Genomic DNA, 118,630 nt, shown 5'->3' with positions numbered 1-118,630 from the left:
TTTTGAAGAGATTCCAAATTTTAGAGGTCACCTAATGCTATGAAGAAAATAAGACAGTCCTGTTGATTGTTAGACTGTTGCATTTTTTCCCATGATGAGGAAGGCTAGGATTCGGTGAGATAATTCCTGCTGCAGAGCATATTTGATTGCTGTTAAGTGACAGAGAAATAATCCATCATAAGTAAAGCTGCTGTTACTAGCAGCATTCCCCTTCATTTCTTTGTGTATAAGAAGGGGGAACATGTTTGAAAGATCTGGCTCTTTAGGTATGAGTGTCATCTGCCCATAACCTCTGTGCTGCTACAGTAGTTTCTTTATACCTGTCATTTGTCATATGGCAGATGAGAAGGAAAAAATCAATAAATAGCTATTTTGCCTCCCACTAACTTCCCATATGTTGAGATTCTTACTGTTGCTCACTTAGCACTTGGGCTTCAAACTGTGTGTTTCAACTTTCTCTTTAATGTAATTTATTTCTCTACTTGGTTTGGTAGGTATAGTGCTCATCAGCAAACATATCCTCTTTGTTCAAACTGAGGTTTTTAAAAAATGTGGAGATGATATATCAGGGTGCTTATATTTGTGGAACCTGGCGCCCTCCATCTTTCATTGTACAGTGGGGATAATAGAAGCTTCTTGCCTACTTAACTCATGTGATTAAAATGGGACACATTGTGATGTTCTCCTCAATTAGCCTGATCAGCTCCCGCAGAGCTGGTTGGGGTGGTTCACATTTTCCTCTCTAATGAGTAGAAAGAGTCTTTTGAGAATTGCTAAATAATTCAGACCATTAGGAACCTGTCAACTTAAACAATGCCCCCTCTGACCAGAAAAATGGTTGTGAGCGGCTGGACACCCTGGCAGATGTTGAACTTGTTCTCATTGTTCACTCCGCTTCAGGCAAATAGCTTTGCAGCAGCTTGCAGGATTTCTGCATCGCTCTATTCAGGCAGTGCGTGCGGGTGTAAGCAACACATGTTGGCCAGACATCATCTAGCTTTTATACCCCAGTATTTCTTTTAGTTAATTTAATGATACTGTAATAAGCTGCTAATATTGCCATTTACCAGTTTTAGTACGTTTGCCAGCCAGCTATAATGAGAAGCTACAATCAAGACTTAAAAAAAAAACAACAAAACACCAAACAACCTCCCCTCCCCAAATTTGACTTCTCTAATATTCCTTTTGTTGTGTTAATTTCTTATTTTTCATTTTGAAGTGCTTCTCTACAAAAAGAATGATTAGAGGTACTGTTAAGCAGAATTTTCTGTATACTCATCTAACCCTAGGATCTGAAACTTCTGGGGAAACATTCATGTCTTGAAACATCCTATAAAATCATATGCATATGCAGAACTACTTTAGTTAAAATCCATTATGCAACAAGACTTATTTCATATGCCTTTTGTTTCGTGCTATTGAAGCAAACAGTGTTTTGACACAATTTTCTTAGAAACTTTGCTGTACTTCTCCTTCTGTAACATTTATTTATGTCTGAAGATTTTTCTAACTTCATGGAGGAACCAATGATCTGTATTTTAAAGAAAAATTATGGAAGAAGTTGGTTGGAAAACAACCCTTTAAAGCTTCCTGTCCCCCAGGTAACTGTTTGCTCTTTTGTCTTGAACGGGAGATAGCAAGTAGTCGATCTTGCACAAGCAATTAGCTGGTCTGTTGGATCAGTTAATGGAACAAGCAATGGTAGTAACGCAGTGAGAACTAACATGTGTGCTTTGTAAATATTTATACTGTAAGATCTCCTAGTATATTCCTGTGACAAATGACTCCGCCTTCAAATATTTTTACATGGTTAATAGGCAAGGATTTTTTAATGGCATGTGTGAAGGCTTCAGTTCTCATTTTTCAACCTAATGCATTCAAAAAACTTTTCCACTCGTATTTTTATGAGATTTGTCCAGGGTTTGGATTTTTTTTTCTACAAAGTAACAGTTTTAAATTAAGAGCATTTTTACATGTATCTATTGCAGTAAAAGAGCTTTTAATTATAGCTCAGAAGATACAACTACCCAATTAACTAAAATTTGCTACTGTCCACTGTGTATTGAAAACGTGTATTGCTGAAGTAGTGCTTATCAAAAAAAGATGCATCAGCTCTGCTCTATTGATATTGAAAGTGTTTCCCCAACTTGACCTTGTGTATCAGTACTTCTCGCTTTGTGTTTCAAATTTGAAGCTTTTAACCTAAGTTCTGAAGAAAAAAGACTATTAAAAAGTGTGAGCCTCTGAGGCTGTGCAGGGTGAGCCTGTCCATTGAGGTAGGTGCCACTGCTGCCGAGGGCAACCTTGGTCTCAGGGGTTAACTCTTGTGAGTGCCTTGTTGGTTTTGGATGTTGCAATGGGAACCCTGGCAAAAAAAAACACAAAACCTCTCATTTTTATTGCTGAGCATGACATTATATGGTGTGGGATATCCCTTTTGTCTGTTGGGATCAGCTGTACCAGCTGTGTCCTCTTGCCCACCCCAGCCTTCTCACTGATGGGACAGAGTGAGAAGTGCAGAAATCCTTGATGCTGTGAGGGCACTGTTCAGCAGTGGTGAAAACAGTGGTGTGCTATCACCACTGTTCTGGTCACAAATCCAAAACACAGCAACATAGGGCCTACTATGAAGAAAATTAGCTCCACCCCAGCCAGTCCCAGTGCTGGATTACTGATGGATCATTGCAGGCCAGGCTTCCAGCATGCAAGTCACTGAAACTGAGGAGATAGGTTTGCTGCATAGTTGTCTTTTTTCTCTCCTAACTTCTCATTTTTCAGCAATGCTTATGCCACCTGCCTTGCCATCATATGATCATGCTTTATCTTTCTTCATTTAATTCTGCTGAAATTAATAAAACAGACACTACAGGCACTTTGATTCCCCAACTATTCTCTGTAACACTTAAAAATAGATCATAACCACAAATAGTAAGCCCTTGTTGACAGCAGAGCTAAAGAACCATGCAGCATAAAACTAAAGGCAAAATTTCATCTTGCTTTAAACATTAATTGTGGCTAATTGCATGCCTTAAATGTCAGTGGATTCTCCCTGCTTTGGACACAGGGAAAACCCATTTGAGGGGAGCACAAGGTGCATGTGGAGAGTGTCCATACAGCAGCCCCTCTCCCCTGCAGAGCTGGGCAAGGGCACAGACTCCACAGGGAGGTGGGGATGAGGAGAATCCCTTTGATCTCTTTTGTTACAGCATTTCACAGGGAGAACAGGAGATTCTGCCAGAAAGTTAGTAGACACTGAGGGCATTGTAAGTCTCTGTGATAACTGAGAGTACATGCACATCACATTTTCATTGTTTAACATCTATTCTGACCTATAGCCAGGGCTGTTAGACTTGTGTTGATGCTGTCACTGGTGAATGAAATGGCCTGCTTTCTGGCAAGTAGGAATGGACTAACACACAGGCTCATGTTTACTCTTTTCCCAAACTCCTCTGAATCAGAATTAAGTAATGAGTGACTTCCACTGTTTTTTGTCCTTTTGTGTTTGACAAACATTTTGAGAGGAGACCAGGAAGCTGAGTGCATGAGCACTGGTTTGCAGAAAGTTGAGTTCTCAGAAATCGAATTGACATCTTATAGAGGAATTTAATGGGGTGCAAGGTTTGCCTTCACCACTGGCTCAGTGGGAGACCATTGCGTTTCTTGTGCAGTTCCCCTTCAAGGCAAAAACACCAAGAATGGATCTTAAGTACAATTTAATGAGAATATTTCTTTAGCAGATGTTGCATGATTCAGATGTTTCGGTCATGAGATAAACAAGGCTTCGAAACTCATCTCTGGTTATTATCTTGTTGACAATAACATGCAATTATTTTTAGCATTAGTTACATTTAGTATAGGACAGCTTTCCAGCTTTCTTGAGAGCTCCATTAGAGGTTTCTGATTTGAGAAACCAAATTTCTTACTTCAAACTTCTCTAATTCCTACAGAGATTCTGTTTCAGAGAGCATGGGAACTTGTTTTGGATTTCATGGGAAGACTGTGTACACATCTGCCAGTCTGGTTAAGCCACTGATATCTTTCCACATGTATCCATCCAGCACCCGTCTGTGGAGCATTAGTCGAGGGACGTTAAGGACCAGGGATTTTCACACAGCTCAGCTGTATCAGTGTCAAGTGAGCTAGGCAGGAGAGGGCTAGAGGCAAAACGAAGAACTGATCTTTCAGAAATAGACTGAACTATGTCTAGGGAAACATATTTTATAGGGCTGGCATATGTGTATAAAAGTAGGCTGACTTTAGGGAAGGAGGTGTGTCATTATCTCAGCATGAATTCTGGGAATATGTGCATTTTCTATGTTTTTCTTCATGGATTTTCATTGCTTAGGAAACAAAACCATGGTGAAGTGGGATGTCTTAGCACTTTCGAAGTAAAATCTAAGTTTTTTTAGTGTAAAAGTGGTGTAAAACGTTGGTTAAATAGCTAGGGTTTTTTTAGAATTCGTTTATCTTCATCTACCAAAAAAATTAGGGGCTTTAAAACATCTTTACGGAGGGAGAGAAATGAATTCTCAAAATTAATACATAGAACTATATTTTTAATTCCATTGAGGACTTCTCTGCACAAACTACAGTTTGTTTTTACTGCAAAACAGATGTTAAGAGCCATTAAACTAGCAAAGACATACATTAACACAAGCTATGGAGTTTCCTCTTGCTGTATTGAAATACCCTTTAATTTCCTGTGTGACGTAGCAGAAAATAAGGATAATGGCACCCTTCTCTTTCCCAGCAATGTTGTGACGATAATACATTTGTAGAAGATTGTGAGGCACACAAATACTTCACATAATAATGAGATTAATTTATTGTTTTCACCATGAGGCTTGCCTACTCTCTGTTTATGTCCAGAGAATATCTCATCAGGTTGTCCCAGGTTGCTAATGGCAAGGCAATGGGTGAGGAAAGGGGGACAAAGTGGATGTGGAGACTCAGTTTTGGGGGTGTAATAAAGAGGAATCCTCACATTGTAACCCACAATCTAGATTTTACCAAATAAGTAAAGTAGAAGTCAGGAAAGTATGCCTTCAACATGCAATGTCAGTGTGCTAAAAGTAATCAGTTAAGTATGTTAGAGGTGAAATTTTGAAAATAAAATTTATTTGAAAATAAAAGAACTTGGGGATATCAACTGGAGTCTTGAGACCAAACTTAGTGAGTGTTGATTGCCTTGTTACAAAAAGTGGGAGTGCATTGATGGAACTGGCTGATAAAAAGTGAAAGACATAGTGAATACACAAGTGGATGAGAAATAATGGAGTAAATAGCTAAATGACCCCCAAAACTGGAATGGTCAGATGCAGTGAACTTGAAGGAGAAAGTACCGGGTTGACTGCTTTGCGCCAATAGCAAGAATGCCTATTCACATTTGGGAGTTACTCTGAAAATGGAGGTGAAAGAGAATGGACAGCTTTATTACCTGTTACTGGAAGATTGTGAGGCATTAATGTGATTCAGCTGGGTCCAAGATTATGTTGTACCAGGTATTATAATTGAGTTAAGGGGGAATCACTGTTATTGAAAAGAATGCTGGAGAGGCATCTTTGGGAATAGTATTTATACTTCTGAAGATTCATCTTTAAGAAAGATAAATTCAACTGAATAGGTGATGATGAAAGGCTGCTGGACTGGTTGGATACTAATTTTATCTAAGGAATCATTTGAACATGGTTTGATGACCTAAGAGATGGATTGTGGGGAAAATGAAGTACTCCATGTGAGGAGGTGGTAGGACCAGAAGCCAGCTATTGCTCCTGAGAGAGACCTGGTACTTTGACTCATGAGCTGTCATTGCTTCCATGTTAGTCCCAGAACTTGGATTGCCAGATCCAAGTTAGTGAAATAATTAGACCACAGCAATGCTAAGGGAAGAGAATATAATTGTACAGGGAAAATGAAAAAGAAAATAGTCTGCTTTGCACAGAGAGTAAAGTTGTTACCAGAACAAGCAGATGTGAAGCCCCTGGATGTATTTTCAGTTGTAGAATTAGCAGTATGGGCGTAAGTCATGTTCTGCTTTATTAGGTTTTAAAAAAACTGGCCCGTGGAACTTGCTTGTGGAAAACTTAATGGAGGTCAGTAAAATTCAAAGAAGGATTTAACCTTTGCTGTGATGAGGGGAGTGTATTCAGTGCTAATATTGTCAACCTGTGAAGTCTGAGAAGAGATCCAAGTTGCTGCTATCCAATGGAGGAGTTAGCTATAACTAGGCTTTGGAGATGAAATAGAATTTTGTTCCAAATTACTCCAAAGCTGTTGAGTTCTGAAGTTTCCTCTGTAATGAGTCAGGATAGTGGACACAGTGGAACAGGGGTCCACTTTTAGGTGGCAATTCCTCTGTTACTGTGCAAATCATTATTTCATTTTTGTGGACATATATATTGATTTGGGGCTTTTGTGGCTTACTAATGATTTTCATTATAGTGTTCATATGTTTCTTTTCAACTGAATACGTCATCTGCAGTGTAACTTGGCTGTATTTTCACACTTGGCACTTGAATATAACTCTGCAGTTTTATTAGAATATTTGAATAAATGCCTTGTTTTTTGGCCGAGTTTGTTCACCAACTGTTGCTGCAATCAATGAAGTGTTGAGCTTTTCTGATAATAAAGGAATTGTTCGTGCGCCTAACTACAGATTTAACAGCCTAGCTCTGTATATTGAAACTTGGGGATTCCATTTGCAAATAAAAAGACATGTTTTATCTGAGGTCAGTTATTAAAAAAGCAATTAATTCTTTCAATGGGAAAGTATAAATGTCTGACAAAAGAAAGTAGCAAGGAAGAGAGCACCAGAGTTTATGGTTGTATACATGATGCTGTTGTGCAGAGTTGTTAAACGCAACTGAGAGTTGCTCTCAGTTTAAGAGTGGGTTTTCACAACTACAACATTCCCGCTGTGGTTGGAGGAATTACATTTTTGCCAGGGTGTCTCACTCAAGGATGTTGGGGATACTCACTCCCTCCTAGCAAGCTTGGGGTAAAGGAAAAAAAAAAAAAAAAAAAGCCAAGGGGGAAAAAAACCACACAGGAAAAAAAAAAAAAAAAGAGGGGAGGAGACCCTGGAACTACCCTCAGGCAGGCAAACCACTTGCCATTGAGCAGCCTTCCAAGCAGCTTTCCTGTGGAAGCAGCCTGGAGGCTGAGGAATGTGGGGTCAGACAAGAGCTCAGTCACGGTGTATTCCCCGGCGGCTGCCCGGCATGGTGGCAGGCCGGCCCGCATAATCGTTTCAGACGGAAAACCGTGGAAAACCACCCTCTGGTTAAGTCTGCATCATGCTGTTCCACCAATGGAAAAAAATTGAACTGGAGGAGGGTGTGTAGCCTGCAGACAAAAATACATCCAGCCTCGCGCAGGATCTGTTTTTAGTTCCTAACGGCTCAGCGTTTTGAAGTGTTAGGCACAGTTTCCTGGCATGCCCAGGGCAGGGACAGTCCGTGTGTCTGCGTGTCCGTGTTCCCGTGGCAAGACTTGGGGCAGCCGGGAGACAGCGCCCCAGTCAGCTGAAGTCAGCGCCCGGGGGAAGGTGAGTGGGAGCGGGAAGCGGGACTGAGGACGGGGAGGGGGATGCTGGAGAACAGTCAGTTCTCTGCTCACCGGCTGCCGGCCAGACTTAGAGCACTGAAAGAAAAGTGGAGAAGGACTTGGGAAGCCTCTGAAAACGGAGGGCAGAGTGGGCTGCTGCGATGGCAGGACTTGCAGCCCCTGTGCTGCCTCTGCTATCGGTGGCTGCACCCAAGATGAATGGTTTTCCTCCAGAAAACAGTTCTTGGTGGTCATCTGTCAAACTCCATTAGCCTGAATTGCTAAATAAACCAGTGCTGGGATTATTTTACAGCTCTGTAATGACAGGGCTGGATATTTTTTTTTTTAGGCAAAGTATGAGAGAGTATGGTTTCTGTAACGTTAAAGTGACCCTTCCAATACAGTATATTGAATAATCCCTCCGAATCTTTTATTATTATTTTTTAATTATTCTGTCTATTCTCGGTAATACATAAAGTGATTTATGATAAATCGGGTACCCAAGTAACGGTGTTATGTTTGCATAGTGTTAGAGGAAAAAGTTTCAGTCAGCATTACTGCCAATACTGAACTGGGATGGTATGGAAAATCAAAGCTTCTGTATCTGGCAGAGGTAGGTCCTGCACAGGTTGTCATCTTTCTGTGTAGATTTTCAATACATAACTGTACACCTATTGTGAAAATGGTATGTTCCGTGGCACAGACAAAATAAAAAAGAGGGAAATGCCCAAGAAACGGAGAAGTGTCTTTCGCCCCCTTCCCCCCTTGGGTTTATGTTTTTTTGTTTGTTTGTTTTGGTTTGTTTTGGTTTCTTTGTTTGCTTGAGGGTTTTCATTTAGTCTTGTTTGTTTGTTTCTTTTGGTTTTTGTTTTGTTTTTTTAACAGGGATGATTAATTGCTTGTGCAATGCAATCAAAGTTTGCAATTTTGTTTACGCTTGTTGATGTGGTCACTGAGTTAATTTTGGACACTGGTGACTTCATTCTGGTAATCATTCCTTTCTTCCCCTTTAGGGTGGATGATTTGATGGTGTTATACAATGTATGGCAAGTTACAATTTAGATGCAAGGGCTGGAATTTTTTTTATCTGATCACCTTCAATGGGAAAAGGGTATCCATGTACCATGGAAGAGAGGACCCTCTGAATAAGGCACTCCATAGCTGTGAAGCTGCAAAGCAAGTTTTTTAGTGGGGAAACATAATCCTCAGTGTACTCTTTTTGTTTTTTTAATGTGTGAGTAATATGCTGGTACTACAGGGTTACAGGAAAGGAAGCCTTAAGCTGTATTACTGCTTTAGAGCTCTTGGCATGCAAAAATCAAGATCTGCTTTCAATTTTCCAAGGAACTGTGTCTCAAGTTTACTTTTGGTGTCTAAATCCTAGATTCTCTGTCCTCTTCAGGAAATTTCAGAGCCGAAGGTAGGAAAGCATTTACTTTGGAATCTACACCCTCAGGTGTTTATGAATGTGTAAACTGAGTGTAGAAAAGACCAGCCCAAATGTGATATGGTTTCCCCCTCCCGCTTGTGGAGCAGGCTGTGTAATAAGTGACAGGCAGGGAGTCCAGCCCCTGTCCCTCAGCCTGAAACGCACCGTTCTGCTAGTTGCTAATGGAAGTTTTTCTCTGGTGTCATGGGTTGAGAGTTGGTCCAATAGACTTGGAATGTGTTATGCCAAAAAGAACCTTTGTAGGCAGAATGTGTTGATGTACCTGCCTTGGATTATTCGTCCTTTCTGCCATTTGCTTCTTCTTTTGGTAGGATCTATGGTGCTACTCAAGATACTGTGTTTTGAGCTGTGTCCTAGTCAAAAAATAACCTTTCTCCTGCCTTGTCCAAAGCTGATGTTTTGGTACCTACAGTTTTGGGTGGGTATGTGTGAGAGAATATCACCTTGGCTACCTGCCAGCTATGGTTGTATTTGATAGGATGAGGTGGTTACTACCAAAACAGACAAGAAAGGAGAAAGGCAGATTGGTAGAGCTTTGGGAATCCTAGTTTGACCAGAAAGCCCCAGTCTCCCCTCCTGTTCTTATCATAAGTGAGGAGGGCTGAGGCAGAGACCTCTTCAGGAGTTTGTCTAGGTGAAGACTGTAGATTTGAGCTCAGTCTCCAAGGTGTTGTTACTCCACAGCCCAGGGTGGGCAGTGATGCTGGAGCCCAATCGTGGCTCCTTTCAGGTGCACCATCCTCCCCACCTGAGGCCTCAGGCCTTGAAATCCCCTGAAAGCACCATGTTAATCTGCATCAAGACCTGCCAGTATGCTTACAGCAGGAGTAGGTTGAGAAGAAAAGACCTTTCAGATCACTGAGTTCATTTCCCCTTCAAGGGCAGGAAATAGATCCTTTGACATATCAACTCTTTAACTACTGCAGCTACTCCATTGAGCAAAGATGTGGACTAGCACTCCTGGTAGCTTTTTGTTGTGATTTTTTTTTTTTAACAAGCTTAATAACTTTTATTTAAATGGATGTGCACTTTAGCCATTCTGTATAAATTCAATAACATTTACAAATGGTGAAATTTGTTTTTGTTACCAAAGAAAAATAAGACCCTAGAGATTTAGACTGTATCAGCACTGGTGTAATGTGATAAGGGTCTTCAGGCTTGACTCAACTTTCCATATTGCACTAGCTTGAAAGCTATAAGGCTTAATTTAATTAAGCTGCCAGTGTCTTGGACCCAAAAGAATTGGGTTGAGTAAAAGAAGGAATCGTGTCCCAGGTACGGGATGGGTAATTCTGTTGTGATATAACTGTGATGCAGTGTAGACCTGTTAGACTTAATGTTATTTTAAGAGAAGTAACCAGAAAAGGAGATTGTCCTTTTCTTGCTTCAACTGTGAAATTAGAAGTTCATATACCATGTAGTTATGAGTCACAGCATGAAAAAATGTGTTTGGGGTCATAATGGCTACTTATGTTTAATGAGAAAAATGATTGGCTTTAATTTGATCTGTAAGCTACCAAACCGTTCCTAATACAAGAGGCTAGAACTCTACACAGACTAATGAGCCAGTGAGAAATTCTTTCTTCAAACTGAATTTTTAAGGCAAAATAGTCCTTTTTTTTTTTTTTTTTTTTTAAATGCAGGCATACTTGTGGTGTTTTGGTTATTCATTCTTTGAATACAGTGATATATAATGCAAAGTATCTTGCCAAAAATACCACAGTATAATTATTATGGTATATTTTTATAATAGGAATGTGATTGAGATTGCAGGAATAAGAAATCTGCTTCTGATTTGTAGAAGCATGTAACCAAAGTGCGTGGTTCTAAAACATACAGTAAATTGTTTCCAGTAAGAAACTCCACATTTAATCCAGCTACAGTGTTGTGCTAACCTGCCCCCCTCATTAATTTCACATATCCGTCCATACACAGCCATGCAGGAAGGGGAGGGCAGGTTCACATTCTAGCATTATGTATTACTTTCAGATTAAAAGCTAGAGTAGATTAAAAGTTAATTAAAGCTTCAAACCTGTAATTCTGTATCCTTGTAAGAATTCACAAAGCACAGTGATTCTTTTGAAAATTTATGAACACGTTAGTATCTGAAAGTTAGTTATATACAATTTCAAAGACTTTGTAAGCCATTTAGAATTGACAGTGTTTTAACCATTAGGTGAAAGAGGATGTAAAAGTAGTTTGAAAGAAAGAATAGGAATTGCTCAGACAATTAAAACAAACAAAAAAAACCAACACAAAAGGCTTTTCCTGATATAAAAATGCACTAGTGTAGTTGATGTACATCAAAACATGCAACATTTCTAACTCGATCTGCCATTAAAGGAAAACAAGTTGGTAATTTCATATAAATGAGGGGATTCTCTGTTTCCTTTTTTTTATTACTTTGAAATCCTTTCAGGTTGTCCAGTATCTCAGCTCCTCTAATCCTGATGACAGTCTCCTGTGGTGCACTTATGAGCCATGCACTCAGGGTAGCTGCATGTGTAAAGACCCTGGCACTTCCTTTTCTCCTCTCCATGCATTCCCTCTCCACATGCATAGTCCAGAGATGCCGTCATGGCCCTGCTCTGTGGTTGAGAGTCTTTACCTGCCCTTGTAGAGGTGCAATTTTTAAACACAGCAGAAAGCACATGACTCCTCTTGCTTCATCACTGGAGAGTGATTGATGGGATACACTCTGCCCTTAACATATAAAGGCCCTCTGTAAAAGTATTTATGTCACTGCAGAGTGAGTTGAAGCTCTGCCTTTCTTTGGCAAATGCTTTATACCCATGTGAATGGCTGTGAGGGACTGTGCCCTGGGGCAGGTACTCCTGACAGAAGTCGTATCCCCTCTTGAAAGGGACTGCACTGCTGCAGGTAACAATATTCCTGTTGGTGAAGAAAGCCTGAAGAGCTTGTGACACATGGTTACTGCTTAAGCTGCAAACCAAAAATAAAATACTTGGTTAGTTTATTTATTTCTTTCTTTCCTCAAGAAAAGGCCTTCTTAAAACATTTAAACTCTGTCCTGGTGTGTCATTGTGAAGAACTGAGAAGATGAGGGTTGGTCTCTTCTCCCAGGTGACAAGTGAGAGGAACAGAGGAAATGGCCCCAGGTTGTTCCAAGACAAGTTTAGATTAGATATTAGGAAAAAACTTCTTCATTTGAAAGGGTGGTCAGGCATTGGAATAGACTGCCCAGGGAAGTGATGGGATCGCCATCCCTGGAAGTGCTCAAAAGGCATGTGGGTGTGACACTATGGTTTACTGGTGAACTTGTCAGTGCTGGGTTAACAGTTCAACACCATGATCTTAGATTTTCCAACCTTTATGATTCTATGTGGATCTTATTTTATAGGGACAAGGCAGCTAGCTCTAGCTCTTATGTAATTTTTTAGCTCTTAATCTAGCTATTATTTTAAATGCCTTTTCCTTGTTAATGATAGGAGCTTTTAAATTTAACCTCTTCTGCTGTGCATGAACATTTTTGTTCCTGATAACACTGGAGACTCTCATTAGTTCCTGCATTTTTTAAAGACCCCTAGTGCCTGTTTGATGGGATGATGTTATTCTCCTCTAGACCAATCCATACTGTTCTCTTTTTTTTTTTTTTTTCATTTTGTCATTGTTTTTGCCCCTTTTGCACAGGTGCCATGTTTAGTAAAGTGAGAATTAACTTCCCTATAAGTCTTCAGTAGATTTGTGAGGAAGCTTCAGCAGGGATTAAATGGTTTGTAGATCACTTATTATTCATCTGCCAGTGAAGGTTGGTTTTAACCAACCACCCAGAGGAATTAAAGACATCAGAATACATCAGAGAGATAGCTTTGGTAAATGTGTTTGTTCCATGAGGGTAACTTCTTGATCCAGGCTAAAGTTTAACCTTGCTAGGATTGATGTTAGTTGAGCTTCTCCGATGTCCTCGGTGGTGAGTCTCAGTCAGGGAAATCTGGTGAACCTCCCTAGGAAGGGCATAGTCTCTTGCCCTTTTGTAACTGGTATATGACCACTGTCCGATGCTGACTGTGGCTGTGGAGCATTCAGCCTGCTCATGCCTCTGTGCTTACCTCCTATCTAGAAGCTTAACATTTTCTGACCTGTAGTTTTAGAGAGTCTCAGCCTGGTTAGTGTGACTGTATGGGAAGCAGATGTCTGACAGTAGCAAAATCATGTTTGGTATGTGTTCCCGCTGTAGCAGTGCAGGAGCCCATATCCCTTGACTCAGATCTTCCACCAATTCATAATATAATAATTCCTTGTTATATCTCATACGCAAGCATAGTGCTGGTATATTACTGCTCTGATTCAGTTTTGCTTGCAGTATGGTTAGTGAGTCAAGTTTGTACAACTCTGAGAGATTAAGACTGGAGAGGAAAGCACCCCTGCAGTTGCTGAGCACTACTTGTATGTGTGCTCATCTTAATCTAAGAAAGTAATTTTCTCATGTAGCTTTCATAAAGCAGCCTAGCTGTAGTGGTAATAATGAGGGATTATAGGTGGCAGGCACTTCTCCAGAACAATGTCTGAGCTCGTGTGTTTATTTTTTGAAGTAAAAAAAAAATAAAATATAGGAGAACTTATGTGGGGAAGCCCCAAGGTGGGGAAATTCATTTTTAGCTCTAGGGTTATGACTGGTGTTAATGGTTGGGTGTGGTAGGGATGGTAGGGTTCCCGGATTAGTATGTTTGCATAGCTGGGTTTTTTTGAATGTGTCAAGGGGAACCAGGGTGAAGACTGAAAACTTCTTTTTTAAGGAATGTGGTTATAATTGAGAGCAAATAAACTCTTAATAGTCATCTTCAGGCACAGTGAGCTGCTTTCTAATTATGCTGATTATAATTGCCAAAAATATTCATAGAAACTGGTTTTGCTCACAAGAAGTATTCATCGCTCTGCATAGGAAGCGAGAAAAGCATCTTGTCTTCTGGAGTGGTAGGCTGCTGTGAGAAAAATAGTGGAAGCTGAACTTTGTGCCCTGCACTGTGATTTCCAGGGCTTCCACAGATCAAATAATGTAAAACACCATGAGTGTTTGGATCGAGCACAGCCAGAGTTTGTACATGACCACCACCCAGGCCCTGTGTCATGCTGCCTTTGGGTATAAGCTGGCTTGCTCTGCTCCTGCTTCACCAACTGGAATTACCAGAAATAAAATTGTTTCACACAAGTGTGAAGCAAGCAAAAGGCATGACAGCTGATTTCCAGGGTGATGATCTTTGTGGAGCTTCATAGATGCCGCGATGGGCTATCGCAGTGTGTGCGGATGTTGAGCCTGTCATAGCCTTCTGGATGGCCGGAATGCTGAGCAAAATCCCTTGAGGTTATTTCTATGGGATTTATTGACTGTTCTGTTGTAGTGCAGACTGATTCCTGCACAGACTGAGACACTGTTTTGTAGACATTGTACCCTGAGATAAATTTATTCGTTCACCCATTATGTGGCTTGTATATGGGATCAGACATGTACAATGGACCCTGGTAGCAGCAGCTCAAGCCTTGATGAATTAAATATCCGTCTTTTGAGTTTCACGACAGCAGCTTGCTCACTACCTACTCTGTTAAAAGGATTACCTAACCATTGCACAATCACTATGGAGACCAGATGGTCTTTTTGCCTGTTTCTTTAGACAAATTGGGTTCAGTGTTTTCTTATGAATAGATATAAGCCCTTCAAAGCCCCCTTGTTGAATGTACTTTCTGCTCCCAGATGAAGAATTCTAAACATAAACTCATTGCTTGTTTGTGGTCTGTGCCTCTTGGATATAGGAATGCATTTTTGCTGGGTGTTCGCAATTTGTTCAGCAGTTTGGAACTTAAGAAGTTTGTGTGTTTTCTTCTGTTAACCTTGAATCAATAGTCTTTTGTTCAATCCAAGTTGTATATGACACTTTAAAAACTGTTTACATAAGGGAGTGCACTTAGCAGCATAGGCAAATCGAGCAAGGCAAGCATGTCATAAATAGTAACCTTCCAAATTGGTAGAGAGAATAAGCAAGTTAAACAGAACTTTTTGAGTGTAAGATGAATTTTCTCTGGCTGATCTGTTTTATCAAATATCTTCCAGAGAAGAGCAACGAGGATGGTGAAGGGACTTGAGCACAAGTCCTATGAGAAGAGGCTGAGAGAGCTGGGGTTGTTTAGTCTGGAGAAGAGGAGGCTCAGGGGTGACCTCATCACTCTCTACAACTACCTGAGAGGACGTTGTAGCCAGGTGGAGGTCGATCTCTTCTGCCAGACAATCAGCAGTAAGACAGGCTCTGCCAAGGGAGGTTTAGGTTGGATATTAGAAAGAAGTTCTTTATAGAGAGAGTGATCAGGCATTGGAATGGCCTGCCCAGAGAGGTGGTGGATTCACCATCCCTGGAGGTTTTTCAGAAGAGGCTGGAGTGCCATGGTCTAGAATCACAGTGGTGTTGGATCAGGGGTTGGACTTGATGATCTCAGAGGTCTCTTCCAACCCAGTTAATTCTATGATTCTATGATTTGTGATAACAGCTGTGAATTTGTCTTTATAGGTCTGTAGCATCTCTATCATGATATAACTTTTCTAAGTAATTTATTTCCTAACTTTTCTCTAGACTTACTGTTAAGACTGTTTTTTGTTCTAGTTTGCCTTTGTCCTTTTGCTAAGGGTAGCAAAATACCTAGTTTACCAGTGAATTAATTTAAATAGCTTCAAGGTTCTTATACAGTAAATAGCCACAAAAAGAGCAAAGTCCACCATGTTCAAATCAAGTAGGTACTCAACTGAAAATTATGAAGACTAGCCACGCAATTTGGGTAGAAAAGAATAATTTTGATGGTAGTGTATTAAGAATGGTTTCCAGCTGTAATGCATTTTCCAAAACTGAGTCTAAGATCTTGTACAACTTCTTTTCTACTGATGTTTCAATCCCTACACTGCTGGTGTGTTCTGTGATCCATTTTTGGTCCTTTTGCTGTGAGTTGAGGCCTTTGTGTGCCAAGTAAAGAGCAGATACTTTCAGAGTGTTAGGAAGAACTTGATTCTTGTTACCTTTGGATTTGTGCAATGCTTGGTGCTGCCTTTTTCTTGTTTTACTGGCAGATTAACTTAAAATCAGAACAAATCTAAAGAGGGAGGTTGCTGGGTGGCTGCTGGAGTGAATTGCATGGTAGCCTTTTGCGGCAAAGGTCATAGTTGGAATCCAGGCAAGGGGAAGGATAAACAGATGCTGTAGGACATTGCTCTGATCAGTTTGGTCTGCATTGTAATGGATCACTGCACAATCCTGCCAACTGTTATTGGTATTCCAAAACGAAAACTGAAGGGGGCTCAAAGTTTGTCCTTACTTGTCAGTGAGAGGGGAGAAGGACAGAATTAGAAAATAAAACACTTACTCAGTGACTTATTTGTACTAATTCAATTCCAGTTGTTAAAGTATGTTTATAAAAATGTGAATCTCAAGTCCAGGAATCCCCTTCACCAGACTTCTTCATTTGTAACCTCTGTCTGATTTTTTCTTATTATTCATTTTGATTACAGCTGAAGTAAAATGTAAGTTCTATTTGACTGAAAACCTTATTTTGTGTTTTTGGTGTTTTCTAGGAAAGCTGCGTGCAACTCCATCCTGGGTTTGGCAAGCGTGGTAACTGGCCACGTAGACAATGCAGAGCATGCTAACTGCTAACTGTGCCCATGTTTGAGAGATCCTACAGGTTTGCTCTTTGTTTTATACTATACTTTTAATCTAGAAGTGCTCAGGGCTAGAAGTAGGGGTGTTAAAATATATGCACACCCTACAAGATAAGACTGTGCTTTCACAGTGGCTTATTTTGATGAAATTTTAGTGAGGTGGCAGTGTATTCTCCTATGAGTGATAGTCTGAGATCCAATGTGTAGAGCACCATAGTGCCAATGGAAAAAGCACATTAATGTTGTTTCTATAAGTTACAAACAGTGGAGATTCACTCTGAGTTTAAAAAAAAAAAAAAACCAGAACAATCTTTTTTACTTTGGGGTCCACTTTATGTAGGTTTGAAATCTTCAGTCACCTCACTGGGGCAATGTAGCTGCTCCAGTGTGTGCCATTCACTGTGAATTCTGTGAAAAGCTGAAGAGCATTTTACTAAGGGAACTATCAAACTGCGCTGTGCTGAATGAACATAATGCAGTTTTGTGCTGTAGTGGAAGATGAGGCTATTTGCTAACTGAGTTATTTTGTGTTTGATTTTTGGCATGTTTTTTTTTTTTTTCCCTTTCTCCTAGATTAACTCAATTTAAACACAAAGCTGAGGTTTACTGAACATTTTATTGAGGCAACACTTGGTTGCACAGAAATCAGTCAAGCTGAAACTGCAGTGGGCTTTTCTCCTGGCAGAAGGGATTTCTCTGAAAGTACAGTTCACTCTACATCTAAGCTATGATTATCTTGCTGTCTCCCTTTTATTATGCCATTGTTCTTGGGAGCCAGAGATTTTGTAAGTTATAAGGATGTTGCCAAGTGTGTGGGTGGAGAAAGGTGTTGACATGATTTCAATGGAGTTAGATTCCAGCTTTATAACAGCAGGGTAATGAACCATACAGAGAATAGGCTTTCCTAGGCTGCCCTTAAAATAAGTTCAGTTATGAATTTAACGTTGTAAATGGCTATTTAATGACCTTCTTTTAAACAATTGTTTCATATCATTTTTTAAATAGGCGTTTTCCTGTGTAAAGGGTAAAAATGGTCTGTTATTTTTTGCTCTGTCTTCTAGCCATTGTTTCTAATGAAACTCTTCTTAGTTTAGTGGAAAATGGGGAATTCAGAAAGCCAATACAGTCTTCAGGGATCAAAAAATCATGCTGCTGCTACAGCTGGTGCCAAGCAGAAGCCTTGCTCTCTGAAAATTCGCAGTATTCATGCTAAAGATGAAAAGTCTTGCTCTGTGCATGGATGGGGACATACCAGCAGCGGCTCAAACTACAAATCAAGGTCCCTTGCCAGAAGCTGCCTTTCACACTTCAAGAGTAGTCAGCCTTATTCATCCAGACTTAGTGACACTGTGATGAAGGTCTCCAAAAGCAATGCCCATGCCAAACACAGGACAAATGCCTCAGGGGACTACTGTCAAGGAAATAATGCAATGTTTTTGCCGGAGAATGGTTTCCACTATATTGGCCTTCAAGCTGGCAGTAATCATGCTGCCTCTCGAGAATGCAATGGCCACATTTTAAATTGCTATGGAAAGAACGAGAGTCTTGCATCAACCTCCCCATCAGAGGACAGGAGGAGTCCAAAAGTTCTCATTAAAACACTGGGGAAGCTGGATGGGTGCCTGCGGGTTGAGTTCCACAACAGCAACAACAGCAAGGTACCGACCGAGGAGTCCAGTGGACCAGTGCAGTTGCTGAGGTATTCACCTGCCTTGGAATCTAAGCCAAATAACCTGCTGGATGTCAGGAGGAACTCCAGTGCGGACTGTTCTTCAAGCCATCGTCTTTCACCTACTGATTCAAGGCTTCGATCTAGTAAAGGAAGCTCCCTCAGCTCCGAGTCTTCATGGTATGACTCTCTCTGGGGAAATGCTGGGGATATTAATGAGCTGGATGGTTCATATTTGACCAGGAGCACTCCAGATACAAGCATTCATGCCAGTTTTCCAGCAAGCGACAACAAGAAGTCCTTCAACCAAAGTTCATCTCTTTCCTCACTCCGAGATCTCTATAAGGATACAAATTTGGAAAGCACTCCTCCACCTGGGATCAGGCTGTCTGATGAGTATATTGACACTCCTGGTAGCCTAAGCAACCGTGTCTCATTTGCCTCAGACATTGATGTTCCCTCCAGGGTAGAGCAGGGAAGTCCTGCACGTTACACCTCCTACACACTCCCATGCAGGAAGTCTAAGCCCCTCAGTGAAGATGCATCCAAGAAGGATACGTTAAAAAACCGAATGCGACGCATCAGTGACTGGACAGGAAGTCTGTCAAGGAAGAAAAGGAAGCTGCAGGTATGTTCAAACCCCAGCCTAAGTGCCTGAAAATTGGTTTGTAGATTCCTCTTACAAGTGTAGTGATTGCATCATGTTTGTCTTTCTTGCAGGATAATTTCTTGCTTATCTCTTAATAATTTGTGGAATTCTGAAAAGTACTGCATCCTTGGTGCTGTCTGAAATGTCAACAGCAAAAAAAAAAAAATGTTTGTGTGTGCAATTTTCCCTTCTTGTTTTGTTGCCTTCTAAGTAAACTCCAGTCTTCTCAGCCTAATGTCTCAGTGAATTTGCTTTTGAAATTATTGCATTGCTTTAAAAGTGACTTGGGAGTTTTTAAGACTTCTTTTTGTTTCAACTATGAGAATATATCACTATATATATGTCCTATGAATCAGCATACATTGTCTAACAAGTGTGGAAGGAGCAGTAGAAGGAGGACATAGTAACTATCTTTGCAGATATTCCCTGTTTATGTTACTGGCTTCACCACTCTGGTTTCACTGTCGGTCTGTCTCTAGCAAGGCAAGCGACTCTATTGACCAGAGCTGGTTCTACCTCCACCTCCTCTCAAGACATTACATGGAGCAACCTCCTCCTTCCTGTGTGTCAGCTTAGTTTGCCACATGGAAAAACTTGAGTTGCCATCTGGCTCACTGGGAGATGGTAGTGTGAAGAAGGAGATGGGAAGAGGGCAAGAGGGAGGGAAAGGATGTTTCCTAGAAGAATTTAAGTCTAGTCCCGTTAATAGGACTTTAGGATGCCTCTGGTCAGGAATGAAATTCTCATCTCTAGCTGTAGGCCTCAAAATTGGCCTCTTTAGATACCAGACTGTGCCTGGACTCTGCACAAGTTTGCAAGCTGACATGGAGGGCAGAGACTGATTTTGGTTTGGATTTCCTTTTTTTTTTTTTTTTCTTTTTTAAATCTTTTCTAGTGTTTCTCATACAGAAACAGTGACTGTGCTTTCCTAAAAGAAGGGTGCTCCCTTTCAGCAACATTGAGGAAGTTCTGGCCACTACAGAAGTTAGCAGAGACTGAAGGGAACACCCACTTCTGCAACTTAGGCTGCAGCTAAGCAGTAGATCATAATACATGCTTTATGTGGCATGTAGGGCAAATGCTGTCTCCTGTGCTGGAAATTCAGACAGTTATTGTGCTTAACAGGCATCTGTTGTTGCAATGTAAAACTCTGACAGGCTCTTAATGCTCAGAAATGAGGTTGGTGTAAGGTTTGCCGATGTTGATTTTAGGTAGCAGCTACAAAACTGGGAAGTGAAAATGAAAGCCGTTTATTTGGATCACTGCTTTTGTGAGTTGCTCCTCATGTGTTTTATCAGATGCTGTTTTTTCACTTTCTTACTCAGCTGTGAAAGAGAAGGCAGAAAAAACTGGAATCACTGAGGAGCCTCAGTGCTGTGTTCCAGGTTTCTTCACTGGTTTCAGCATCTCTAGTTGTTCTGGATTTTACTGCTAGGCTTTACATATGATTTCTGCGTCCCAGACCTTTGCCATGTATTACTTAGTTATGACATTTTCAGAATGGTATTTGTGGTGTGCGATTCATAGCTGTTTTGAATTCACTGTGCAGTGAACTGACTTCAGACACAGCAAGGAAGTTTGGCTGGCGAGATTACATCAATCTTGAGTCAGATTCTTGTAGAGGGAGAACAGCCCTAGCTCTAAAAATGGTGGTTTCTTAGAAAAAGGCATAGGAAATGGTTAGTCACTGTTTTTAATCAGATAAGTATCCAGCACCAGGAAGGACAAGAGGGAAGTAGTGAATGTTTATAATTTTGCAGTTCCTTGTGAAGCTTGGTCGATTCCTTTCCATCTTGCATGCTTTGAGTAATGTGCTGTCTCTTCAGGGGTTTGCTGTGTTGTAGTTTGGTAATGATGATACTCTCACTGGGTCCTTTGGCCTAAAAATGCAGAAATGTCATGAATAGTTGCAACCAAACTAAGGATGGTTAGTCCTGTTTGCTGGACTGTTCATCTCCGCAACTGTAGCCTCTGTGGTTTGCTCTGAACATCATGTCCCTTCATCGTTACATTACTAAGAACTGAATGTGAGTCACTTGGGTTTAATGTAGGTGAAAGCTGGAATATTTCCCTGGAAGTGGACCTAAGTGGTGATGCTGGCTGGGTGGATAGTCCCTCCAGCTGCTCCAGTGGAAACAAGTCAGCCAAGCTGCTTGCTTCATGGGGATGCAGGACCAGGAAGCACTGGTTTGTGATATTGAGAAGGCAGTGGAATTTAATCCTCTTTGTGCACTTAAGAACTTAAATACAGGTAGACTTTTCTCCATCTTGAAGACTCTTTCCAAACCCTCTTACTCCGATGCTTGCTAACTGGCAGAGTAACTGTAATCCCAGCCAGTTTGTTCTGATGTCAGTATTGCCTGCTACATTAGTTATTTCTCCCTATTAATTAATCTGTTATGATTTATTTAAAGGGAGAAATTATATCTTTACTTGGCCTGAATTTATGGGGCTATCCTTGGTCTCCTCTGTTAAGATAGGAAGTCTGTTTCCTTTTCCTTCTGGCACACTTCCTCTGCACCTGTTTTAAATCATCCATAAAAAGATTTGCATATGGGATATTCCAGAGGAGTCCTTGGCTGTGCCCTCTCCACTTCCTTGGATGTTTCCTTATGTCTGACTTAATCTGATATATCCTGGAATTCATAGAATCAACCGGGTTGGAAAAGACCTGTGAGATCATCAAGTCCAACCCCTGGTCCAACACTGCAGTGATTACTAGACCATGGCAATCAGTGCCACATCCAGCCTCATCTTAAAAACCTCCAGGGATGGAGAATTCACCACCTCTCTGGGCAGCCCATTCCAATGCCTGCTTATGCTCTCTGTAAAAAATTTCTTCCTAATATCCAACCTAATCCTTCCCTGGCACAGTTTAAGACCGTGCCTTCTTGTCCTACTGCTGGTTGACTGGGAGAAGAGACCGACCCCCATCTGTCTACAACCTCCTCTCAGGTGGTTGTAGAGAGTGATGAGGTCACCCCTGAGCTGCCTCTTCTCCAGGCTAAACAACCCCAGCTCCCTCAGCCTCTCCTCATAGGACTTGCACATGAGTCCCTTCACCAGCCTGGTTGCTCTTCTCTGGACCTGCTCCAACACCTCCATCTCCTTCCTGAACTGAGGGGCCCAGAACTGGACACAGTACTCCAGGTGTGGCCTCACCAGTGGTTCATTCTGTTCCACGACCCAGCTTTTATTGCATGAGGGTGTCCTAAAGTTCCCTCGATGTATCATGGATACTGTGCTGAAGAGCATGTCCTCATTTAGTTTAATCCATGCTGAAGAGGCATTGGAGGGATGCTGTATCACAATACACTATGTGTAAGCTGCAAGGTATGTGTGATGCATGTGAGACCTGTGGACAGAATTTAGGCAGGCTTGCTGCACAGTCAGATACTGCTATAGGTGGTGATGTAAACTCAGTATGCACCTCTGTAACATGGAGAAAATTAGCAAATTCTGTGTAAAATGAAAACCCAACCACCAGAAACAGCTACTGAAGAAAGGTTCTTCAATGAACTAAAATAAGGTCTTTATAGGAGTTATATCTGAAATTTTATGACTTTATAATCCAGAGCCCTTAAGTGATGTAAGGAGAATGTAAAAGAAAAGTATATTGAGTCAACCTCTTTATTTGACTTGAAAACTGGTATTAGATTCTCCTTTTAGCTTAGATCCTAGTAAATGTAGCAGGCTGCATTGTTTCCTGTGCTGTTCTTTACAGATAATTATTACATGCGTCACTTTATCTAATTGGTATCTTAGCCCCTTTATCTTTTGCATTATATATAACTGTTCCAGAGTATATCTCTGATATTGAGAGATCTCCTTAAATACAGCTAAGCAGAAACAGTGATGGTTGTCTATCATCACTAGACGCAACAGAGGGAAAATGGGCAAAAAGGTGCCTGACAGGGAAACCACCAGGAACAGCAACTTGGGTCAAGCCTTTTCAGCGGTGATAGATACTGCTACAGTGACAGCTTCCCCAAGAACCAACAGAGACTGCCTGACTCTGCCAATTCAGTTCTTAAGGAAAAGAAAAATACAAATGAAGTTGTCATAGTGAAGTCTATATATTAATTTTGGATCCTTTGTCCATTTACTCTGCTCTGGTACTTCCTCATTTCTACACTTTCTGTGTGTGTGGAGAAAACATAGGCTGTGGATAGTGGTTTTTCATGGGCAGGTTGTATCCCACCCTTTTCATTAATGTTTGTTGTTCCAGTGGTGGGTCTTCACAGTAGACACCTTCTTACGTATGTGTGTTTTGTTGTTTCTGTTACTGGTGCTTTGGCACTGAAAGAAGTACATATTCTTAATAAGCTGCATGCTAATGTTTTCTAGGGGACACTAGCACTTCCTGGAGAATAGTCAAACAATTAAAATGCAGGATTTTGGCAGACAAATACAGTGACAGTAATTAAAACAAGGATAGAGAAAGCTTTCGGTTTCTCACTGAACTGCAAATGGCCAGTGCAGTTGTATAATCCATGTTCTGCAGTTGCTTTGTGGCATTAATGCATTATACACAGGATTATTTCCTGGTTTGCCACTCCTTGTGCCTATTTTCCTCCTTTTACCATATAAAAAACAGCTAAACCATTGATGTTTAGAGAGTTACTCTTGGAGAACACTGATTAGCACTCTGAAATAAGATTTGAGGAAAGTGCTCCATTATCAGGAGGATTGGATCCTCGTCACCAGACAGTGAGCTGAAAACCCAGACTTGAAGTTCAATGCACTATAAGGGAAGGTGGGTTTCAGTTCAAACTGCCCTTTGTGAGGCCATGGCCAGCAGTATCCTGCTGCTTTAGAAGCAGCTTGTCTGGCACTGCTTGGGAGGGCGTGCAATCCCACTGTTGCTCTTGGCTATGTGCTGGAGGTCCTGATGCTATCAAAACACAGCACAGCTTTTCCGCTTCAGTTTTGAAGAACATGAAGTAAGAAGCAAAGGAACAAAAAAGTAGTTGCTTTCAAAGCTGCTGGTGAGAACAGCTCACAGGAGACTGATGTTTATTTACTTTGCTCGTGTGCAGTAGTCTATGAGCAACAAAATGCTTTTAGAGAAGCAGTCTAAACTTGAAAATATAATAGCTTTATTATTCCTGAGAGTAATAGCTTCACTTCTTGAGTCATTTATAGCCATCTCTTCTTTTCTCTTCCCTCACACTTTTACTGCAAAAGACAACATGTTTTTTGTGTTTTAAGCTCTTGTGTCTTGGTTGCTTTTAAGTTGGCAACACTTGAGTTTGGAAGACAGTAAATGGCTTCTTAGGATGGATGGTGTGGTTCTTGACAGTGAAGTTAGTCCAAGGAGCTCTGTCTTGGGTAGTACAAAAATCCCTGTCCATCACTGGCTCTTGGGAGAGTTGGGAGCAGTCAGCACATTACTGGGAAAGGCTTAAGAAAGAGAAGGTCTTATCTGGCAACAAGGTCCCAGGTTGACAAGCAGTGGCAAGGAAGTCATATCATCAGGCCTGAGTATTCAAAATAAAATTGGCCAGCGCTCTCAATCCAAGGGATGAAGTTGCACTGTGCATTAGGAGAAAGGCCCATCTGTGCTTGATGAGATAATCAAGCTCTCAGGGGGTTTCCAGCAAGTCAGAAAATACACACCTCTGCAGTCCGGAGACTGGATCCATGCCAGTCAGCAAGAGTGCCTTTCTATTTCTAAGTCACATATTCTGTTAGATTAGATTTTAGTCAATTGATCAATACTAACAAGCTTAAAATATCCTCAACTTTTGACCTTTTTTTTTGTTGGCTAAGCACAGCTTATATGGCAAATAGAAAATGGAGGTAAAATCAGCCTTGCTGTGCTGAAGCTAAATCTAGCAACCTTGCACAAAAGTATTGAAAACCCTATAATAATAAAAAATCTGTTGTGACACTATTCCTATTTGGACTCAAGCAGGTGTGGACTCAAGCAGTGGTGCCTGGGTTTCAGATGGGGGATATAGTTGTCTCCTAGAATACCTCAATTTTCAGCCAGTAGAAGCTGCAGTAGTCACTAATGAAATTTGAGATAATTCACGGGTGTCAGAATTACCAAAGTGCTCAGACTTAGTGCTTAGGTTTTAATGGGGTTCTGCTGAAAAAATTGTGAATGGTGGCACTGGTGGTGTCAGTGGCTGCTGAGGCAAAGCCTATAATGTAATGGTGAAAAGAGGTGGGCCTTGATGAAGGAACTGGAAGTGGCTAAGCATGAAATAAGTTTAATTGGCAAATGAGGTATGTCTTTTGATTGTAACTCTGCTGACCTATCACTGATAAATTCCTTTTATGCACAGGAGCCAAAATGTAGAGATGGGAGTGAATACTTAGACAGCAGAACGGACAACTTCAGTACGGACACGCTGGCACCATCACAGCTCTCCACCTTGCTGTGGTCACCTGGCTCCAGCCATGTCCTGTCCCAGAGAAGCGAGTCCACCAATGCGGTCAGCAGTGACGCCTTGAGGCAGAACATTTATGAAAACTTCATGCGGGAGCTGGAGATGAGCAGGATGAACTTGGAGAATACTGAGACCTCATCAGAAACAGAAGACTCCAGTGGCGAGTCCCTCAGCTCCTTGGAGCAGCTGGATTTGTTGTATGAGAAAGAGCAAGGAGTGGTACGCAAGGCAGGGTGGCTGTTCTTCAAACCCATGGTGACCCTGCAGAAGGAGAAAAAGCTGGAGTTGGTCACACGGCGGAAGTGGAAGCAGTACTGGGTCACACTCAAAGGTAAGCCACCATGTTTATCCTTCAGCTTGGCAGCAGCGGTTCTTTCCATAGTGTCTCAGGAGCCTTTCATGCATGCTGGCTTCTGTTAGCAGGTTTAGGGGGATCAGAAAATCATACCTACCTTTACAAGGTCTACTGACCACTTAAAGTGGGGCATGTGCCTAAACAACCCACTGAACTGAGTTGATGCTCAATGTCTTTGGTATTCCATATGCAGCCTTTTGTTTCATACCATAGTGGGAGTTGTTTTTTCTGATTCCCCAGTTTGTGTATTCATGCAGAATTGGAGATTTAGAAGATCCTTTTGGATATTTGGAGGTCAAAGGCCAAACTGAATCAAAGCTGAGGAAAACACCAAAGTTATACCTCTGTCTTGGAGGGAGTCAAAATTTAAGAGTCAGGAGAAGTCACTGGTGCTCAATTCCCTGTCACAGACACACAGTTCTTTAGGCTCTTCTATGAAGTTTACTTAATGATAGAGTAGGTTAATTAAAAAAGTTTAATTTATTTCCAATGCTTTAGGTGGCAATATAATGAAGAGGTGAACTCCACATGCCAAAACATTTACACAAAAAAGTGTGTGGTTCAGAGCAGTGGAGACTGAAGCAGCAGCAGCAGGGGAAGGCCCGTGGTGCCCAAGGCATAGTTGCCATGGGCCATTCCCAGGGCTTGCTGGTCTCTCTCCTTTCCCAGGATGGTCTTTCACTTTGCCCACTCCCTGCAATACCAACCCCTTCTGGCTTTTGGCATGCCTAGCTTCCCATCTCCCACAGCTACTGCTGCTGTGAAACAGCCCTGTGGGAAGCCGATCCACTGAAAGGGGTGGCTGCAGGTGTGATTGTTGTGCTCAGCATTGCTCTCTCCATGTACATTGATGGCTCAGAGTGTGTTGCAAGAAGTATATGGGTGTCAGGAAGTGCGAGAAGGAAAATAACATCTATTGTGGGAAGAGTGAGTTCATAGACCTTTTTTTTTTTTTTTTTTTGAGAATTGCATCCAAAGGATTTGCCTTTCAGTAAATATAATGCTAAGTTAATGAGTAGGGAAATGATCAAACTTAATAATTTCCTAGCATATATGGGACTAGAGGAGAGAAAATAACAACTTTCCCACAAGTTGCCCTTTTCAAAATTCTGCGTGGGTGTAGAGCTGAAGAAAAATGAACAGCAACCATCAAGTTCTGGTAATGTTGTCCTTGACAGTGCTGGTTTAAAAGAAGCAAACTTGCTAGAGTGAGGCAATTCTGCCTAATAATTCAGGGACTTGTTATCAAGGGATCAAAATGTAGGCAGTCTTAACAGTTTAAATCACTTACCCTGATCATCAGATAGCATGATTCATGCTTACAATAAGTGTATACAAAGGGAAAAACAGTATCTGAATTCCACCCTCTTATTGGGGGTATTTGTGTTACCGAGTATGAATATGAGTTTGATCTGCCTCTTCTAAAATTCAGTTAGTTTCTAAACAATCCTGTCAAAACTCTAAACTGAAGTACATTATATAGTAGTAGTTCACGTATTTCTGGAATAATGAGGCTTTGGGAAGGAGTTTAGGTGCTTCGCGTTCATTTCTTTGATATAAAATTGGCTTATTGGTGACCTTGAACAAGCTACATCCCTTCTTGCTAACCAAATTTCTGCAGCTACAGGAGATATTATTAACCTTTATTAACTTCTAACATTATAAGTGTAGATGAAATGCTTTGTGCAGAGTCTCTTCCACTTTGTTAGCTCTTTTAAATATACATTCCTCATTTCCTTGATCTGTTACCTTTATTGTCTTGTGGAGACTTCTGATGCCAAAATAAACTTGCCTGTCTAGATATCAAGACATAGTTCTGTTTTTGTAATATGTTATATCAAGATCAAGGCACTTGCTTTGGTTCTCCTTATACAAGGTTTTGAATAAATCTGTATTTAATTTGTTCTTGAAGTTTAAATAGCCCAGATATTTTAAAGTGTGACTTAAAATAGCCATCTATGCAAATGGAGAAGAGCATGTTTCTTTACAGTCTCTTGAGATGTGTTTAATTATAAATATGTAGAAGGCTTACAACCATCTGGTTACCTGCCAGACTTCAAAGTATGCATGTCCTGAAGCCTCTGCTCTACTTTGAGGGCCACGAAGACCTGAGCTCGGATAGTAATCCTGTACCAAGAAGAACTCTCTTTTCCATCTGTCCTGTCTAATTAGCTTATTTTAATGAGGGAAATTGCTTTCCCATTGCCTTCCCCCTTCAGTTCAAGTTTTGATTAAAATGCTTGGACAATAATCAGTCCCAGTGCGCCTGACAGAGCTTATGAAGCTAGCTGCTTCCAGGGATCACTTCACTTGACCTGAAGATATACTTGGGGTGCCATACACTTGAGCAGACATGCATACCCTTTGAAATGTTTTAGTTACGTTCATGTAAACTATCAGGATAAAATATGACTTCTCTTCAGTTATAGCAAGTAGGGGAAATATGGGAGTTTTAAATAGAACTTAATAAGCAGTTTTCTAAAGTGCAGAAGTGGAAGTAGCTGTACATTCCTGATGCTGCTGCTGAATACAAGAGGAGACGTGGTTTTGTTGGTTTAGTTTGCCCTGTTACGTTCAAATGATTACAGAAGTGCTATGCCTGATATGCAGAGTGTAACAAACCGTGTCCTTCTTTTCCAGCTGCAGAGATCTCCAAGTGTTTCAGTGTCATAAAGAAGATCAAATGAGGGATGGCAAGGGGAAAGGATAGGACCAAATCTATAGGAATTGTTCTTGCCCAAAATATTCTGCCAGACACTTTGGACAGTAATAGGAAAAGGTGCACTTATGTAGTATAGAGGCATTTCTATTTATTGGATTCCTTTATTTGAAAACTTTTCAGTCAACAGATGATTTGATCAGTGACATCTAATATATGTTTCCCTTTGACTTGTAACTCTTGTACATTCATTGACACCAGAGAATGTGATGAAATCCCAATCCCTCTGATGGATCTCACTTTTCATACACTATGGATTTGGACTGTATGAAGACCAGTGTATTCCACCTCATAACTTTTCACAGCAAATGTGTCCAATGGACTCTAGGAGGGCCAGTTTTCCCCCTTATTAGGCAGAAGAATCACCCCCCCCCCCTTGATTTTGGTTCTGATTTCTGATTTTACCTCAGAGGAAGCTCCTCTCAAATTTACATGACTTTGGATGATGTGTCTGGGATTTTTAATGCAATATTAAGTCTAAATGTTAAAAAATTACTAAAATAAAGATTGAACTCTGCTTTTACCAAACTAGTTTAAAAGCACCCACCAAGGAAAGATTTTTGTTTTTCAGGTTTAGCTGTGTACCTTGATATGTATTTCCTAGGCGTATTTGCATGTGCTTAAACACAAAGAGTGTGTCACACAGAATAAAAACAGCAGCCTGAAAATCAGCGAGTCAGCCCAAAATCTCAGTTTTGGCTCTGCCCTGTATTGTGTTGCCTCTTTGATTTGAAGGTAAAACAACAATAAAAAGTGGACTGGAGAGATGCTAGCAAACTCAATCCTTGTATTGGTTGAATTTCAAGCCTTCTACTGAATACATATAGGGCTTGCAGCAGTAGCATATTTGTGGATTACTAGTGATCATTTATTCTGACTTGCTATGTAATGCAACCATAGGTCTTCTCTAAATTCATTCCTGAATTTAAGCATGTCTTTTGGGCAAGGCTTACCTTGCTGGAGAATCTACCATTAGCCTTAGATTTTTCAAACTGCTTAGGTTATCCTCCATTTTCAAAATGGTTTTGTAGTATCTGTCTGGTCTTACTTCTTCCAGGTTAAACATTCAGGTGTAGTATAGTATTAATTTATCTTCTACATTTAAAAAAGCATCAACCCCTCTGATGTTAAACTGCTGTTTCATGTCACAAGGGTGAAGCGAGGGTTACTTACTTGCTCTCGATGTGCAGAGAAATCAGTTTACCCTAGGAAATTCTTGAGAAATCTAGTTTTAACTAGGTTATTTTCATAGAATTATAGAATGGTTTAGTTTGGAAGGGATTTTAAAGATCATTTAGTTGCAAACCCCCTGCTATAGGCAGGGACACCTTCCACTGGACCACAGTGGCCAAAGCTCCATCCAAACTGGCCTTGAGCACTTCCAGGGATGGAGTATCCACAGCTTCTCTGGGCATACTGTTCCGCTGTCTCACCAACCCACATAATTTCTTCCTAGTATCAAAACTAAACCTCCCTTCTTTCCGTGTAAAGCCATTACCCAAAAAACACAGCTACATTGGGCAGGAATTGAATCCAGGCCTCCTACATGGCAGGCAAGAATTGTACCACTGAACCACTAACACTGGTGTATTGTATTTGCATTTTAGTAATAATAATTGTATTTTATAATAATACTATAATAATTGTAATTGTGTTTTAGAAGTGAAGTTCAGTCTGTGACTCCTTGAACAGACAAATTGGTGCATCTCAGAGGACAGTGGATTATAACATGAGGCAGTAAGGAAAGGCTGACAGGGATAAAGAGGAGGGGCCCTTCTTTAGCAGACTTCACTGCCAAAGGCAACATGGCACTTTAGTCATAATGCTGTGGGCTGGGATCAGGTTTCTGCTGCTGTCCTCCAGAAGTTATTCCACTTGTTACTTGGGGATTGTCATCATCAAGGATGAAGTTTGTTTTATGGATGCAAGTTTCATACCTTATGTGCTACACTATTTACAAGACTGAGTGTTCTCAAACTCAGCCTCTTTAAACTGTTTTAAATTATTCAGAATTGTCTAAGTCTCCAATTTGAAATTTAAATTTGAGAAGTTTATTCGCTAAGCATGTTGTATGAAGACAAAAGATTCTGCAAATCATTTCAACAAATATAAGGATTTATTAAATGACTGTTGTGAGAGAGTTGGTTCAATTTAATAAAGAAATACAAAAGCTAGTTTAACTAAGCAGAAGTTAATCTCTTCTACATGCCTTAACGTTTTAATAGGCTGAGCTTATTGATAGAATCACAGAACATTTTGGGTCAGAAAGGACCAACTCCACTGTTGTGGGCAGGGACATTTTTTGCTAGACCAGGTTACTCAAACCCCATCCTACCTGGCCTTGAACCTTTTTATATTGAGGAATATCATGATTTATTTTTTAAGTCTATGGATATTTGTTATGTGTCTATTAGACTTACTATGTCTAATAGTCTTACTGTCTGTTTCAACTTTTCATGGGCAAATTTGTCATTGATTTTTTCTATTTTTCTGTTTACAAGATCTTCCTTTTTTACCTACTTCAGAAGAGGAACAGAACTGATACTCCTTTTCTCTGAAGAGTGTCTTAATTCACAAAAACATTAAGATAATAGAATTCAAATGGGAGATCCAGAACTTACTTTCTCCTTATGTTTTTTTTTTTTTTTTTATCTCTCTGAACTGCAAAGGTTGTACTCTACTGTTTTATGAGACCTATGGAAGGAACTCGATGGAGCAGAGCAGTTTGCCTCGGTACGCCCTATTTGCAGAAGACAGTGTAGTCCAGTCTGTTCCAGAACATCCCAAGAAAGAAAATGTGTTCTGTCTCAGCAATTCTTTTGGAGATGTCTACCTATTTCAGGTAACAGGATTGCATGCATAACTTTGTAGTTGTTTCTCTTTTAGGATGTGTTTTTGAGTCTGCACATGCCTGTATATGATTGTTTACGCACACGCACACACACGTATCATGATTCTGCCAGTGACTTAAAAATAATAGCATAATTGCACTATTGTACAATGCTATTACAATATTAAGTGTATGTTTTGATTTCAGGTATGTGATATTACACCAATAGGCTCAGTCAATTATGGTTCAGAAGCGAAAGGAGCAAAGATCACAAATCTGCAAGACTCTTGTGGTACCTGGTTGATCACAAGATTCTAGAAAATCACTCTTATTTTAATATTTTTTCACATCTATTAGCCCTTACAGAATGGGTGTGCTCAACTCCAAATCTGCTGGCTAAAAAGAGAGTTTGCTTGAGCAAGATACTCAAGAAAGAAGGCTAAAAATAATCTAAATATCTTGGCTGCTTAAGTGCACCACTGGAAATGTTAATAAAGAGCAGTATTATGTGGAACTGCCTGCATAGAAACATGTTGATTCATAGGCACACTTGTACATATCTCCAGAGACACTCTGTACAGACTGCGTTCTCTTTACCTGGATGTCCTCTCTCCACTAGCTTGACATTTTTTAAGTAAGCAAATACCTCCCTTCAGACCTTACATATAAAATCTTCTCTATTGTTTGATACCTGCAGAAGTGGAGGTTTATCTTTGAAATCTGTTAGGTTTTACTTTAATTATTTGGAGGGATGAAAGATGCAAGTCACACCTTTCCCCCAGCTTATATGGCTCTGTGGTGCTTCTGGGGTGTACAGACAGTGCACATCTAAGAAGCAGAAGCTGAAGTTTGGAGACAAGTCATGATGGAGTTCAGGAAAGCTTACACTTCCTTTACTTACATGGTTCTAAAGAAAGCCTTATTCCACTCTGTTAAGATAAAGTGTCTAAGATGATGGGAACCCATCAAACACTCCATATTCTAGAGCTGTTGTGGTTTTTTTCTTTTATCTCCTCATAATTCTGCACCATTGTTTGGTTTCACAGGCGACAAGCCAGACAGATCTGGAAAACTGGGTTACTGCTATACATTCAGCCTGTGCTTCCCTTTTTGCAAAGAAGCTTGGGAAAGAGGACACTGTTAGGCTGCTGAAAAATCAAACCAAGAGTCTCTTCCAGAAGATTGACATGGATGGCAAAATGAAAAAGATGGCAGAGTTGCAACTCTCAATTGTTAGTGATCCAAAAAACAGGAAGGCCATAGAGAATCAGGTACTGGAAACAATATTTTTATGGGAGCATAATTATCATTACTTCTTGCTTTGGGATCTGTTTCTGCTTTCTAAGCCTGAGAGTAATTGTCTTGGGGAAAGCTGGCATGGTAGTTGTAATTATTGCCAGGTTTCTACAGCAATCCAGAACAGCGCGGGAGGTAGGCTCCTCAAAGACTGATCTGTTTTATGACCACAAAGCTGTTTCTTTTCTTTTTTGCAAAAATGGAATTAATGTTCACTGCTTTATGATGTACTTAACTGTTAGTAATATCTAGCTGTTACATTGCATACCACAGAATATACAGTATGTTCTGTGAATTATTTTATTATTGAATTGCAGAAGAGATTGAAGTATAGGTACTTAGCAATATTGTTGTGCACCTTAAGGCAAGACATGAAGAGTATTCTTATGCACTGAATGTGTCTAGTAGTTTAGCCTAAATACGTCTGTGAACTGAAGTTGCTGTATCTTTTATTTTATTAGGCCATCAACAGAAGACATCTGATAATTTGAACTTATTAACTGGTCTTTGAATCCTCTCATCCTTACCTGCCTTTCCAGTCAGAGTAACTCTTCCTCTGTCAGTACTTTAGGCTGCACATTATGGCCCCTTGAATAGCAACCAAAGTTTATTTCCTTTGAACCAATAGAGCATAAGTACTTTTCTTTGGTTAGTGAAACACTTGTAATTTCAGAATTTGATGCTTAGAACATTTAAAATTCTTACTATACTGGTTTGAACTTGATGAAGGGCAAATGGATACTGATTTCACTGTCAAGCTCTTGTGGGGAACTTCAGTCTGAAGCTATATGAGCAGAGTTCAAATAATATGCAGGTTTGTGTAGGGATGGTGCAGATGTTCATAAGCCCTTTGAGTGCTCAGATGTTCATGATTTATTTCCAGGTCACTTTATTTCATGGTCCAGAGCCATGTGAGGTGAATGGAGAAATCAAATGTTAAGCATCCTTTTATTGGAGCAGGTTTTCAGACCTAGAAGAATATATAGATTTTTACAGATTACATGTAATGCACCGAGGAAAAATCCTGATGTGTATTAACTTAATTTATCCCTTCCCCCTTCAGATACTCTTGCTACTAGTTTATTTGGAGTCAGATGAAGAGTATTAATGATCTGTCTTAATGTCTGCTAATTAGATGTTCTGTCCTTGAACAACTGCCGTTGTTTTCCAGCTCTGGAAGAAGTTGGCTTCATTTTGTAGAACTGAAATCCATCACTGTGGCTGTGAAAGATTTATTCCTGTTAATATTCTGTCTATGCCTGTCTCAGAATATTGAATGGGGGCAAACCGCTGACACAAAGAATGAAATAGATCATTGCAAACATCCACTAGTTAGCAAAGAATAAATATACGAGATTTTTCTCCATTCTTGATCTCTTTGATCTCTTTAAAACCTCTTACAATTGCTGAAGTTTTGTTGGCAAAGTTGCTTCAGAGAGAAATCAATAGATAATTACGTTTCCAAATCATCTGATTTGTTGTCTCAGAGATTGGCTTTTGCAAAGAAAAAAAAAAATCTTGATTTAATTAGTAACCTAAAGTTCATAGTATACTTAGCAAGCTAATGATATTGAGAAAACATTATTCCTAAGGGAATAGTTTGCATATATGTAGCTCAGTTATTTAGTAACCGTGGTTGTTTAGTTGTCTTTTGCCCATTTTGAGTAACAAGATGAGTACAAATTCTGGGTTAAGTTTTGTGTAAATTCGATGGTGTTTTCAATCATGTGGCAGTTATGATTCCTCCATTCTGAAGTACAAAGTATTGCGAATACTGCAGTTTATAGGCATGCTCTGCATTCTGTACTGGAAATTTTCCCTAGGGATTTATTTTGGGAAGTCAGTGGAAATAGTGTGATTGACTTCAGGAGGACCATGGTGGTTTTTAATGCAGAAAGATGAGGCATAGTCTTAATTTATTTCCTCTGGGAAATGCTCTTGGAAATTCTGATTTCTATAGCCTTTCTCCTTTTCCTTCCTCTTCCTCAGAAAAGTAACCACCCAAACTCAGTTGGCTATTTTCTTTCACATCTGTATTGATTTAAAAACAGTATTTCTCTGCTGAAGACTTGAGAATTTAATAAAAACAGGGCTTTACAAGCAAGAAGAGACTTTTCTTGTTTCACAGTTACCATCATCTGAAAGACAATTTTACTAAGGAAACCTGGACTTCTGAAGTTGCTATAGGTATTTTGATAGACTTACATGATTCTTTTTGGTGTTCAGCAAATGGAATGGAGAAGATCATCTGATACTATCTTGTAAATCTGGTGAATTTGAAGGATATCAATTGATAAAGCCAGTGCTAAACAGAAGTGCAAACAAAAAAACTACCGGGAAAATGTTGTTTTTCTATGGAAATCTTTGTTTTAGAGACTTGTTGCTATCAAACTGGTTGTGAAATGCCTTCAACCTTGTGGCTTACGTGAGGGATTCTCTCCATCAGGGTTTACTGGTCCAATAATAACAATAGACTTAGTTTAAGAGAAAATGGCAACCCTTCACAGGGGTATAGGTCACGTTGGTCAGTTTAGAAGAGATCAAGGAAGAAAGCATCTGCAACAGCAGTGTATGTACAGCAGCCACTGCACTGGCAGCGTGGCCGGAAATCTCAAGTCTGCACATACTACCTACAGCCACGTACGCTTTTATTAGTATATGAAATAAATATGTTGTGGGTGGTGGCATTCCCCCAGTGTGTAACTTTTCCCCTAAACTCAAGAGAATTAGGACAAAAGGTTGCAAGTTTGAAAATCCCCTGGTACCGAGATGAGTTTCAAAGTCTGTCTTCCTAGATGTTTAACCTGCTAGAGAAACCACAGTGTTTGCTGTGAAATATGGAGTCCTGTAAAACTCATGGGGAAGTTAGTGAAAGGGATTATTAGCCTTTATTCAGAACTCTTTTAACAAAAAGTTGAACATTAAGTCAAAAGTGGAGCTGTCTCTGCCTGTAGAACTGGTTTTAGTGGGATGGAAAATCTCAAGTAAGGGCACTGTAGCCCTTGGTGTACTTCTTTATGTACTTGGTAGATAAGTCTATCCTGTTATCTCACTTTAGAACAATAGTATAAATAATAGTTGCTTGAAAGCATCTAGAGTTTTCAGATTTTAATATGTTGGTATAATCATGTTTTCCAGGCTATTCAGATGTTTCTGATGTGATTTGTATTTTCTGTGCACATGATACTTAACTTAATGATCCAGGTGGGTTTTGAACATAGGTATTTACTTGCAGGCACTGAGATGGTGAGGCATAAATGAGAAGAACAGGCACATGCTTGGAGAGACATTTTTTCCGGAAGTTTTCATGTGTCCTCCAACTAAAAGTAGTTGCCATAAAAAAAACCAAGAGGATCACAAAGATGGTGGTCTCTTTATTATGGGTAGTCATTAAATCTACTAGTACCTTTCTTCCCTGAACTGTAGTGATCTTCAACTATTTACAAAGAGCATAACTTCATGACTTTTTTTTTTAATTTACTTGACTCTTCCTCTTTTCTCTCACAGTTGAAGGAAGATGATTGGAATATGTCTGGGAATTTATTCTTCAGGCTCCACAAAGCCCAAATTTCATGTCTTAACTTTCTATAAAGCATCTGATGAAGTATTGTCTGACTTTGAGATGAAAATTCACAATAACAACACTCAAACAGAATCTTTTCAGGAAACTTTGCTAGCGCGTGCCAGTATTGCCACATACAAATTCAATTTGAATTACAGTACACAGTAACACTTTTTTCTTCTGTATCCTCTTAAACTAAAAAAGTTGTCTAAACTTGTTAAAACAGATCTTCAGTTTGCATGGTCTCTGAACTGGCTGAAAACAGAGATCTGCTTTCTGAAAGGTTCAGTACAATTTCTTTTCAGGCATCACTCTTCAGTAAGGATGATTCTTGCCTACATCGTTAGCAAAATACTTTCCTTTACTAGTAGTAGACTGGAAATGAAATGAGTAGGCAGTCATAAAGTTAGAGGCGTTCATCTCCAGTCTCCCTGCACTGTAGTTACTGTTTTACAGATGAGTGAAATTCCACCTTTGTTTTGTAAAGATTTGGCATAAAATAATGAAAAATTAGTAAACTATTACTGAACTTGGAATTGCATAGCATTAACTCATATGATGAAGCTGTGGGGGGAGCATGTGCAGAAAGGGCTGGAGGTCTGGGCTTTGGGGAGGGACAGCTGGGTAATAAAATTCAGTGGCTTTCTTACTTACATCCCTAGCTATAGACATATATGTGGTATCACCAATTGCAATCGGATTATAGACAAAAATGTAAATTAGGTTCATGTGTGTGCACTTTTGTGCTATCAGTGGTATTGGAATAAGATTTCTGCTGCCACTTTTGATTAGAAATTATGAAAATTCTGTCCTTCCAAAACAGCCAAGCAGATGGCATTTATTGGAAAAAAAATGTTTATTATTTCAGGAAGATTTTATAACCATTTTTAAAGTCACCAGGTAGAATGAAGAATAAAGTATTTCTAATTGTACGTCAGTGTTGCTGTACTCTATTATGTTGCCATTTTTATTTCTTTGAGCTAAAAGTTATGACAGTATCTCAGCGGCATTTTTAAAGCAATGGAATTTCTGGGAGAATGATGTTTTTACTTCTTCAAGTTCTCTTTAGGAAGTAATGACAATAAAAATCTGTTCCTTGTCCCCAGAAACCAAGTGACTCATTTTTCCAGATGGGTACAATATGAATTGTGTCTGAGAACCAGGGAATGGAATGCAAAGAGTTTGGTGTTGTTTGTAATGTGGTTGAAAAGCTGTGCGTATAAAACAGCAGCAGTTTCTTTTCAATCCACTGAGTTCCCTACATCAGCTTGCAGAGACACTTTCCATCTGGAAATAAGATGTTGTGTAGGGAAAAATTCTGAATTTTTATTGCTATAGATAGTGAATTGTGTCAGCAAGGCAGTCATGTTTCTGCATGGTATAAGAACTTCTACTAAATAAAATCAGTTTTGAAGGCTTGGGCACTGAGAGAAGGACCTCCTCTCTGAGCATCTCTTCTATTGTGCTGCTTTAAATAGGTGCTAAGTGAAAAACCAGTGTGTTGTTATCAGATGAGCTGTCCAGGAAGTTTCTTCCATCCGTCTTCTAGGTCCTTGAAGTATTGCTACATTGAGTTGATATGGTGTCATTTCTGGCACTGCTTTACATCATTCACATACCAGTTTGGGTTTTATCACATTGAGCTCTTTTTACTTTGTAGAGCACATGTGTTTGAAAATGAGACAGTTCTTCCTCAGCCCCCCCAAAAGATACTGTTCGCACTGTGGTGTATGAAGGACAAGGACTGTCCCTGAACCACACTGTTGGCACTGCCTTCTCTGGGACACTGAGGTCCTCCATTCTGCAGTCTGCAATCCCTAAAAATGTTCCAGCTGAGGTGGTGGTGCCACTGTAAATGTCACCTGCAGAGACAACTGTATGGCACATAGGAACTATGGATACTGTCACCTCTGGAAACCACTGATCTGTATTGTCTGCTCTGAGTATATTTACCCCTTGCCTTTCCTAAGCTCCCACTTTAAAGTTTACCTTTAGAAAACCTAGCGGGATTATTGAATTGAAAGAGACCTGTTTTTAAGCAACTTGCTTTAGCTCCTCTGTTTCATGGTTTAAAATGTAATTAATTCACAGTTTTTTCTCAGTGTCTGAATAGATTTTTCACTTACCTGGAGGATAATTGACTATGTATGTTCTGAAAATGATCACTGCTGCTGAAGTACTGCCAAAAATACCATACTGATGTTCCCTTGTGTGCTAACTCTTAATAACTCATTCCTGTACTAAATCTTTGATGCAAAAGCCCACCCCTTCACATAATTACTGTCTTGTCCCTGCATGAGACTTGCTTGCTTAAGTTCTCCTGGTGTCCCAGGCTAAATAATTCTCAAGGCTTCCCACACTTTACTCCTTTCTGCTACAGCTTCCTTTTTCTCACTAACTTAAAGGATCCTATTAAGTGCAATACATTTATTTGGATGGCCTTTCCATGCCTTTTTTTCCAAGCTCTTTCATGCTGCCACTAAACCCATGAACCCTTGCTTAACGTTTGCCTGGACTGAGAATGACATCCTCCCCTTTCTCTGGAAAAAACCTTTAATGCTTTCACATTTCATGTTTGCTCACTTGTTTTGGTGTACCTTACGTTGGGCCATATCTTTTATCTCGTTGCGGAATCACTTCATGCTGCTGTTAGCCTTTGTCACCCATTCCCACTCCCACAGCTGTCTACTGCATCCACTTTTTCCTGTTTGCTCTTGAGCAGATTTCAAAAGGGCAGTTTTGTCTATGCATGATGAAGTTAAGTCCTTGAACCATCTTTCGGGCAGTCCTCCCACGTGGGGCAGAGATTTGCCTCACACAATAGCACAATAAGGCTTGCAGCAGCTAGTCTGCAGGCTGTAAATTAGCTTCATGGACCAGGTCATACTGCGCTTTGAAGTTGTTGCTTTTTTATTTGTGTGCTTCTCCCATTCAGTCTTCAAGAATATAAATCTTTAGGAAGAATTATCATAGTTTAAAAGGCTTAGACAAATAGCAGCTGGTATTGGTTCATGGTCTCCAATTGGTTCCAGACATCCCTGGTTTTGATAAGACTACAAGACAATCTCAGAAATTCCTTGCCTACAGCTTTTGCTAATACCATTAAATGTAACATTGTGATTACCGATGCTTTTGGAGCTGATTAACTAGTATCCTGTGTGGCTGATAAACACTGTAATTTAATTATTTCTTCAGCATGCCCTCATGTTGTACCCTACTCCCCCTTCTTTGATTATCTTTATTTTAAAATACAACTTAGTACAAGTGTTTAATGGGAATTTTGAAGAAGGCCTAAGAAACACAAGTATGCCTGTTCAGGCTGTGCTCCATGGGGACAGGATGCTCCGCTCCAGCAGTGCCCAGAACAAGTCTTGCTGTGTTCCTGAGATATTAAAAGTCGACTTGGCACTGTACCCACAGCAGTGTCATCTCAAAGGGAAGGGCATCACCTGACCTTGTTGCTTTTGGCTTTGTGAAAAGCTGACAACCATGTTTTCATTCTAGTTGGGTGTTGACACAGAGAAAGAGCTCATCTTGCAATCTCCTTTTGGAGTCATCGCATTCATAAAGTACTGGCAAGCAGAAGAATGCTCTGTGAGGAGTGTCTGAAAGCACAAAGCAAGCAAAAAGAAGGCAATGATCAAATAAACCCGAGAAAAAAAAAGATTATTCTTTCTTAAGTCCAGAGGATGCATGTTTCGAATGTCTGTGGTGAGATTAGATGAGGCATCTTCATTGTGTGTATGTGTCTGTCCTTTCTCACTGGACTTCTGAGAATTACTCTCATTATAAGCTTTTGTAAATACTTTCTTCTGCTTTTAAGAGTAGTTTTTGAAAGATTTTGTAAGTATATTACAAATTTGCATTTGTAGCTGTACAAAATGGAATATTTTCTTCCCTTTCTTCACCCTACCTGCCAAATAAAACACCACTTATTTCCAAAAGTACAGCCATAGCTGATGCCACAGTTTGTGAGCACATGCTCCTAGCTGGACTTGGAAGGGTCTCTATCAGTTGTAGCACAAACCTTAGCACTGTTTTGTTAACAGGGCCTTTTTCACCCTTTCATTGCTTACTTCTTCATTGTTTAGGGAAAAGAGGCAAGATACTTGTTTAATTTTTGTGGTATTTGACAGCATTATAAGGAACCTGAACTGATTTTGCTTCTAGATGAGCCTACAGGTTGGTCATAGTTCACCTGAGATTTTTATATTTGTTGGTTTGTTTCCTGAGTCACGAAGGTGCTTGTTCCAGCCTCGGCTAATCTCAGTGTAAGGTGATAATGTCCTGTGCATGCAGAGACAGTCAGGGTGTACCAGCAAAAGATATGAAGTCAATGCTCATTAGAGAAAATGTGATGAACTTTCTCCACAGCCCTAAACCATCTATCAAACAGCAAACGTGCAGTGATTGGAGCTGACATTGGAAGAACAGCATGGTCAGGGATTTTAACAGTCTTCAGTACATGAACCTGGTGTGTGATAACCTAATGGACGTGGCTTTTCAGCCTTGAGTCAATGTGCTTGCTGCCTTTTATTTATAGGTACTATTTATAAGTATTAATGGATGTTATACGTTAGTTGTACAGTCTGCAGATCAGACTGTAGCTGCAACTACCAGTCTGTAATCTGGGGAAATGAATGGCAAAATTTGACTTTGGTGCAGTGCATAAGAATATGTGTTTGTTTAAATGAGTGTGTATTTACACAAGTACTTAAAATCTGTCATCTAAGCCTTGTTTCAGAACTTTGGTAAATATTCAAGTCTTCACTTTCCTAATTTTACATTGAAACTGGAATAAGTTGTTACATCTGCATGTACCTGTGGTAGATATGTTGAAAAATTGCATATATGCATTCCTGCTTTTGATCCAGTGGTCTGTATTGAGTCTATATAGCTGTTTTTTGCGGTTTGCCTGAGTGTAAGTGTGTCTTACCCTATTACTAAGAACAAGAACCACGAGTATTGTCTCCTGTTTAAAAGTTAGGGAAGCCTAGGAGAGTAGTAAAGAATGAGTAGGACCTACCATCGTAGTTACTTCGCTTTGCACAGTGCATTAGCATAGCAATGCTACTTTGCTTTCAGCCAGCTAACTAGACAATCAAAGCTAAAACAACCAAGACTAATTTCCAAAAAGGAGAGAGAAGAGTAAAGGGGGGGAGGGGAACCAGGAAAAAAAAAAAAAGCCTTCGTGAACCACAAGGTTTTGTTTTTATGTAACTCTTTTTGTGGCTATCAAACTACCCGAAGTTCATGGTATGTTCATCTTGTCAGTGTGCATTTAAGACCACCAGCTTCGTTTTATTTCCAGTCATCTTTTGGGTTGATGTAACACAATATGACTGGATGTGTTTTGGCAGGGAGTAACTAATCTAATCCTTATACTACCAGATGAAAGTAATTTACTATGGGCTTGGGGAAGAGCTCAGATTTTCAGTGCAGGCCACAAAGATATTTTTCTCCTTTTAATTGTCCCTTCTTATATCTAAACAGATCCAGCAGTGGGAACAAAACCTGGAAAAATTTAACATGGACCTTTTCCGAATGCGATGTTACCTAGCCAGTTTGCAAGGTGGGGAGCTCCCAAACCCAAAGAGCCTTTTGGCTGCTGCCAGTCGTCCTTCAAAATTGGCACTGGGGAGGCTTGGCATTTTCTCTGTCTCGTCTTTCCATGCACTGGTAAGTCCGAATGCACTTTTCACGTGTGTGTTACACAAAGCCATCATTAATATTGTGCTTAGATGTGGAATTGTGCTAAGATAATGCATGGCTGCACCCACATGTGCTGCTCAGACAGCCCTGTTTCTTTCTCACCCTTTTTGCCTGCTCCTTGACTGCAAATCAACTTTCCTCTGCAGGATAAGGCCATGACGGGTTTTTTTGGCCCCTGATGAGTTCAGAATTGGAAGTCCCTCCTAAAAAGGGATTCTTGGAATAGGCTAAAACTAGAGACAATTCAAATTATAAGTCCAATTTTTAAGAACTGTAGGCTGTGTTTCCAAGGAAGAGTAAGCGAGATCCTCAGCTGCTTTTGTCACCCTGTCAGCTTTAAGGGAAGTACAGCAGTAGCAGGTTCACCTCTGCTCTTTAACCTTAGCAGGGCTGCAAGGCTGATCTTGGCAGAGAGATCTGGCCCACATTTCCTGCATGTGAAGTCTGAATAGTGGTACTGAAAGTCCTGCCAGGGAATGCGTTTCTCTCTGCCACTGTTTTTATCTGTGTGGTTTGTGCCATTGCTTGTTAATAACTCAATGCCATAGCACATTTATCTCCTATGTTTGGCAACTTTGAGAATGTCTTCCTCTAGCAGTTTTGTATCTGAACGATAGGTTATCGTTCTTCTTCAGAACCTTTTCATTAATTGCTTGTTACAGAGCAATATTTTCTCAGTTCCTCCTTTCCTATGACTTCTAATTTTGCCCCAGGACAAAAAAATGTCACTACCACACCACTGGAATAACACAACAAGCATCACTGCTGAAAGTTTAAAACATTTTCCTTGTACCTTGGCATATTACATTGAGGTGAACTGAAGTAACCCTCATTTGATACCTCAGGTTTAAAAAACTGTCAATATTTTGCTGTTGAGAGAATGATACAGGAAGGCCTGTCTCTGTGTTTAAATAGATCTGCTCCAGGGATGAAGCTGCTCTCAGGAAACGTACCCTGTCTCTGTCTCAAAGGGTTCGAAATAAGAAGGGTTTATTTTCTTCGCTAAAAGGACTGGACACACTGGCAAGAAAAGGAAAAGAAAAGAGACCTTCCATAACTCAGGTAGGTCTTACTTGCTACAGAGAGCACAGAACGGCTTGTTTCTCCTGGAGCTCATTCTGCGAGGTGCATAAGTGCTCCATTAAACCTGCATCCAAGGTTTCAGTAGGTTTGGCAGACTTGCAGTGGGATCATCACTTGTGAAGTGTATATATCTAATTCTGGGTTTCTTTGTGATAAGAAAGATTGGTGAATGCCAGGTTTTGACCCAGCGAGTTAATTAGCAGCAGCACAAGACCATCAGATTTGAATTTGTAACAAAACTTCTCTTGTGGCACATTGCAAGCTGTTTGAAAGCTGGGTTTCTTTGGAGATAGCCTGTATGCACAGTCCTTAGCACAATGTGTGCTTGTTTGTGACTGGGACTCTGAAGTACTGTTACAATTTAATATAGAGGCACAAAGGTGATTCTTCAAGGAGAAAGAAGGAGAGACTGCTGCAAAGACAGCCATCTTTGACACTGACCTCTCAAAGTAACACATGCTGCTTGGAAGTACATGTTAGCCAACAGGAGAAGACTTCTGTCATGCACGAGGTCAGCTGTTGGTGTAGGCAGCTGACAAATAATGCCAGGCCAATTTACAGCAGCTGTAGGCTTGGTGTGGGCTTGATGTTTCTGGATCAGGCTGGCTCTTGGGAGAGGGGCTGTGCTGATGCATGCTCCCACTGAAGGGCTGCATTGCTTGGTGAAACCGCAACATCTCACAGCAACTTTTTCTCTTTGTGAAACTAATGGTCTGTGCACATATTTGGTGTAAACCCCACACTTCGGGAGTCTCTGTTTTCTCAGTAAAAGTACAGCTACATATGAAACAAACATTTGCTGCTTTTTCCCTGAAAAAAGGTAAATAAGAGCAGAAACACTTCTTGACAGTGAGGCAGAAGGCGCAGAGGTGTACCCACACTCAGATCACTACTGTTTTCATAAGCCTCTGCCTTGTCTGCTGTTACTCCTGCAAAGCGGTATTTTGTGCGTTGTTCACTAGGTAACCTTGTTCCTATCATTCCTATCATTCCTGACTCTTGTATTTTGATTTAATTAGATAAAGAGCTATGATTAACACTTGGAAATTGGCTATTCTTGCACATGTGGTAATCTGTTATGGAATATTTAAACAAGCCTATCTATACACATCTTGCAATAGCCACAGAGCTGATGCAACAGATTCAGTGTTACAAAATAACATATAAAGATTTTCTGGTTTAGTGGTTTGCATTTTTGATAGGTAAATATCTATGTGTTACACGGGCATTAAGCTTCTTTAGGTGGCTGTTACAGATTTTAGCATATTGATTAAAATGTGTTAACGTGGTGAAATTGATTAATAAAACTTGAGTCTGTCTTACAAAAGAAGGATCTGAAGGAGAAATTTTCTCCAGGTCATCCTTTTCACATAATTTTCCCTGTGCTCCCTAGCGAGTCTGGTCTGTGAGTCCTGCGCCTTTATTTCTTTATTAGTACAAGCCCTGAGGGAAGGGATGTTATGCCCCTTAGCTCTGTTCCTACCTGAGCTGATACCTTGCACTGTTTTTAACTGGGCAATATGTCTTCTCACAAGCTTTATAACCCATGAAGGGGATTCTGTGGAGCTCAGGAACAGGGAATCTTATATCTATGGCAAGGAGAGGAGGTTCTTACTGCCCTCCTAGCGCCTTTCTGAGCACAGAGAAGGGGGCCCTGTTATAGGCAGATGTGCCCATAGTGAGTCTTCACCGTTCTTTTTCCAAACCTTGCAACCAGCTGGCCCAAAAATGTGTTCATTTTCATACACAACCTGAGGTTCTTGATTTTTATTTTTTTTTTTTTTTAATTAAACATCCTACAATACAATTAAGGAAATGTAAATGCTGAGTGTTGCATATGAAAAACACTATGCAATGACTCATACCCATAAAAGTGAGGAATTCTTAAGGGCATGGCTTGAAAATTGACCCATGAACCGAGAAGGTGGCTGAAAAGAGAGCCACATCCTTGCTCAGACGTGTGTATATGCACATAATTCTATATCAAAATCAGAATAGGTCTGAGGCTGACCTTCTTGTCTCTTGCGGCCCACTGGAAAGCTGGATTAATTAAGAGAGGTGGAGTTTGCTTCTCTGCTCATTGTGTTGTGATATTTCTGCCAAACAATAGATTAAAAGAAGTCTTGCTTTCTTGGATTTAAGTTCATTTGACTGTAGCTGGTATGTTTTAATCTGACATACCTTAGCTTCAAAATCAGATGGTGTATTTTTCAACATCATTGTGTCAGAGAATTTTTTAATTTTATCTTGTTTATTTTTATGACATTAATAAATAATGTTCAGAGTTTCTATGCTCAGAGGCTTTTGTAAACATTAATGTGGTGGCTCCGTCTTTTACAAATCAGTTAATAAAACTGCACTGTAGCAGATGGGGGATGTCTAGGCTCACATTATCCTCAGTTTCTTAAATGCTTATCTGCTTTCTTATGTCTAAATGGTGAACTGTTTTGAGAAATCATAAGCAATAAAATACTTTGATTATGTCTGTGGGTGAGACAAAGAAGTTCAGAAGTGGTGGCCTTTATTTGCACTGGCAGACACTGGCTTTTGTATGAAATCTTAAGAGAGAGTTTGTTGTTGTCTTGGATTATCTGAAAGGCTTTTGCTAGTACCAAAAGCTAAAAAAAAAAAGCTCACATGTAAGTCTGATATTGTCCTGTTTTTTGTCTGCAGAACGAGTTAAAAAATGCTATTTATATTTGCACCTTGGTAATGTTATTATTTGCAAATCTCAGTGTCCTGTATAAACTGTATAGATCTATCCATGTGTTTATACCAGCCTTATCACCAAAATATCTGATATATTGTATCCTTATCCATTTATTGGATTTTAAAATTTTTCATTAATAAGTCTAATACCTTTGTGAGATGCTAGTAGTTAAGCTTCCAGATGGACAATGTATATCTCAGTTTCTGCTTTCATCACTTCCAAAGCAGACACAGTAGTTAGTCAGCTGTTTTCATTACTTAATAGTGTGGGGTTTGGGTCAATTATGCCTTTAAAGCTAAGCTAAAAGTTTCAATCGATAGTGTCAAGCAAACTGCTTGGTTAGAGTAGATGAAAAACTGTAGAGTAGGAGGTTTTAGAAACCAGCAACAATGGTTTGAAATAGTTCCTTGAAATCATGATGAGATTTGTAGCTGCACTTAGCAGTATTCTGAAGGTGAAACTTATAACTTCCAGTGCAGGGCCTGATTTGAAGGTAAATGACTTTAATCTTGTTGCTAAATAGTAGATAGGAAAAAAACAAGGGCATGAATGTTTTTATACATATTTAAATAAGTATGTGTGCATGTAGCTTAAAAGAGAAAATCTGCCTAAATTTTCTTTATAGAGAGAGATTTGTATTTATTAATTCTAGCCAGAGTAAAGCAATAAAAAGTACAAAAAGATCCCCTGGGTTTAGCAGGTTTATATATATTTATTAATTTAATTTGTCATTTTTATTTTTCTAAAGATTTTCCCAACACAAATAAGACGTAAATGTGTTTATTTGTTTAACCTACTTATTTATCTGTAATATTTTCAATAGGTTTTTGATTCAGCTGGAGGACATGGATTTGCTGGTGTCCAGAATTCAGCCAGCTCTGCTGAGGTAAGATATGCCTGTCCTCATTCCACATCATCATGTTTTTGAATTCCTGGATGTATTTCATTAAGTGTATGATTGGGGTGGTTCAGAAACCCCAAAGAGGTTTGTAAAATGTAGTTACTGTTACATGACCGGGTTGTGATTCTGCTAATGAAACCACTCTAACATAAGTTTCTGAACATTCATGTAGTCTTTAAAAAAACCAAACAAACCCAAACCCAAAAAAATCCTCTAGAAGCTTCTTCACAGCACTGATCTGTACAGTCTGTACACTGTCTGAGAGAGATTTGGGACTGAGCTTGTTTGAAAGCATCCTTCACAGTATGGCAAATCGCAGAACGGTTTGGGTTGGAAACAACTGTTAAAAGTCACCTAATCCAAGCCTCCTGCAATGAGCATGAAAATCTTCAACTAGATCAGGCTGCTCAGGGTCTCTCATCCAATTTCACCTTGATATTTTCCAGCGATAAGATGAAACCCAAGGTGTATTTTTCCCCTTTGCCTACTTCAACAGAACCTTTGTATTTTGAGTATAATGGCAATAAAATCTATGTAAAGTCTGTGGAGCATACCATCAGAGAAGTGAGCATTAATGTGTAGCTGGAGGTTGCCCAAGTAAAGGACGAGGATGCAGCATCCCCCCAGCAGCATTATCCAGCTGCGACTGATGTTCTCTGGTGTTCAGAAGGAGAAGAGCTGCTGCTTCTCCCTGCTTGGCCTAAGACATGGTCCCTCTCCATTACTGCAGCCTCCCTAGGGGATAGCACCACCATCCCCTAGCAAAGCAAGACACTTCAAAATACATAACTGCATATCTGTAGGACCAGTGAATGTTGCCTATGTGCTGCAGGGCTTATGTAGACAGTGTCCTCCCTCAGTAGGTTTGTGCAGGCTCCAGATAAAAACATCAGATTAAGTCTGTTTTCTGAATGGTATAGCTGGATTTCTTTAATGGCAACATGTGTCAGATTCAAAGGGATATTTTTCTTCCCATCTACCCCTTTTCTACCCCCTACCCCTTTTCCTCCTTTGTGCCCTGAACCAGATAGCTTTCTGATGCCGTTTAAATCTTGAAAAACTTTAAAAAATTCTACAGCACTGTTCCATTTCAGCTGAGTTTGTATAGCAGGTATTAGGCAAGAAGCCAAAATCTGTGTTTAAACTGCAATATTGCTCTGGAAAATGATTAACTGTAATGAAGAGGTATCTTGTCTCCCATAGCATCCTCCTGGAAAAGCTGGCAGCCCACAGTTTGGACAGGGGCACTCTGTGCTGGGTTAAGAACTGGATGGAGGGCCAGGCCCAGAGAGTGCTGGTGAACGGGGCTGCATCCAGTTGGCGGCCGGTCACCAGTGGTGTCCCCCAGGGATCAGTGCTGGGCCCAGTTCTCTTTAATATCTTTATTGATGATTTAGATGAGGGGATTGAGTGCACCACTAGCAGATTTACAGATGACACCAAGCTGGGTGGGAGTGTCGATTAGCTGGAAGGCAGGAGTGGCTCTGCAGAGGGACCTGGACAGGCTGGAGAGTTGGGCTGATTCCAACGGGATGAAGTTCATGAAGTGCCGGGTCCTGCACTTTGGCCACAAGAACCCCCTGCAGCGCTACAGGCTGGGCACAGAGTGGCTGGAGAGCAGCCAGGTGGAAAGGGACCTGGGGGTGCTGATTGACAGAAGGCTGAACATGAGCCAGCAGTGTGCCCAGGTGGCCAAGAAGGCCAATGGCATCCTGGCCTGGATCAGGAACAGTGTGGCCAGCAGGAGCAGGGCAGTGATTCTTTCCCTGAACTCAGCGCTGGTGAGGCCTCACCTGGAGTGCTGTGTCCAGTTCTGGGCCCCTCAGTTCAGGAAGGACATTGAGGTGATGGAGCGGGTCCAGAGAAGAGCAACCAGGCTGGTGAAGGGACTTGAGCACAAGTCCTATGAGGAGAGGCTGAGGGAGCTGGGGTTGTTTAGTCTGGAGAAGAGGAGGCTCAGGGGTGACCTCATCACTCTCTTCAACTACCTGAGAGGAGGTTGCAGCCACCTGGCTGCATTGGTCTCTTCTCCCAGTCAACCAGCAGTAGGACAAGAGGGCACAGTCTTTAGCTCTGCCAGGAGAGATTTAGGTTGAATATTAGGAAGAAATTCTTTACAGAGAGGGTAAAGAGCATTGGAATGGGCTCAGAGAGGTGGTGGATTCACCATCCCTGGAGGTTTTTAAAATGAGACTGGATGTGGCACTAAGTGCCATGGTCTAGTAACTGCTATGGTAATGGATCAAGGGGGAGACTTGATGGTCTCAGAGGTCCTTTTCAACCTGGCTGATTCTATGATTCTATGACTGTGAGAAAGGTTTGAACAAAGTTCATAATCTCTCATAGATTTTATGTTTTTTTATCATTATGTAGTACATGGTTTATTTTTTCATCAAGTGCATTCATTTAATGCCTAGGTAAGAAAGAAATATATAATTACACAGAAGTTCTGCTACTGAGAGAGGCATCTCTTACTGACAGGACCTATTCCTATAATAATGTTTTACTTCCTGAAATTATCTTCACAATTTGTCTGTTCTTTGGAAAAGTGTATTGAAACTCCTGAATTCCCTTTTTTACTTGACCACTTGCATATTATTTCCTGGGGTAGGAAAGTACTGTAGAGAACACTTACAAATTCCTCCAGAATGTAGCTTTGCCTATGGTTGTTAGATGGCATCCATGTCCCATCTCAGAGACAGCAAACACAATTTGTTCCTGTTTAAATGTGTTAAATCTTGGAAAGGTTTGCCACATGAGAAGTGGCAAAATCTTCTGGGTGCAGCCCCTGAAGGTTTCTCCTGAGGAGTTGTGACACCAGTCCCTTGGTTGGATGCTGACCCCCTTGTGTCTGAGAGGGTAAGGGAGCTGCCTCATGCAAGAGGATCTGCTGTGGGTCTCCTGCCCCCTGGCCTAACAGGGGCATTTGCTCTTCCTGAACCCTTCTGAGGAGACAGAGAAATGTTTTGAAGGCACTAGGGAGCAGGCAGAATGAGGTCCTCTCCCTTTAGTGCTGTGTTGGTGAAGGGATGAGGTCTGTCTTCTTGTCCCAGCTCTAGATAAAGCAGCCTTCTCCAAACTCAGGCAGAGGCTTACAGCCCTGTTCCCCAGGTAGAGGTGGACCAGCAGGAGGGTAATGTGGCTGCAGGTTTTGGGCCAGAGTTTACAAATTTACCAGGCTTGTGTTTCAAGACTAGAAAAACCCACCAAATTTATGTGCTGAGCAGAGCTCTGGAGCTAGAAAAACATTATTATTATTATTATCTCAACCCTATTTCTAAAACCTTTTCTCAATGGGTATTAAATATAGCGTAGGCATTTTTAAGATCCTGACATTTTGATGAATCATGCGACTACTCAGAAATGATTCATCATAACTCTGAAAACTGTTACTCTGGCATCAGCCTGGTTTCACTGGCTGATTTAAAATAAAATAAAAAAAACCCAAAACAACAGAAACTGCATAAAAACTTTTATAAAATGCTGCCTGAGGAGAGTAACGAATGATAAATAGTGGAGTCTGCTAGGGAGGCTGTATTTTCCCTGAAAAGGATGATAAAACAGAAGCAAATAGTGGGAGGAAATGATGAAGTAACCTATTGGTCCTGCAGCAGCCCTGTGGCATAACATGTGACAGTCTGCAAATCCTGGCGCCTCTTGCTGGAAAATTGGATGGGTTATTATAACTTTATGTGGCAATGAATGAATGAACTATTGTGGAATTAGTCACTGCAAGCATAACAGGAAAAAAAAAATCTCTTTTCATGTCAGATTTTCTGAGACGGAAAATGTGGATGAAGCAATGGTACCTTGAGTGCAGTTAAGGAACACAGTCATGTTTAGTAAGAGAGGCGGGTTTATCTCGAGCTGTATGCTTGAGTATCAGTGTACATGGCAAGGAATGGATCTATCTGACATTGGCTGCGGAACTTTCTGTCCTGTCTTAAAAGCTTACACTAAAAGGTGGCCTTGAACGTTCTCATCACCTTAATCCTCTATGATTTGAGGTTTGTTTTTTTTTTTTTTTTTTCATCTCTGGCAATAATGAGATTTATTTCAGTTAGGCATATTTGAACAGCTGCTGTTGCAGTGCAATAAACCACTGTGGTAGTTACAAACCTCTGAGCTGCTGGGAGCATCTCCCTCGTTGAGGCAAGCATAGCACTGGTTTTTCCTGGAGGAAAGCCACCAGGGAATTCAGTCTGACTAATTTATACTTCACTCTCGCAGCCTGCCTGCCTTGCCCCCTTTCTCCTTCTGTTATTTACACTGTGGAGGAAGGTCAGCTTTTATTCCCAGGCACTTGATTTAGTGCTGAGAGAACTATGCTTCTATGGGAATTATCTTCTTCAATATCACCAGTGTTACGAGCAGTCTGCAACTGCAGCCACCGAGGTCAAACTTCACCTTGTGGAGATTTCATCACTGCACTAATTGCAGTAGCATAACGTGATTCCTGTTTTGTATAAGTAGCAGCTGAATTTTAGTAGGATTTCCATGCACCTCTGTTAATTGAAATTTCATGTTCAACAAGTTAAAAGGGACAGCTGAGCAAGACAGGCAAGATTCATGAATGCCAACAGTTCATTAATATTATCCCACCAAACCAATGTTACTCTGGCATCAAATTAGTACTATGCTACACTCTGGGTTGGCTGCAACTTGAATTTCTGCATTGTTTGGTAATTACCTGGATAGCATTGCTTGCTTCATCATTTTCACAGCCACAGTTGTTATTTGGAAAAACAAAATAATATTGGTCTCTCTGTTACTACTGGTAGATTGTTGTCAGTAACTTTGCTGACTGCAACAAGCAAAGCAGCCCTGTGCAGTGATTTTACAGCAGCTTTTAATTGCAGTGCACCCCTGGGCTTGTGTCACTATGGAGAGAAGGAAGAATTGCATAATCAAGGGTCTTCATGTAGGCAACAACCCCCCCCAAACCAACAAACCAACCAACCAAAAGTACTAAGGAAAAAAACATTAAGGAGACAGACACTCTGGCGAACAGTTCCGGATATCTTAAGATATGTCTTGGGTGGCAGTTCTGCCTCTTCATGGGGTTATTGTCCCTTTCCAGTGACTGCATGGGGAATAAAGGGACCTTATCTGCATAAACTCAAATGTCTTGATGTGGGTATTTAAGTGATGTACTGAATAGGCAGACCCAAATACACGTGTGAAACTTAAAATTCTGGACAGCTCTTGGTGTTTTTCTGCTCCTTTTGTGGCTTCCTTTGAAACATGCAGCCTGAAGTGTAGTACAGGAGAAAGTGTGAAAGTAAAGGGGGAGAAAGTGACAGGGAATTCATTCGGGGCGGATGTTGTTATTTGATCAAGCGGAGTGGCTTTGGAATGAGAAAGAATGTGAAGCAAAATAGTAAACAGGCAAATACTATTGCTATGAAACAATATTTTCTTAAACTGGAAATAGAATAGGAGCACTTTATCCCTGCTTTAGTTCTTTATTATGTTATGGCTTGCCTTGCTCCACAGTGCTCTCTGCTGGAAGTTTAGTGTACTGTAATTTTCAGTCAAAATTACAGTAATTACATTTATTTATTTATTTATTGAGTTATTTATTGAGTTATTTATAGACTTATTTTATAATTATTAGCTAGGTGAAATTGTAGTAGTCAATTCTTCTTTAAGATTTACTTCCACTGTGATATAATACCAGGTAATTGCATATATCCATATTGAGTTAAATCAACAATTAACATGAAATAAAGACATAAAATCCCATAATGGGAAAGTACAGGAAGTGCAACCCGAGCTCTAGAAAATAAGGTCTTCAATAGTGAATGAGAGCAGGTAACAGAATTTTTTCCCTGGCTTGCCATGTTGGAAATTCACAGCACTGTGTCTAAATATGTAATCAGTGCAAACTGCTACTGTAATTGTGCTTTTGCTTTTTTTTTTTTTTTTTTTAATATCTACATATGTTGTACATTTCTCCCTTGTTTCAGCAGCAAGTTGATGATTATTTGAATGTCTACTGTTCAGTGCCAGAGAGCATCCAGAAGGAGAATGCTTGGGAAACACAGACATATGTTCATTTCTGTGACGGCCAAGGAGTGGCCCTGACACTCAAGCCAGAGCACAGGGTGGAGGATGTTCTGTCTTTGGCGTGCAAGGTACTTACTTTTCAGGCACAATTGCACCTTATTAATAGCTGTGGACTTGAGAAGGAACGTAGTATATCAGAGGATGCCTAAATAGTGATAAGATTATCACTGTTATATAATAATAATACAATAATGATAGAATACATAATATTAATAATACATTATATTCTAATACCAGCATATCCTGGTCACTTTCTCAAGGCACATTGCTCCCTTTCCTTTAGTTGTGTTATTTATATGCTATAGCCAAGGTAGCAGGTTTGTGGAAAGGTTTTCAAAAGGTGTTGCTCAAGACAGTTGATAGAGAGCAGAGGCAGTTTGCCAGGTATTGAGCCCCTGAGGAATCTCAGCACTTATCCCCACCCTGTGTTGTCCTTGCAGCAAACCTGGTTGTTCTGTGCAAATTAATCACAGAGGAGCAAAAGGGACTGGTTGAGTTAATGCCAGGAAATTAAGACAGTTAAGACTGCTGTGACAAAGGCTATCATATATGTTTGCTTTTTAAAGGAACTTTTTTAAGCTTTTAATTAAATACCAGCTCTATTTGTGAATTTCAAAGCATGAATTCCCTTCTGAAAGTCAGTGCCACAATTTGAGAGGGATTGCTATAGATCATGGGACAGAAAACTGAGTCACAGGTTGAAGTTAAAATACAGATGCTATTTTTAACTACAAGCAAAGCAACAGCACCTCTAGAACATCAAAATGTACCTAGAACTTTTGTCTCCACAAATGTTAGTGCTTGAATTTAGGTCTAACTTCAGGATTCAAGTCACTTAAATTATGCAAACAAGTTTTTTTAAAAATTTAACTTTTTACCCCTGAGTTCTGTTTTCTGGTAAATATATTTTATTTATTTCACAATGGGAAAAACAGGAGAAAATGGAGTCCTGTGCTCTGCAAGATCCAGCTGTGTCTTTTGGCATAGGTTAGGGTGAATTTACAGGTGAGCTCATTCAACTGGCTTGAAGTTAATGAATTTTGGGGCTTCTAATGAAGGAAAGGACCCAATTTAATGGCTTATTGCACCTGTGGATATTGCAAACAAACAAACAAACAAACAAAATTAAGTTATACAAGTGTTTGAAAATCCAGGGTAAACTGTACTTTAAAAAATCAGAATAAGCACACGGATTTAGCCAAGTCCCAGTGTGTCTCCATGGCATCACTAAGAAGAAATGTTCTTGTGGCTTTTCCTGGTAGAGACTGAATCCTGGAGAAAACGTATAATGCTTGCCTTTGCTTTTAAAACCCTGTCAGGCAAAAGGCAGTGTCTGAGACATGATTTGGCCACCAGGTGGCAGGGTAGAGCTGAAACATTTTGAAGTCCTTAAAGTGGCATGTAAGACCCCTAAAGGAGGATTTACTTAATAAAATTAAGTAAAATTAGGTTGAAAAGGAAATTCCTTACCTCTCTTACTCCATCATTCCAAAATATTTGTAATTTTAAAGCTGACTTTTAATTTTCAATGTCTGTATCGCATGAAAATTTAGTTTTAAATTATTTGATTTTTTCTTAAATGTCTTTCTGTTTTGTCTTTCTATTCTGTGTGTAAAGCTTTTCATAAGCATTCTCTAATGCTGAATACTTTCTGCTCATCTGTCCTGGTTCTTTTCCTTCTTACATTTTCATTCTGCTCTGGTGAGTGTAAGGAATCATTCTTCTTAAAAGAACATGTTTGAATGTGATGTGGATAAGGATGAAGTTCAAAGGGATTGTTGGTTTGTTTGTTGGGGTTTTTTTCCCTTCACCCATGCTTTATGGGGTTTCTACTTTTCTCATTTCTGTTTTCCATCTGAGGTTTTTGGATAGCAGGTATACAAAATCTTGTGCCTTTATATTGAATTGTTCAGGATACAGAACACATGCAGCTCGTAAACTGTAACACATAATAAAATGTTAATGTAATTACTATTCACTCAGTAGATTTAGATTTTGTAAGCTGCAGAAATGCATTAAAGGGGTTAAATAACCCCCAGAGATCTTGTCATTCCTTTTCTTTCAGAAATGTTGCTTCCTCTTGTTTTAGAATTATTGCTCTATTAATATGCTAAAGTGAAATGTTTTGTGCCATGGTCTCACCAGTATCCTGATTTTTCAGAGCCTCCCATCAGGGGCTCAGCACTTTCAGACTAATATCCTTTGAGAATATTCATATTTCCCTTTGACTTCCTATTGAGATAGAATCTTTGCTTTGACCTCATGGTGAAAAAAAAAATACATGGAACTCTCTGATCATAGATGAAACCCAGCAATAAAAATAAAATCCAATAAAGGCAAACCCTTAGGGAACCCACTTGCCATCCCATCTCCTCTCCTAACCCTCCATACATGCATATACATTTTCTATATCAGAAGCAAAGCTTACTGAACAGAACTGAATCATTCAAAGTAGTCACAGATAAAGGTGGCTGCGAGTGTTAAGTTCAAAAGGACAGAAACCAGTTGTGATATCTTTGGAAACATATATTACTGCTCAGTTAATCTAATAGCCAAGACCTAGTGTTTACAAAAGGATCTGGGAGGATCGTAAGGCAAAATAGAAATTGCTCTTGAACCTTATCTTTTAAGCAATGCATCTGGTTTTGTTTATACCACAAAAGTAGTTAGAAAATGGCTTTTGAGGATTGGTTTTGCATGATTTTAGAAGCTTTTTGTGTGTGTGTGTCACTTTGTGTTTTAGGATTCTGCATATAAATAACAAATTCCAAACTTTATTATTTTTCTTCCTTAGATGAAACAGCTGGAGCCAAGACACTATGGCCTTCAACTCAGAAGACTGGTTGATGAAAATACTGAGTATTGTGCTCCTGAACCATACGAATACATAGTAGACCAGGAAAGTGTGACTCCTTTTAGATAAAACTCTGTCGCAGCTGCAGTTGAATTGTCACCTACAAATATGTGAAATTTAGATCTAAAATAAGGTTTAAAGCTGTTCCCAGACTACATTGTGTCATCCTTATTCACACATTTGGGTGCCTAGGCACTGCAAACACTTTCTTCAAGAACTGTTTGAAGATTTGAGTGAGGTTTTTCATACAAAATCAGTGTGTCAGTCTCTACTCCAGGCTGGGATTTTGATCTTTAGCTTTAGTCTCGCTGATAGCAGTGATGCTTACACTGTAATTCTCTGTGTAAAGACAGCAAGTCTTGATGCAAAGAGTAATGTGCTTGTTTCTCATGCTGTATCTTTGGATTTTGAATGCTTGTATTTTCATAATTTGATGACTTGTGTTATTGTTTTTTTCCAACAGGTATATGATGAAATAGAAATTTGTCCATTAAATGTTTATCATGTTCATCTTAAAAAGACTGAAAACATAAGTGATTATGGTAAGTTGTCAGGAATTCCCCTGTATTCTTCTCATTGCTTACTTTCTCTCTTCAGGACTTTTCTATCTCTGAGAGCAAGTAGAGCTATCCTTGATAGATCAAAGTGTGAGTCTTCAAGTGCATTTCTTATGTTTTAGAAGGACCACTTTTTAATTTTGCTAAAATGACCAAATAATTCAAGCATGGGCTTGTCAGAAAACAAAAGTCCTTTGCCAGGAATAATAAAAGTGCTGTCAGTCAGGCCATGGTCAAGGTCTGCCATTTTTTTGTAGTGGAATCCTTTGTTGACACAGTATCAGCAGTGTCCTTTGGAACAAGTTCTGACAGGCTTTTTATCTGTGGGAGGCAGTTATGCCCAGGAATAATTATATAACTTGCAAAGATACCCTTGCAATGCAGCTTTGTGCTGTTTTTTAGCTGCAAGTCTGCAATAAATTCTTCCTTTCTGGGCTGTCCCACTCACTGATCTGTGTAGTTTGCTGCTTTATAGTTTGGGTTTCCAGTTTTTGAAACTGTTTAAGACACGTCTTTGTCTGATGGACATGCTGCAGAACTCTTAAAATAATGCTGAGCTGTGCCTGTTATTGAAATGTCATATGGAGTTGAGGTAGAAATTATTTTTTTGAAATGTGGTATCTTTTTTTACAGCAGAGTATGACATTTCCTGGGAGCGGAAAAGTCCTATTAATTTTAACAGGCCTTGCAGTGACTGGGAAACAATGTAATAATTTCTGTATGCTCTGTGGGTGTGTTCCTATGAACAAGAGTAGACTCTTATATAGAGTCTACTAAATACAGAAGATAAAAGGGAAATGATCCCAAGGAAGTTTATTTGATTTTAACCTCTTTTGCTTCAGGCTTTGCTGTCACAGCACAAGTTGCTGACAATGAGCATCTCACCCGTATCTTTGTAAGTGATGTTCTCCCTGATGGACTGGCTTACAGGGAAGGTATTGTATCGTGGTTGTGTTTAAAACTGTTCTGCATTATCTTTTTAAAGTCCAAAAACTTAAAGAAGGTTTAGTAAGGCTGTCTGAAATGTTCTTGGCTTTTGCTGTTCACAACTTTCTTTTCTGAAGACTATGGAAAGTATGTGATACAGGAAAAATAGTGTACACAGTGTAACTAAATTATCCTTTCAATAAAGTGGAGAGAGTTCTTGTTTAACCTTGGAGACAAAGGTTGTGTTCAGTCATCCAACCAAGTACTTTTGCATAGAGGGAACAGACTGGAGAAAGAGTTCATCTCACACTAGGGAACCTCATGGGCTTGATCACTTTCTATGTCTCATCACTTCTACCTTTTCAGGAAATGAAAAGTAGCCTTTCTCCCCAAAATAGTTCTCTGCATATATTTCTGTGAGTAACTTCTCCACAGCACTTCTCAGAAACTGTGCTTCTCTTTATCAGCACATTTGAGGATCACCTGAGTTCTGCTCTCTGAGAAACAAACCCAGAGAAATGGAGACAGAGATATTAATTTGCTACTTAATGGTGATGTCTACTTAGTTGTTGCGGACCTTGAAAGACTTTGCTTGAAAGCATTTGCTACTGTTTAGATTTATATAAAAGCTGATAAAACTCCATCCTTTGTTGTTCCAGTTTTACATGAATAATTTGATCTGTGTGACTAATGTCATGCTATTGCCAGATAATGAAATATGTGTTATGGTGCTGTATACTGGTTGTATCTGTTTGTGAGAGGTGGCTCTATTCTAATCTTCTTGAAAGCTGTGCTGCTTTCCCACCCACCCATTTCTGTAGCATCTTTAAACAGAAACAACATGATTGCTGTGCTATGTGTAACACCTATCAAAGTAAGCATGAGGTCAGTTTGTATAATTATAGCACAAATAAAGCTCCCATTGATTCTAATGAACTTGTGGTAGGATTAGGCTGTTTGAATTCAAACCAAAAAAGTAAAAGGTGAATCTGCATAAGGTTTGGTTTGTAACCCTTTATGTTTTATATTACCTATGGTTTTTTTTCTTCTCTGCTTTCACATGCTCTCAGGGCTCCGAGTAGGCAATGAAATCCTGAGCATAAATGGAGAGGCTGTGTCTGATCTTAACCTCAGGCAGATGGAGCTACTCTTTTCGCAGAGAAGTGTAATGCTCACGGTGAGAACGAACCATTGTGGGACCCAGCAACCCTTAGGTGTATCCTGGTCAGATGGTGACATTTCCCGGGATCCAAAGAGTTTGTTGCCCCCTCCAAACCAGTCACAGCTCCTGGAAGAGTTTCTAGATAACTTCAAAAAGAACACAGCAAATGGTAAGAGATTGACAATAATTCCATTACTTTCACCTCGCTTCCAATATCACTGTTTTTTAAAACTCAGTTATGTTTAAAATTATACTCTTGCCTTAGAAACACAAGTACAAACTGTTAAAGTTCCATTTATGCTCAATATCTGTCTGTTATTTCATTATTTTCTAGGGAGTAGAACAGAATATGATTATGTCTGCAGGGAAATTATATTATTTTAATGTTTGGCTGCACCATCCAGTATTATCAAGTGCTCTCTTAACTCTTCTGTGTCATCTTGGGTACCTCCAACATATCCATTTCACAGGCACCAGTCGTTTAAATGATGTGGTGGCTTTCAGAGGCAGAGCACTGTTCTGTGTTTACCATGGTTTACATGTGGTAAAGTAGCACATACATTAAGGATACCTTCAATGCAAGAATCGTCATCACCTCAGAAAGGAGTCATTTAGCTCTGCTCCCACTCAGTGTTCCTATTGGGTGCAGCTACCCACTGTGTAGAATAAAGCCCAGGAAAACAGCATTTATAGAGATTCTCTTGCTACTACCTGCTCATATTTCTTACTCAATGTAACCGCTGTATTAAGCATTGAATGGAGGACGTATCCTAACAGTGTTGTGCCAGGATGTGATCCTCATGGATTTCTGTATGATAAGCACCAGGCAGGGAAGGTGCCTATGTGGTAGGGACTGCTCCTGGATGACATCACAACCCCTTGGCCCCAAGGAAGTGCCAATGCTCACTTCTGAGTTGCCTTTTTGGCTGGAAATAGGAGGTGGCATGTCTAGGGGCTCTGCCATGCTGGGTGGAGATGAGTGTGGTCACCCTTCCCTTCCTTTAACTGATCTCGCTTTGCTGAAGAACTACAACTTCTGATACCAGAATGCTAGCAAATGTCCACCTGAAATAAGAAGTGTGTGGGGTTTTGCTTACCTTTATTCCCATGTCTTGGCTATTTTTCAAACAAGATAGAAGGAAATTTAACTAGTTTTTCACTTTGAAAGGTGCAGTTTGCTCACTGTACCTCTGGAGGATGCTAGTAAAATTCTGCAGCAGAGCTAGCTAGGATGCACTGCTGTGTGAGGGGAACAGCAAGAAGTATACAAAAAGGGATCACTGATTTTTGTGTATAATTACGGTGGCAAGTGTTTTCTGATTGGAATTTTTTTTTTAGTAATTAAAAATGGGAGAATAGAAAGAATCACATAGGAGAAGCTGTTAGAATGGATTTAAATTATAAAGGAATTTTATTAGGTCATCTTTTGAAATTGAAAGAAAACTGAATACAAGATTTGTGATTCAGTAAGTAACATCTCTCTCAGGGGCCTTATTTCAATTTAAAATGCCATTAAATTGACTAGTGGCACATAAAAGTTAGTGTCATAAACCAAAAATTATGATATAGCTAATTAATTACATAATTATACCAGGGCTATCATCCAGCTTATTGGCTTGATATCATAGGCCAGCACTACCTGGAGTATTCAGTGTAATAAATGTATATGTCCATTCACTAGATTCCTCATTCCTCTGGGATAAATTTGCAACCTGTGCAAATATTCCATTATAATAGGAAATTACTGGACTATGTATTATACTTTAAGCACTAGCAGATAAAGGGACATAGTATATTTGCTTTTCTGCTTAAAAGCAGTTAAGAAAGATTTATTTCCATCTGAAAGAGAACAAATAGTTCTAAATTAGGCTTCGTGAGAAGAATGTTTATGGTTATTGAATTCAGTGCTTAGTGTCTGATCACCTGATCAAGTTCAAATGGAAACAGAGGAAAATGGCATTACTTTGAATTAATAGATAATCATAAAGGGTTTAACTGTTCTGTGTCCTGTTACTCACTCAGGAATTGAATGAGATTTTAGATAAGCAGAGGGGGTATTTAATGATCCAAGCAGGGATTTGGAGGCCAGGGACTCTTAAATTAATATCCAGTCTTTATAAAATCATAGAATCATTAAGGTTGGAAAAGACCTCAGAGGTCATCAAGTCCAACCTTTGACCGAACACCACCACGTCAACTAAAGCACAGCACTCAGTGCCGTGTCCAGTCATTTCTTGAACACCCTCAGGGATGGTGACTCCAACACTTCCTGGGCAGCCCATTAACACCCTTTCAGTGAAGAAATTGTTACTAATGCTCAACCTGAACCTCCCCTGGTGCAGCTTGAGGACATGTCCTTTCATCCTGTCACTAATTCTGGGGGAAGAGGCTGACCCCTACTTTGCTACAACCTCCTTTTAGGTAGTTGTAAAGAGTAAGCCTCATTTTCTTCAGCCTCATTTTCCCCAGCTCCCTCAGCTACTCCTCATACGACTTACTTTCCAGACCCTTCACCAGCTCTGTTGCCCTTCTCTGGACACACTCCAGGACCTCAAAGTCTTTCTTGAAGTGAGTGACCCAGAACTGGACACAGGACTCAAGGTGAGGCCTTGAATGCTGAGTACAGAGGCACGATCACTGCCCTGATCCTGCTGGTCACACTATTCCTGATACAGGCCAGGATGGCCTTCTTGGCCACATGGGAACACTGCTGGCTCATGTTCAGTTGGCTGTCAACTAGGTCCTCTTCCCCTGGGCCGCTTTCCAGCCACTCTTTCCCAAGCCTGTAGTGATGTATGTGGTTGTTGTGAACCAGGTGCAGGACCCAGCAATTCATGTTTTTGAAACTCATGCAGTTGGCCTCGGCCCACTGATCCAGCCTGTCCAGATCCCTCTGCAGAACCTTCCTACCCTTCAGCAGATCAACACTCCTGTCCAACCTAGTGTTGCCTGCAAACCGACTGATGGTGCGCTTGATCCCCTCGTCCAGATCATTGATGAAGATACTAAACAGGACTGGGTCCAACACTGAGTCCTGGGGAACACCACTCATGACCTATCACCAGCTGGATGTAACTCCTTTCACCACCACTCTCTGGGCTCAACCATTCAGCCAGTTTTTTACCCACCAAAGAGTGCACCTGTCGAAGCCATAAGCAGCCCGTTTCTCCAGAAGAATCCTCTGAGAGACAGTATCAAAGGCTTTACTGAAGTCCAGGTAGACAATATCCACAGCCTTCCCCTCATCCACTAGGTGGATCATCTGTTATAAAAAGAGATCAAGCTGGACATACCTTTCCTAAACCTGTGCTGGCTGGACCTGATCCCCGCACTATCCTGTTTAATACTGTTCTGTCTCCTTTGGTAGAGTTAAGTGTGTCACTCTTAATACCACACTTTTCAAATATAATTTCTAATGTTTGCTTGTCCATGTCGAGTCTGTTCTTCCAAAGCAGCGCCTTTGAAAGTCACTTGGTGCTAGCAGAGGGGACCTCTTTCAAAAATCAAGCACAGTTTGGCTCAAGGTACAAAGAGTTGAAAATCTTAATGTTTCTGCTGTTGCCTCCCTGATTTTATAAAATTTACTCTGTCTTTCTAGAGTACTATGAGGATTAATGTGCTAACATTAACAAGATGCTTAGAAAATGGAAATTTTCAGTACTGAGTCAGTACTGTAATGCCTGCCTAACACTTAGTGATGACTACCAGACAGAAGCAAAACAGAATTTTCTTTAAATTACTGGCTTCATATAACTTGGGTGGTAATAGTTTGTCCATATTTGTTTACAGTTGTGTAGCTGCTTAGCATAACTGGTCAGTGCCTTTTCCTACATATTCTGCTATGTTGAGGATATTCAATTATACCTTGTGGCAAACTTTGGCAACCTTTACTATGCAGAAGGGAAGTGATTGACTTTCTCCAAAGCCACTAACTCTACCACTCTTGAAAATCATTCCTAGGGAATTTTCTGAGAGTGATTCATTTTCTCCAAGAGGTTGTTATACCCTTGTAGCTGTATTTTGGACCTGCTGTGGTTGTGTCATTTGATCTGCCACATGGCAGTGCAGCGTTCTTGCTGCTTAGCTGCTTGGCTATCATAAGCTTATCCTGGAAAAGAAATGAGATGCTTTTAAAAAATGCACCTATAAATGTGGAAACCCAAATAGCAGAGCAATTAAAGTTTCTCCAAGCTAAGTGCTAAGGAAATTAAAGAAGTATTTAAATAGAATTAAAAAATGAGGGAACTGGACTGTAATTCTGACAGCTGTGGAGGAAAAAATGCCTCATTTTAACATGACATGGGTATCTGAGGAATAAACAACAGAGAGGACACAAGAATTGATAACTGTATATTTAGGGCAATGCTGTGTGGGTTTATGGTGTATCTATGGAGTGCTGAGGCGGGAGGTAGAAGCATTAGTAGGTGTGAAAACCTATTGCAGAATGCAAGTTGCTGTCAGAGTTGGGCAGGGTTAGTTTTCAACAGCAAGTGTGTTTTTGCCAAAAAAAGCTATCCTTTTGGTCAGCTGACACTGTTGAAATCAACCCTAATTTGTAAATAGAACTCTGTGATTAAAAGCAAAAAAAAAAAAAAAAAAAAAAAAAAAAAAAAAAAAAAAAAAAAAAAAAAAAAAAAAAAAAAAAGGTGGGGGATGGCAGTTCCATGATGAAACACTTTCATCTGTGAGGGTTAGAAAGCTAAATGGGAAAGAAACAATTTAGTAAAAAAAGTAAAAAGAAAAAAATAAATGAACATACTTGTTCCTGCGTTCCATGTTGTACTCCTTATCTGTGGGGTAGGGTGCTTACCTTATGTACAGGGTCTGATTTCTTGTCTGGCCCACTTTTCTAGAGGTGTAGTCCCAGGAGCAGGAAGGCTTGGGTGCTGCTTACAAGGAGTAGGCTTGCTCCTCCTCCTTGTCCTCTAGCCTTCCTTTTAGCCCCACAGCACTCCTCCCACCCCTGTGCAGCAGCACTTGCTGGAGCCCTTGAAGCTAATTAAGGGGAAATCTTCCTCCTCCACCCCGGCCCCTGCAAACTCAGGGAGTTGATATGATGAGTGCAGAGTCCTGACAAGGGCCAGAGCCAGGTAAGGAGGAGGAGGAGCGCGGAGTAGTCAGGTGCCGGGGGAGAGCTGGTCACAAGGAGACTTACTCTCAGAGGCAGCAAGCTCTCCTTCAGTTGACCTGCCTGCAGAACACTTCTCTAGCCATTTTGGAGTATGGATTTTGCCCTCTGCTTTCCCTCCTCTTGCACTAATCCCTGTCTAGCAGTGTAGTCTGGGACATGCTGGTTTGAGTCACTCCTGATGAAGCTATTTCATGCTCTATAAGGCATGGCTGGAGTAAGGGAGAACCAGGCTTTGTGCTGTTAGACAAGTGTGTGCTGCAGAGGAGCAATTACATTTCAGCTCCTGCTCTGCTAAACATTGAAATATTTTTGCAATGTGCCACTGCTTCAGAAGGAGGATCAGTGTTTTGAATCCTCACATGGAAAAGTAGCTCTTCTGTTTACCAAGAAATGAGCAGCTTCTGATTTTAATCATAGTAAGCACGCACAGAAGCAAAGCACATCAGTTGTCCACAAGTTTAATTTTGATACGACTAAATTACTTTTAAAAATATATTCTTAATAATAACTGGTTTGTATTGAATTCCAAGGTAGTTTCTGGTTCAAATGCAATTTTCTAGGTGGCTTAGGTGTCTCTGTAAAGCGTAACTACAACTCACTGTTTCTCCAGAAAACTCCATTCAGCTTCATCAGATACCACTGAATTGAGGGAGGAGAAGAAAGACAGAGGTCAGCTCTGCCAGCTGGTTATCTAAATGTCACTGTGCACACCTTTACAGGTAGCAGTCCCTACATCCTCTGTGTGTACCACTTAAAGGAAGAAGGAAAGTCAGGAGGATGTAACACTAAGGTGGTCTCTAGCCTCAGACAGCTGGGGGCTGTACCTGGACCACTGGCTCAGACCACTCTGCTTACTGCTGTTTGCCTGTAGTTTTTCAGAAACGTGTTAAAAGCATTTTGTAAACAAAAGTAAAACTAAAACTTAACTGAAAAGCATTTCTAAAATAACTTCTACTTTTAGTTCTGCCAAATCAGGTTCTGTTTGTCTAGCTGCTGTTTCAACATTTAAATTCTCTTCGTTGTGCGGTAGGGCACGTCCTTCACCGTACTTCATGTGTGAGCAATCAAAGAAACCTATTTTTATTCTTTCACAAGAAATTCTTTTGAGCTCACAAGAGTTGAATATTGCTTCTTAGCTTCCCGAGTCCTCACAGTCCTCCTTCTTCCCAAGACTCACAGTCCTGTTAGCTATGGGCCCTGATCTGTGTTAGTTGTGCAGGTCTGCTTACATTGCTACCTCTTGTCTACTGGATCTAATAACAACTATCTGATGGTTTTGTGTGGTGTGAGGCAACATATTAATGCCTTTCTTTAACATAGACATGTAGCTGTCTATGCAGCATGACTGCTTATCTGCCTGAAGATAGATGACTCTGCTGGGTTTTCTTTTGAAGTTATTAGCCAATTCAGCAGGAAGCCATGTAGATGTGATAGAACATGCTCATCAGAGCCAGCTTAAGAGGTGAGGTGTGTGTTGACAATAGTCTTGGACAACTGTGGTAGGTTGGCTCCTGCTCCAGCTGTTTGTGTGCTGTTAACACAAGTGTCTTTGTCCTGCCCTCTTGTGAATCGCTGGGAAAAGATTAGGTCTGGCCTGTGACAATATGGGGGACTGTAGCAGTGTAGAGGTTAATTCAGAGAAAGCATTTGTCTCTTCAGAAGCTGAATCCACAGGAGCACTTGTTTCCTATGCATGTTTTGCAATACAAGTGTTTCCCAAGAGTGGTGGTTTAATGAACTCTTGCTGGCGCTTAACAAACTGTCCTGTTGGCTTTCTGCTAGATGTGTGTGCTGCAAATTAAAAGCACAATCTTAAATGCTCTTCGTTGTGCTTTTCTACTGGCAGAGCATTCTGTTCTGCTTTGCTAAATGCTGCTATGATTTAATCCCTGTGAAGTCAGCGGGCCAAATTGTTTTTCTTTTCCTGGCGTAAACTTCATTAAACCCTGTATAGCTGCATCTTCTGGCTCAGTGATATGTAGGCCTAAATCATCATATTGCCCTTCCTACTGAATTCTGTAGAGTGACAATATGTATAGCAAAAAGATTTAATAATTGTGATAAAGTTAGACACATCCACATAGAGCCTAGTGCCTTAGGCATGAAGCACATCAAACAGTGTCTGTTCTGTGTTTCACACAGGAAAGGTAGGTTGAGTAATTATAAAAACTGTCTAAGCTAGCCACAAATTCTTGCTAAACTATTAAGTAACTCTTTTTTCCCCTTTCTCCTTTCTTTTTTCATTAATATGAATCTGAGGTGGAGGAGAAAATGTACCACCAAGGTGGTACACTTGGAACCTGAGGAAGGCTAGCTCCATTAGCTTTCCAGCTCTTCTCAGTGCAAATGACCTCTGACAGCAGCCAAAGACATCACATATGAACAGTCCCGCAGTAGCAGCAAAAATGAGGAGAGGGACCATTGACAGCACCCCTGAATGTCTAGCAGTAGCAGCCTGGAAGACGTAATGGCAGCAGTAGGTTGCAGCCTTTGCAGAGTTTTAAACAGGATGGTGGTGACCTAACATGGGCTCTGCTATGTCTTTGTCCTCTGTACTGCAGCCACACATCTCCAGTTGTTGAACTGGAATGGAAGGGTGAGGCACTAGCTATGGCTAAGACTGGCCTCCAGTGAGACTCTATGCGAGAAGGCATTTGTTAGGAAACAGATGCATTTAGGTAAAAATTGAAGAACCTAGAAAGAAGAATTAAGAAATTGTTAAACTTAAAACTGAAAAGCCTGAACTGAAAGTATCTGACTGGCAGATACTTAGACAGAGAAAGTTAAGAATGTTAAATAACCCTGTAAAAACGTACCACTGAGATGCAGGGGCTAATCTGGCATTACTGTGGAAGTACAGGCAGCTATTTCCTATTATGTTGCCAATTTGTATCTCCTGTTGATTCCTGAATTAGCTAATGAGTCAAATTACTTTGCCTCACTATGAGCAGTTGATGGACAAAGGAATTTCCAAAGAATCTAAAGGACTCTGCTCCAGCTTCAAACTGGATGTTTCTGTAGATATTCAGGGGGAAAAAAAATTAATTAAAAAAATAAAAAAAAAGGGAAGTATAAAGAGTATAAAGCAGCCTACAGAAAGTCAAATTTGCACATGTAGGTGGCTGACTGGAGCTAAGCCACTGTTCAGCATGTGGCTCAACATGTCCTAAGCAAGCTGTACGATACAAGAATATTTGCATGAACATATTGGCTTTTTCTATACTTAAAATTACAAAATATTTGAAGAAGAAGTGTCACTTTCCTCACTGAAGGGTGAGAACAGTGGATAAAGATATGTCCTGCTTAAGCATTTCAGATCCTAGCTAGAAATATGAGTTTCTCTTTGTCTAGGCAGTATCACATATGCAAAAAGAAGCAGCCTAGTTGCATTGTACATTAGGAGGCATGTAAAGCACCTTCTTGTATTTCAGAGTTTGCTCCCTGAAGCCAAAACATATGGATGAGAGTGGCCATGAAGGGGATGTTATTGTCTGGTCTGTAATTGCATGTCTTGTTTGGTAACAATTAGTCTTGTTAGTGACAGGCATATAGTAAGTCTATGTTTAAGAATCCTGTCTAGGAAGTCTGATGTTATGACAGCTGTATGCTAATTTTCTTTCCAGATTTAACAGCTTGAATGAATTCCTGAATGAGTTTCCAGCTATGCCAAAGAGTCAGTTTTTGCAGCCTTGAAGATAAGCTGAAAATGCACTTTCCACCCAGTCCCAAAATACATTACAAAACACCCAGAACACTGACAAGTGATACAAGCCAAAATATCTCACAGAGATTTAATAATTTCTGAATCAGTGAATTTAGTTAATTTTATTTGTGTTCCTCTATCATGTTTAGTTTTCTAGAAACTGAAGTTACTCGTACTAATAGACTCAAGTCATATTAATTTAGCAATGAGAATTTGAGCTAGTTGTTATCTGAGGTTAGTTTAAAGCCTTACAGAAGAACTTAAAAATTTCCTAAGCAAGAAGAGAAAGGTTTTTTTTTAAATTATAATAAATTTAATATTTCATTATCTTTTTAACAATTGGTTAAGGCAGCATGGAAGCTGTAAATCCCATACAGTTAATCATAGATAATTTTGAATTTACTCCAGTATTGGAGTGTGACTGCTTAAGTACTAATATTTGCCTGTGAGTACCAACTGTGGGGGAAAAAAATGGACTGGCACTGTGCAATAGTTTAAAACTTATATAAATTCCATTAATTGATCTAACATGGACATTCACTTAAATCTGGAAAACTTAACTGGAGATTAATAAGAATCTGCACTTGGGGTCTGTTGTACCTCAATCTCTTGCACAGATTCATAGAGAACCTCAATGAAAATAAAAAATGAATCAGATTGCTTTGGCTTTCAGTTTGAAGTGGTAGAGGATATGGTCTGTTTCAATGGATATTTCTCATCTGTAGCTGCAACCTACCCACATTCCCTTAGACCTGTTTTCTTAGTGCAGAAGTTACCTGGAGAGTATTTGGTCTAAAACCCTTAAATCTCCTCATGAATAAGCCTTGTGTGTAGCAGTCATTTTTCACATGTTGAGGCTTGTACTAGCAGGATATAAGAGTCCAAAAATTGATTTGTTTGTTTGTTTATTTGCTACTATGACATGCATAGGAAATAGAGTAATAGCTTGCCCACTTTTCCTAAGTGGAAATTAAGCTCTCTGTGTGTCACTTGAGCTGGACCATTCCAGTGTTATGTACTCTGAATTTTTCTTCAGCTGACATTTCACCAAATTTCTAATCATCCTTCTCTGGCAAAAGAGAGTTTAGAGGAAAAAAACCTGCTTTTCTCTGAAGACCTTGAAGAACTCTATGCCTCCAAACACCTCTTGATGTTTCCTGACCTGGGCCTTCGTGATGAAAGCCCTGGAGCAACTCCTGTATCACAGCTTTACTAACCCTCACCTAACTGTATCCCCACACTTCATCTTCTAGACCCTTCACACTCTTACTAGCAATTTCTCCAGTGCAAGTAGCCATTGTGAGTCAGTTAATGAATCTTCCAATGAATCTTCTGTTGCTTTTTGTCTTCCTTACCACAGTTAATGTTCTTTTTGCAACCTAGACAGAAATCTAAAAGGCTGTAGAAATTGTGTGAGTTGTGTCCTAAATGCCAACTGCTGGGTGCCCTTTCCATGCTGATTCTGGGAATAACTTGAGCCTGAAAGGTCTTACCCTTATAAGCAAGACATATGAGTTATTCATAGCTGAACTAGTGAACCCAGAACCCTTCATATCTCTGGTGAAACTTGGATGCCTTCTTTAACAGAGACTGTGAGAATGTCTCTTGAAAGTCATTCAATAAATTCCTTTGGATCAACTGTTACTTTTTGAAAGCTATTTCTTGTCTTTCAAATAGGAAAAGGGCTCCAGAAGGAAGTGCTTGCAGACCTATTTTTTCTACTTCATTACAAAAAGTAAATATACTGTTGAAAACCTGAAATATGTTTAGTTGTATTGAATGAAAAGAAATAAGCACATGTATGTGTGCTACCTGCCAGGTTGAACTATTTAACTGAAGCTATGAGTGCTGGTCTCCGAGGGAGCATTTTTAGAGCTCATTACAATGATATTTCTCTTCTCCAGGCGATGCTGGAATGGTTCACCTACCACTCCCTGTTTTCCAGTAAGTCTAAAGGCATTAAGACCACCAAAGCTTTGTTCCTTTCTGAGAGTTGGCTCAGACTTTGGTATTGTTTGCACCAGGGATTTTGGAAATATTTGTTATCTTCTCTTGGAATTTTACTTTTCTCTTGGTAGTAACATTGGCTAGAAAAATATGTGAACTGTAAGCTTATGATAATTAACTGATCAGTCTGGAGAATTTGCACAACAACAAAAAATGCAGCTTTCCATACACCTGGCTTAACTTTATTACCCAAATGTAATATCTCATTTCCAATTAAACCATACAGCCTTGTTATAGAAACTCTCTGTAATGGGGAGAGGGAGAATATCTACGTGCTGAAGATTGGCTATGTTGTGTTTTATTTGCAATTTCTAGAACATTTTTGAATTAGTGAAAATATTGAATACATTTTTTCCTAGTGGACAGCCCAGACCTCTTACAGTTCTTATAATAGTTGATCCTATTTTTTTTTTCAAGTCAAAATTCATATTAATATTCCAGAAATGATGCCCACTTTATTGCTGTTTTGCCACATCTGTCTGAAATCATTGGGCAATACTAGTGTTTAAAAATGCTGTTAGTGGCTCTGATCTGAGATCAGGATATGTCTTCTATAGACTAGACCAAGCCCATCATAACTGTTTGAAGCAATGTGTGTGTGTTGCCATATCTGAAACATTTAACTACTGCAGATTAAAAACTGCGCAGAGAGAATAGGAAGTGAGAGCCCTGTTTCCCTTCCAAGTGCTAGAGAACTGCAAATAAGAAAAAGATCAATTTGTGGCAGTGTATCCACTGGACTTCGTAATGAATATCTGAGATGGACTCAGCAAGCAGCTGGGGTGTAGGACAACTGTCAGGGCTCATCACCCACATGCACTTGTGATATAAATATTCTCTTAGTCATAAACATTTTTTGTGTGGATCTTTATATACCAGTTATTACAATACTTACAGTATTACTAGTGCTGTACTGAACAGACAGAGACTTCTGGCCATTTTTACCCAAGCAGCTATATTTAGGCATCTGTGTAATATTTGTGCAACGCTGGTGATAGACAAACCGAGAATGGGAAGGGATCTCCAGTTAAGGCTTTGGACAACTCTATTGATAAATTTATCAATAGAGTTTGTATTCTTTGTGCCTAGGTAAGCCTGTTGCAGAAATTTGTTTGTGTAATGGTTGAAAGCCAGTCTTCTAATTGTCAGCTTAGACATATTCCTGGCCACTGTTATGATTCATCATTATCTGCTGCCCTTGACCATTGCATAAGTAGCTCTAGCTCACAAGTACCTGTTGTTAAGCCCTTTCTCACACTTCCATGCTTTTCTTCTTTCATGTTTGCAACTCATGAGTCATAGATTATAGAAGGAATTGTTCTCACTGATCCCTGAAACCTTGTTCTATGTGATTTCATTCTAGAACTGTGGCTTTATCTTCAAGGTCATCCTGCATTTCCTTTATACATCTCTAGCCATGCTCTTAATTAATGCTGTGTGTGAACTTCAGATGATTGGAGTATTTAACTGGAGTACTTCCTATTGTACTTTATTGCTGAGACAAATAATGAAAATATAAAGTAAAATTTGTCCCCAAAATCACCTTGAACAGAATCTACAATCTAACCTTTTTCCAGGCCTAGAAGTTCATTCAAACCAATCTATTGATTTCTTGTTTGTTTGTTTGTTTGTTTTTAGAAAAAGTTTCCAGAAAGTTGGATTTATCCTATGTTCTTTGTCTTTAAAAGCATCTTTTATTGAAGGCTGATGGCAAATTAGTTTGGCTGGCACAGTCTTCTTACCCATACTATATGTACATGATATTCCATTTATCTTCACATTTTTAGTTATTCTCTCCTTTAATTGATTGTGAAAGCCTTAAGTTACTACATAGGTTATAGTTCTGTAGTTTCCAACGTTAGATTGCCCTAACATCCTCATTCCTTCTTTAAACATAGCTGAATAGCCTCATCCTCTTTTCCCCATCATCAGCTGAATAATTTATTAAAATCCTTGCTCTTGAGTTTCAATTTCATGTGCCAGGTTTTAAATGTTGAGAGCTAAAAAAAGTTTAGTTCTCTGCTGAGCTGCACGAGTGCAATGGCTTGCACCCACCTCAGTTGCGGACATTTTCTAGTCATTAATTGCTGTTCTGCCTTAGTCACCCCTGTTAATTACAGACAGATTTCAGCCTGGTTCATCCAAGTCCTATGGGATGAGCTTTACCATGACCCTTGGAGTCTGAATCTATTTGTTGTAGTGAATGTTTGGTGATGCGATAAGTGGAGCAGGTGAAGTCAGGGATGCCAGGAAAGACTCGCAGCTACTAGCTGTTAATCAAGCATCTTACCTTAGCTGAGACATACCTAGGTGCAGTTTCCTCACCTGAATCTGACATGATCATGTGACTTGATCTACTTGATCTACTTCTCCCTCTCTTTCCTACTACTGAGGATAGTTATCAAGTGATGCACAGAACTGCAGCACCCAAGGGAATGGCCTGAAGCTGTGCTAGGGGAGGTTTAGGTTGGATATTAGAAAAAGGTTCTTCACCCAGAGGATGGTTGGAACAGGCTTCTTAGGGAAGTGGTCACAGCACCAAGCCTGACAGAGTTAAAGAAGTGTTTGGATGATACTATCAGGCACATGGTGTGGCTCTTGGGGATGGTCCTGTGCAGGGCCAGGAGTTGGACTCAGTTATCTTTGTGGGTCCCTTCCAACCCAGCATATTCTGTGATTCTGTCAAAATGATGCCCTGCAGTATTTTAGTTTCTCTTGGAGTGAGAGACTGGGTAAATTTAATTCTTCTGTGTTGTCTTCTCCTGTAAGAGGTAGAAGAAATATTTGGTTCAATTTATCACTGTCACTAGAGTGGCAAGTGGAAACGCACCCTCTTGCCGTAGTTTGATGAAAGGGGTGGTTACACCACCAACTCAGTGCTTGACATTTGATAATACTTGATATGCTTGTGATGGTTATTTGTCATTTTTTGAAATCGGTGAGAGCAGTCTGAAACAGAGCAAATTCTGATGCCTTATGAAAAAAGAATTATAAAAGAAACAGGATCTTCAGTTTCTACTCTCTCCTCATGATGAATTTGCCTTTGCAGTGAGCAGCTAAACTGGTAAGAGCATCGCTAATTAGAAAGTAATTTAGACTTCTTCATTAATTAAACAGAAAAAGAGAGATAAGTGACATTTGCATTTGTTGATGGCTTCTTTATGGTAAGTGAATTGCCGGATGGTCAGTGTTGATGTTTTCCGGTTGATTTCCTTTGGTTTCTGGCTGGAATTGCAGCACAGATTATTATTGTCTCACACATCTGCTAGAGGATGCATTTCCATTGTACCTCACTGCTCACAAACACATGAATAACTTCCATGTTCACCACTTGTACGTGTATCACTGCATCAACACGGAAAGAGACATTCCCGTAGGCGTACAGAGCTCTTGGCTATGCTGCATGTGTTTGTTTTCCTAACCAACTGTCCCATCTGTGTGCTCTGTGCCTACTTTTAGTTGAGTGATGAGCAGTGAGGAGCATGACTTAGGAAGTATGCTTTTTTTCAGTTCTAGTGGTTACATTATAACTTGTCTTGAATGATTGTGAGTCACTTACCTGCCTGCCAGCAAGACACAGCATTGCAGGAGTAACAGCATTCTTTGGTGATACTCTCGGTAGCTAAAGGTGGTGAAGAGGTTCTTAGTACTTGGTTGTTCATTGCTAGAAACCAAGAAAAGGTTTAGTATGCATTTCATGTGATGTAGTTAAGCTTTTCACATAATGGCTTTTTCCCCCTCTGATTTTCTGGGAATTCTTGCATTTATCTGAGGTTGCTACTCTTCTTGTTTGTGGTTTGTTTTGGTTTTGTGTGGCAGGTTTTTGGTAACAGGGGGCTGCAGAGATGGCTTCTGTGGGAAGCTTCTAGGAGCTTCCCATGTGTCTAATGGAGCCAGTGCCAGCTGGCTCCAGTATGGGACAACCACTGGCCTAGGCTGATCCCATCAGCAAGAGTAGCTCCTCTGGGTTAACATATTTAAGAAGGGGAAAAAAACTTGCATGATTGCAGCTGGACAGAGGAGTGAGAATATGCAAGGGAAACAACTCTGCAGACAGCAAGGTCAGTGAAGAAGGAAGGGAAGAAAGTGCTCCAGGTGTTGAAGCAGACCCCGCAGCCAGTGGTGGTGAGGACCGTGGTGAGGCAGGCTGTTCCCCTGCAACCCATGGATGTCCAAGGTGGAGCAGAGATCCACCTACAGCCTGTGGGAAGGACTCCATGCCAGAGCAGGTAGATGCCTTAAGGAGGCTGTGACCCCATGGGAAGCCCACACTGGAGCACTTGTGACCTCATGGGGGATCCACCCTGGAGCAGTTTGTTCCTGAAGGACTGCACGATATGGGAGGGACCCATGCTGGACCAGTTTGTGAAGAACTGTGGCCCGTGGGAAGGGGTCATGCTGAGGAGGTTTATGGAGAAATATCTCCCTCAGGGTGACCCGGCATTGGAGCATGGGAAGAGTGTGGAGTCCTTCCCATGAGGAGGAAGAAGTGGCAGAGACAATGTGTGATGAACTGACCACAACCCCCCTTCTCTGTCCCCATGCTGCTCAGGATGCGGAGGGAGAGGAAACTGGGAAAAAAGTTAAGCCTGGGAAAAAGGGAGGGATGGGGAGAATGTGTTTTTTAGGACTGGTTTTATTTCTCGTTATCCTACTCCAGTTTGATTAGAACATCAAACTAATTTTTTCAAGTCAAGTCTGTTTTGCCCATGACTACTGAGTGATCTCTCCCTGTCCTTAGCCCAACCCAGGAACCTTTCATTATATTTCTTTCCCCTACCCAGATGAAGATGGGAGTGACAGAGCAGCTTTGATGAGCAACTGGTGTCCAGCCAGAGTCAAACCACCACACTGACTTGGTATTTTAGCATCTGGAGACACTCCTGTTTGCTAGACCAGAATAAAAAAATCTGTTCAAGAGGTTCCTGTATCACAGATGGAAGTGATAGACATTTCAATTCACCAAACATGAATGTGCGTGTGTGTAAACAGGACAGATAGGTGTACTGCAGCAGAGAAAAAAATATGTTAAAAGATTTAAACTATGTTTTGTTTAACTCATTATTATCAGTCCCATTTTTCTTCCAGACAGGTTTATCACAGGTATGTCAGTAGAATAAATCAAATGTACTACTGTAATGGAGCTGCATGGGCAGATGTAGTCACAATATACTTACCATTTACTATGCTGAAAAGCCTCTCAAGCACTGTTTCCAGCAAAGTAGTCCATGGTTGCTTTAAGTAGACAGACATGTAATTCTAGTGACATCAGAGATAGTTTGTAGCTTTTTTTTAAATATAATAATAGTAATTTAAAAAAAAAAAAAGGCCAGGAAATGCTGAATTGACCTTGAATTTGAATGATTTTTAGGAATATGTATCTCCTTGCATATTTTTACATGCTCATTCCCAGCAAAGATCCAGAATGTTATATGCTGGAACAAATTTGTGCTTGCATGATAGCATTTTTCTTAATTCTGTGCATACTCTCCACAGTTTTGTTGGCAGTTTTACCTGAAAGAATAGTAGTTACCCAGCCTCTAAGATAAGTTTCATATTACTATTGGTGAACATCTTTGATAATATGTTGTACAGTTAAATCCAAATTTGAATGTTTAAAGAAAATACATTTTGTAGGCTGGCTTTCTTACTCCCTTCCACTTAGTACTAGAAGTAGAAAGAATTTAAATATTAAACTTGTTGCTGTGATTATGTCCTTAGGCTTTGCTTTTGAAATTACTCATTCTCTAAGGTAATACAATATTTCAGTATTTCCCCCTTGATTTTTTTTTTTTTTTAAGCTATGCAGCTATGCTTCTATGCTCTTTGGGAATGGTTTGTAGGAGCAGATCCAAAGGAAGTCTCCTTCCACTGTAAAAGAAGGAAGAAGAGACAGGATAAGGATGCTAAACTGAACAACAAACCATACATCCTTCCTTCCTTCCCTTCACCCTGTTAGTTCTGCATACAATGTGCAGCTGGATGTCTTTTTTCACTTTGGATCCTTTCCGTGTAACTTTTTTAGCTTTTGCTATTTAAAATAACATTTACTGTTGGTTCCCCATAATCAGCAACTCATTCTGCCAACAGCAAACTCTATAAAAACGGGCAAGACTATATAGACCTACATCTACCAGTCCTATAGATTACAAAGCAAAAACAAAGATGAGGGTGAAGGGAGGAAAAGGCAGGTCATCTGGACAAAACAATACAATGTTCTGTTTGCTTCTTTCAATGTTTTTATCCTGATTTCTTCTGTTTATGTTGTCTGAAGATTGTTTTACCCTATTTTACTCTTCCCACATTTATGCTTTCTCCCAATTACTTTCGTATGTTTGTTTTACTGCTTTGTAAGGGACAAATGTGTTTAATGGTCACTTTGTCAAATCAGGGAGAGGACATAGGGGTTTTTTCTTATTAGCTAGCTACCTGAGATCAAACTCTAGATCCTTTATGCCATAGTAAAATCTATCTCAGGGGCCTGTTGCTTGGAGATATGGGGGAGAAGGACATTAAAACCCAAAAGGCAAGTAAAAAGCAATAGGAAAAAATATCCTTTGCATCACCTTACCCTGAAAGGTTACTTGAAAGTCACTTTAAGTTTTAGGGGTTGGTTTACCTTCTGTATACCCAGGAGCTGACAGTGGTGGAAGTCAGTAGGCCTTCATGTGTACTCATATATAGAAGAGGCACTCAAAATTACTTTAGAAGTCCAGAGGGAAGGAGAAAATTATATGGGCTTGATGAAGGAAGAGAGGTAAAAGCATAATAAAATAAACAGACAAGGCAGACTCTATGTTAAGGTTTTAAAGACAGTGGATGGTTGTTTGGTGGGGTTGTGTAAAATGTGTTTTTTCTGCAAAAGTGGTAACTCTGGGGTATTGCATGTTATGTAGACTCTGAAATATCAGGAGCCACACCTGACTCCAGGAGAAAAAGGCTAAAGAATTCCCTCAAAAAAAAAGAGTTTGAGGGAAGAAAAGCCATGAGGCTTTGGTTCTGCAAAGATAGAGAAATGAGAGAGTAGTCAAGTCTTTGGCATCTGAGTGGAAAGTGTCAATCTTGATACTAAGCTTGACCTGGGCACCTTAATAACATATCAAAAAACTAAGTATCAAGATGACATCATGCTGAGTTATTTACGTGTCTTTCCTTGACTTTCCTTTGGAGTCTGTCTGCCATGTTTTGTCTTCCCTCCCTTCTTCAGTCCATGTTGGTCAATTCTTGCCGAGAGGAGCTGGTCCTGCTCTGCATGGACAGGACAACAGCAACACCTAGGCATATAGATTGTTGTCCTTCACAATTTCTTTTTTGCTAGCTGTCATGGTTTTACTGCAAGATGGGTTGTATTTGTTTTAATTACCATCCCAGTTGCTGGTGTCAGTTGTTAAATAAGAATCTTAACTTTCACTTAAAAATAAATCTCCAGCATTTGTAGGTGTTGAGAAAGAGTTTGAAAATGTGGTAATGTGGTGTGAATTATACTCTAGAGGCTTAAAGGCTGGGAAACAAGGCAGCAAATTCTAAACCCCCTTTATTTTATTGCTATTTTGTTATCTTAGGTTGCTTAAAATCCTCTCTTTTTTTTTTTTTTTTTTTTTTTTTTTTTTTTTTTTTTTTTTTTTTTTTTTTTTTTTTTTTTTTTTTTTTTTTTTTTGATGGGTCCTTTATGAGTTTCAACTACATGAATTGATAGTACTGTAGATAAAAATCTCTTCTTCACTTCTAAGAATTTTAATTAGAATTGCCATGTAAACATCTCTGCAGATTTTAAGCAGCCAATTGAGGAAACATAAAGAGAAAAAACCGTAATTTTTATATGAATTTTCACCATTGTTGGATATATTTCGAGGGTGCACATGAATGTTATTGAAGGGTACAGTCTGTCAGTAAGCAGAGCTGGGCAGTGCTGCCTCTGGTTTTTACATTATGCCAGCTACTATGTAGACAGACTCCAAACTTCGTAAAGTTGCTAAACTATTGGTAAGAAGAAGTATTATGAATTGTGGTCTTTGTTCCAGGGCAAAATTATCTTTTCTTAAATCTTTAGGGGTTCAGGACTAAGTGTTGAACAATGGTGTGCTCATCCAAGGAGAACTGCTGAGCGCATTTAATTATCTTCACTGGTTGTCTCAGCACAGACTGTGCTGATTATAGATAGTGCTGCCTTCAAAGCAGCTGTTACCAAGAGTGTTAGGTTTACTTCGGTAGATCAGATGTGCACATTGCTTCAGGCATTCTCAGATGTCCAGCTGCTGTTTGGAAAGCAGAGTTTCCAAGCACAGTTGCTCCTTGCTTTGACATCTTCTGTTGTTTTCTGAGGGGCGGGGAGGACTGAAAATTTTGTCTTCCTTCTGGGTGTGGCACTTACTGCCAGGATCTGCTTGACATGGTAGTGTTAGGTCATAGGTTGGATTTGATGGTCTCAGAGGTCTTTTCCAACCTTAGTGATTCTGTGATTCTCTCCTCCTATTGTAATTTTACTAGACACTGAAAGTATTTATAGGTAAGAGCAAATACTTGTCCTGTTCCTGTCCTATAACCCTTTAACTTATTTATTTGTTTTCTTTCAAATGCAGATTTTAGTAATGTGCCTGATGTCACATCCAGTTTGAAAAGGAGCAGTACTGATGGCACTCTGGACCAAGTGCCACACAGGGAGAAGACTGATCCACCTTTTAGGGTAAGAACATGTTGGACAAAACAATCCTTATGAAGAAAATGATAGTGTTGTAGTGTGAATGCTTTGCATTTTGTTGGAAAGAATTTAACGTATGGCACTAACTTGAAAAGTTTTGTACGTATATTAACTGTACTTAGTGTTTTACTATCTTGAGGTCACCCTGACAAGTTAGCAAGATACAGCACAGCTGCTGCATCTCCAAGAGCAGTGTGATAAGGGAAAATGGCAAACAAGTGAAGACTTGTCAGATTTACCCTTCTGTGTTGCTTGAACTCTGTTTCTGCAGAGAACAGTAAAGCTGCTACAGCTATTTAATTGATCTTGCTTGGCTTGTGTTTTCTTTTTGCAGATAATTCCAGGGCTTGCTGTTAAGATTGTATTGACCATAGCAATACTCATTTAATGTCAGTAATTTTAAGCTGGACTGCAGACTTGGAGAGGTGCAGTGTTTGAGAGCCAGTGATTCCCACACTTTAATTTGGAGAACCTTTATGTGTTGCAGTTACTGTTTGACTTCAGCTGGAGTAATAGAGGCTCAGACCTTCCCTTAATAAGGACACTGGAGGCTGAGGCAGGAAAGCACCGAGTTAGTGTCCACCTTCAAAAGCACTGGACTAGGAAGAGCAATTTTTTGTTCATTTTGCTCTGAGTCAGGCAAGTTGCAACCTGTGCCCAACTCAAGTGCATATTGTTTTGAACCTCCCCACAGCTAGCGTGGGTAGTGTTTTCACGTTGGTGGCTGTGATTTTACCAGGCACTGCCATTCTGACAACAGAAATTGGGGTTTTTTAAAATTCTTTTGATGACTTGATTGTATCTCCAAGCAGATTTGTGATAACACTTGTGTTATGCTCTTGCATAACAGGAGTGAAGTTAGAGTTTTTATCGTTCTGGAATATATTACTGTCTCGTACTAGGTTGTATGAAAAATTGGTGGAGATGAGGAAGAATGTGAAAACTCCTAAGACTGGAACAGGGAACATATATTGTGCCTCTAACTATACCTACTGAGAGGAGCTATTTGTCTCTTACTGTTTGAATACTTTGTAACCTACTTCAGTCCAATATAGGTGACTTTATGCCATTTCTCTAGAGGATGAGGAGAAGCCTGGTGATTGTGGATCTTCAGCCCATCTCCTGCTGCACAAGGGGATTCCCACAGAGATGATCCATATCCTGTATAATGCATTGCTTTTGCTTCCCAAAAGTTTTTGCAACCAGACAAGAATGAACTGCTCCCCATGCACTGTGTGGAAATATATGTCTGATCTGTCCTGTTGGAAGGGAGTAGATTCAGGGGCATCAGCTTTGTTTTAGCAGAAGAACAAAGCCAATCCTGATCGTCTATGTCAAATACACCAGATGCCAGAAAATTAGGGAGAACTGAGGAGGGCTTAAATACACAATTTATTTACACTAGTTGTTGCTCTGAATGCACTAAATTTGCTTCAGTGCTTTGAATTACATGCTGCAATTAAAGGTCAAAAAAAGAGGGGAAAACAGTCTATTCCCTACTCTCTCTCCAGCCTCAAATCTGTCACATCCAGCAGTTATTATGCTTTTGCATGATTTGCTGAAAGTAACTGCCCATGCTGTATTGCAGTTCACTTCTTGGTTGACATGTGGGTCTGCTAGTGTCACTCTAAAAATTACCTAAGGCTGTCCTAGTTTTGTAGGTACAAGGGGGGAAAACAGCCTGGCAATCAGAGGCAGTCTGACCTGGACTGCAGCTGTAAAGGAGTCTGTGACAGCTCTACAATTTCTGCAAATGGTTTGTAATTGATTGCTGTCTTTCTGTTGGAGGGTACCTATTACTGTCAGAGCTTTTTGTCTGACCCTTTTGATTTCTCCAATAGATGTAGAATTAAAAAACCCCAAACCTAGCAGTAAGTTTAGGTGGTGTATTTTGTATGTGCTTTTGTGATTGTGTGTAAAAGGAATTAAAATTATTTCTGTTTTCATAGCTGTGATGTGGGACTGCTCACCAGATATACAATAGCTATTGCTAATAAAAGCTAGTTTGAGGAAATTGTGCAGCCTTGAAAAGCATAGCATCTGGATTTGGGTTTCTGGGTTTTTTTCCTTTGCCTTCTGTTTCCTGCATATGCTGACTTGACCTCCCACGCCTGCAGGACAGCAGTAGTGCAGACACCTCAGCAGTAGGCAAGTAGGCGATGTTGCAGAAGTATGGGGGAGAAGAGATCTGTAAGCACAGCTCTGTGGAGAAGACGTTGCTGGCGCTGAGAGGTTCTGAGCACAGCCTGGAACAACAGGCAGTTTGGGATTATTTCAGGGGAGACACAGCTAGAGATGCTCAGTTTCCAGTTGACAGCAACTATAGATGTAATTGTTTGGCTCTGAGGGGCAGGCTCCTTTGAAGTTTGGTTGATTTTTGTCGTATAACATGTAAGTAAATAAAAAACAGTCTTAAAGGTTTGGATTTAATGGTTGCATGCCTGATTTCTAGATTTTGTGTTTCTCATTTTGAGCATTTTTGTTTGTTTTTCACTGTTTTCTTCATCTCATATCAAGCTAAGGTTAGGCATCATTTTAACTGAAAGTACAGTAAGGCATTTCAGAAGTGCCTTGTAATCTTAAAGAAATAAGTGTTTTGCTGCATGTGTGCTACATTCAAACATTTGTCCATTCAGTTATTCACTGAACCTTTTTTTGTAGTTTGAGAAATGAAAGTATTTAGGATAGCTATATGTTTGTCTTTCATCTGAGAGCTAACAAGTTAATTAAGAGGGCAAGATAGGATCATATCATTCCAGAAATAGAAGCTGTTCCTTAAGTTACAAAATATTATTAAAAACACATGGATATCAATAACCATCCATTCCAGATGCTCATTAGTTCGGACAGCTCTGTATTCTCTGGGATACCCTATTTATACTTTAATATCTTTAACTTTATTTTCTATCTTATTTAACAAAGATAGATATTATAATTCTAACACATTCTGTTGCAGTATATTTTCAAACTATGTTAAAATATTGTTTATGTGGCAGCAGCATCTCATCCTTGCTATTGTTCTTCAGTATGTAGGTGTACTGTGGACAGAAGAATAGGAGACCTCAGAAAATTGAGAATTGAGTATGCCTGTCAGTGTAATTAAATTTAGTTGTGTTTTATCATTTTGATAACTAATAGTCTGTGCTCCTAGTGCTCAGTTAAATCCTGGTATGTTGACGGTTGCCAAGAATCAAGCTCTCTGTACATCAAAGTAGCACAAAGTCAAATAAATGAAAAATGCAACTTTCTCTTTAGCTACTCTTGATTTCTAATTGCAAACTGTATTGGCTAGAAACGTTTTCTCCAGCCCACAGTTTGTTTTAAGATGAAGTTTAGTAGTCTGTTACTAACTTGCTTATCTTTACTTTGTATGTCAGTGTATTAAAAATGCCCTTTTATGAAAGATAAACATAGCTAAAAGGTGAATTTTTACTATATAAGTAGTTATTATTCTAAGGTCATTTGAATGAATGCTATGATCTGACTTCCAGTTGTCCTGAATCTTTTTAGTATCATCAGAGAGAGGTATTTCTGAAATCATATTAAATATCTAGAGACAGAAAGAAGCAACTTCATATAAATGCATGTGTGAGAAGGGTAGTTGTGTTTTCACTTTAAATATTTGACAAGTCATAAGAAAAAACCTTAGAGTATACTCTGCAAATATTTCACATAACTTCATTATACTCCCAGCTGTATCTTAGAGGTTTTTAAGAAACTCAAGAAACTCAGTAAAATTAGCTAGTGTGATGCTTTGTAATCATGATAAAAATAGCCAATGAATGCAGAATGGTTTTATGGTAGCATCTTCAAAAATTAACATTGCAGATGGGTAAGTGGAAGCTACTGTGATGAGAAACCTTATATGTTAACAGTGATTTGCTTTCTAAAGAATGGCCAACTAGTTTGATTTTGCAATAGTTTTGAAGTGGTGCTATATTTCTTTCAAATAATGAAGTAAAGTTGATCCCAGGAATAAGCTGGGTATAGAAACTTGGGGAAATTGCCTTTGTTGTTGCCTCTTAAAATAGTCACTTTACTCTCAGAATGGGTTATTGATCATACATCAGTGTGTGTGTATGAAAACAAGTCTATCCCTAACACCTCTTCATAAAAAATAAATACAAAATTCTATACAATGCAGAGACAGAAAGTGAAGTTTATTCCCCCACCCCCTTGGGAATACCATTTTTAATGCAATAAGCAGAACACCTTTTCCCTAGCTTGATCTTATTCAGATTATCTCAATTTATTCACCTTCCTCTTCTGTTTGACAACCATGTTCACTTTCTCTTCACCTGGTAAGGAAATAAGAATTCTTGACAAGTCTGATCAGCAGAGTTCATGGCACCTTTGGCAAACACAAATCTGCATCTCCTGCAGGATGGAACGTTTTCATCAAATGCTTTCAGCTTTCCATAGGGATGAGGTGCAGGTCAGTATAATGGCCCTACTTGAAATGTCCACATTTATAGATATAGGGGAAAAAAGAAGGTAGAAAAAAACATGCTCATGTGTTTCGGAAGTCTGATTTTTGGACCTTCAAATTTCCTATATTATGTCAAATCATCCTTCCAGTGCTTTTGAAGCTTGTGTATTCTGTTTCTTGTGATGCCAGTTTTGGCCATTCCTGCGTTTGCCAGACAGGAGCATTTGCCAGTGCAGTGAGAAGTACATGTTTCCATAAAGTCTGCATACCTTGGACCGTGGTGAGAAATCTGGTCTTTGGTCTCTCTACACGCAGTGCCGCTTCTTATGACAAGGAGCCAATATGCAAATGTGCCTGACTTGGCAACCCTCAAGGTTTCTTTTCAAGTCCTTCCAATCTAAAGTATATGTGCAATTGAGAAGCTCACTTGCATGTCTGATGGTACCCAAGAGGTGTGAATCCAGAGCAAGAGACTGGGTCAGAAAGCAAACCCATCTCCCAAGTTCTACATTGTTCAGCTACCTCAACAAGCTTCCCAAAACAGTGCTTTCAATAGATGCAAAATACATATGTTGTGGTTTTTAAAAGGAAATGTCTCTGTTACCTATTAGCTGATTTCACACAGATATTCCTGTAATGAAAATCAGCAAGTATTGTAAAGAGTTTGGTGCATTTTGTGATTTTGTCTTCTTGTACATACAGCATAGCGAAGTACTGAAGAAATGTTTTTTGTATTGTCTGGATAAAAGACTGTCTATCCCATTGCTAGTCTGTGTAAATGCTGAATTGTTTAAGGTCTGATTTTGGGTAGAGGAAGGGTCAACTGTTGTCATGGAATGGTAGGGGTAGAAAGTAGTAATCACTATGCATACAGTGCAGTCCCAACAGGAAATGTATGCCATTGTTCAGTCTCTGTGGATGAGTTGAATGGTATTTTATCTTCCAGAGGAATGCAAGTGGATGCTAGGAATGATTTATTCCTCTGATTTATTACCTAGAAAGCACTGCATAGTGTAATCTATAAAAGATGTGCAATGGAGTAGTTCAAGGCACCCTTATTCAAAACACACTCAACAGCCTTTTACTGGCACTGTCACTAAATGTAATCCTATATATTATCTGAATCATATATACTTTATATTATATATATATATATATATATATATATAATGGTTCATTTATTTGTTTTGATTTGGTGGTGACACTCCTTCACTCTTAGGGGTGAGTTTGGGATCATCAGTCTGATGCATGTATATAAGCAGTGGATAATTGTCTTTTAGTGGGTAGATGTCAAGAGATGTTTATTCTTTCCCACTGAAGTTAACCAGTTTCCTAGTATGACTTTACAGTGAGAAAGTTAAAGATTTAACAAAATATACTGAATTAGAAGGAAGATTTGCAATTATATGATGCATAAAACATAAACCCTGACAAGTATAATTCATGTTTTGATTACATTTGGAATAGTGTGGTTATGTATGTAAGTCTACATGTGTCTGCTAGATTTCAGAGATATAATTCTGTCATTAGGTATAAGTGGCATCATCTTTGCTAGTCAGTTAATGAACTCTACCCCCAAAACATCCATTAAGAAACATTAGCATTGAAATAAAACAGTGGGAAAACCAAAAATACCCAACAAACAAACAAACAAAAACCCACAAAAAAAAACCCTAAATCAAACAAAACCAAACAAAAAACCCACCAAAACCAACCAACCAAAACACAAAAAAACCCAACACCAAAAAACCCAAACCAAACGACAACAACAAAACCCCAAAAACTAAAAAACACTTTAAAAAAAAATTAAAAAGTGTACGTGGAGTAATTTTGTTAAGCAGATTTCAAAAATTAAAAATCTTGGGAAGTGAATGTTATTAATAGTCAAATAAACACCAATTGTTTAGCTACTTTGAAAGAAAGCCCAGCAGAAATGACCAGAAACTCAACAGAGCCCCAAACCTTTTTCTTGCATGGAGGCAATTCCAGTTAAACATTATGGTAGCTTCTCATTAGCTCTATTTTGCATTGCCGAGGCAGTTCCCACTTGCACAGCGTGTCATTAATTGCAGGATAACTGCCTGCCTGAAGGTTACTCAGCATCCATAGGACATTGAGGATCTTTATTTTAATCGTGAGAACTTCTCTTTAGCAGTTGATGAGATCCAAAAGCTTGGGGAGTAGTCTGCAATTAACATCCTTTTTTTTTTGTCCTTTGTTGGAGAATGATTAACAACATGGTACTCTCAAAATCATGTATAGCCTCTGCAATCCAAGTGTCATTTTCTTCCAGATGTGACATGCATTTAGGGAATCTTAGAGCTAACATGGGAAAATAGCAAGTTTCTCAGCAGTGGTTTCCTTGATTCATTTGTGCCTGGAGGGGACAGTTCTGCATCAAAAGCGTGACAGAAACCTGTGGGGAGCTCTGCTAATTATTGTGCTTCCCTTGCAGATAGCCCAGCTTGTGGTGAGCCCAACCAGAGTTGCTGGGTCCAGTAGTGTGGAGCTGCTGCCAGACCCCTGCTGTCTTCATGTACCTTTTGAGAAGGATATCAGTGCTATGAGTGAAACTGTAGCCTGTTAGAAGTCCATAATAATTTTTCTAATTAATCTAGGTTTCAGTATATCCATTTATCGCTCAGAGAAGGCACCAGAACTGATGGGCTATAGGTTACCGAAAACTTGGTGTAAGCCTACCAGTGAGTGCTACTGCCCAGTCCTGGTTTTCCCTTTGTTGCATTAATCCTGCAGATCTGCATCCCTGTGGATGGCCCAAAATACAAATATAGGAGTTGCCTGTCTTGGCTAGCAGAGTGAAGGAGCTTCCAGACCTTAAAGTATGGAAGGTGCTATATCTAATGTGAACTTGTAACCAGACATCAGGTCAAGCTGTAGATGGAGACCTGAATGCACAGTTGCTCATAGGGAGGCACAAGCACAGCAGGAAGGAAGACCAAATGGAGACTGTGCAGTTCTTGCATGCAGAAGTGTGACCTTGTGGTGCTCTGTTTTGCGCTTTTACATTGAGACACTGGGGTCTGGGGGGGGAGGTGGTATTTGTTGTCTTTTCCTCTGACTGAAGGAAATGTCCTCTCAAAATTACTGACACAGTTTTTGGTGTAAAACATGCAGATGGTTTTGTTCAAGAAAAGAAATTGTGTTGTGTTGATGCTTGCAAATTAAGGAAGCCAGTGGGAGATGACTTAATAATGCAGTTTTTCTTTGTAGTCGTTTGGGAAAAATCCATAAGGCTTACCTGTAGGTGAAAAGGGAAACATATGACAACAATCCTGAATCGTTACAACAGGATATGGTTAGCAGTGGCTCTCGAGACGCCTGTGACTTCACTGATGAAGGGCAGGAGGCTGCCTGAGAGTCCACCACCCTGGGCCTCCAAAAGCAGCCCCGGTCACCTGCAGTGCAGGATATGACGGCAGCATTTCACTTTGCAATGAAAGGCAGATATCTAATCACACTTCTGACAGACACAGGGAACTGTGTATCCTCTCTGCCAGCTGCAGAATATTTGGAGAGGTTTTTTTAATTTAATCAAGATACTGTTCAGTTACAGTGCTGACAGTAACATATGTGTTTTTTCCTTGCAATGCAAAAGCATTTAAGCCCGTTTTTAGTGCATGCCGAGGTATGTGATGTGCCCAGCAGGGCACATAGGACACAAAGTCACTTTAAAGTTGCAGACAATTTCAAAATAGGATTTCAGACAAATACTGAATCCTGGGTACCATCATACACTTTGATGAAGTTTTGATTCCTATTTTCATCTGTCAGGAACATGTGATGGTAAAGGTAGACCGGAAATGCCAAAACTGAAAAAAATCTGCTACCTGCAGCAGATTCTGCAAAATCCAAGATAACAAAAAGATACCTGAAAGGATGGAAGAGGGAGGAGAATTATAAAAAATTAAGGGGTCAGTTGAGTCCGATGCACAGGAGGTTACACCAGATTTTCATGTTTTGTTACCTGTTGCCTCTTTACTTGTTAACGTACTGTGGGCAGACATAGACATCCTCTCACATGGTATTTGTTTCCTTCTGGGACAGCAGAATCCTTTTGTAGTGCCTATAAAAAGCCTTGCCATAACCAGGGGAGAGGTTGATGTGGAGTTCAGAAAATCTGTATATGTCTTTACAGGGGAGTTATCGCATCTTTTAACATTTGAAAATGCAATATGCTGGCTACTAACAAGAACAGATACTAATTGCCTTCACTTCCTTCAAAGGTGGCACACTACAAAACTATATTGTGAAACATGAGTGCAACTGCGAAGATAATGTTGCCATAGTTTCTAATTCAACACTTGAGAAAAGTTTTTGCACTGAGCACAAAACTCTTTGGGTGAGAATGTTACAAACAGATGCTTAAAATTAGAAATAAAACAAGAATTAATTTTAAACATTTGGAATGATAACTAATATTTTTTAGTGCTGGAATTAAAGCAAGTGTCTTCACAGTGGTCAGTTATGCTTTGAGAATAGATTTTGAAGGTGTTTAAAACCCATATTATTAGTATAATAAGCATGATAGGAAAATATTCTGAAAAATCATCTACCCACAGTTATAAAAAGTAAAAAACAGAGCCCCTGTAGAGATCTGGAGACCAGCTGTATTAAGCGTGAGCTTATAATGCTTGGAGACCACTACTGTCGCAGAGCTCCTGCTGGTCCAGGGTAGGTATGTACATATTATATATATATTTATATATGTGTGTGTGTGTGTGTGTGTGTGTATCAATTATGCTTCTGTGTCACCAGTGGTCCAGATGTTACAAAGTGCTCAGAGTTGTCCTGGAGGCAAGCCACTGTTTCCTTACATTCAGCGTGAGCAAAATTAGCCTTTTACCTTCATGCATTAGGGGCAAAAGCAGGATGGGAAATGAACTTTATGCTGATAAGCACACCTACACGTATCAGGACAATAGAGGGAAGCCTGTGTTATGGAGGATGTTACTGTTATGGTAACTATCAAGCCTGGTGCCACTGAAATGGAAAGATGAAAACCAGATGTCTGTAAAGGGAATGTGTGTTACTGAAAGTACACAGGAAGAAACAACAAGGCTATGCCATTTTTCCAGTGATCTTAAAAGTATTTCAAGGTGATGGATAATTTTACATGTAAATTTTATATAGGAGAGATTTTTGAAAAGGGCTTGAGTGTTTGTTGTGTGCTTCTAGAGAACAAAGGCTAAAGAAAAAACACTTCCATTCATTTGGTTTATTCTAGTTCATGTTGTTCCCTTTTTTGATTTGTCCAAGTTCCTCAGTAAGAGTTGGAAAGGTTACTAAAACCTAATTTTCTTTTTTTCTAATGAATACACATTTAAAAAAAGCTGTTAATTGGTAACATCTTTTAGTTGGCATATGGCTAGCTAATAATGCAGGCTTAATTAGCAAATCTGGGGAAAGAATAACTTCCTAATATGGAATCAAAAAGGCCTGTCATTGTTTTTCATCAAGATTGATGATATGGCTTGGACATGAAATTTAGCAAAATTTTCCTTTTTTTTTTTTTTCTCAGTCCCAATGGATGAACTCTGTTTTAACATGTATCTATTATAAAGACAGAGCTTGAAAGTGCCACAACTAATGCAGATAGAAAAGGAGGAAACAGTACCTTTCCAGAAAGTATAGTTATACATTTAATAAACATAGATCTGCTGATCTGCCCTGTGTTATTTTAAAATGCCATATGCGGTACTGTAAATCTTTAATTTCTACAGACTACTTTTTTTTTTTTTTTTTTTTTTTTTTTTTTTTTTTTTTTTTTTTTTTTTTTTTTTTTTTCTTCAGACTTACTCTTTATATCCCTAGGATCTGTGGACTACTGCAAAGGCAACCACTAAAGGGTGTGTAAGAACATTACCCTTGCACATGCTACACAGTAGTCTCTGGAACTGGATTTCTAAACCAGGCTGTACATATCATGAAAAATGAAATGTTAGGGAGCAGGCAAAACCTCTCTTGCCCCTTCGAGACCCTTTCCTCAGTTTTCTATTATATAGTCATCTCACGCATTGAACTCACTATCTGTCTCCAAGAGAAAGAAATAGCATAGCTAAACAAGAGGTTCCTACTACTGTGATGCATTCTGCGTGTCTTATCAGCGGCATGTTGTTTCAGGGCTCCAGAATCATTTTTCCTCTGATAGGCAACCTCTTAGTGACTGAGTTTGGCAAATGTTGAGCTGTCAAGTTGTGCTAATGATTTGGAAAGAGATGGATGTAAGTTTAATTGCAGTAATTAAAGGAGAAAGCTATGTTATTCCCTTGCTTGTATGAAGGTGAATATCTGAATATCCTTGAAACCTCTGAAGCAGTGCACACATAACCAAAGATACAGATATCCAAGCTCGAGGGGTCATTTGGATTCAAGAGAAGGGTTTACTACAGAGCAATAAGTGGTGGCAAGGGCAGTGTTGAATGAAGCTTCATATAGCTCAACTTCCTTGCACTCTAGGTGTGCTCTGATAGGGGCAATAAGGGAGTTGATGTGTTTTATTGTGCCACTGGTGTAGTTCTCCTTTTATTAATGAATTGCTTCTCGGTCGTTTATCTCTTCAGCTCAGTGTTGTCATGTCCTATAATGTTTTATTAAAAGTTACATTGTTCTTAATCTATCTGTAGATCCGATTGGTTTTGTGTAAATATATCCACTTCAGGACTTTTGCTTTCAAGCCTGAATTTATTACTGAGCCCAGTTTAAATTTCTTTTTATTGATGTAAATACGGCTAAAAAGTTCAAACAAAGGACAAGCAAAATTATGTTAAGAAGTTGTCCAGAGAGCTGCCTATTTGGATTTCATTTTGTCATTGTAAGAGCATTTTGTATGCCACAACATTTAGCAGCATGTACCCTTGAGAAAGCATCAATCCTATTGATAATTCATGCTGACCTTCAGGGCAGTCAGCACCCTCTAGATATTTTTAGGTATTTGGCTAACTTTCTCAAAGCACCTGATGTTTTGTTTATGCAGTAAATTTCACAGGCACTGAGGCAGGTATATTTCTAGGGAGATCAAACCCATCTTCCCTTGCCATAACTGCATTTTGTCCTGCACTCACTACATCAAGCTATTTATAAAAAAAAACCTCATCTGGCATCTTTTCCCTGCATTTGTAGCAATAAAGGGAGGCATGGCAGTTCTGTTTGTGCTCTCGTACACCACTTAGCCCCGTTGCACTGGGATGTTGTCGGTGCCTTTGATTTTTGTTAATCGGCACAAAAGAGAAACTTGTGCAGCTGAGCTCGGAGAGAAGGTGTGTTCGTAGGGGATCACAACGTTTGTGGCTTCCTTCCGAGGGCCGTTTTCCTTTGGCAAAGTTTGTATTCACAAGCTACAATGCCCGCCTTCAGGAGGAGTAAAACCAGAGCTAAGAGTCTAGCGTTGGCTCGCAAAACCCAGCAGCAGGCAGCAGCAGCTTACGGCTCTCTGCACAGGATGTTTTCTGTGGTGAGTTCTGCAGCGGCGTAGGTTAAGCTGGGGGGTTCTGCTTAATCAGGCTAAGGTGATGGGGCCGCAGGAGCATGCCAAGCTGCCGGTACTTGATAAATAGCGACTGTCCCAGTAATGAAATGATGGATTCTGGTAACGTGTAGTTGGTGGGTGAGTTTATACCAGTAGTTTGCATGGGAAAAGGTTTGGGCTCTGTGAAGTTTGGGGGAGGGAAGGGTGGTTTGGTTGCCTGCACTGTTTGTTGCTGGGCTCAAGCGAATCGTTATTTCTTGCATCTGTCAGAGAAAGGACTAAGATCGATCCATATTTTGACAAGAAGTGTGATGTTTTAAAAAGATTCTGGAGGGAAATTTTGAAGTAACAGTAGCACGAAAGTTTTCACTGTTTCTCTGTTTTGTCACAAATAAATTAGGATTGTGGAAATAGGGAGGGAAAAAATATGATCTATAATCAAGATATTGCTGGGGAAATACAAGAAGGCTGTAAATATGTTACACAAGTGGTAGAAATAAAATTGACAACATCAGGATAAGGACATGGGGAAGGAAGAGCTGAATGTTTTCACAAAATCAGGGTTTGGGAAAATTTTTGTGTGCTTTGATATTACCTGATAAGAGTCTCCTTTTTGTGACCGTGGTTTTAGGGTTCCTCTCTCTTTGTTTTCCTAATGCTCATTCTTAAATTTTGTATAGTCAGGATTTAATGTTCTGCAATGGAAGTGACTTTGTTTTACTTTTGACTGGTGTGAGCTGGGTCAGGTGACTTTGGGGACTGATTTTAGAGAAGCTGAGCACAGCAACTATGACCTCAGTGGTTGCTGCTAGTCGTGGGGACCTGGTCGATACAGGCTCTTGGGCCCAGATTCCTGCTATGTGACCTGGTTTATAACTAGAGTTTCAGTCAAGTACTTCAGTCACCACCGATACTTCTTTTGTACTCAAGGAGAAAGATGGGTATCTCTCTGTGTGGCAAGTGAGAGGGAAGATTTCCCACCATGAAAATATCAATAGCTCAGGCACCACATCAGGTGGGTTGCATCTTAGCTGTTTTATGGTATGTTCAGTGTTCTCTCAGGCCCTTGTGCTGTCCAGAAAGAGTTACTGGGTCATCAACCCTTCTTCTTACTGTACTTGTGATTTCCAAATGAGGTTGGTGACATCTATTTGTGTTACCAGAACAGGCTGACTTTGCTAACGTAAATCTCCCTGAAATCGGGAAATTCTAACTCAAAGACAAAAGTTCATTGTTAATTCCTTGCCTGTTGGATAGTCTGGTAGTGTCTAGGAGGGCAGCATCTCATACTGCAGTGTGTAGGGATTGTTTCCCCCTCCTTAAAGCATAACTTTTAACTATGCTTCACTTATTGCTATGAAGGCTCTGAGTGGACATTTTAAAAAAAATACCCTTCTTTTAGCAAAGTTTTAAACATTTCAATTAAAAGACATATAAGAGATACAATGAAACAAAACAGACCCATAAAATTTCAGCAGTGTCAGTCAGAAGGAGTTTCATATTCTAAATGGCCTTGAAATTCTGTAAAGAAGGAGAAGGAGCATAAGACTGAGGTGACTGCTTTGTTTTAGCTTCCAAAAGCTTTGTTTTAGCTTTGTGCTGGTCCAAAGGTGAGCAGCACTCTTGCCCAAACATCTATGGTGAAAATCCCACAAGGTATGTTTCAGTAAAACACTGCTGACATTTTTCAGTTTTAATGAACAAATTAGAGGAGTGATGTACTGTATTGATGTGTAACATAAATCAGCCTTTTTCAGTGGTCTTTAAGGAAGCTAAGGCCTGCAACTTTCTAGCCTTTTATGTTGTGTGGTTACATCTCTGAGGAGACGTCAGACATGTCCATAGAGTGTTGCTATTTACAAAAAAAAAAAAAGGAGGCTGTTAGGGCTATACTTTGTTCTGGAGAAAAGCACCTTCCAACAAAGTAAAAGTGCTGGACATCTCCAAGATGCCCTTTTACTCAGAGTGAGGGATGCATTTCTCAAAATTCTGTGTAATTGTATTTCTTCTGCTGACTAGTGTATTCAGTCTTCCTTGAATTACCTATATCAGACAGAGCTGAACTGTTAGCTGTTCATTTTTAGAGGGCACAAGTCTAATCTGTTTCTGCAGGATTTTCTGACCATGATTCCTCTTTAGGGTGGGAAAGGACTCGTGACCCACCCCATAGATGAGGTTGGTGCCCTGCACAATGATACAGAAACCTGAAAACTCTTCAAAGGGCATGCATGGTTTTCATCTCACCAAAGAGTCTTTCTTAAGCTATATAGAGTTTTTTAAGACTACTCAAAATATTCCTTTCTATCACTTTTTCAAACAAATCCCAACAGACTGATGGAGTACATGATACATATAAATCAGGGTAAAGTAAACAGCAATGTGCAGAGACGCTGTAACACTAATTGACCTTGTGCAGCATTTATGCTCCATCAGTATCATTTGGTAGAAAGTCACAGGGTAGCCATGAAATCATTGTGCTAGTCCTTAGCCACTGCTGATTAATGTCTTCTGCTCTCTCACTGATTAATTTTATGGAGTTTTGTTACTCTGGTGGGGATAGCACAGCCTCAAATGATGATACGCTTGTCTAGAAGGAGCAAAGCAAATCTGTAAGACATCCTTGTAAGAGTATTCTTTTATTCTCTTTAGGGGAATAATCTGTAATATTTCATATCACAAGTATTACCGAAAATGGAATGTGCTTTCTTGTCTATCTGACAAGCTGAGTACCACTGCAGTGGTTGACTGCTGTGGGTCAAGGGTATTATGGTGTGGACTGGAACTTTTCCTTCTAAGGTTATTATGGGCAGTCCATGGTCACAGGGGATATCCATACAAAAGGATGTGGGACCTAAGTCTGAGTCTCAAACATGCAGGGATGACAAAACTGTTTCTCAAGGCTACTTCTAAACGTCCTTCTGTTTTCTTAAAGGTCAAGAGAGTATGGGGCAGGAGGTTGCTTCCCCTGACTGCTAGATATATGGAAGGGTTTATACAGCTTTGTTGGAAAATCTTTGAATATGGCCAATAAAACAGCACAATGCTGCTTAGCTTCCTTCTACTTGAAATGCTTGGGTTTTTTTCTATAAACCCTGCATAAATTCAATTTGTCTTTCCCTACTCTAGCACTGTTAATCTAAATTTTGGATATTTACCCTTATCTGTCTGCACTACGGTGCCAAAGGTAAGCTGAAGCTGATTGCAATCTCCTAAACATCCTGCTGAAAGTGCCATACATAAGCTCGAGTGATGGATTTTTGGAGGAAATTTGTTACTTCCACTGTACTCTCTTTAACTTTTATCTGTACCCAACTACCTTGCAGCCTTTGTCCACAATCAGTCATCTGGACTTTTTACCAATTTAATTTTATTTATTCTAATGAGCTGCACACTATAAAGGTCAGCATAAATACTTTTTTTACCATTTACTAAGTACAGGCAGTCTTGGTCTTGTGCAAATAAAAGCAGCAGCTGTGTGCTCAAGGAATTTATCAGTTGCATGAGAGTCAAATCTGCCTGTGTTCAGGACAAATTCGGGGTTAATTCCTACCTTAGTTCAAGATTACAGTGAATATATGTAGTATCAACTGGGGGTTCCTCTTGAGACTTCTTGGCTTAAGGGCCCTTGATTGCCAAGCTTTAATTTGACATCCAGAATGCCCAGGTGGCTTTGAAATCCCAGCTGCAGTCAGTAACAGGGCAGAGGCTGAGCCTCCCCTGCCCACGCATACAAGATACAAAAGAGATGTTTTTAGGGGTTGTCACTAGAGTCTTTCTAGAAAAGATCTGTTTTAAACAGTTTAAAAGAGCAGGAAGTGGTTTAGTGTCAGAGGCAGAAAGTAGCATCCAGGGCAGTGGGGATAAAAGGTAGAGATCCCAACCTGGATGGTAAGGGAGTTTTGGAAAGAAGCATGACACAAGAATTGTTTTTATACCTACTTATTTGTTACTGTGAATTTTCTAATTAATGCTATGCTCTTTGTCAAGAAAAAGTGCTTCCACTAGCAAAAGGGGTTCCTGCATCTTCTGTGGTCCATGCAATGTGAATGAGTGAATGTAAAATACTTTTCTCCTGTGATCAAGCGGCACTTTATGCTTGCTTTGACCTGAATGTAAATACCACAGTGGGTACAAAGGCTGAGGTCTGGATATTGCACTGTCTAGAAGACTCACATAGAGGGAAGGACAGAGAGCAGCAAGACTTCAGGAAAGGATAAGATCCTATGAGTGGCACAGGAGGTCAAGTGCAATAATTCTAATGCCAAATTTGCAAAAATTTTCACGAATATATTAAAGTTTCTAAAAATCAGTGCTTGTTTGCCATACCTAAGAGGTAATCCTGTGCTTTGGAATTAGACAAGTTGTACAGAACAATTTCTGACATCAAAATTATGTTGCTTAGGTGATCAAAAAGTATCTATGTTGAGAAGTAGCATCTATTTCCATATGCTTATCCAGTGTTTCTCAGTGACAGATGCAGCTCTGACCCCAAAACCGAAGGGGATGTAGAAATAGCATGTTCCCCAATGTCTGCCTGCTCTCTATGTGAGGGTGGTTGAGGAGAAATAGAGGACTTTTAACTCCTCCTTGTAAAACTGTCCATGATGATGATGTTTATGACTTGCTTTCAACAGGCTGTTTTGCATCCTTGATCTTGGTGTCCTTGATCAGTCATCAGGCTGATGTAAATCAAGCTGCCCACATAGCTGTAGAGAGTGTAAAATCTGAGGCATTCTGATGCAAATTCAAACCTTTCTGACATCAGAAAGAAAGAAAACAAAACTGAAGTACTTTGGCATTCAACTGTTTACAAATTGCTTTAAAATAACATACATACACACACACCCCTCTTCCTAAATTGTGATTTGTTTCCAAACCAACAATTAATTTTAGTTTCAGACTGAATCTGATTTTCAAATGTATTTCATTGGTGTGCAACTGTAATTCCAACAAACACTATTCCATTTTTTAGGTCGCATTTTGGGGTCCTAATAAGTGTTGAAAATATTAAATGTATCTAAATTTTATAGTCCTGCAAGCTGTCATACAAAACCATGAAGCTGGTTGCATGTACCAGTGAGGAAAGTAATTTCTTTTAGAGTGGTGACATTGTTTAAAACTGGAAGATGTTAAGCTACAGAGTAATATGGACTACATGGCAAATATTTGAAATTTTAACATTTATTTTCATCATATAGGTGTTTTATCACAGGAATGGTTGAGATGAAATATTGCAAATTCATTTAGCCTCCACCCTACTGAAGGTTTTGTATAGCTCAACTCATTCGCAGAATAACTTTTGCACTTGTTCAGTTGGTGGCCTAGTATGTTGGTGAACTTAGTTACACGGTGGTGAACCAGGACACCCAAAAAGGATCACTTGAAACAGCATGTGGAATAAATTGCTACAGATTACTACAGACAGTTCTGAAATGCACTCATGTCCTGATATCTTCACTGAAACAAGACTTATACTTGATATAAGTCCTTATTACAATTTAATGCATTTGCTAATACAGGGTACAACATATGCAACTGTCCAGTTTCTTAATGAGTATCTGAATGATAGAAGCACTGAAGAATTATTTCATGTAGTATCAAGATGTGGATACCAAGTGCTTTTAAAGTAAAATTAGGTAACATTAGTGATATTTTAGCTTTCGGAGAAATACTGTGTAAGGAAAGAACAGTGGAATAATTTTCAAATTAAGCATTAAAGATTATTGCCTGAAAAAGTTGCTCTTGGATATTAGTGGTGGTCATACAAGAGAAAATTACACATCTATTTCATAGTGTCAGAAATATCTCTTTCTCTTCCATCTTTGCCTTACAAGATTAAATGTTGTTGTTCTATCTTCAGTTCCTACCTGGCTTGAAAATTTTCTGTTTTTTCTTTTTTCTCATTTTTATAATTCCTCCAAAGAATCTCAAAGATTTACATTTCCATTTGCCTTTTTTGAAAGCAAAAGATCTGATATGTAGTTGACTACTTGGATAGAAAGCATCTGGACATCTTTTGACAACCCAGGACATTGGACTTTTAATCCTCAGTTCCACATTTCATTGTTTAAAAAGCAATAACAAAACACACAACACAATATGATGACAACAGATGACAAATAAAAGAATTGTGCTGGATGCTTATAAGATATTTATCTACTAATTCTTTCTATTTTGATGCAGTGAGTGTTGCAAAATAAGAGAGATGAAAAATAATGTGAAGCTAGTGTCATAAGAATCAAAGTATATCTGCTCTCTCATCTTTTGCATCCCAAAAGCTTATCTCTGAAGACTGAAAATAATTTGCACTGGAAAATCACTAGAAAAAATTAAATTCATTTTACTGCTGTGATCGAGATCTGCTATAAATTAAAGCTGTTCAAAGCTATCAAGATGCACATCAGACAAAAATCAGTGGCAAGCTCTGGCCCCTGAATTTGGAACAAGACCAAAACTGGAGAACTTTAGAAATTATTGTAGTGGAGCTTGTATTCTGAAAACATTGGTGTTTGTCTCTTTCTTCTCACTTAACAGAGTGCAGAACAGATCAGCGCGTTGTGCCGGAACTTCCAAGAAGTCCAAGCAAGCAGTATGGAAGGACAGAAGGACAACCAGGATCCACCTCCACGACCACTGGCTCGCCACCTTTCTGATGCAGATAGATTGAGAAAAGTCATCCAAGAACTTATGGACACTGAGAAATCTTATGTCAAGGTAAAAAAAAATAAAGTCTGGCTCGCTACAGCCTTGTTTTTGAGGCTGACCATAACTTATGGACGTTCTTTAATATTTCATGGTTATCTTTATATAACCAGCCCTCAGCAAGGGCCATAAGCTACAAAATCTACTTATCTAATTGTTCCTGTTGTTTTTGGCAGACTTGTTCCTGTAACAGAGGCTGCAGCATTTGATATGGTAGCATTAGTTCTAGTCAATTTGTAGTTACATCAAAGAGTGGTAATTTGTGGGGAGTAGATACCTGCAGTACAAAAACTGGTTTTTAGGGGATGTTTCCCCAATTTTCAAGATGAAAATAAATCTAGTAAAAGAAAAGATCAGTCTCCTACAAATCAGAAAAAAAGTTTAACTGTGGAAAATAGCTAAAAGTCATAACTCCAGTTCATTGTATGTTATTTCTCTTCTGAGTCTGTAATTTGTTAGAGATATCTCTCTTCTTTTTATAAACCCCAAATTGATGTGACTGGATACCAAAAGAAACATGAAAACTTTGATTTCATTGACCTTTAGCAAAGAGGAGTCATCTTCTTTACTGGATCTCAAAACACATATTTACAGATGTTGTACTTGCTGCAATAATGTTTGCAGGAGAGAACACACTTTGTACATCCATGAGTGGCTATTTATATGGTTTATCTAACATACATGATTAAAACATCTGCTGCTTTTCATACAGAGGGACTCAATAGAAAACCATAATCTGTAATATTTTTTTCCTCATGCTAAGGTAAAATAAAATTTGTTATAATTAAGATGTAAAGCTTTAAGGATGAAACAAAAACATTACACTGAAATCAGTTTGTGTCTAATTTAGCAATCACTTCTGTGATAACAACATGCAAGTGATTTTGTTACTGAGAACTAATTTTATCTCTATTTCATTCCCAAAACCTACCCCTATCTCAAGGTCACATAAAGAACAATTTCAAAATTTTACATAGAAGATAAACAAATACTCTTTCTTGCAGGACTTGAGCTGCCTTTTTGAGCTGTACTTGGAGCCCCTTCAGAATGAAACCTTCCTCACTCAGGATGAGGTGAGGGATAACTGAAATACATGCTTTTCATTCTTTTCCAGTTTAAAACCTTAGCACTTGGGTTTTTCATTGCTTAGAGTATGATAGAAAAAGCAGACAATAATAACAATAGCAATTACACCAGTCAGTGCCTTTCTGTCTCATGTGTGCAGCACTTCTTTTTCTTAAAGGGTAATTGTTCTTCTGAATTAACTGCTAAGAAATCTTCACTTTTTGCATGTTTTTTTTTTTTATAAAACCCCTTATAAGAGTATTAACAAAGAGACTAGTGGCTTTGCAACCTCTTTGTGTGTTACATCTCCTTAGTCCACTGTCATGGAATGCTATATTTCATAGCCTGATGTTCTTCACAGATGGAGTCCTTGTTTGGCAGTCTGCCAGAAATGCTGGATTTCCAGAAGGTGTTTTTGGAGACCCTTGAAGATGGAATATCTTCTTCCTCAGATTTTAATACATTGGAAACACCATCTCAGTTCCGGGTAAATATTTCACCATTTCATACTTTGTAGTGTGCCTGAAAATGTTTGTGAGAATCTGGCTTTAAGAAGTTTCTAGCTCTAAGAAGTTTCATATGGTTGCTTTTATGTTTGAAGCTTTACTTTGGCTTACAGACTTCTATTTAGCAATGAAAGATATGTGCTATTTTTCATGGTTTTATCTTCCCGTAGCAGAAGATGCAACATGGGAAAATGCAGAGTAGACTTTGAGTACACTATAAACTAGCAGTGGTTGTGATGCAGAACTCCTTTTGTAGAAAGGTTGTTGTTGCTGTGCTGAATTCTACCCTGCCCATGCTTCTCCCTACAGTTCTCATCTTACTTGATACGGATTGAGAACTTTTCTTATGTGATGTCCAAGAAGAGAGCCTACTAAGTGTAAATGGCTGTAGCACCACCCAGTACCTGCCCTAACTGGAAATAGAGTCACTGGCTCAGGACTGAGCGAGGCTGCTGGCAGGTGTCCCAAACACAGGCTGCATTTTGCGGAGCAAACACTGAATTAAAAGAGGGGAGAGGGCTGCTCTCCTCCTCACTCGCTACTCCTCTTATATTTCCTTTGGGAGGCATTTTCTAAAAACCTCCCTCTTATGATTCAGTCCCTCCCATATCTTCCCAACCTCCTCTGCATCCAAGAACATCAGAGGCGCCCTGTAATTACCACCTGCCTGAAAAAAGGAAAACAGTTGGAAAGCAATCCTGTATTTGTTTTACACTACCCCTTCTGGCTTTGGCACTTTTATGCCTTGCTTCCTATTGCTCATGTTTTTTTCCCAGCACAGCGAAGTTACGTGTCTGTTGATTTTTGTTCCTGTGCTGCCTGAAATATACAGTAAAACAAAATATCTGCAGTGGTGTTACCTGCTCAGGAAGAAAAGAGAAAATTGCAGGCTGTGCTAAGTAGGCTGACCTCTATACTCAGCAAAATACAAAAACATCATTGAATTACTACCAGTAGTATATTCATGTTATATATGTGTATATATAAATATATATGTATATACACACACACACACATATATATATATATATAAAATACAGGATATGTGTAGAAAGATAGCAGATAATCACAACATTGAGTCTGCATGTTATGTGCCTGAACCTTTATTTAGGATTCTAGCAATGAATTAACATTTGATTGTGTTGATTTCAGAAACTGCTGTTTTCCCTTGGAGGCTCCTTTCTGTATTATGCTGACCACTTTAAACTGTACAGTGGCTTCTGTGCAAACCACATCAAAGTTCAGAAAGTTCTCGAGAGAGGTAATTTATCATCTTCATTATTGTAACTTATTTGCATGAATTCAAACTGCAGTGAACTACTGTAAAAAATCTTGCAACTTGGTAAATCAAAGAATGAATATTGATACAAAACAGGTACTGATCAGGTATCTTTCAATAGGAAGAGCTAAGATCAGGGATTCTGCTGAAGTATGATATAGACCTGAAGAATAAGATTCCTTTTATAATCTCCAGGCAGTAGCCTGGATAGCTACAGAAACATCTTCCACAAGTTTGTGCTGTCTGCAGACCCAGACTCCAAAAAGCAGCAACAAAGGGTAGAGTAAGTTCGAGATTACTTCCTCTGCCATTCACTGCAGTTCAGTGGAAAAATTACACTGAGAAATAATTTCACCTTGATAAAATTTCTCTCTCAGTCCTTGATAATGTTATTTAATGCAGGAGATTATTATGAAATTAATAGTGTATTCTACTCTGTAAACCATCTTTTGAAAAGGGTGAGGGTTTTGGTGCTGGGTTCAAGTTGCAATTCCATGCTTTTCAACTATTGTAGCTTCTATGACTTCCATGTTCAACTGACCAAGTCTTTTTTTTTGTACATGCAGCCAAAACAGATAGTGCCTTTAAGGCCTTTCTGGATGCTCGAAATCCCACAAAGCAACATTCTTCTACACTGGAATCATATCTCATAAAGCCTGTTCAGAGAGTGCTGAAATATCCTCTGCTTTTAAAAGAGCTGGTGTCTCTGACAGATAACGAGAGTGAGGAGCACTATCATTTGACAGGTAACTTCTTCCTTTCTTCTATAGGAATGAATATGAGTTAAGTTTTATTTCTTCCCCTTTCTGAAGATACAGGTAGACATTCTGATAGAGAGCACAGAACTTGTAAAAACCTAGAGAGAAGTCCCTCCCTCTCCTTAAAAATAATAAGTAGTTTTTTTGTATTTTTAGCTGAAAGTCCTACCTGGTATGTCCAAGTCCCTTTGAGAAGCAGATATGCCCAGGATTTGCCATGGCAAGTAGGACTGGGGTCTTTATTCTCATGCACAGGAGCATTTCAAGTCACAGTGTTGATTTTTTTCCCCACTTGAGAAACACTGACCAAGGCTCCATCTTGTGGTTATTATTTAGTTCTTGAAATGTGCCAAAGTTTAAGAGTTCTACAGAATGAAATTTTTGTTGAGATTTTTCTGTGACTCTTGCTCCCACAGAGGAGATCTTTGTCAAAGCTTTACAATCTTTCCATGTAAAAAGACTTACTCTCTAACATACATTAGAGTGCTCGCTTTTCTGTGCTCAGATGATTGGGACTTAACCATGGCGAATTCCAGTTCAGGTCTGTCAGGACTTGGTGGATGAAAACCAAGACATTTATTTTATGGATCGATTGTCATTTTCACAAAACAGATTCAGGCAAAAATCCACTGTCAGCAAAAAGTCATCAGGCTGTTACTGACTTCCAAGGAGCTTCTAATATTTTCCCCTTGCCCAAAAAAACTGGGGGTGATTTACTCGCACATCAGGATGGATGCCAAACTGCTAAAAGGCTGCAGCATTAAGAGCTGATGAAATTAAGCACCCTTCTCCAATTCCTGTCTGAATTAACAGAAAAATCTAATGTAATCTAGTGACACTCTTGCTTGGAAAAAAAACCCAAAACTTAAACAAAATCTGTCCCTAGCATTTAATTTCATTTATACAGTCCACGAGGAATTTTGTCCATTCTGTGGTGAGACAAAAGCAATTTGTTTATCCTAAAGCTCACTAGATAACATATTCTAGAATGAGTGTAGGTTACTCCAGCAATCCTAGTGGCCCCATATCTCCAAGATGCAAAATTTAACTGTGGTTACTATCTTATTGCTATACATATTCAAACATTTGGAGACTTGTCAATGGAATGCTTTTTGCAACCTTTTTTAGGCACTTAAGACACCAGATGAGCATTTTTCACTTGCTCTGATTAAGAAGTATTCCCTCTACTGTTACTATGAGAAAGCACTGACAACATAAAGCTAAAATTCAGTTCACCAGAGCTTGGGAAGACAGCATTATTTTACCTATCTCAAGGGGAACTCAATTAAAGAATATCATGTTTAGAAAATACAACTGAATTACATAGCTGTCTATAAAATTTTTAAACCTTATAGAAGCACTAAAGGCAATGGAAAAAGTAGCAAGTCACATCAATGAGATGCAGAAAATATATGAAGATTATGGCACTGTATTTGACCAACTGGTTGCAGATCAAAGTGGAACAGAAAAAGAGGTAAGAGAAGAAACATGTTCTATTGTCTCTTGAAGCATTATCCAGCTTGCTGTTGGGGTTTCATCTCTTCTTGAGGTAATTTTGGAAAGTTGTGCTGGGCTTCCTCCATTCTCCTTTAATATTTTGACTTCTGTTTTGTATCTGCCTGTCAAGTTTCTTTTTGTCAGTAGGTTACGGTAAAATTTTCAGACAGCTGCCAGAGCTGCCTTCTGGACTGACATGAATTGAAAGCAGGACTAGACATAGTTCTCAGTAGGAAAAATCCTTCTTTTTTTTTTTTTTTTCAAAATGTTGCAGAGATTATCCATGCCCTAAGGCATTTTGATGTTATGCTATGGAGTTTTTAAGTTCTTAAGATATTTTTTCACCCGTATAAATGAAAATGACAATTCAAGGGGTTTCACATTAAGATCTGTTATTCTCATTCTCTACACTTCCAGTGCTGAGGCATCCATGGTTATTTGTCAGAGCAAAACCCATTAGTTATACAGATTGTGTGCACTCATCTCCCAGAACTGGGGCAGCAAGGTCTCCACTTAGTCATTTACATCAAACAATCACTGAGCAAATCAAATCTGTAAAGTTGGATATCAGATATGAGAAATGCAAGCTCATTTGTTTTATTTCCAGTTAGTAAAAGTCAAATCATCATGTCGGCTACCTGGTTTCTCATCACTTATGGGAAACAAAACTTGACAGCCTGTGAGATTCTTCAGAGTCACACTGTGTCCCCAGAAGAAAGGAGCCTCAAAGTATAAGACCTCCACTAACTCTGCCATTGGCAGTGTCATTAATACTAATTACTCTATAAAGATACTTACAGCTACTAAATCAGCCAGTTCACAACTGGCTATATGTAAGTGACAGGTTATTAGGTCAATTTAATATTCTTCTAAGTTATTAATAGTAAGAACTTCTATCCAGCTTTCATAACTTGGGGGCTATTACTTAGTAAAGTTGTTACCTATTTTAAAGAGGGGGATTACTCACACTCTTCCTGCTGTAGTTGCAGATCTCCTTCTGTACACAGAGTAAATACAGAAAACAGATCCTTAAAGTTACCAGTATGTAACTTTACATATTACCATTTTACATATTATCATTTTACATATGTGGGTCGCAGCACTGCCATGTGTATTTATACTGTTTATTTATATTATATACTGTTATAATTTAATACAGGTGACAGAACTTTCAATGGGAGAACTTCTGATGCACTCTACAGTTTCTTGGCTGAATCCTTTCCCATCACTGGGCAAAGCAAGAAAAGACCTTGAACTTACAGTTTTTGGTAAGTGTCTTCCTTAATGACTCTGCTCTTTCAAATCTGAAGATTATCACATTAAATCTTACCACAGGATAAAAGCCCCAAACCCCCGCTCCCTGTAGCCATGTGGTATCTAGGGTGGACTTATATCTGAAAAATACACAGTTGTTATTTCCTAATATGAGAAAACTTTCTATTTGTTGGCTTGCTGGCACTGTTTGCTCTGTGAGCCACCTGCAGCTGCTATCTTGCCTATATTTAAGCTATGGAAATCAGAGACTTTCAAGAGGCTATATTATCTTTAGAACAATCTGTTAAATGAGGCTTTCAGAGGAGGCTGGTAGGAAAATCATGATTTATTCTACTCTTGTGAATTCAGGCTAACTTCTGCTTTACAGCTACTGCATTGAAATCCCCATCCAGATTTTTTAACCTGAAAGCTAATCTGGAAATGAGAGTATACAAATGAGTTTTATTTAATAGAATAGATGCACAATTAATCATTTACTCATTACCTAAGTAAATAAATCTTTCAGTGACATATCTTAGGCACTCATCCCTTTCTTTAAAAAGCATTATTTTAATATTTCACTGAACAAATACCTACAGAAGAACTCCAAGCTGATGACAAACTTGTCTGAGAAAGAGAAACATGTCTACCTTTTTCAGTCTCTCTGGGAAGCATGACAGGTTAGGGCAGAGGATGCTTCAAACAGAACAAAGAGAAACTACCTACCAGGCTCCTTGGATGAGCTTCTTGGTGATCCACATATGCTGGACAATTCCCAGCATGACAAGTATGAATGAAAGGACTCTGGCCTGATGCTTAACTTGGACTCGTTGTCTGCCACTTGGGAAACTGAATTTTATTCTCACTTCAAACACCCTGCAGGCAGCTTAGAAAATGCACACAATATGTGTAACTGAAGAAAGCTGCCAAGCTTTGGGGTTAATGCTGTGCTTGCTACAGCTGAATCCTGGCTTCACATAGAGACAAGACTCAAATTCATACTATTGCCCCTATCTCCTCTGGAAGAAAACATGCATGAGCAGGGATAGAGCTGATTCTGCCCTAGAGTCCAGTCTGGGATCCAGCACGGCTCTAAGACCCATCCCTCAGTTCACCTGCAACTTCAATGCCCCCATGTTTCTGTTCCTCCTTACAAATGAGACTAAACATGTCCATCTCCCTGGAGGCTGAAAGATTAGATAAAATTAGTGAGACACTCCACTCAGTGTTGTGGAAGCTAGGGAATTCCTGCTGAAGGAAAATAGGAACTGAGATGTCTGAGTTTCCAATTAGACAAATGCTGAACTGCAGAAGACCAGACTTGGTGTCCTTTTTCATAGTGCTCTCTTGGTATAGGCCCCTCACTACACTTGAAAGTGTCCACTGATTACAGAAAGAAAACTTTCTGTGTAATCTACATCTGCTGTATTTGTTTATGTGAAGACTTACAGGAGACAGTTTGCTGGTAGTTTCAGAATAAATGTACAAAATAGCTTCATCCTAAATGTTTGGAACAAAATATGAGGAAAAAATACTGCCATTGCGAAAGTGTAGGATGAAAACCCAATTGTCATCTTAATACAGGGCAAGTGCTTTTCAATGTTTGTTTATCTCATCCCTCATATTCCCATGACTATAATAATCATCTTCTCCAAGATAGTATTTTCATTGAATTATTACATGTGTAACTAACAGTCTTCCTTTTTTTTTCTTTTTAGTTTTTAAGAGGGCTGTTATACTGGTGTATAAAGAGAACTACAAACTGAAAAAGAAAATGGTGAGTCTGATATCAGTGTAGGTGGTGGGTATTTATGATACTACTGCAATGTGAGATCCTGGTGTGAAAGGGGAAACGCCACCTTCTCTCACTAGGCTGGAATTCTGACTATCCCAGCTAAAACAAGTGCTCAGTATCTGTGTAGCAATAAATATATTTTTTTGTTGTTGATTGGTAAGCAGCAGCATCTTCTCTGTGTGAGCCCCATGTTAGTTCTGTCAGGTGGAATATGAAACACTACCATGTAGAAATCATTAATTCTTCCAGATGGCATTTATGATGGTCTACCTTAACACGGTGTGTAGATGAAAGACCTCGGTTTTATAGACCCTTGATCACCCTAGAAGGAAAGGAAAAAGGACATTATAAACATAACCTTCTCTGTCCCCACTTACAAACCTAGAATGCTGAAGTCAGGTAGCAAGTTGTATATCCCAAGTACCAATGGTGATGTACTGAGCCATGCTTATTGTAACAGAAGGAGGGGCTCTAAAAGCAGTAGCAGCTACATGATTAATGTATTCTTTTAATCAACAGTCTGCATGTTCTTTCATGGGAAACTTAGCAGTATTTATATGCAAGGTATTATTTTTATCCATTAAAATCAAACGGTTTTAAAAGTTGAAGCAATTAAAAATTCCAAAGTTTTTGTCAATCACCATTTCAACTACATTTACAAGCACATTTTAAGGGACTGAAGGAAAGTCTAATGAATTTAGTTTCTCTTCAGAAGCACATCTTTTAAGAGTAACACAAAACACTACTACTTTTTTTCTTTTACTTCTTAGAAATATGCTTGTTGTTTTTCTTTTTGCAGCCTACTAATGTTCGTGCTGCACATAATTATGGGGACTTGGATCCATTTAAATTTCGTTGGCTGATTCCTTTATCTGCTCTTCAAGTTCGACTGGGGAACACAGCAGGTAACTCTCTTGCTCTAAATACTTTAGTATTGAATGCTTTTCTGGGATTCTGTAATACTGCTTCTTCCATATGTCTTTCTGGAGCCTCTGGGAGCAGGCAGGTGTAGAGAAAATACTGTGCACTCTTGTCTCTGCACTCGGGGGGTACAGGCTTGAAACATGTACATTTCTTAGTTTGCTATGTTGACTTCTTCCATGAGTTCAGGAAGATGTGAAGGAATGACAGAATAGAAATCCCCAATAACAGGAAAGTGATTTACCATAGTTGACATCCTAGTAACACCCTGATGCTGTGTGTGTGTGCTGATCCTTGTGTTTTTCCAAACAGGGGAAAGCTGACTTTAATTTGTGGTAGTAGAGGCCTGTGTTTTTATTTTCAAGTCAATCTTTACGCTCCTATCCATTTCTATATGTTCTATAAAGTGTCACAAGTTCTTTAAACAAATAAATGCTTTGCACACCTGGGTGAAGGCATTTTAGAGCTGGAAGGCACGGAGGAGCAGGAAGACTAGGGGAAAGCAACCCTTCAAGAGAGAAGTTATCAAAGGCAGCGCTAGGCAACCTCAAGAGGAGTGCTCAGGAGACTTTTGGTTGCATTCCATCTTGGGTGAGATCTTTTATGGATATACACATGGCTATGTTAACACTGCCTTCAGGAGTGAGGAGCTTGGTCTTTCTAATGCCAAAGGTTTTGTGAAGTATATACTACAAGTAACCGTTTCCTTCCATGCACAGGAACAGAGAACAGCTGTATCTGGGAACTGATTCACACCAAGTCAGAACTAGAAGGCAGGCCAGAAACAATTTTTCAGCTGTGCAGCAGGTAAGCTTTACGTGGAGATTATATTTCACAAATCACATTAATGGAATTAAAAAAAAGTTTTCCCCTGTGTGACCTTTCCATCAGCAGTTTTAATGCAGCACTCACTCTTTGAAGCCAGGCACTACACCAGTGTTTAAGTGCATAAAGTGTAACAAATCCAAGTGGGAGTGAGTTTGGTGCAGTGATCCAACATCAGAAATCTGCACACATATATTAGCATAAGTTCCAGTACAGTATGGACAAAGTAATTATCAGACTCTCAGCTGTTAGCAGAAATTAATTTCTTATAAAGAACCACTTAAGGTGGCGATTCCTTGGTACAGAATTTACCTGTCAACTTGTTTTCTAAGAGGAAGTAACCAAGATCTCAAAACGCAAGGTATGTGAAATGCCTAAAATACGTTAAGACATCCGTACACATGTCAGGAGGGTTGGAATTTGATGATCTTTGAGGTCCTTTCCAACCCAAAACATCCTATGATTTTGTGACTAGATGCAAGCCCACTATCAATATAAGCTATCAAAAAACCCACTGCAATAAAATACATCAGCAGAAAGGAAGGGGGCAGATTTTATCCCAGTGTCTTATTTCAGAGGGGAAAATTAAGTTCTATTTTTTTTTTTAACTTGCAGTGATTCTGAGAACAAGAGTAACATTGTAAAGGTGATCCGTTCTATTTTGCGGGAGAATTTCAGACGTCACATAAAATGTGAGCTACCACTGGAGAAAACTTGTAAAGATCGCCTCGTCCCACTCAAAAATCGTGTACCTGCAACAGCCAAATTGGGTAAGAAACACCTTCTCAAAGTGAAAAATAGTCTGGACTCCAGTTCTGGCAGAAGGTTTGCAATTATTACCATGACTGTAGAGTGCCATGTGTCAGACCCGCAAATCTCTGTCTTTATTTAGGCTGGGAAGGTGGTAGTTTCTCCACCACTCAGTGAGTGACCACTCAGTGGGCTAAAGGAGATAAGTAAGTTTGCTATCCCCCCTCCCCACACTGTGATGTGTCATTAGCTCTCTACAGGGAAGACTTAATAAGGCCCAAATTAATTTTGCTGGGAAGGAACAGATTCCCTTTGGCATGGTATTAGTGTTCTTTCCCTTAAGTAACTCAGGCCTAATACCATTTATAGCTAAAACAACCTGAAAAAGGCAGGGGTCTTGATTTTTTCAGTGCACTAAATCTGCATCCCAGTAAATATTCTAATTAAGTATAGGCTTCAGACATTTCAGTTAAATGAGTAGCTACTGGTATTTCAAGTTTTCTTTCTCATCAGTCCTCCATAAAATCCCATTAACATCACAGGATCTGGAAGAGTTCAACTTCTGCCTACATTCTGGCCCTCCAGTGCCTGAGGTGCTTGAATCAGTTGTTCTTTCCTGCGGAAGTGTGTAATTTATGACTACAATTTGTGGAGGATTTTTTACGTATTACATAGGAAGGTCAGCACATAGCTCTGGGAGTAGTTGTAATGAAAACTGTGGCATGGGATCACACTGTCAGTATCAGAGTGCTGGCACATCTGACTTGGGATGATTATCAAATGAGACTACATACACTGTAATGATATGTGGGCTATTGAGGCAGAAGGTATAACCAGCTAATGTTTTGGTGAAAAAAATAAATCTGCATTTTTCCTCTGCACAGCTTCCACAAGGTCCTTGAAGGTACTGAAGAATTCATCCAGTAGTGAGTGGAATGGTGACCCAGGGAAAGGTACCTTCCAGGACTCTGATGAGTGCAGCCTGAGCAGCAGTACTCAGAGCAGCAGCTGCCACACTTCTGAGAGCATACAGGAGCCCAAAAACTCATCTCCCAATAAACATGTAGAGAGCTGTGCATCCGACTTTTCCAATGTTCTTGTCAAGGAATCTGACATTCTCAGTGATGATGAGGAGGAGGATTATCAGAACCTAAAGAAGGGCAGTCCTACAAAAGACATTGAAATACAGTTCCAGCGGCTGAAGATTTCAGAGGAACCCAGTACTGACTCTGAGCGGGATCAGGCTGCTGAAAATGAGGAAGGAGATGGCTTTGAGATAGGACAGCACCCAAAGCTTGTGCGTGGCCATTTCTGCCCAGTGAAGAGAAAAGTAAACAGCACAAAGCGTAACAGAGGAACTTTAATGGCAATGCAAGAACGTCACCAGTCCCTTGACAGTCACTCTGACGCTGCAAACCTGGATCTGAACTCTATTTTAGAGAGAGAATTTAGTGTTCAGAGTTTAACCTCAGTAGTTAATGAGGATTGTTTTTATGAAGCTGTGGAGAGACATGGAAAATCCTAGCTTTCTAAGCACTATATTTAAAACATTCATTTGAAGTCCACATAAAATTCAACAAACATTTTGTTTTAAAACTAGTAAATTCATGGAAGCTGCAGGAAAACTACTATCTGATTTTGTGCACTAATACATTTTTCCACAAAAACAGCTGTAAAGGATTCTTAAGTTATTTTAATTTATTGTGGATCAAAAATAGATTAAGTTGGCCAAGGTCTGTAAATTAGTTCATCCCTTTCAAGCAGTTATTAAGATGATGTAGTGTTCTTGGGGATGGCCTCATTAGTATTTTAAGGAATGTGGAAAAGGTGCTAGTGAGTGGCAGAGGGGTTTACAACGGGAAGTAGCATTGCAAAATTAATTTTCAATACCTTGGGCATTTTATTTCTTTGGTTTTCATGTTTGCTTTATTTAAAGCAGAATTAAGTTATTTTAATGTGTTTTAGTGCACAACAGTGCAGAAGTTTCACTTTGTATGTTTCAGTGCTGTTTATACTTTATACATATGTGTAAATACAAAAACAAAGCTTGGCCTGTAATCTTTTATTTGACTGTATTTTTTATTTTCTCTACCAGCCTGTACAGTAAAAGACAAATAAGTATTGTACTTAGCCATGTTTTCTTCTTTTTATTGTGCTGCTTTTCTCTAGCTGGAGCTTTAAATACCAAATTCTTTGCTTCGGTATAAATGAGAAGAGTATTAGCAGACCTTGAGGCAATTGGTGCACTTTATCCTCCCATAAGCCAGTCACTTGAGCGTATTTATAAAAGCCTTGGCCTCTATTTTTTAGATTACTCTGTACAGTAGGATGTTCCAGGATAAAAAAAAGCACAAAAACCCAAACACCGTATTACATGCTGAAGTATGAAAAGTATTTTTCTTACATTTCAGTAATGCACTTTCATTCATACAAAGCTCAATTATTTCAGAATTATTACAACTTAATTACCTGTCTCACAACATACCTTGTTTCCTGGTATGTGTTCTAGCCATTCCCCTGAAGTAAAAATAATCTGGACTGCCTTTTCCCTTTTGTCTACAGCGGAATGGAATAGAGAGAGCTGCCCTCTCTCTTTACTTTCTCAAAGGTAGTTCTTTCTTTCATACTCGTGCAGATGTAGGAATATAGAAGCCTCCTTTTACTGAATCAACACCTCTGGATCAAGGAGTTAAAACTAATAAAAAAATCAGTCTGCTGCAATTACAACTGTTATAGCTGATCTTCCTCTTCAGTCTGTTCAGGCTGACTAGTGCTTTTAAGTAAATTCCTTGTCTTCTTCTTTTGCTTTAGTTCTTCTCTGTAGTTGAACGCAAAAAGAGTTGGGTCTTCATCACACATTTTCCTGTATGTATTGCACAGATTTCTAAACTGTGACATGGAGAGCTGGAAAGGACGCAAAGTTGGATCAACATTTGCTGTCATCATCAGCTGTTCTGTTCTTTTCAAACGTCCACTTTCAGGAAACAAGGTCCTAGAAGGTGTGGGGAGAAAAAAACCCAATTTCAAAAAATTCAGACAGACAATTAAGTTTCCCTTAAGAGTAACAGAGAATTTACTTAATATAGGTTTACTATTAGCTATGGTCATTATTTTAGCTCTGGCACTCTTAATACAACTCATTATCTAAGCAAATGGAAACATATGGGGGTCCTTCTTCTGCAAATGCACATTATGACACCATAGGAAGGCACATACATGAATATATTAAACACATGCAGGTATGGTCCTGTTTGCTAACATTAAAAAGAGCTTTGGGTACGGATACAAGCACAGAAGCTTCTTAGAATTAGTCTCATATTTAGAAAGCAACAACAGATTAAACTGTGCAAAACAGATCAGAGCCAAACCGTATGATTTCTTTCAGACCGTTTCATTCCAATTGGAAAGATATTTGTTATCACTTGTCATTAATATCATCATTCTAATGCCAGGAAAAAAAAGGCCAAGAAGTAGAAAAGAGTATTTAATTAACCATTCAGTTTTTAATATTTAGAACCTGGAAAATATGGCAAGAGTCCTAAATTTTGGGTTCAGCTCTGTCATTCTTTATAGAAAGGCATGGTTTATGTGCGTGTCTCAATTTTCAAGTTGTATCTATGATACTTACATAGTATCTAAAAACATTGTGCACCTATTACAGTAACACTCCCATATGCCAAATGTGTTGGCTAGACAAACTAATCAAAAAGCTCTGTATAACCCATTAGTTCAGCATCCCTCAAATTATTCTTTGATTGGGCAGTTAAAAGACATACCTGGAGCCAGAATTTACAGACAAACGTAAACTGATTCTATACCTTGTTTTTATACACTGTATGTGATAGATAACCTTAAAATGAACTTAGCAGCTTTATTATATGCCAAAATCTGCTATTTTTTTCAGGTCAGCTAAATAGTAAGAGGATTGTGTTTCTTAGCTGCATACTAGGGGCTAAAGTATGATAAGCTGCTAGGGAATACGTGACGTCCAAAAGTTCAGATTCCCCCTCCTTGCCTCAAAAGAATGTAAAGCAGTTATTAGCAATTTGAGATTACACAATAGTTGGGTTTCTTTTTTTTTCAGCGTTGGCAAAAATACTGAACATAACATAGACATGCTGATTACACATGCCTTCTGCTTACACTGTCACTGAAACATTCTTTCACACACAAAAAAAAAAAGAAAAAAAGAAAGCCGCCACCACCACCCCGTAAATCAAATACAAATCAGTCTAGACTTTGGATACTTCTTTTTCTAAACACCTCCAAATGCATACTCGAATGTTAACACAGGCAAATCAGTACTCATTTCATATCCAGTGTCTGCATCCCAGACATCAGTGGCATTCATGGCCTCAAGAAAAAAACAAAAAACCAAAACTAGAGGCAAAATTCTTTGTTCACCTTTAAAACAGTGACACATAAGGCTTGTAGTTCAGTAAGGTGGTATCCACTCTAATTCTAGACTGAATCATTGCCAACTATGCCCAACAAATTCAGCTAGCCCAAGCTGCAGGAGCATCCTTCTAGTCCTAACAGCATCTGTCACAATTTCTACAGTGCTGAGTGCTGGGTTTTGCCCACACCAAGTCAGACACATGGCTATGCTGGAGTTTTAACAGGACCTCTGGTGAAGAGACTACAGGTTTCTCACATCAGAGAACCTAGTAAATTCCCTCAGTAAGACATGGGGAGTAAGTAAGACATAAAAGAGCCAGTAAGAGCTCAATAATAGGGCAAGCACAGAAACAATAATTTGACCTTTTGACATTATCCCCAAATAAGTAAAATTTGCCACAGATGATGCTTTCTTCAAACTTCCATCAAAACCTCCTCACACTGCCATCTTTGATTCTGAATTTTGATACTTTTGGTTTTTAACTTAATCATATTGTAATTTTTGTGGTTGGACTGGGTTATTTTCATTTCTGAGACAGATAAACTATTGAAAAGATGACCAATTTATTCTAGCAATTTCAACTTCAACTGCACTAACAAAAATGCCACGAAATTATTACATAATTACATCAGAAAGATATTAATCTCTGAATTTGTCTTCAGAAACCATTCTGAAATGGAAAACTCTAATGAACTATGATAACAAATATAAAATGGTAGGAATAAAATCAAATGCATAGCTAACTGATTTAGTAGCTGATGCATTTATGAAAACATTATCTGAGAATTTTTCATTATAAATCCTTACTCAAGTCCACGGAAACAGTATTTTCTTCTAAACTGGAAAACACTTCGAACCACTTTTTCTACTAGCTCGAACGGCTGCTGTATCTTTGGTTGCACCAGTGGAGTGAAATGCACCACAGCCACATCCACCTACATGGAAAGAAAGATAAATTTGAGTACACATATTCCTCTGGGGTACACATTACTTCTCAGTTAACTGGCCAGACATCAGAAAAAAGGCACAATATAGGAAGACAATATTGTGACAGGTAACACAGCTGCGCAGTGACCAATGTCGTAGTATTGAATACAAAGATATAAAGATTTAGCTTTCAAGGCCCTATATAATTTTAATCTTAGTTATCTACATATTTCCAATTAGTTCAGATGCCATTAGTACTTGGTTCTTTTTTCCCCACGGCATTTCCTCCATCTAAAGCAACTTCCATGTAATCTGGAAAGTAATTAGCACTTCTGTCTTCAGATCCTTCCACGAGACAATTCTGACATAATACACAAATTAGACAATATTTGATATACAGGCTGAAGGGCAGCTGGAGAAAATTGGTATTATAATTAGAAATCAAACCCATTCCCTGTATGTTTTCTGTTGCTCTAGGGCTTTTCTAAAATGTAAGCCAAGGAATTACTTTTCAACATACTAAGATTTTAAAATGCTAGCCTATTTAAAGGAATGGTAGGTAAAATAAGTTTGCACTCAGCATAAGTGACCACACAACTCTGTATTTACACTGTGTATCACACTTAATCCAAAATTATGTTTGAACGATTCTACACAGGTGAGCTTGTAAATATTCTCTTACAGTTCTAAAATCAGCTTGGCTCACAGAATAGTCACCTTTCCTGTGTCTGAAAACAGACTGAGATTATATGTGCACATTTTATGGTTTTTATATGTATAAATCTATATGTGATGCAACTACAGAGACACTGTATTATATAGAAATGCCCTGAATTCAGACATCTGCATTAAAAAACAGTGGGCTAAAAATCCAGTTCTGCACAGCAATGAATACATAAGTTCGTCTTCCAAACTAGATTTTAACAATAAAAAGGAAAAAAATTCTGTGGAAGTGCCCACTGAAAATTTGTAGAATTTGTACAAGTACTGGTACTGAATGACTAAAAATCTTTTTAAGTACTGGATTTTAAAAGATATTCAGTCTCTTATTAAAACAGTCTGTTAATATGATGGACAATCATTCATTTTTTTAAAAGGCCTGACAGCCAATATTGACATTCATAGAACAGATTCTATGTGACATTAAACTGCACAGTCCAAAGAACAGCTGCTGCTCTAAGCACACACTGTACCAATTGAGATAGCCCAGATCATGTGAGTACTTAAAGGGTTTTTCATACTGCTTCGACCAAACCTGCGCATAGCAACCTCTGATGTAGACATGTTCTTCTGACATAAAGGTACTATCCATCCAAATTATTCTTTCAGTGGGAACAGCTCAGCTGTCAAGTACACCTACCCAGTACAACTGTTTCAACACACAAAGTACTATATTTCAATAGAATCATAAAATCCCAACAGCATTAGGTTTTTCATGTAGGCAGAACTTACAAAGCTGAACAAACATACTGGCTAGAGAAAGGAAAGAAAATACCAATTAATGGTATTTTCTGATGGAAAAAAAGAAAAAGAAACACAGCAAATTTCCAGCATTAGCACTACTGATCTCAAGTTTATGTTACTGAATGGTTTTTCTGTACTTGTCCACCTTTTTTGAAAGCTAGAGTTAAGAGAAAGGCAGAAAAAGTACTTAAAATTACTAAAATGTGAAGGACAAAAACTTATTTAAAATCAGGTAACAAAGAAAACTTGACATATGGAATCTGCAGTGAAATGCACATACATGTATTTTCCAAAGCATATTTTTTAATTTTTCAAGTATTCATAGCCTTCTGCCTTTGCCATAGGTTGCTGTTACCTATGAGGAAGACCACAGGAATACAGAAAAAACTTGTGTTCACAATAAGTGTAAGAAAAGTTAATCTTTTCGCACAGAGAAAGTATATACTTCACATGTACTAAGGACTTATTTACAAATGCATTTGTGTATTGCCAAGAAATAAAACAAAGTATTTCCCCCACAAAATTAGGGGTAAGAAAACACCCAGAGAGCCTGTGGCATCTCCTAGTCACCTCAGTTTTGCAGAACTGCTCATGAGAAATGAGGGCTCTTTGAGAGTCAGAGCTGCATCTTCAACAAAAATTTCTAAAGGAGAAAAAACCACAATCTAGATGCAGTGTACCGCTTCAGAGCCAAACAGCTCAATTTGCAATCTCAAGGCCAGTGGGCAATAATTTCTGCTTCTGAAACAAAACACAGCACTTCTCAGTTCCATTACAGATGCTGTTTTCTTTGGACTCCAGGAAAGCTGCCTGGTTGCTATAGCAACAGATATAGGGGAAAGCTTTTCACTTGTAATTGGTCACTCCTTTAAAATTATACATGCTATTTTTCCCTAACCTTTTTAATATGCATAAAGAGTAGAATTATGAAAGCCAATAGAGTACACAAGTGCACTTAAAATATACAACTCAATTTGATGGCAATTTTATGAATAACACTTTTCTTTTCACCCCGCCAGGTATGTTAAAAATATTTACAAAATAGCACTCAAATCTTATAAATTAATGACTATGAAAATCATTCCACTGATCTATCCTAAACTGTCAATAGTACAGCAACTATTCACCCCTTACTGTTTTAGTGTATCTGCACAATGAAGGTTTATGTTCTGGTAGGGTGGGAGGAACACATGACAGAGTACAATTTAATGCAGACAAGTCTGCTGCCTTGCTAATGAAATCAACACTCTAAATCAGAAGAAAAAAAAAAAGAAAGAAAAAAGTGAGACAGTTTTTACTAATTGTTGACAATAAAGGTCTCATAATGGGAATTCCACACATATCTTGTGATAGGGCTGTATTAAAATCAAACCCACGTAACCTTTCCTCAAGCTGCAATTTACTCATAGGAAACTGAAACCTAAGCAGAACATATTACAACTTCATTAAAACAGACTGCTTGAGATCCTACTGAGATAGTTCTAAGCCAGCATTTTCACAAACCAAGTGTTCAACAGCAGCATTTTATCTGTCTACTACAGACAAATGTTAGGTCTAATACCAGACATGCACATTTCATGACAAGCTTGTTCCTATGCAAGTTTACTTTTGGTTCACCTCCAGCACAAAGTAACTCTGCCACTCACTAACAGCAATACTTTCTGGTTAGAACAGCTTTGTAGTAACTCCACTCACAGTAGGCTCACAAAGAGAATCACAGGAAACAAGAATTCAGGTACAGAACCTACGGGTGTATCATTGCTGTAATGAGAAAAGACTTCTCTCCTAACTTCTTCGCACACCAAGTTGTCAAGCCCGCTTCTCCAATGTGTTGCAGTTACCATATAAGCTTTATTAGCAGTTTTATTCCTTCATTCTTTTATACAGACTCATACAAAGGTAGCAAGTTATAGGATGACCTATGGAAGGCTAAAGCTATCAGGAACAGATAAGTAAAGCCTGCAGTTGAAGAGAAATGTCCTGCTGTTCCAATTCCAAATTAAAATAAATTGCACAGTTCTTTTCTAGGAAATTTAAACTTTTAATAAGATTATCTGTGATGAAAAAAACAACTGACAAACAACAAAACCCTCTGGCTCTCAGTGCAACTTAAATTATTCCCTCCCCCACTCTATAAGTCTACGGTTTCTGGATTCTCAAGATTTTACTCTGTTTACTCATTGTTCATGCTTTTCATCATAGAACCTGGACATCATTATGTATTTAGGACTAAGGGCCTCTGTCTGTTTTATTCCATAATCTCTTTGCTTTCTCTTACTGAGTGTTTTTCAAACAAAACTCACTAAACAAAGTACTCCTTTATTCTCGGGTAGATGGAACTAAGAGAGAGAACAAACAGCAGTAATGCACTTGCTGTAGAGAACAGAAAAAAAAAAAAACATTCCAAGAAATTTTGTTAATACATGCCAATGCAGTTTTATATGAGAAGGGATAGTTCCATTCAAGAGAAACTGCATTTTCCAGGACATCTACAGTGAAGAAAACATCTCAGACCTCACATCCAGCAGTAAGTCCTATACAAACAGGAATGAAACATGACTGTATTTTTAATTACAACTGTAGTGCTTATACTTGAATTTAGCATGCCTTTAACGTGGTTCATACAATTAGATGTAATGTATGGCTACCATCTGTAGTGTTTTGCATTTATGCCTGCATGTTTGTATATACTGAAATTTTAAAAAGGAAGTAATGAAAAAGGCTGACTCATGACCCTAATTAGCTGCTCCAGAATATGCTTTTGGATGAGTTTTGAGCTACCTGGACATGTCAGTTCCTTCTGTAAAAGGAAGTTAAGCCATCTCTTCCATGGGCCTGTACAGCAAATAATACATATTTGCCACAGCACCTCTTCACAATTTGAACAAACTGAAGGGATTTGGACATAGGCAGTTCTTTGAAGTAAGATTTTTAAAATGAGTAGCTGTTAATATTCTCATCTTAACTATAAGCATTTTTAATATATATATATGCCGGACAGAGTTAGCACATCCTTGAACCATTACCTGAAATAAGTAAAATATAAAAATTAAAGTATAAATGCATAAATTGTATATTGTATAGAGGATCTAGAGGATTATATTATACTATTATAGAGAATAAAAGTAAATATAATAATTCTTATAGAGGATAAATATATTAATTAGTTAAGTAATGGCACTAAAGACTGATAGAACTCATGTTGATCAAAACCTTACTGTCTTATGTATCATTAACTGAAAAGAGTACAACGCTACAGATATTTTTGTGTTCCACTTATTTCAATTTTATTCCCTATTATTATGGCTTTTCAAAAAATCTAATGCTAAAGACCAATTTCAATGTTATTGTTCATATTTAAATAGAATGTCTTAGCATAATCCAGGCTGAGGTTTGCCCTTTTTTTATTGATGATAAAAGACAAAACCTGCCAATTATACAGCCCCATGCAAAAGGCAGGGCACCCCTTCTAATCCTCCTCTCAGACACTGCAAACTATTGTTCTTCATCTGCTTTCCAACAGTCCAGCTGACGTAACCGCAAAAGTTCAATCTTCCCAGGTGCACAGTTATCACACTGCCTAAAATGTTCTCATCTGTCAAATGAAATTGGACTCTATGCAAGAATAGCAGGGAGCTTTTTTTAATGAATTTTTAAAACTGTCACTGCATGGCAAATTTGCAAATTATTTTAGGCAGGAGATTGATTAAAAAAAAATGCACTTTCACAAACGAGTTGTTTCATACCAGTATTAAAAAACCCCCACGTTTTAGAGACAGAAGCAGATCATATTCACTCTTACAACTTGCTAAACACTGCTGCTCTAAGTCAAGGAATGGAATCACTGACTGAAAATAACATTGATTTAGAAAAGTCACATGTGACTAAATTGTGAAAATACTGCAAAAACTAAACAATTTTATTCTCCTTCAAAACAAAGAAATTTTGTAACAGTTATTAAAAAGCTGAACAGGTAATATTTAATTAACAGGAATAAAGAGTTACCTTTAACCACACTTTACACAAGGGAGAGTATAACAGTATACATTACTATAAAATAGTCAGCGGGAGCTGACAACAACCATCAGCACAAATAAGGTACTTGAAGAATACAATATATTTTCTACCAGTGTTCTCCTACTGCAATGACTTATAATCTGCAAGTTCCTAATATTCCATTTACAATGCATATTTATCTAGTAAGCCTGCAATCTGTCTGCTATTACCAAAACCAACTGCAGTAAAATAAGTTTTGCTTGATGGCTTGCAATGAAAGGGCAGCAGCTCCTTTTTACAAGCAATTCTAAAACACTGTTCACTTGCCATCATTTCTGTTCAAGTACCTTGTGTACAGCCACTCAGCTGCTGCAGGGTCGTGTCCAGATATTCATTCAGATAGCTCTAATTTTAAAGGCAAGCGTTTTTTGTTTGCTGATTTCTTTTTCTTTCCCCCTCACACTTCTCCTCCTCCCCCCCCCCTCCTTCCCTGCTTCCCTGTTACACAGAGGGCTACAGCTTGGCACTCATTCTCTCGAGAGAAAGGGCAGACAAAAGGTGACAGCAGATAATCATCATGGCATCAGCAAGTCTGCAGTTCTTTGCTTTTATTCTGGCTTTGTTTGGTGTTTTTGGAGATATTGCGGCCACCTTGCTACCTAACTGGAAGGTAAATGCAGACGTTGGCTCCAATATCATAACAGCTATAACACAGATGCAAGGACTTTGGATGGACTGCACATGGTACAGCACTGGGATGTTTAGCTGTACCCTGAAATACTCCATTCTCTCTCTCCCCGTCTACATCCAGGCTGCACGGACCACCATGGTACTGTCTTGTATCCTATCAGCATTTGGGATCTGCATCACTACAGTTGGAATGAAATGCACCAAGTTGGGAGGGGACAGTGACAGCAAAAGTCACGCTTGTTT

General features: G+C 39.3%; 3 protein-coding genes across 6 annotated transcripts; 2 read left to right on the top strand and 1 right to left on the bottom strand.

Moving 5' to 3' along the window:
- The first annotated feature begins 16,569 nt into the window (after positions 1-16,569).
- Positions 16,570-109,139, top strand: TIAM2 (T cell lymphoma invasion and metastasis 2). Of its 4 annotated transcripts, none has more exons than XM_027887466.1 (26): positions 16,570-16,675; positions 17,747-18,949; positions 25,264-25,699; positions 31,112-31,284; positions 32,319-32,543; positions 41,624-41,809; positions 42,758-42,904; positions 46,459-46,521; positions 52,509-52,673; positions 55,400-55,504; positions 55,923-56,001; positions 56,859-56,951; positions 58,014-58,274; positions 77,526-77,629; positions 96,094-96,273; positions 97,266-97,334; positions 97,688-97,813; positions 98,985-99,093; positions 99,678-99,857; positions 101,225-101,343; positions 102,526-102,634; positions 104,339-104,397; positions 105,215-105,320; positions 106,056-106,143; positions 106,777-106,931; positions 107,796-109,139. In XM_027887466.1, exons 2-26 carry the CDS (start codon positions 17,753-17,755, stop codon positions 108,434-108,436), a joined length of 5,175 nt encoding a protein of 1,724 aa, XP_027743267.1. In that variant the 5' UTR covers positions 16,570-16,675; positions 17,747-17,752; the 3' UTR covers positions 108,437-109,139. The 4 variants fall into 4 exon arrangements, with proteins under 4 accessions (XP_027743267.1, XP_027743265.1, XP_027743266.1 ...); XM_027887464.1 differs by having other exon boundaries at positions 52,506-52,673; XM_027887465.1 differs by having other exon boundaries at positions 16,585-16,675; positions 17,714-18,949; positions 52,506-52,673.
- Positions 108,972-115,545, bottom strand: LOC114059255 (dimethyladenosine transferase 1, mitochondrial-like). Its single transcript, XM_027887475.1, has 3 exons — positions 115,450-115,545; positions 112,118-112,245; positions 108,972-109,903 (listed from the first exon to the last, which is right to left on the bottom strand). The coding sequence occupies exons 1-3, from the start codon at positions 115,543-115,545 to the stop codon at positions 109,642-109,644; spliced, it is 486 nt and encodes a 161-aa protein (XP_027743276.1). The 3' UTR covers positions 108,972-109,641.
- On the top strand, positions 115,011-118,622 carry CLDN20 (claudin 20; the record flags this gene model as incomplete). Its single annotated transcript, XM_027887474.1, has 2 exons — positions 115,011-116,228; positions 118,207-118,622. A coding segment is annotated over exon 2 (348 nt), but the record flags the coding sequence as incomplete, so codon positions are not given.
- Between the last annotated feature and the right edge of the window lie 8 nt (positions 118,623-118,630).

The sequence above is a fragment of the Empidonax traillii genome, unplaced genomic scaffold (genome assembly GCF_003031625.1).
Source record: "Empidonax traillii isolate 1590-97213 ecotype Southwest subspecies unplaced genomic scaffold, ASM303162v1 scaffold211:size764888, whole genome shotgun sequence".
Classification (NCBI taxonomy): Eukaryota; Metazoa; Chordata; class Aves; order Passeriformes; family Tyrannidae; genus Empidonax; species Empidonax traillii.
The sequence above is the reverse complement of the archived record's forward strand: the minus strand, read 5'-3'. Positions and strand labels throughout refer to the sequence as shown.

What these genes read in the sequence shown, in the direction of transcription:
- TIAM2 (XM_027887464.1), top strand. Translation starts at nt 17,753, where the DNA reads ATGGGGAATTCAGAAAGCCAATACAGTCTTCAGGGATCAAAAAATCAT. An exon ending in GTACTGGGTCACACTCAAAG is followed by an intron (nt 25,700 to 31,111) that starts GTAAGCCACCAT and finishes TGAACTGCAAAG; the next exon opens with GTTGTACTCTACTGTTTTAT. An exon ending in AGAGACCTTCCATAACTCAG is followed by an intron (nt 42,905 to 46,458) that starts GTAGGTCTTACT and finishes TATTTTCAATAG; the next exon opens with GTTTTTGATTCAGCTGGAGG.
- LOC114059255 (XM_027887475.1), bottom strand. Translation starts at nt 115,545, where the DNA reads ATGGTAACTGCAACACATTGGAGAAGCGGGCTTGACAACTTGGTGTGC. An exon ending in ATTACAGCAATGATACACCC is followed by an intron (nt 112,246 to 115,449) that starts GTAGGTTCTGTA and finishes CTTTCCATGTAG; the next exon opens with GTGGATGTGGCTGTGGTGCA. An exon ending in TACTGTTTCCGTGGACTTGA is followed by an intron (nt 109,904 to 112,117) that starts GTAAGGATTTAT and finishes CACACCTTCTAG; the next exon opens with GACCTTGTTTCCTGAAAGTG.